This window comes from Leopardus geoffroyi, chromosome D3, assembly GCF_018350155.1.
Source record: "Leopardus geoffroyi isolate Oge1 chromosome D3, O.geoffroyi_Oge1_pat1.0, whole genome shotgun sequence".
Lineage (NCBI taxonomy): Eukaryota > Metazoa > Chordata > Mammalia > Carnivora > Felidae > Leopardus > Leopardus geoffroyi.
Genome location: NC_059339.1, coordinates 28067982 through 28210108, shown reverse-complemented (window position 1 = coordinate 28210108; position 142127 = coordinate 28067982). Strand labels below are relative to the sequence as shown.

At 47.2% G+C, this 142127-nt stretch overlaps 3 protein-coding genes and 1 non-coding gene across 8 annotated transcripts; 2 read left to right on the top strand and 2 right to left on the bottom strand.

Moving 5' to 3' along the window:
* Positions 1-81884: 81884 nt before the first annotated feature.
* Positions 81885-112392, bottom strand: LOC123588391 (GAS2-like protein 1). Its single transcript, XM_045459267.1, has 4 exons — positions 112352-112392; positions 110927-110992; positions 109226-109602; positions 81885-82521 (listed from the first exon to the last, which is right to left on the bottom strand). Exons 1-4 carry the CDS (start codon positions 112390-112392, stop codon positions 81932-81934), a joined length of 1074 nt encoding a protein of 357 aa, XP_045315223.1. The 3' UTR covers positions 81885-81931.
* TOP3B (DNA topoisomerase III beta) lies at positions 82227-106166 on the top strand. Of its 4 annotated transcripts, none has more exons than XM_045459390.1 (18): positions 82227-82322; positions 87355-87544; positions 88718-88849; positions 90358-90464; positions 91052-91126; positions 92520-92716; positions 93216-93372; positions 94147-94260; positions 95746-95836; positions 97322-97476; positions 97600-97705; positions 98435-98581; positions 98727-98900; positions 100111-100239; positions 101023-101172; positions 101762-101862; positions 102703-102904; positions 103944-106166. In XM_045459390.1, exons 2-18 carry the CDS (start codon positions 87475-87477, stop codon positions 104423-104425), a joined length of 2589 nt encoding a protein of 862 aa, XP_045315346.1. In that variant the 5' UTR covers positions 82227-82322; positions 87355-87474; the 3' UTR covers positions 104426-106166. The 4 variants fall into 4 exon arrangements, with proteins under 4 accessions (XP_045315346.1, XP_045315349.1, XP_045315347.1 ...); XM_045459391.1 differs by lacking the exon at positions 82227-82322 and adding an exon at positions 82570-82589; XM_045459392.1 differs by lacking the exon at positions 82227-82322 and adding an exon at positions 87621-87709 and having other exon boundaries at positions 103944-104507.
* On the bottom strand, positions 87039-87111 carry TRNAK-CUU. Its single transcript has one exon. It is a non-coding gene; the product is annotated as a tRNA-Lys (tRNA).
* Positions 109465-139620, top strand: PPM1F (protein phosphatase, Mg2+/Mn2+ dependent 1F). 2 transcript variants are annotated; one of them, XM_045459394.1, is made up of 8 exons: positions 109465-109586; positions 115794-116040; positions 120267-120418; positions 125797-125999; positions 126665-126853; positions 129849-129992; positions 134180-134273; positions 135444-139620. In XM_045459394.1, the coding sequence occupies exons 2-8, from the start codon at positions 115844-115846 to the stop codon at positions 135794-135796; spliced, it is 1332 nt and encodes a 443-aa protein (XP_045315350.1). In that variant the 5' UTR covers positions 109465-109586; positions 115794-115843; the 3' UTR covers positions 135797-139620. The 2 variants fall into 2 exon arrangements, with proteins under 2 accessions (XP_045315350.1, XP_045315351.1); XM_045459395.1 differs by lacking the exon at positions 109465-109586 and adding an exon at positions 114018-114190.
* The last annotated feature ends 2507 nt before the right edge of the window (positions 139621-142127 follow it).

The following is a 142127-nucleotide window of genomic DNA, read 5'->3' as shown; positions in this document are numbered from 1 at the left end:
GTGGTGATGGATATTAACCAGACTTATGGTGATCGCCTCACGTTATATGCAAGCATTGAACCAGTATGTTGCATACCTGAAACTAATATGATATGTCAATTATATCAAAAAAAGCATTTTGAGGGAGGGTGCCTGGGTGGCTCAGTCAGTTAAGTGTTTGACTTCAGCTCAGGTCATGATCTCACAGTTCGTGGGTTCGAGCCCCGCGTTGGGCTTTGTCCTGACAGCTCAGAGCCTGGAGCCTGCTTCAGATTCTGTGTCTCCCTCTCTCTCTGCCCCTCCCCATTCGCACTCTGTATCTCTCTGTCTCTAAATAAACATTAAAAAAATTTTTTTTTTATTTTTTTTAAGCTGGGTCTCTGAAGAACTGCTCTTGTTTAGAAGTAAGGATACACACAAAACTTAAGATACCAATAAAGCTTGCACTGAATTTAAGCTAAGAAATAGAAAAAGAAGAATCTGGAGAATTATCAAGGCATAGGTCTCTTACCAAAACTCCCCAAAACTGATTATAAAATAAAAGAGAACATTTAAATTAAAAAGGCAATATTACTGAAGTACAGAGTACATTAATAAGCATTTTTGTCAGAGTATTAATGTTCCCATAAAACCAGAGTGATAACTTTTTACTAATTTAGTTGCTCATCTAACTTTGTCTAATAGAGAGGTCTAAATATATTTAATAAATTCAAGCAATGTATCATTTAACCAAGGAATTGGAATTTTAAAATATTTGTGTGGCAATATACCACATGAACATGAGTAAGTTTACATATTGCCAGATTTGGATGTTGAATTTTCTAGTTATCTGGTTTACCAAATGTCAACGTTTTAGAAGTTTGAGATATATAAGGACATTAAAACCATGAGTATAATCTCACTTCTTGGATTCAGAAAGTACTTTGGTATCTTTCAGAGCTTCATTGTTGTTATTATGAGCAATTATCGCTTTTAAAAATATATATATGTTTCATTTTAGAGAGAGAGAGAGAGAGCACACATGTGAGTGGGGGAGAGGGGCAGAAAGGAAGAGAGGGAGAGAGAGTATCTTAAGCAGTCTCACGTTCAGTGCGAACCCCAGTGGGAAGTTAGATCCCGCAATCCTGGGATCATGACCTGAGCCTAAATCAAAAGTCAGACGCTCAACCAACAGCCACCCAGGTGCCCCAAGTAATTCTCATTTTTAAATGGAGTACTTTAGACATACTAGGGCCGTCTGTGGCATTCACTTGCTGTTGCTTTCTAGAAAATAAATTACTCATGTCAGGTTGGAAGGAAAAAAAAAAGCTGGGTCTTCCAGAAGATTTTTTTTTTCAAATAACTGGAACAATATATGTCTTTTGTGGAATGCACTGGTAAGATCTGGTGAGGAATGGATTGTTGAGTAAGAAAGAGGATTCAAGATCTCAGGTCCTCAGATGGGCAGCTGAAGTGCTAGATATAAAAGGAGAGGGGAGAACTGGAGAAGAATATTTAAGGAAATAGAGATAAATGTACCAAAATTAAAAAAAAAAAATGAGGGGCACCTGGATGGCTGAGTCAGTTAAGCGTCCGACTTCGGCTCAGGTCATGATCTCACAGTTTGTGAGTTCGAGCCCCGAGTCAGGCTCTGTGCTGACAGATCAGAGCCTGGAGCCTGCTTCGGATTCTGTCTCCCTCTCTCTCTGCCCCTCCCCTGCTCACACTCTGTCTCTTAACAATAAATAAACGTTTAAAAATTTTTTAAATAGGGGTGGTTTGCTTTTATTGTTATTGGAATTCTTTGTGTACTCTAGACATAGACTCTTACCAGATTTGCAAATATTTTCTCCCATTCTGTGAATTTTATTTTCACTTTCTTGATAGTATCCTGTGATGCACAGTCTTTAGTCTTCATGAACCTAATTTGTCTGTTTTGTTGCTCTTGACTTGTGGTTTGGGTGTCATGTTTAAGAAACATATTTAAGGCCACAAAGATTTGCTCCTATGTTTCCAAGAGTTTACAGCTTTAGCTCTTACATTTAGGCCTTGGTCCATCCGAGTTCCATTTTCTACATGTTGTGGATGACTCTTCCATGCCCAATACTGTGCCAAATTCTGTGTCAAACTCTGATTTTACTAAGGAGATAGTGACCATGTATCTAGAACCTCCCCCCTATCACCGACACTGGTTAGGTCATCACTGACTGCGTCCAGGACCCTGGAGGGAAGGAGACACAGAGAACAGTCACCCTGAGCTGACAGCCACACTGAATGCAGGGGAAGGCAGGAGAGAAGCCCAGGTGCTGTTTCCGAAGACCCCATCAGCAGGTCACCTGGGCAAAAAGTGAGAAATGTGAGGAAGATGGATGGATCAGGTCATGGTGGAGATACCACAGAATTCTGATCTTCAGCCCACAGCAGAGGCTGGTGTCCCAGGTCCTTCTAATGCCTGCTAACACCTCCATGGGAGCAGAGATGCAGAAAGAAGCTGCTTCCTGATTGGCCAGCCCAGGGCCTGGTCTATGTGGGGTGGGGGACTGCATGGGGTGGGGGAAGGACTGGCTTCCTGGAACCATCTCAGTGTGGGGTGGGGAGGGGGTAGGGAGAGAGTTGTGGAGGAAGGGACAGCTGGTCTCAATAGGATCCCGTTGATCCTGGCAGGGCACAGCTGCGGTCAGTCACACCAGTAAAGATCCTGTTGGTTCAATTCCCTTAGAGTCCCCTGGGGGGAGGTGTGCACAGGTGTTCTCTTCAAGACAGCTGCACAGCGCCCCCTGCTGGTCTCAGATACGTGAGCACCAGCACAGGGCTTTCACAGGGGCTTGGAGTGGAATTTTCTGGTTTGTGAACCTGGGTGGAATCAAATTTACACCTTTATTACAACTAACCCGTAACTAAAATTTAGCAGTTCCTTCAGTGGTGAATATAAGTATCAAACCACCGCAGTATTGGCGATACCTATTTGTCACCAATAGAAATCGCAGCTCTATTCAGATCACATCATAGTTATTGACCAACTTCTAAATATGGTTCATACCTATCACTACATTTATTTTTTTTTTAATTTTTTTTCAACGTTTATTTATTTTTGGGACAGAGAGAGACAGAGCATGAACGGGGGAGGGGCAGAGAGAGAGGGAGACACAGAATTGGAAACAGGCTCCAGGCTCTGAGCCATCAGCCCAGAGCCCGACGCGGGGCTCGAACCCACGGACCGCGAGATCGTGACCTGGCTGAAGTCGGACGCTTAACCGACTGCGCCACCCAGGCGCCCCAACTACATTTAAATCCTCATAGTTATTAGATTCAACCTGATGCTACAATCTCATAGATTTGTTAATTCTAATATCATGATAACCGTGCTTCAATACAATTAGATTTATTTGTAATCCTGTGCACCCGTCAACACTCTCCAAAGACCTCCAGGACACACCTGCAGGCAAACAGGGTTGGATTTATGGACTCGTTTCAATGTTAGATACTGAATATCCTGAGAGGTGGTTGAGTGGCTCACTAACAAGGTGTTAGGAAAGAATTGTAGAATTTGGGTTTGCACTAGGGAATTTTGGACAGCATTCAAGGGAGCAGGGCTTTTCTGAGTGGTTGGATGCTGTCAGGAAGCCAGGGTGATTTTATCAGTGAATAGTGTCCTAATTCTAACCTAGGAGTAGGAGCCTAGATCATGTCTAAAGCTGTAGCTGGTGGAGAAGAAGCAGGCCCTCCTATGAGCCAACCAAGGTGGGGGGCATTGGTCATTTTGTGGTTTGTCTGTGTGCAGATGGGACCGCGGAGTAGTCTTGTTTTGTCTTGATCCATCACTGGCCTTGTCTGAGGCTGGCGTTCTGTGAAATTGTTTATGTTTTCAGGAGCCGGGGGACCAAGCCAACTCCCAGCATCTCAAGACTTGCCTGATAGGACCAGGCAGGCTCCCAGCTGTCAGGAGCTACCTTTCTCTTGCTCACATATATATCTTAAGAAAATGATAGTGGTTTTATGAGTATTTAAATATGCATCCGTGTTCTTGTTCTGCAGTGCCCAGCCTATTTCTCATTCTTTTTTTTCCCTCTACAGTATGTGTGGAGATCTCTCTAGATGCTTATGGCTGCATAGTACTCTGTTAACGGGATGTCTGCATCTCACCCATAACTATTAAACCTGGGGGTTGGAGCCAGGCATTAATTCCAAGATGCCACAAAGCTTGGAAACCCCTGCCCTATGTGACACTTCTGGAAATCTTACCACCTGTTAGAATCACCTGGGGAAGGGTTCTTTTAAAAATCTGTAGCCTAAGAAATGGAGCAATGGTTATGTTCTATTTCTTTATCTGGTGTTAGTCACACAGGAGGGTTCACTTGGTGTGAGCTCATCAAGCTGTACACTTGTGGTTTGTGCGCTTGTCTGTATGTTAAACTTCAGGAAAGCATTTCAGCCTGTTGCCTGAACCTTTCCCAAACCAAATGAAAAAGAACCATTGAGGGCGGGCTCAGACTGTCATAGTGTCTAAAGCTCCTGATTCTGCTGTGATTCTTGCTGCCCTGGAGACTGACCAACTCTGTGGTCACATATACCGCACATGTCCCCCCACAGAACAGGGGGGAGGGGCAGAGAACATACCCAACAGAGCTCCACATGAGAGAGGAGCTGCCAGCTAGAAGGAATGGAGGGACATCTTGTTTCATTCACACTGACAGGTTGTGACCAGTACGTTGCACATTATTACATCCCTACCCACATATAAGGGCTTCCTAAAGCCTCACGCTTTCATAGATTTTTTTTCTCTTTCTAATTTGCAGCATTTTTATTACCATGAAAGAGTGGTCTTTACCTCTTACACTTCTGTGAATTGCCCAGTGTATATGTCTCTGTATGTTTCCATGAGACCTCCTTTCCTTCTCTTGATTAGTGTTTTTCTCATTTCCCAGACCTTAATCACCTGCCTTGTAAATATCTTTTCCCACTTTGTAATCCAGCATTTATAGTTGCCTCTTTTATCTCTTTGAATAGAAATTTGAAGTTTGATATTCACTGATTTGTTTCAACTCTATATAGTGCCATGCTTAAGCAGGACCTTCAGGTTACAAAAAAAGGGGGGCGGCGCCTGGGCAGCTCAGTTGGTTAAGCGTCCGACTTTGCCTCAGGTTCTGATCTCACTTCAGCTCAGGTCCTGATCTCCCTGTTTGTGAGTTTGAGCCCCGCATTGGAGTCTGTGCTGACAGCTCAGAGCCTAGAGCCTGCTTCGGATTCTGCGTCTCCCTCTCTCTCTGCCCCTCTGCTGCTCGCTCTCTCTCTCTCTCTGAAAAATAAATAAACATCTAAGAAAGAAGGTGCTTCTGCATTTTACTCATTATCTTTATGGTTTTATTTTAATTGCATTTCGGTTTCTTTTTAATGATGTGACGTACAGAGTCCACCTTAATTTTTCTCCCTACAGAGAACCAATTTTAACAATAGCATCAGTGATTGACTTTTCCCCCACTGGTTTTCAGACTACTGCCTTATGTACCAAGTGTCTACTTGAAGCCTCTTTTCTATCAGGAGCTCCCTGACCTTGATCCTGTGCCAACTTAATGCCACAATTAGTGCCCAAAACACTGAGGCACCTGGATTAGGAAAAGAGTACCTGAAATTTGGTGAGTCCAAGGGAAGTCAAGGACTTAGTTCCCCCCGTCCTCCACATCCTGCTGGGCAGAGACCCATAGACTTTGGGTTAAAAATCCCAGCGGGAGGAAAAGCTACATTGGAACTTAGGATAAAGTCCTGAGAGAATCAGTGTGACAGGTAAAATATGTGCTACTTACAATACCCCTCCCCCCCTCCCCCCGGTCCCTGAGGATCCTGAAGGTGCTGAACAGGAAGATACTTTGGGGTTTCTATTGAGAGAAGCTAGAGGTACGAACGGCTCCTGCTAATAAAGGAGCATGCCCAGGTAGAGAGGCTGAGGGAGGAAAGGGGAGATTGGCTCATAGCAAGTGGGAGGAGGTTTCACTGCCATTACCCTGGGAACCTCTCCTCTGTCCCCTGTGAAGACAATACAAATTACACCTGCAGACTTTTGAATTTGCACTTATTTTGGTAAAGGAAAGGGGGTTGGAGTTCTGGGCAAGAGCCATGGTCAAGGGAGGGTGCTGAGCCTCAACTGCTGGAAATTATTTTAGTTGAGGTTGTGTGGCTATAAGAGGTCACCATGAGGCTGCTCTCTGGAAGGTTACCATGAGGATGCCCATGGAAGGAACATCTGTTCTGCAGAGAGCAGGACAGGTACTGAAGAAGGATCATTCTGCAACTTCACCCAAGATGTTTCTTACTACCTAATGTTTAAACATTTTCTTATTCTATGGCCTGAAATGCCATGGTTGGGGCTCGGGTGAGTTCAGTGGGAAAGGGGATGTTCACTTTGAAACACAGTAATTCAGAACCTCTAAGGCCAGCAAGAAACCAAGATAAAACCCACAGGTGATGGTTCTAACATAGACACTCAGACCCACAAAAGAGAGGGGTCCCTGCCACAGCAGGGCAAGAAGGAGTGCCCTGGTCCCGATCCCTGATCCCATGAGCAGAGGAGCCTGTGCAGCCAAATTCTAGACCCTGAGAAGAAGGAAAAACATTTCTGAGACCGTGCTTCCACTGCCTTTTCTCTGCCAACTGGGGATGGGGGAGTGGCTTTCATGGTAATCTGCTCTCTGATCCCTGACTACAATCCTGCCTCATGCCCAAGTCCTTCCTTGTGCTGCCAATGCCACAGCTGAAGGGGAGGAGAAAAAGAAAGCATCTTCTCCTTCAGAAATGAATGAATGAATGAATGAATGAATGAGTGATTAGTATTTGTCTATCCTGTTGACCACACTATCAAGGATACCCAGAAGAGCATGTGATGCACTCATGATTCTCAATAAATCACCATAGGTGTACCCCTGTTATTTCCAAGTCCCTGTTCTATTTTGAAGCCACCTTTCTCCCCACCCTCACTCCACTGCAGTGACCTGTGCTACACGACAGAGGCCATCTTCAGCCATGCTGTCCCCTAGGTCCAGGATGTGCTTGTTGGAAGAGGGGAATGGGGCTGGCTCCCAGAACAATGGCTGGCCTGCGGTCCCACATACAGGAGATTCCAGTGTGGCTGCTACCTAGAGAGGGTCTAAGAGATCCCTCTATGAAGCCAGGAAAGGAGTAGAGGGTGTGAGAAGAGACATGGGGGGTGGGGGGAGTGGCTCTGAGAAATGTCAAGAGGAAGGAGCTCTTCAGGATTGAAGGAAATTCCAGGGTAGAGGAACACAAAATGAAGGAATTACCCCTGAGGCCCTAGAGGCCTTAAGCCTGATGTTGCGGAAGCTGCCAGGCAAGGGTAGGCCCAGCTGACCCAGAACCAGTGAGGCCATCAGAGGACTCTAAGGGACATCATTCAGGTTCCCAGGACTCCCTGGAAGCATCCCAGGCAGGCTTCCTACCCTCCAGGTCACACTTCAATAAGCGCTGAGTGCCCCCAGGCTGGTACTTCCAGGAGAACCTCAGCACCAAGTCCCATCAATTACCAGCATCTAGCACCCCAGGAAGCCCTGCAGCATGACCCCTTCCCATCCCTGCCCCAATGGGACTGGTCTAGTCACCTCAGTGGCCACCATCTGCACGCCACCAGGACACCTTGGAGTCCCCTATTTCCTCTCCTTGAAGTCATCTATTTAAAAGTGTCCCTGTGGGGCGCCTGGGTGGCGCAGTCGGTTAAGCGTCCGACTTCAGCCAGGTCACGATCTCGCGGTCCGGGAGTTCGAGCCCCGCGTCAGGCTCTGGGCTGATGGCTCGGAGCCTGGAGCCTGTTTCTGATTCTGTGTCTCCCTCTCTCTCTGCACCTCCCCCATTCATGCTCTGTCTCTCTCTGTCCCAAAAATAAATAAACATTGAAAAAAAAATTAAAAAAAATAAAAGTGTCCCTGTGATTTCCCACTTCTTCCTTCTGGCCTTTCTTCCACCAGAAACAAGAAAGGGCACTTCTTACTCCCCTCTTCGTTTGATCAAACTCATTTCCTCCAGAGGGTTGGAGGAGTATCACTTCTAGGGCACAGGGTGCTATGGGGAAGTAAACCCAAGCAGATTACCAGACAGGAAAGGGAGATTGAGGGGGGTCTCTTAGAAGAGGAGACAGCACACAGAGCAGCACACAGACCCCAGCACAGGTTTCTGGGCACAGGATTCAGGGAGCAGGAAACCAACTGGTGTCCTGCATGGGGGCCTGCAGGGCTTGCTGAGGACCAACAAGGGGCAGCTGGTGGCTGCAGTAGGATGAGGTCCTTCATTCACTCTGCAAATATTTAATCAAAGAACAAACAAGACAAAGGTCTCTGCCCTCAAGGAGTTTACATTCTAGCAGGGGAGACAAGCATAGATAATAAAGAGAATAAGTAAAATATATGAAATATTAGACGGTGATATGCACATAAAAAAATAGAATGGATCTAGAAACTCAGGACTAAGCGGGTCACAGTTGCAACACCAGGTGTCACCACAGTCATTAGGTCCTCTTTTCTCTGCCCTGTCCTTGTACAGTGGGTGGGAGAGCCACATCTGCTGCAGGCTGCACCCTGCACTTCAAGGGAGTCCAAGGTCTGTGTCAAGTTTTGTCAGAGGACTCTGTTCTTGGAATCGCAGCCTGGACCCTGGGGCCTCGCAACTGTGGCAGGCAGGTTCTGTCATCCAATGGTTGCTGGGTGTCAGGGACAGCTGTGTGGTCAGGGTACACCCATCAAGCACAGTCCCCTTTGTGGTGCCAGACCTTGGCCTCATCAGGAGCCCCCGCCCACCATGCCTCAGCTGATTGGTCAAGGAAGAACACATAATCACGCTGGACCAATCGGGTTTCTCTTCTGGCCACTTGGTAACCCAGAAGGAAGGACTCACCTGGCTTCATTCCAGGCCACTTGGCAGTGAGGAACATGCCACTTTGGGCTCCATCAGGTTACCTGCTAGTTAGTCCCCTCACCATCCACCTCTGGGCTAGAGAAGAGTTGAAGGACACCCCGCATGGGTTCCCTGCTTCTGCTATGCTGACCTCTCCTTTTCAGTTAACCCCACAAAACATTGTCACTCCATTATTCTTTATTTTATTTTATTTTATTTTATTTTATTTTATTTTATTTTAAGTAGGCTCCATGCCCAATGTGGGGCTTGAACTCATGACCCTGAGATCAAGAGTCAAGTGCTTTACCAACTGAAACAGCCAGGCACCCCCTATTATTCTTTAAACATAGTAAGCTGACTGTGCTGTTAATACACTCTGTGTTTCCTGACCCATGGTGGGTTTTTTTTCCCTAATTTTTAAAAGCAATTACAATTAGTCTAATAATAACAAAAAACTTAAAAAAAAAAACAAAAAAAAAAAGTCTAACTCATAAACTAATTAGTGAAGATTTGCTCTTAGCAGAATCTTCCCTAGCCATCCTAGAGCACAGCACAAATTTCCTTCTCTTTTATTCAGAGTTCCCCTACATTTAATCACTGAGCTTTATCATAATTATTTTATGGGGCCAGAGGCAGATGCATGGTTTCTAATGTTCATATACATTTTATTATATCCTACTGAATAAAAGGTTATTGCTGCTACATACCAGACTTGCACTTGCAGCACTAATTATTGTTATTACTAATTATTTTTCATTCAGTTTGTAGATTCCTAGATCCCTTATTTTCCATACCTAATAGTCCTTTGTCCCTTCTTGGCTAAGATGGACCTTCTTCTCTCATGTTTAATGCATTGACCAGAATCTTTAGAATAAGGTTTTAAATATTAGTGGTGTAAAAGACACTGTAACTGTGGCTGGACATGGATGTGGACATGATGTGGAATTGAAACAGCAGTTGAACCCAAAGGAATGATGAAGGCAACTAGTTGGAGCCCAAGTATGTGTAGACGGTTCTGTCTGCTTGGAGCCTGGTTCCCAAAAGAGGTTACAATGAAAGTTGAGGGCATGTACTCTTGCATGCGGGGGTTGATAGACCAATGGAATACTTACTCTCATCAAACGACCCTTGGAGTTTATTTCAACATGTAGATATGGTGGGATCCTCTGATGAGTTGGTTTTGTGCAAGCAGTGAGTGCCTCCACCACATTCTGGTTCCTCTACTTCACAAAGTAACTGCTTTCTCAGGAAAAGCAAATAAATTTGGGGGTCAATTTGAAGTGTCTCACTTATCACCCCCCCCCCCACTGATATTACCAGCTTAATGCTGCAGCCCCAACAATACAGCAACATACACTAGAGAAACATACAATAGAGCAACATACACAAGAAGCCAGAATGTAGAGACTGTGAAAAGCCCTCCTGCCTGGGACCTTAGAGGAAGGAAAGTTGGGTATGTAACTCTCCTTCCCAAAACCAAACTCTAAATGGCATACAGAGGCCTGTGAGAGGCCCATGGAGGTCTTGCCCTCCACTCCCTTTTCCTGGCCAGACCCTGTCTCTCCAACCCAATTGTAGTCCTCTGTTCCTGTCCACTCTGTGTGTTCTGTTGAGGGCACCTGACTTATCCAGGAAGCCCTTCTTGGGCTTTTTCTGTGTGTAGTGGGTGGGAAGAGGGTGTGCCACTGTGAGCCCAGAGCTGCCACAGCCTTGAAAAGGTAGAAAAACCCAGGCTCCAGCCCCTGCAGGCCTCATGGCACTCCAGAGCCTGGGCTTCTGCTTCATTTTGTGAGCTGCCTACAACCTGCCCAATAAATCCTCTCTCCCTAGCCTGAGCTCATTTGATTTCTGTTTCTGTCACTTACAACCAGAAGTACCTCAGCTAACCCAAGCCAATGGGCTTTCTTGGGAATGGCCTGGTATCAGACAGTGGATACAGAGCAAGGTACTGATGATGGAGACAGGATTCCTACAGGGTAACTTTGGGACACTAAAGGAAACTCCAGAGATTAATCATATTCACTGTCTCAGAGGGAAACAGATTGGGCCAATACACTTGTGAGTCATAATTGTCATGGTGGATGAGGTCAAGGATTTTACCTCCCTGGGGCCTGTAACTTTCCTGGCTTCCTAATTGCCTAGAATTGCTTAGGAGAAACCACCCATAATTAAAAAGAAAAACAAAAGAAAACCCTAATGTGCACTATACCGGTGACGTCTATTATTTGTCAGCAGTCCCCGCTTCAGATCCCTGGGGCTTAGCTCTTTGTTTCATGTACAGTCATTCATTATCTGCTGTGAGATAAATCTTGCTCCTTGCACCGTCTAATTTTGTGCAGAACCATCATAGAGTCCACCACAGAGGCACCACCGACAAATGATATTATTCTAGGAAATGTACACGAATAGTCTACATTCAGGGTCTTGAAATGAACAACAAATATAATGATAGCCTTTTTTTTTCAATATATGAAATTTATTGTCAAATTGCTTTCCATATAACACCCAGTGCTCATCCCAAAAGGTGCCCTCCTCAATAACCATCACCCACCCTCCCCTCCCTCCAACCGCCATCAACCCTCAGTTTGTTCTCAGTTTTTAACAGTCTCTTATGCTTTGGCTCTCTCCCACTCTAACCTCTTTTTTTTTTTTTTTTTTTTGCTTCCCCTCCCCCATGGGTTTCTGTTAAGTTTCTCAGGATCCACATAAGAGTGAAACCATATGGTATCTATCTTTCTCTGTATGGCTTATTTCACTTAGCATCACACTCTCCAGTTCCATCCACGTTGCTACAAAAGGCCATATTTCATTCTTTCTCATTGCCACGTAGTATTCCATTGTGTATATAAACCACAATTTCTTTATCCATTCATCAATTGATGGACATTTAGGCTCTTTCCATAATTTGGCTATTGTTGAGAGTGCTGCTATGAACATTGGGGTACAAGTGCCCCTATGCATCAGTACTCCTGTATCCCTTGGGTAAATTCCTAGCAGTGCTATTGCTGGGTCATAGGGTAGGTCTATTTTTAATTTTCTGAGGAACCTCCACACTGCTTTCCAGAGCGGCTGCACCAATTTGCATTCCCACCAACAGTGCAAGAGGGTTCCCGTTTCTCCACATCCTCTCCAGCATCTATAGTCTCCTGATTTGTTCATTTTGGCCACTCTGACTGGCGTGAGGTGATATCTGAGTGTGGTTTTGATTTGTATTTCCCTGATAAGGAGCGACGTTGAACATCTTTTCATGTGCCTGTTGGCCATCCGGATGTCTTCTTTAGAGAAATGTCTATTCATGTTTTCTGCCCATTTCTTCACTGGGTTATTTGTTTTTCGGGTGTGGAGTTTGGTGAGCTCTTGATAGATTTTGGATACTAGCCCTTTGTCCGATAAGTCATTTGCAAATATCTTTTCCCATTCCGTTGGTTGCCTTTTCGTTTTGTTGGTTGTTTCCTTTGTTGTGCAGAAGCTTTTTATCTTCATAAGGTCCCAGTAATTCATTTTTGCTTTTAATTCCCTTGCCTTTGGGGATGTGTCGAGTAAGAGATTGCTACGGCTGAGGTCAGAGAGGTCTTTTCCTGCTTTCTCCTCTAGGGTTTGGATGGTTTCCTGTCTCACATTCAGGTCCTTTATCCATTTTGAGTTCATTTTTGTGAATGGTGTGAGAAAGTGGTCTAGTTTCAACCTTCTGCATGTTGCTGTCCAGTTCTCCCAGCACCATTTGTTAAAGAGGCTGTCTTTTTTCCATTGGATGTTCTTTCCTGCTTTGTCAAAGATTAGTTAGCCATACGTTTGTGGGTCTAGTTCTGGGGTTTCTATTCTATTCCATTGGTCTATGTGTCTGTTTTTGTGCCAATACCAGCTGTCTTGATGATGACAGCTTTGTAGTAGAGGCTAAAGTCTGGGATTGTGATGCCTCCTGCTTTGGTCTTCTTCTTCAAAATTCCTTTGGCTATTCGGGGCCTTTTGTGGTTCCATATGAATTTTAGCATTGCTTGTTCTAGTTTCGAGAAGAATGCTGGTGCAATTTTGATTGGGATTGCATTGAATGTGTAGATTACTTTGGGTAGTATTGACATTTTGACAATATTTATTCTTCCAATCCATGAGCAGGGAATGTCTTTCCATTTCTTTATATCTTCTTCAATTACCTTCATAAGCTTTCTATAGTTTTCAGCATACAGATCTTTTACATCTTTGGTTAGATTTATTCCTAGGTATTTTATGCTTCTTGGTGCAATTGTGAATGGGATCAGTTTCTTTATTTGTCTTTCTGTTGCTTCATTGTTAGTGTATAAGAATGCAACTGATTTCTGTACATTGATTTTGTATCCTGCAACTTTGCTGAATTCATGTATCAGTTCTAGCAGACTTTTGGTGGAGTCTATCGGATTTTCCATGTATAATATCATGTTGTCTGCAAAAAGCAAAAGCTTGATTTCATCTTTGCCAATTTTGATGCCTTTGATTTCCTTTTGTTGTCTGATTGCTGATGCTAGAACTTCCAACACTATGTTAAACAACAGCGATGAGAGTGGGCATCCCTGTCGTGTTCCTGATCTCAGGGAAAAAGCTCTCAGTTTTTCCCCATTGAGGATGATGTTAGCTGTGGGCTTTTCATAAATGGCTTTTATGATCTTTAAGTATGTTCCTTCTATCCCGACTTTCTCAAGGGTTTTTATTAAGAAAGGGTGCTGGATTTTGTCAAAGGCCTTTTCTGCATCGATTGACAGGATCATATGGTTCTTCTCTTTTTTTTTGTTAATGTGATGTATCACGTTGATTGATTTGCGAATGTTGAACCAGCCCTGCATCCCAGGAATGAATCCCACTTGATCATGGTGAATAATTCTTTTTATATGCCGTTGAATTCGATTTGCTAGTATCTTATTGAGAATTTTTGCATCCATATTCATCAGGGATATTGGCCGGTAGTTCTCTTTTTTTACTGGGTCTCTGTCTGGTTTAGGAATCAAAGTAATACTGGCTTCATAGAATGAGTCTGGAAGTTTTCCTTCCCTTTCTATTTCTTGGAATAGCTTGAGAAGGATAGGTATTATCTCTGCTTTAAACGTCTGGTAGAACTCCCCTGGGAAGCCATCTGGTCCTGGACTCTTATTTGTTGGGAGATTTTTGATAACCGATTCAATTTCTTCGCTGGCGATGGGTCTGTTCAAGCTTTCTATTTCCTCCTGATTGAGTTTTGGAAGAGTGTGGGTGTTGAGGAATTTGTCCTTTTCTTCCAGGTTGTCCAATTTGTTGGCATATAATTTTTCATAGTATTCCCTGATAATTGTTTGTATCTCTGAGGGATTGGTTGTAATAATTCCATTTTCATTCATGATTTTATCTATTTGGGTCATCTCCCTTTTCTTTTTGAGAAGCCTGGCTAGAAGTTTGTCAATTTTGTTTATTTTTTCAAAAAACCAACTCTTGGTTTCGTTGATCTGCTCTACAGTTTTTTTAGATTCTATATTGTTTATTTCTGCTCTGATCTTTATTATTTCTCTTCTTCTGCTGGGTTTAGGCTGCCTTTGCTGTTCTGCTTCTAGTTCCTTTAGGTGTGCTGTTAGATTTTGTATTTGGGGTTTTTCTTGTTTTTTGAGATAGGCCTGGATTGCGATGTATTTTCCTCTCAGGACTGCCTTCACTGCATCCCAAAGCGTCTGGATTGTTGTATTTTCATTTTCATTTGTTTCCATATATTTTTAAATTTCTTCTCTAATTGCCTGGTTGACCCACTCATTCGTTAGTAGGGTGTTCTTTAACCTCCATGCTTTTGGAGGTTTTCCAGACTTTTTCCTGTGGTTGATTTCAAGCTTCATAGCATTGTGGTCTGAACGTATGCGTGGTATAATTTCAATTCTTGTAAACTTATGAAGGGCTGTTTTGTGACCCAGTATATGATCTATCTTGGAGAATGTTCCATGTGCACTCGAGAAGAAAGTATATTCTGTTGCTTTGGGATGCAGAGTTCTAAATATATCTGTCAAGTCCATCTGATCCAATGTCTCATTCAGGGCCCTTGTTTCTTTATTGACCGTGTGTCTAGATGATCTATCCATTTCTGTAAGTGGGGTGTTAAAGTCCCCTGCAATTACCACATTCTTATCAATAAGGTTGCTTATGTTTATGAGTAATTGTTTTATATATTTGGGGGCTCCGGTATTCGGCACATAGACATTTATAATTGTTAGCTCTTCCTGATGGATAGACCCTGTAATTATTATATAATGCCCTTCTTCATCTCTTGTTACAGCCTTTAATTTAAAGTCTAGTTTGTCTGATATAAGCATGGCTACTCCAGCTTTCTTTTGGCTTCCAGTAGCATGATAAATAGTTCTCCATCCCCTCACTCTCAATCTAAAGGTGTCCTCAGGTCTAAAATGAGTCTCTTGTAGACAGCAAATAGATGGGTCTTGTTTTTTTATCCATTCTGATACCCTATGTCTTTTGGTTGGCGCATTTAATCCATTTACATTCAGTGTTATTATAGAAAGATACGGGTTTAGAGTCATTGTGATGTCTGTATGTTTTATGCTTGTAGTGTTGTCTCTGGTACTTTGTCTCACAGGGTCCCCCTTAGGATCTCTTGTAGGGCTGGTTTAGTGGTGACAAATTCCTTCATTTTTTGTTTGTTTGGGAAGACCTTTATCTCTCCTTCTATTCTGAATGACAGACTTGCTGGATAAAGGATTCTCGGCTGCAAATTTTTTCTGTTTAGCACACTGAAGATCTCGTGCCAATCCTTTCTGGCCTGCCAAGTTTCAAAAGAGAGATCAGTCACGAGTCTTATAGGTCTCCCTTTATATGTTAGGGCTCAAGGAAAGAAAAAGTTCTTGATCTTTAAACTCAGCAATAAGTTCAGCTCGAAGGCTGGGAATAACAGGGGGTGGCCTGCCAAACATGATCTCATAGGGAGTAAAACCCAGGGTGTAAGGAGTGTTTCTAACCCGGTAAAGGGCGTACAGTTGGAGAGTCACCCAGTCCCCACCAGTCTCCATGGTTAATTTGGTAAGGGTCTCTGTTAGGGTTCTATTCATGCTTTCTACCTGTCCTGAGCTCTGGGGCCTATAAGCACAATGTAATTTCCAGTTTGCCCCCACCGCCTTGGCTACTGCCTGTGTTACCTGCGAGATAAAAGCTGGTCCATTGTCTGATCCTACCATGGCAGGAAAACCATACCTGGGTAAGATGTCTTCTAGTAGCTTCTTAGCCACCGTCTGAGCCATTTCATGCTTGGTTGGGTATGCCTCCACCCAGCCAGAGAAGGTGTCTGTAAATACTAAAAGATATTTAAAACCATACTTTCCTGGTTTGACTTCAGTGAAGTCGACTTCCCATTGGGCTCCCAGTCTGGTGCCTCTGAGCCTGGTTCCTTTTTTATTTGATATGGCTCTCGCGTTGGTGAGTTGGCAGGTCTTGCAGGCAGATACAAGTTGCTCTATTTTGGTGTCCTGTTGGTGAATCTTGATTCCGACATGTCGGATTAAGTCTTTTAATTTTCGGGCCCCCATGTGAGTAGACCGATGCATGTGCTCTAATATTGAGACTCCGAGCCGGTCTGGCAGCACGAGCTCCTTGTTAGGTGTATACCACCATCCCTTTATCTCCTGGGCCATGGGGAGTTTCTTGATCCACTGTAACTCCTCCTGGAAGCATTTGGGCTGGTCTGGTAAAACTGGGTCTCCCGGGTCCAGTAGTTGTATGGTCATGGTGGGGACTGAAGTAAGGGCTACTGCCTTGGCTGCCTGGTCAGCCTTTCGATTACCTCTAGCTACTGGGTTATCAGCTTTTTGGTGCCCTTGGCAGTGGATAATGGCTAGCTTGGCAGGAAGCCATAAGGCCGTAAGCAGGTTAAGTATCTCCTGCTTATTTTTTATAGTCCGTCCTTCTGCTGTCAGTAGCCCCCTCTCCTGATAAATTGCCCCATGAATATGTGGCAATGCATAACTGTGCTGTGGCAAATGCATAACGGCTGTCTGTGTAGATGTTAAGCCGTTTTCCAGCTCCCAGCATCAACGCCTTGGTGAGGGCTATGAGCTCTGCTCGCTAGGCTGACGTTCCAGAGGATAGAGCCTCCGCCCATACGGTGTCCATTTCAGTGACCACCGCTGCACTCACATACCTGTGTCCGTCTCGCACAAAGCTACTGCCATCAGTGAACCAAGTAACCTCGGCATCGGGGAGGGGCCGGTCGGTCAGGTCTGTCCGGAATCCATGTACTTGTTCCAGGATTCCCGCACAGTCATGTAGTGGAGCACCTAGGTCAGGGTCGGGCAGCAGGGTTGCAGGATTGAGGGCTGCACTGGGGTGGAACCGGACTCGTGGAGGGTTGAGTAGGAAGCTCTGGTAATGAGTCATATGTGTATTGCTCATCCATCTATCCGGAAGCTGTTTCAGGACCCCTTCAATGGTGTGTGGGGTCGTGATCCAGATCTCCTGTCCTAGGGTCAGTTTGCATCCTTGACTAGGAGTGCTGTCGCTGCAATAATTCTTAGGCATGGCAGCCAGCCGGCAGCCACTGGGTCTAGTTTCTTAGACAGGTAAGCCACTGGGCGGTTCCAGGGGCCTAAGGCTTGAGTTAGAACCCCTTTTGTTATTCCCTTATGTTCGTCTACAAAGAAGTGGAAGGGCTTCGTAATGTCTGGTAGGCCCAGGGCTGGGGCACTTAGGAGGGCCTTTTTTAACTGATTAAAGGCAGTTTCTTCTTTTTCAGCCCATTTAAATGTTTCCCCCTCTTTGGTAGCTTCATATAGGGGCCTGGCGATCTCAGCAAAACCTGGAACCCAGAGGCGGCAGTAGCCGGCTGATCCTAGGAATTCCCTCAAAATTTTACTAGCTCCATAAGAGGAGCTTTATATCTTTTTTATTTCTTGGAATAAGTTTTTGGTCTCTGAATTGCATTGAAGCCTGGTGGGATGTGAGTAGGAATGCACTCCATAAAGCAGGAAGGATGACAGATCTGAACATGTGCAAAGTTGCCATTACTGTTTCAGAAGCCCTGTTTGCTGGAGAAGGCAAACAAAACCATGGGATTAGTGTAAGAGATAGGTTGTTCAGTCCTGCTCCTTAAAATCACCTTGAAGATGGTGACAGTCTTGGGGAAAGCTCAAGAAATTAAGTTTGGGACAATTTATACTCTCTGAAGCCCAATAAGGAACAAAGGTAAAAACCTAATTATTCTCATTTCATCCAGCTGGTATCAGGGTGAAGGACACCAGGTGACATCAGCAGCAAAAGAGCTGAAGATTTAGAACTAGAAGTTGTAGGACAGAAGGAAGGGTGGGGGCCATCTGGGGGCTCACTTCCTGCTGAGAAGGGTGGTTGACGCTGGGTTGTCCTGGCCCAACAGAAGGAGGCTGAGCACCATGAAAATCCATTCAGGATTTTCCCTTCCCTTGTACCAGGTCAGTGGAGATAGGCAGACAAGACCCTCTCCGTCTCTTGGATCTTGCAGCACAGAGCCTGCTGAATGATGAGGACTCAACTGTATGTGCCATGAAAGAGCTCCCTGTGGGCCTTTTCCCAACACTGTCCACAGCAGCCTTTAATGGGGGAACACACGAAGCCTGTGACAGCAATGGTATGGGCCTAGCACTTCCCCTGCCTCCATCTGGGATCGTTAATAGATCAATGACTCAAGACCTGTTAGAAGCTGTACTAGATTGGCTACCAACCAACGCTCCTACCAGTGTTGCTTGCCCCAGTAACTGTAGAGACAGGGTGTGGTAGGGGCACATTGAACTGAGGAAGCAGGAGCTGGATTAAGAGATGTGGGGCCCATGGATATGCCAGACTCTCCTGGCGGTACATCAATCATGGGGAGGCCTTGAGGCCACTGTTCAGAGTCCCTCCGAGAAGTAAGCCCTCGTGTAGTTTAGACCTGATCGTGCTGAGGTGGTTAAGAGTGTGGTTAGGTTCCTAGGTGATACCCCTGGACCATATAAGAGGTTGGGATGAGGAGGATCTGAGGGTGGATGAGGCTGGAGAACACTTGGAAGGCATGGTAGATGGCAGTGGGCAGGGCTGGCGGGCACAGAGGCCCCTTCCCAGGGTCTGCTGCTGCTGGTCTCCTACCAGCTCTGCTATACTGTCCTGAAAGTCAAAATCTCTGCTCTCCTCTTTCCCTACAGGAGATCGAAGCTAAAGGTGCTGGATTTTATCCATGACTTTGAGCACTGCTCTGAGACCACTCCCGTACCCTTTGTCATCACGCACATGCTAGAAGAACCAGAGGCAGACCAGCTCACACCCAGCTCCAGAGAATAGCCTTGGCATGACCAAGAACCTGTGGAAATACACACAGACCTTTTCCTAGGTTGTTTGGCTTCTTCCATCTGTGTTCCCTTATACTTGTTGCAGAGAGTTGAGAAGAGCCATGGCTGGCTGTGCCTCCATTGTCAGACACTGGTCATTAACCAAGGGCTGTTCCACAGCCTCGTAGAGATCCTGGGAATGCTGGAGCTGGAGGCCATCCAACAGGTGAGGCTTCATCACAGAAGTATATTCTTCTCCCAGTCGGACCTAATCCTGTTCTTCACCCAGGTAGGGCAGATGTACAACCTCATCATGAACAACATCCCCTGGGATTTCCCTGCGGACTATTTCTCTTTGCTGAGTCTGCTGGGCCACCTCCAGAAGCTCCACCTCATCTTTGGCTGTCTCTTGGGCCAGTTAATAAGATGCTTAGGTGAATGTGTGGAAGGTCCCTCTGAAGGTACAGAGGCCGAGATCCCTGAACACGTCTATGAGCATTGCTCTGTCGGAGCAGAGACAAGCCTGGACTTCCCCCTTCTGTGAGTTTGTGGAGTCACTGATAGACACAGACTCCAAGGCTGGGGTCCTGGGCCAGCCAGTGGCTGTTGGCTGCTATAGAAGAGAAAGATTTATGTCTGAAATTGGCATCTCATCCACTCATTTATTTGCTCATTCATTCATGCACTTAGTCCGTGCCAAGCAAACAGCTAAGAATGGATATGAAACCCTGAACAAAATCAGGGTCTCATATTCATGGAGCTTAGAGAAGGGTAAATAAGGATGTTAAGTTTTGCGGGTGGTATTTGAGGGAGGGAATTGCCCCCACAACACCTAAGTTGGTAAACTCATTGCCCTCATTTATGTCTCACAGATCTGTCTGTGGCACACCCTAGAATAGGGAGCTGTTCTCCAGGGGCCTGGTCTTTGAGCAAATAGAAGCATGGGGAACCATCTTTGTGAATCTTCCAACCAGTAAAACTTAGGCCTTACCATGTGTAAGAGCTATATCTAAAAGTCATTAATTCTTACAGCAACTTATGGAGTCTGAGTGATAACTGTGTTTATGTGACTCATTAGGCAGCTGAGACTAAGAGGTGTGCCCAACACCATACTCTAAAAAATAGAGAGGTCCTGTTAGGAATGGGGAAATGTTGCATTCCAAGCTTTATGTTCTTAACCACCACAGAAGCCTGGCTCCCCCCATTTGCATCCAGACTGGGGTAGGCATAGTGCAACTTTTTCAAGCCAGATTTCTGGATCTTGCCCAAATTTATCTAGTGCTGCATTCCAGTTTCCAAGAAGTAACTGTCTGTCTCTCCACAGTGGCCTGCAAAAACCACTGGAGACTCTGGTGATCAACGGATGTAGGCTTACTGAGAATGACATCACCTACTTGTCCCAGAGCATTCATGCCACCCGCCTGAAGGAGTTGGTCCTCCGTGGCAATAATCTGTCCCAAATGGTCCCTGGGCCCCTCGAGGCTCTGTTGGGTGAAGTGTCAGGCACTCTGCAGCACCTGAACTTGAGAAGCTGCCGGCTGGAAGCCCAGCTCCGAGCCCTGCTGCCTGCCCTTTGCTGCTGCTCCCACCTCCACTCTCTTGTGTTCTATGATAGTATCATCTCCACATCAGGTATCATGAACGTGCTGCAGCACTTATCAGGGCTGAAGGAGTTGAAGTGTGTGTAATACCCTGTCCCTGACGAACATGTTGTATACTTGGAAAAATATGGGTGAGGGAGCTTCAACAGAGTGGAACTATCCCGGGTGCACACCAGGTTTCAGCACATGTTACAAGCACTGGGGTGGGCTGACCTGATGTTGACTAATTCTACCTCCGTGGCCTCCTTCCAACATTTGGTCTTTGACCCCATCCCTGATGCTGGGCTCTTGGAACCATTATATTTTTTTTTTTTTTCAACGTTTATTTATTTTTTGGACAGAGAGAGACAGAGCATGAACGGGGGAGGGGCAGAGAGAGAGGGAGACACAGAATCGGAAACAGGCTCCAGGCTCTGAGCCATCAGCCCAGAGCCTGACGCGGGGCTCGAACTCCCGGACCGCGAGATCGTGACCTGGCTGAAGTCGGACGCTTAACCGACTGCGCCACCCAGGCGCCCCACTTGGAACCATTATAAATTCCTAAGTGATAAGAACACTAAGAGCATCTTTTGTTCTACCTCCGTGGCCTGAGTTAAAACGCACATCTGAGATGGGAAAGAGAAGCAGCAATGAGTCCTGGAGCTGTGGAGGGGGATTTCCTCAATGGATGGTGTGGCTTGAAAGAAACCTACCAAAATGAGAAAAAACATGATGAACATTCTGGTGGGGACTGCTGTTTCTGGATCCAGCTGGGGCTCAATAATTTCATGAAACTAACAAGCACTGGTCAAAAATCTGCACCGTGCAAGTGTGGTTCTAATGCCGGATATAAAAAGACAGCTTCTCCAAGCACTTGTCCTTCTGGTCTGTTTCCTCAATTTCCCTTTCATTTTGCTTCAGTATTCCCACTTTGAACAACAAGCAGTTGGATGAGTTTCTTCTCAAAACATTTGTTTATAGAGTGGGATAAAGGAAATGTTCATCAAGGGAATAGATGAATACAGGGTGTTCACAGAGCTTTCGTTCAGCCATGTATTCAGATATTTGTTGATTTCCTGCTTTGTCCAGAACTGAACTGCTCTCACGGAGGGAAACAGAGGTAAACATTCAATGTTTCTACTTCCAAAGGACTTAACTTTGAATGGGGTTAGAGCACCAAACAAGTGCTCTAACACTTGCTCTAACAGCAAACCAATAAGAAAGCTGGTTTCAGAGGAGCGCCATGAGAACAACAGGCCACCAGCACGATGAGGGTTTACTGGAGTTGGAGGATTATGAGATCATTGAAAATATGTATTGGTCTAGTTCCTGGCAAAGAGCTCCTGAAACACTTGTCCTTTCCTAAGTGATAAGAACATTAGGCACATCTTTTGTTCCAACATTTGGCCTTTGACCCCATCCCTGATGCTGGGTTCTTGAAACTCTTATAAATTCCTAAGTGATAACACTAGGAGCATTTTTTGTTCTAATGAGGTGATTCTAGGTGGGCCCCTGGATGGCTTCCAGATGGGGCTCGTCCCCAGAAGGACCAAGCCGTAATTAAGAGCTTGGAATTTTCAGCCCCACCCCTCATCTTCTAGAGAGGGGAAGAGGGGTTGGCAATGGAATGAATTGGTCATGCCTACATGAGGAAACCTCCGTAAAACCCCAATAGAAGGAGGTTTGGAGAGCTTCCACTGGGAAGCTGGGAGGGTGATGCACCCCAACTGCAGGAGGACAGAAGCTCCTGCACTTGTCCCCCCCACCCCCGACACCAACTTCTGTGTCTCTCTTCATCTGCCTATTCCTCCATATTATCTATCACCCTTTCATAAAGTGATAAATGTGTTTCCCTGAGGTATGTGAGCAACTCTAGCAAAATAATTGAACCTCAGGTGGGGGGCATGGGAGCCTCTGATTTGTAGCCAAATCAGACAAGTTGTAGGTAACATGGGGACCTCCTCCTTGCTATTGCTCAAGTAGGGTGGGGGTAGTCTTGTGGGACTGAGCCCATAAACTGGGATCTGCCACTATCTCCAGGGGGATGGTGTCAGAATCTCTGGTGTCAGAGATGTGATATGACTTAATTTTTGCTGCAGGGAAAAAATCCCCACACATTTGGTGACCAAAAGTGTCAGAAGTATTTTGTGTGAGTAGTAAAGGAGACACAGGAGAAAGACTCCCAGTAGGGAAGAGCTGGGTTTTTCCTTATGAAGGAGGTAGACAGAACTGGGGTTTTCCTTTATAGCGACTACTCTTTTTGAGGGGCTTGGGGGAGATGAGGGAATCATGTCTTCTTTGTAAACATACCAATGACTGATAGGTGAGTGTTGAGAGACATCCAGAGAGTTGGGGAGAGCCCTCCCAGGCAGAGAAATGAGAGGTACGGTGAGAAGGAATCAAGAAGATGGAGGATGAAGGATGTGTCACATCCTTTGATGGTGAAATGGAGAATTGTTTTTCATGGAGTGGCCCTTTACATAGAGTCCTCTGGAGAAAAAGCAACTGATATGGAACAAAGGTGATTACGGTGGAGGGCAGGCTAATGGAACAGAGTAGTTTTAGTTATTTTTGCTTCATAAGAAATTCTGATACCTAAATGCATGTCTCTTCCCAACCTGCTCCCTATTCTGCACTACTTCCCAAGAACTACTCTTATTTTCTAGATCCATTACACTTCCCTCTGTTATCTCTAATAATTTATACTTTTGTATTTTGTCTATCATCTGCAATAGCAACAGTCTTATTTACTTATTTCCAATTTTATGTCTCCAATATAATTTTCATTCCTTGTCACCCAGGCTAGGATCTCTAATAAACAGTGGGTATTCTTGTCTCATTCCTGATTTTGTAAGATATACCTCCAACATATGTCAGTCTAGAATGATGCTTATTCAGGAACGATGTTTCAGTATGTCTCACTTTTGCTGTTTGTTTTCTTCCTAGACACAGGCGTCCCCTGCTTTTTTGAAAATTTGCGTTATGCTACTTCATTTTTTACGAAAGACCTACGTTAGTACCTTTTTTCCCTAAGCGAAAGAAATCCGAGGAGGATTTTCACTTTTATGAAGAAAGGCAAAAAGGGAAGATAGCATTCAGCATTTGTTTTGCAGCAAGCAATGCACACCCCAAGCAGTACCCCAAGCAGCAACAGTGGTCCTGCCAAGTTTCTTCCCTGGGAACTCCACTCAGCATCTCAGCGTCAAGCCATGGTAGCTTTGGACTGTGTCTGTGAGCATCTGTGCTTTATCTTGATTTATTTTGTGCATTTGTTAGCAGAGTGTGTGCTAAGGTATCAGACAAGCCTAGAAGAGGTTATTTTTTGTGTCTGGGAACACTAAAGTATTTTCCATATAAATTAATGGCAGTTGCTTTGCTTTATGCCGTTTCAGTTTATGAAAGCTTACATAAGAATGCTCTACTTCCAGGGGAAATCTATAGTCTCTAAAAGTCTAAAAGTTTAGTAAAATTCCAAGTGAAACTATCTAGGTGTGGTATTTCCTGCACAATAGATCCTGATAGCTTTCTCTGTTCCTTCTATGGAAATTAATCTAAGTGTATAATTTAGTGGCATGAGTTACATTCACAATGTTTTGCAACCATAACCACTATTTTCCAAAATTTCTTCACCCCAAAAAGTCTCTGTACATTTACGCAATAACTTCCCATCCTCCTCTCTCCACCACCATAACAAAGTACCACAGTGTGGGTGGCTTAAAACAAATCTATTCCATCACAGTTCTGGAGGCTAGAAGTGTGAAATCAAGGTGTTGGCAGGGCCATGCTCTCTCTGAAATATCTAGCATATAGTCCTTCCTTGCCTCTTAGACTTTCTGATCTAAGCCAGGAATTCCTTGTCTTGTAGCAGCATAATTACAGTCTTTTACCTTCATCTTCACCTGGCTGTCTTCCCTCTGTGTCTGTGTCCAAATTTTCCTTATAAGAACACCAGTCTTATTGGATTAGGGGCCAACCTAATCAAGTATGACCTCATATTAACGGATTGCATCTGCAAAGACTGTTTCAAAATAGTCATATTCACAATTACCAGGAATTGGGATGTCAAGTAATCTTTTTGAGGGGATACAATTCAACCCCTAATCTAGTATTGTCATAACAGTATGAAGTCCTCCAATCCATGAACATGGGATATCTATTTCTTTAGGTCTTCTTTATTTCCATTTTATAATTTTGTAGTCTCCAGTGTGCAGATCTGTCATCTCCATGGTTCAGTTTATTCCTAAATATTTTATTATTTTTGTTGCTATTGTAAATAGAGTTGTTTTATTCATTTTTTGGATGGTTCATTGCTAGTATATGTAAATACAACTGATTTTTATTTGTTGATTTTTGTATCCTACAACTTTGCAAACATATAATTTTATTTCTTCTTTTCCGATTTAAATGCCCTTTATTTCCTTTACTTGCTTAACTGCACTATCTAGAACTTCTAGTGCTATGTTGAATAGACGTGTTGAAAGCCGACATGCTTGTTTTCAGTCTTTCACCATTCAGTATAGCATTACCTGTGATATTTCATTATGGGCCTTTATTACATTGAGGTGGCTTGTTTCTATTTCTGGTATATTGACTGTTTCTTTTTATCATGAAAGGATGTTGGATTTTTGTCAAATAGGCATCAGTTGGGATGATCATGGGGGCTTTTCCCCTTCGTTATACTAATTTTATAATTAATATAATTGTATAATTGTACAATTGTATAATTGTGTTGACTGATTTTTTTTTTAATTTTTGTTTGTTTATTTTTGAGAGAGAGAGAGAGGCAAAGTTTGAGCAGGGGAGGGGCAGAGAGAGAGGGAGACACAGAATCTGAAGCAGGCTCCAGGCTCTGAGCTGTCAGCACAGAGCCCAACGAGGGGCTCGAGCTCACGGAGAGTGAGATCATGACCTGAGCTGAAGTCGGCCGCTCAACCGACTGAGCCACCCAGGCGCCCTGATTGATTTTTGAATGTTGCTTTCTGGGAATAAAATTCACTTGGTTATGATGTATAATAATTTTTAAATGTTGTTAAATTGCACTTGGTAATATTTTGTTGAGGATTTTAGAATTTGTATTTGTGAAAGACATGTAGTTCATTTCTTGTAGTGTCTGGGTAATGCTTAGGTGTCAGGTTAATGCTTACCTCATAGCTTGAGTTAGGAAGTTTTCCTTCCTCTTCAGATTTTTGGAAGCATTTGTGAAACAGTGGTGTTAAGTCTTTAAATGTTTGGTAGAATTTACCAATGAAACCATCTGGTCCTGGGTTTTTCTTTGCTGGAAGCTTTTTGATTGTTTCAATCTCCTTAAAAATTGTAGCTCTATACAGAAATTCAATTTCTTTGTGATTCAGTCTTAGTAGACTTTATGTTTCCAGGAATTTTTCCACTTTTTCTAGGTTATCTAATTTGTTGGCATATAGTTATTCATAGCACTTTCTCATAATAATTTTCCTAAAATAGCCTTACTAAGATATCATTGACATATAAAAATTGTATATATTTAAGTTATGCATTTGGTGTTTTGCTGTATGTATATATATTGTGGGTGATCACCAGAGTCAAGCTTATTAATATACATATTAGTTCTACATAGGTATGGGGCATGTGTGTGTGTGTGTGTAGTGAGAACATTTAAGATGTGTCCTCTCAGCAAATTACATGCATAAAATAACAGTATTGTGAATGTTTGGCACCATAAGGTACATATATTAGATCTCTAGAAATTATTCATCTTGCATACTTGAAACTGTATTCTGACCATCATCACCACATTTCCCCCTGTCCCCACCCCTGACCACCACCATTCTACTCTTTGCTTCTGTGAATTTGAATATTTTAGATTCCACATGTGAGATCATTCAGTATGTCTCTTTTCTGTGTCTTGTTTATTTTGCTTAGCATACTGTGCCCCAGCTCCATCCATGCTGTCACAAATGGCAGGATCATAAATATATATATAAATGTATAATGACAGAAGAATGAATAAAGAAAATATGATACTCTTTATCCATTCATTCATCCATTGACAGACATTTAGTTTATTTCCATATCTTAAAAATGCTGCAAAGAACATGGGAGTGCAGATATCTCTTGGCTATCCTGCTTTCAATTTCTTTGAAATATTTACCCAGAAGTAGGATTACTGGATCATTTGATAGCTCTGTTTTTAATTTTTTGAGGAATTTCCATACTTTTTTTTTCACGTTTGTACTGATTTGTATTCCCACCAGGAGTGTATGAGGGTTCCCTTTTTCTGCATCTTCACCAACACTAGTTATCTTTTGTCTTTTTGATAATACCCAAATTAGCAGGTATGAAGTGATACTTTATTGTGGTTTTGATTTACATATCTCTGATGAGAGATGTTGAGAACCTTTTCATGTCCCTATTAGCCATTTGAATTTCTTCTTTTAAGAAATGCTATTTAGGGAACATCTGGGTGGCTCAGTCAGTTAAGCATCTGACTTTGGCTCAGGTCATGATCTCGGGGTTCATGAGTTTGAGCCCCATGTCAGGCTCTGTGCTGTCAGCTCAGAGCCTGGAGCCTGCTTCGGATTCTGTGTCTCCTCTGTCTGCCCCTTTCCTGCTTACACTCTGTATCTCCCTCCCTCTCTCTCAAAAATAAATACATTAAAATTTTCTTTAAATAAAAAAATGTTATTTAGGTTTTTTGCCCATTTTAAATAAGGTTATTGATACTTTTAGTATTGAGTTGTAGGAGTTCTTTCTATATTTTGGATATTTAATGCCTTATTAGGATATATGCTTTGCAAACATTTTTTCCCATTCTGTGGGTTGCCTTTTCGCTTTCTTCTTTCCTTTGATAAGCCAAATATTTTTGATTTCATATAGTCCCACATTTGTCTATTTTTGCTCTTGTTGCCTGTGCTTTTGTGTTATATCCAAGAAGTTATTGCCAAGACCAATATCAAGACTTTTCCCTATGTTTTTTTCCTAGGAGTTTTGTAGTTTCAGACCTGAGGTTTAATTCTTTAATACATTTTGAGTTGATTGTTGTGTATGCTGTGAGATAAGGGGTATAATCTCATTCTTTTGAATGTGGATATCCAGGTTCCCAAAACCATATGTGGTGTTCTTGGTACCCTTGTGGAAAATCAGTTGGCCATAAATGTGTGTGTTTATTTCTGGATTATCTCTTCTGTTCCATTGGTTTATATGTCTGTTTTTATTTGGTTTGGTTGCTGTGTAATATAATTTCAAACCAGAAAGTGTGAGGACTCCAGCTTTGTTTTTCTCAAGATTGGCTATTTGTGGTATTTTTATGGTTCCATATGAATTCTATTTCAGTTTTTCTATTTGTGTAAAAGGTGTCACTGTAAAGATTTTGATAGGGGTATCATTGAATCTGTACATTACTTTGAGTAGTATGAACATATTAACAGTATTCTAATCCATGAACATGGGATGTTTTTCCATTTATTTGTGTCTTTGAAAGTTTCCTTCAGCACTGTTTTATAATTTTCAACATTTAAGTTTTGTACCTCTTTTGTTATTTCTAAGTATTTTATTCTTTTTGTTGCTATTGTAAATGGAATTGTTTTCTTGATTTCTTTTTTAGGTAGTTCATTGTTAGTCTTTTGAAACACCTTATATTTTTGTAGGTTGATTCTGTATCTTGCTAGCTTACTGAATTTGTTGTAGTGGTTGGTTGGTTGGTTTTTAAAATTTTTATTTTTAAGTAATATCTATGCCCAACGTGGGGCTTGAACTTACAACCCTGAGATCAAGAGTCATATGCTCCAGTGACTGAACCAGCCAGCTGCCCCTCTAGTAGTTTTTTATGGAGTCTTTATGGTTTTCCACATATATGATCATTCTGTCTGCAAAGAGATAATTTTACTTCTTTCTTCATGAATTCTATGTCTTGTATTTCTGTTTCTTGCCTGATTTCTCTGGCTAGTACTTCCAGGACAGTGTTGAATAGCAGTAGTGAGGGTGGGAATCCTTGCTTTGTTCTGGATCTTAGAGGAAAATCTTACAGTTTTAACTCATTGGTTACGATATTAGCTGTAGACTTTACATAGATGGTCTTTATTATGTTGAGGTTTGAGAGGTTTTATTTATCATGACTGGATGTTGAATTCTGTCAAATGATTTTCCTGCATCTACTGAGATGATGATGTAATATTTGACTTTCATTCTGTTTATTTTGTGTATCACATCATTTGATCTGCATATATTAGACCAACCTTGCATCCCAAGGATAAATCCTACTTGGTTATGGTATATGACACTTTGGCTATGATGCTGTTGAATTGTTTGCTAGTAAGTTGACCCTTGAATAGCATGGGGGTTAGGAACACCAACCCCCGACATGATAAAAAAAAAAAAAAACTATGTATAATTTTTTAAAGAAATTCTCTTTTATTTGTTTTCTAAGTTTATTTTGTTTTGAGAGGGAGAGAAAGTGCACGCATGCGCAAGAGTGGTGAAGAGGTAGAGAGAGAGAGTCCCAAGAGCAGGCTCTGCAGAGCCTGGTGTAGGGCTCAAACTCAAAGAACTGCAGATCATGACCTGAGCCAAAATCAAGAATTGGATGCTTACCTGACTGAACCACCCCCGTGTATATTTTTCACTCCCCCAAAACTTAACTTCTAATAGCCTATTGTTGATCAGAAATCTTACCAATAATAGCCAATTAACACATATTTTATGTTATATGTGTTATATATTGTATCCATACAATATAGTAAGCTGTAGAAAAGAAAGCATTAAGAAAATCATGAAGAAGAGAAATACATTTACAATACATTTACAGAACTGTATATCTAATTACTGAAAACAATTTGTATATAGGTGCACTGCGCCAGGACAGTGATGGTGGCAGTGGAAGGCCTGGCCCCACAATGGCAATGTTCCGCAGCCTGGAAGCCTTGGCTCAGCAGTGGCAATGCTGGGTGGGCCCACAGGCGGCAACAGTAACCCGGAGGTATAGTATAGCTGCCCCATCTGCCTGCAGGTGTACCACCAACCATGGTCAACAGCTGCTGTTGCCAAACTTGAGTGTGCTGGCATCTAGGAGGCCGTTGGCACCAGGGCATCTCTGTAGGAAGGAGTCCGTACCCAGCCCAGGAGGAGCCCAAGGCCTGCAGTCACCTCAGCACATCCCCGAAGCCCAGTGCATAGAGGCCTTGCGGGGTGTTGGAGGCACCAAGGGTGTGCTACCCCTGCCCTCTGGGCACATTCTCCTAGACTAGCCTCCTGCCTGCCATCCCCAGGAGCTCAACCCAACCACCCCATTGGCACATGGGATTGACCTGCACCCTTCCCAGTCCTGGGTCCCCTGGGGGTATGCTGACAGCCTCATTGAGCCTTTCCAGGTACTCGGCAACAGGCATGACATCTGTGCCAGTGACTTCAGTTTGGTCCTGTGCAATTGTAAATAAATGCTTTGTGGCTTTTTCTGTCAGCTCTTCAAAAAGCCACATATAAATGGACCTATACAATTCAAACCTGTGTTGTTCAAGGACCAGCTGTATATCCTGTGCTTTTTCTTATGCAAACATACCTATGGTAAAGTTTACTTTATAAATTAGGTACAATGAGAAATTAACAACAGTAGCTAATAAAACATTTTTAACAATATACCCTAATAGAAGTTATGTAAATGTGGTCTTTCTCTCTTATCGTATTGTGTCATCTTCTTGTGATGATGTGAGATGGTAAAGTATCTATGTGATGAGATACAGTAGGTGAATGACATAGGCATTGTGATTTGATGTTAAGCTGCTATTGACCTTCTGACGTTACCTCAGAAGGAGGAGGATCATCTGCTTCTGGATCACAGTTGACCATAGGTAATTGAAACTGTGGAAAGCAAAACTGTGGATAAAATTGACTACTGTATATTCACTGGGATGCTGGGTGCATATACATGTACAATTCTATCTTTTACTATCGAGTTAACCCTTTTATCATTACATAATGACATTCCTTGTTTCTACAGACAGTTTTTGACTTAAAGTCTGTTTTGCCTGACATAAGCATAGCCACTCCTTCTTTTAGTTACCATTTGCATGGAATATCTTTTTCCATTCCTTCACTTTCGGTCTTGTGTATTCTTAGATGTACCATGAGTGCCTTACAGCATGTCACTGGTTCTTGTTTTACTTATCCATTCAGTCACTCTATGCCTTTTGAATAGAGTGTAATCCTTACATTTCAAGTAATTACTGATGGATGAGGACTTACTATTGCCATATTTTTCACTGTTTTCTATTTTGCAGTTCTGTTCTCCTCTTCCTCTCTTGCTATCTTTGTTATTTGATCATTTTTTTGGTAGTAATTTGCTTTCTCTTTATCTTTTATGTATCTATTACAAATTTTTTTCTTCATGGCTACCATGAAAATGTTCTTAATGGCACCTAGAATGGTGAATCCTTTGCAGAGGTTTTCAGTTTAGTTGCCCCATATCCATCAGAGGAATAACTATGGCAGCTATAGCTTTACAAAATATATTTCTTAAGTAATAAGACTTGGAAATCAAAATTGCTCCTTGATCCATGGGCTGCAGAACAGATGTGTTGGCAGGCATGAAAACATTAATCTCATTGTATATCCCCATCAGAGCTGTTGGGTGACCAGGTGCATTGTCAGTGAGTAGTGATATTTTGAAAATAATCTTTTTTTTTCTGAGCAATAGGTCTCAACAGTGGGTGTAAAATATTCAGTAAACTGTGTTGTAAACAGACGTGCTATCACCCAGGCTTTGTTGTTTCATTTATAGAGTAGATTTTGCATAATTCTCAAGGGCACTAGGATTTTTGGAATGGAAAATGCGCATTGGTTTCAACTTCAGGTCACCAGCTGCACTTGCCCCTAACAAGGTAGTAAGCCTGACCTTTGAAAAATAAATTTTTTTAATGTTTTTAATGTTTATTTTTGAGAGAGAGAGAGCAAGCCAGGGAGGGGCAGAGAGGAGGACAAAGGATCCTAGCAGGCTCTGTGTTGATAGCAGCAAGCCCAATGTGGGGCCTGAACTTGCAAACCATGAGATCATGACCTGAGCTGGAGTCATGATCTCAGACTCTCAACCGACTGAACCACCCAGGCATCCCGTCCTTTGAAGCTTTGGAGCCAGGTATTGACTGACTTCTCTTTGTAGCCATGAAATCCGAGATGGCATTTTCTTCCAAAATAAGTCTATTTCCTTTACATTGAAAATTTGTTGTGGGGCACCTGGATGACTCAGTCCATTGAGCATCCGACTCTTGATTTCATCTCAGGTTATCATCCCAGGGGTGTGGGATGGAGCCCTGCGTAGGGTTCTACACTGAGTGTGGAGCCTGCTAAAGACTCTCTCTCTCTCTCCCTCTGCCCCACTCCACTCCTGCTCTCTCTCTCCCTCTCTAAAATTACAAAATAAATAATTTTTTCTCAGGGTACCTGGGAAATTTTTTCTCAGGGTACCTGGGTGGCTCAGTCAGTTAAGCATACAACTCTTGATTTCAGCTCAGCTCATGATCTCATGGGTTGTGAGTTTGAACCCCATGTTGGGCTCTGTGCAGACAGTGGGGAGCTTCCTTGGGATTCTCTCCCTACCAATCTCTATGCCCCTCCACTGCACACCCGCTCTCTCCCTTTCAATAAATTTAAAACAATTAAATTTAATTTAAAAAATAATTTTTTCTCAGGGTACCTGAGTGACTGAGTCAGTAGAACAACCAACTATTGGTTTTGGCTCAAGGTGATCCCAGGGTCATGAGAAGGAGCCTTGTGTAGGACTCCATGCTGAGTGTGGAGTCTGCTTAAACACTCTCTCTCCTTCTGTCCCACTCCCCCGCTTGCTTGCTAAAACTAAAACTAAAACTAAAAACATAAATTCTTCTCAGGGCGCCTGGGTGGCTCAGTCTGTTAAGCATCCAATTCTTGATTTCGGCTCAGGTCATGACCTCACATTTTGTGAGTTTGAGCCCCACATCAGGCTCTGCACTGACAGCGTGCTTGGGATTCTCTCCCTCTCTCTCTCTGCCCCTCCCCCATGCTTGCTTGCTCGCTCTTTCAAAATAAACTTAAAAATTAAATCTTAAAAAATATTTTTTTCTATGGGTGGTTGGGTGGCTCAGTCGGTTGAGCATCCAAGTCTTGATTTCAGCTCAGGTCATGATCTCAGAGTCATGGGATGAAGCCCTATATAGGCTCCTCGCTGAGTGTTTGGCCTGCTTAAGATTCTCTCTTTCCCTCGTCCCCCTCCTCCGCTCATGCTTTCACTGTAAATTAAAAAAAATAATTTTGTCTTGGGGCGGTTGGGTGGCTCCGCTGGTTGAGCATCTGACTCTTGATTTCAGCTCAGGTCACGATCCTAGGGTTGTGGAATCGAGCCTTGAATAGGGCTCTGCACTCAGTGTGGAGCCTGCTTTAGATTCTCCTCTCTCTCCCCGTGCCTCTCTTCCCTCCTTTTTTCTCTCTAAAGACAAAAAAATAATAATAAAACTTTCTTTAGTGCACCTGGGTGGCTCAGTTGGTTGAGCATCCAACTCTTGATTTTGGCTCAGGTCATGATCCCAGGGTCATGGGATCAAGCCCTGAATAGGGCTCCATGCTAAGTGTGGAGCCTGATTAAGATTTTCTCTCTCGGGGCGCCTAGGTGGCTCAGTCGGCTAAGCGTCAGACTTCAGCTCAGGTCAAGATCTCACGGTCCATGAGTTCGAGCCCCGCGTCAGGCTCTGGGCTGATGGCTCAGAGCCTGGAGTCTGCTTCCAATTCTGTGTCTCCCTCTCTCTCTGCCCCTCCCCTGTTCATGCTCTGTCTGTCTCTGTCTCAAAAATAAATAAACATTAAAAAAAATTTTAATGAAAGATTTTCTCTCTCTTAGTGGGGTTCCTGGGTGGCTTAGTCAGTTGAGCCTCCGACTTCAGCTTAGGTCATGATCTCATGGTTCATGAGTTCAGGCCCCACATGGGGCTCACTGCTGTCAGGCTGTCAGCACATAGCCTGCTTCCTATCTTCTGTCCCCCCCTCTCTGCCCTTCCCTCACTTGCACTCTCTCAAAAATAAATATTTCTTTTAAAAAAAGGTTTTCTCTCTCTTGGGGCACCTGGATGGCCCAGTTGGTTAAGCATCTGACTTCAGCTCACATCATGATCTCACAGTTCGTGAGCTCGAACCCTGCCTCAGGTGAGCATGAACCCTGTTTCAGACTCCACACTAAATTGCAAAGCCTGCTTGGGATTCTCTCTCCCTCGTTGTCTGCCCTTCCCCATTCATGGGGGTGCACGCTCTCTCTCTCTCAAATTAAAAAATAATAATAGGGTTTGTTTGTTTTTTTTTTTTTCTATTCTTGGTGTGTCTGGGTGGCTCAGTTTTGCTAAATATACAACTCTTGATTTTGGCTCAGGTCATGATCCCAGGGTCATGGGATGGAGCCCTGTATAGGACTCTGTGCTCAGCATGGAGCCTGTTTAAGATTCTTTTTCTCTCTCTTTCTGCCCCTCTCCTCTACTCCTGTGCCCTCTCTCTTTCTAAAATTAAAAAAAAAAAAAAATTTCCTCAGGGCCCCCAGGCGGCTCTGTTGGTAGAGCATCTGACTCTTGATTTTCGTTCAGGTCCTGATCTCACACTTTGTGAGCTGGAGCCCTGTGTTGGGTGCTGTGGTGACAGTGCAGAGCCTGCTTGGGATTCTCTATCTCTCTACCCCTCCCTGGTTCTCTGTCTCTCTCCCTTTCAAAATAAATAAATAAATTTTAAAAAATTATATTGAATTAAAAAATAATTTTGGGGGGCACCTGGGTGGCTCAGTAGTTAAGCATCTGACTCTTGATTTTGACTCAGGTCATGATCTCACAGTTCATGAGCTCAAGCCCTACATCTGTGCTATCAGCACAGAGCCTGCTTGGAATTCTCTGTCTCCCTCTCTGTCTGCCCCTCCCCCAATCCCACGTGCACACTCTTTCTCTCTCTCAAAATAAACAAACATTAAAAGAAAAAAAACAATTTTTTCTCAAGGCACCTGGGTGGCTCAGTTGGTAGAGCATCTGACGCTCGGCTCAGATTGACCCCAGGGTCATGGAATTAAGCCCTGTGTAAGGCTCCATGCTGATCGTGGAGCCTGCTTAAAATTCTCTCTGTGCTCCTCTCCCCTGCTCATGCACACTCTCTCTCTAAAATTAAAACAATATATAATTTTTTTCTGTTCTTGTGGCACCTGCATGGCTCAGTTTCACTGAGCATCTAACTCTTGATTTTGGTTCAGGTCAGGATCCCAGGGTGGTGGGATGAGGAGCCTGCATAGGGCTCTGTACAGACTCAGGGTGGAACCTGCTTAAGATGCTCTCTTTCTCTCCCTCTGCCACTCTCCTCCTCTCACACTTTCACTTTCTCTCTTTCAAATAAAAAAATTTGGGGGGGGGGGCGCCTGGGTGGTTCAGTCGGTTAAGCATCCGACTTTGACTCAGGTCATGTGAGTTCTCACGGTTTGTGAGTTCGAGCCCCGCATCAGGCTCTGTGCTGACAGCACAGAGCCTGGAGCCTGCTTTGGATTCTGTGTCTCCCTCTCTCTGCCCCTGCCCCACTCACACTCTCTCTCTCCTTCAAAAATAAGTAAACATTAAAAAAAATGTTTTTTAATTTTTTTCCTGGGGTGCTTGGGTGTCTCAGTTGGTTGAATGTCCGATTCATGATTTTGGCTCAGGTCACGATCCCAGGGTGGTGGGATCGAGCCCTGCATAGGGCTCCACACTTAGCATGAAGCCTGCTTAACATTCTCTATCTCTGATCCTCTGCCCCTCTCCCCCATTCTCACTCTCTCTTGAAAAAAAAAAGAAACAAACCTCTTTGGGTAGTTTCCACTATTCTTCCAGATTGCTGATCCATTCTTCTGTGTTATCTCATCTGCCATTGATTCCCTCTAGTGTATTTTTCTTTTCAGTTATTGTGTTCTTAAGCTCTGTTTGGTACTTGAGTGTTTTCTAACTCTTTCTTGAAGGCCTCACTGTGTTCCTCCATTCTTCTCCCAAGTACAGTGAGCATCCTTATGAGTGTTACTTTGAACCTGTTATCAGACAGATTACTTATCTCTGTTTCATTGAGCGTTTTCCCCCCTGAGGTCTTGTCTTGTTCTTTCATTTGGAATATATTTTTTTGAGTCCTCATTTTGCCTGACTCTGTTTTTACATGTTAGGCAAATTGACTACCTCTCCCAGTCTTGAAGGAGTGGGCTTTTGTAGGAGATATACTATGGGGCCCAGAAGCACAATCCCCCCTCATCACCAGAGCCAGGGCCTCAAGAATGCTCCCGTGTGGGCTGTATGTGCTCACCTGTTTTGGCAGGAGAGTGGCTGTGGCACTCTGGTGGGCAGGACTCTTTGCTTGCACAGATGGCTGGGGCTGCAATGGCTGGTGGTGCCATGGCTGCAGAGGTGGACAGGGCTCTCCCCCTGGCCTGGCTGACTGGGGCACTGTGGTTGCTGATATGGCTGTGGTCATGGGCAGTGCTTTCCTACTGGCCCAGTTGGCTGAGGTGCTGAAGTGGCTTTTGTGGCTACTGCCCTAGCTGCAGTGGTGAGCAGGATTCTAAAGCAGTGCATGCGTACCAGCATTAGCAGGTTGGAGTGAAAGTTCCAAGATGGCACCTGCCAGTATTGGCACTACCAAAGTAGAATTTGACAGCAAAAATGGAGCCCAACAGTGTCTCCATCCCTAGGGCTTATATTAGCAGATTTCTGCCTCTGTAGCAGATGCTTCAGGACTAGTAAATGGGTTTCCTTCACCTGTGTTCTAGGCACTTTTCCAACTGGTGTCTTATTGCTGGGCCCCAGCATCTTATCTCATGAACCCTTTAAGAGAATGGGTTCTCCAGGGGCGCCTGGGTGGCTCAGTCGGTTGGGCGTCCGACTTCAGCCACGTCACGATCTCGCGGTCCGTGAGTTCGAGCCCCGCGTCAGGCTCTGGGCTGATGGCTCAGAGCCTGGAGCCTGTTTCCGATTCTGTGTCTCCCTCTCTCTCTGCCCCTCCCCCGTTCATGCTCTGTCTCTCTCTGTCTCAAAAGTGGATAAACGTTGAAAAAAAAATTAAAAAAAAAAAAAGAGAATGGGTTCTCCATTCTCTATAGCTCTATGGTTTTCCTCTAATCTGTTAGTTTTCAAAGTCCAGCTTTCTGGGGGCTCATTTTTCCTATGAAGGATCTAACAGTTGTAGTTCATGATGTGGAACCCCCAACTCCTCCTCAGAGAGACTTTCTGTGTTTTTGATATCACTCCTAATTGTGGGTAGCCACACCTGGGGTGGGTTTTGTTTGTTTGTTTGTTTGTTTGGTGAAACCTTGTCTCTGCTAGTCCTACCCATCTCGTTGCTGTCCCTTGACTTTCATTTTGGAGGTTCTGTTCATCGAATTTTCAGGTCTTTTTGTATGGAAATTATTTCATATGTAGCTATACATTTGTTGTGTCCCTGGGAGGAGGTGAACTCAGGCTCCTTCTCTGCTGCCATCTTGAACCCCCCCCCCCCACTGTCTCCCTTTCATTTTTTTGTCTCCCTTTTATTGCTAAAGAACAGTTATGCCAAGTATAGTATTTTTGGTTGTCAGTTGTCAGGCTTTCTTTTAGTTCGTTAAATATCAACCTACTCTCTCCTGGCCTGCGAAGTTTCTGTTGAGAAATTCAGTTATAGTCTTATGGGGGGGGGGGGGGGTCAGTCCCTTATAGGTGATGAGATGCTTTCCTCTTGCTGCTTTTAAAATTCTGTCTGATTGCTTCTTTGAAAGTTTACAGTAATCCTCCTTTATCTGTAGGGTGTACGTTTCAAGAACCCCACTGGTGCATGAAACCATGGATAGTACCAAACCCTATATGTACTATGTTTTTCCCTATACATACATATCTATGATAGAGTTTAATTTACAAATAAGTCATACTAAGAGGTTAACAACAACTAATAATAAATAGAACAATTATAACAATATATTGGAATAAGAAAATGAATGTAGTCTCTCATCTCAAAATATCTTATTGTACTGTACTCATCCTTTTTCTTGTGATGATGTGAGATGATAAAATGACCATGTGATGAGATAAAATGAGGTGAATGATATAAGCATTGTGATGGTAGTGTTAGGCTACTGTTGACCTATTGACAATACATCAGGAGGAGGATCATCTGCTTCCAGACTGCAGTTGACCACAGGTAACTGAAACGGCAGAAAGCGAAACTGTGGATAAAGGGGGACTATTCTGTAATATGTCTCAGTGTAGACTTCTATATGTTTAACTATTTGAGATCCTTTGAGCTTCTAGGGTCTGGATGTCTATTTCCTTCCCTAGATTTGGAAAGTTTTCATTTCTTATTTAAGTTAATCTTTTCGCCTCTTTTTCTTTTCTCCTTTCAGTATTCCTGTAGTGTGCATATTGCTTTATTTGATAGAATCTCATAAATCTTGTGGGCTTTCATCATTCTTTCTCATCTTTTCCTTTTTTTCTCTTCTAAATTGATAATTTCAAATGATCTGTCTTCAAGTTCACAGATTCTTTCTTCTACTTGATGCAGCTTGCTGTTGAAACTCTTTATTGCAGTTTTCAATATATCATTATACTCTTTTGCCACAGAATTTGTTTGATTGTTTTTTTATGATTTTTATGTCTTAATCAAACATGTTATTTTGTTCACATATTTTCCTGTTTTTGTTGAGTTGTCTGGGTTCCCAAGAAGCCTGCTGAGCTTATTTAAACCTGGGTGGCTCAGTCAGTTCAGCGTTCAACTGTTGGTTTCTGCTTAGGTCATGATCCCAGGGTCATGGGATCAAGCCCTGCATCGGGCTCTACACTGAGCATGGAGCTTGCTTAAGATTCTCTCTCTCAAGGTGAGGAAAAGGCCAGTAGAAAAAAATTCTCTCTCTCTCTCTCTCTATCTCTCTCTCTCTCCACCCCCCCCCGACCTGTGCATGCACACTCTATATCATAAGTAAATAAATAAATAAAACAATTTTTTTTGAGAGACAGACAGAGGGCACAAGTGAGCAAGGGGCAGACAGAGGGAGAGGGAGAGAATCCCACGAGGGACAGAGATTGGGAGAGAGACGGAAACAGGGCTCACCAGAAGCAGGGCTCATGCTCATGAACTGTGACACCATAACCTGAGGCAAAGTCCAGTGCTCAACTGACTGAGCCACCCAAGTACACCAAAACCATTTAAATTCTTTGTCAGGCACTTCATAGATCCCTATTCTTTGGAAATGATTGCTAGAAATTTATGTTCTTTTTGTGGTGTCATGTTTCCTTGATTTTATCCTGTGATCTTTTATTGGTTTGTGCATTTTCAGAAGCAGTCACATCTTGGGGCGCCTGGGTGGCTCAGCCAGTTAAGTGTCTGACCCTTGATTTCAGCTCAGGTCATGGTCTTAGGGTTCATGGGATCAAACCCCATGCCAGGCTCCGTTCCAACACAGTGGAGGCTGCTTAGGATTCTCTCTCCCTCTCTGCCCCTCCCCTGTTTGTGCACGTGCATGTGCTCTCTCTCTCTCTCTCTCTCTCTCTCTCTCTCTCAGAGTAAATATTTTAAAAAATGATATTATCGGGGCGCCTGGGTGGCGCAGTCGGTTAAGCGTCCGACTTCAGCCAGGTCACGATCTCACGGTCTGTGAGTTCGAGCCCCGCGTCGGGCTCTGGGCTGATGGCTCAGAGCCTGGAGCCTGTTTCCGATTCTGTGTCTCCCTCTCTCTGCCCCTCCCCCGTTCATGCTCTGTCTCTCTCTGTCCCAAAAATAAATAAACGTTGAAAAAAAATTTTTTTTGAAAAAAAAAATGATATTATCAAAAAAGAAGAAGAAGAAGAAGCAGTCACCTCTTCTAGATTTTCCAGGCTGGATTTGTTAGGGAAAGACCATCTGTGAGTGAGTGTGAGGCCGCTGGCTGAGTGGGGTACACATTATCACTGGTATAGGGAATAATGTGGTGCAAGATTCATGGCAGGCTTAAGCTGGCACCAGCAGTGAGGGAAAGAGCTAGCACAGTGATGGTGGCTAGGGGTCAGGTCGCATGGCAGCATGCATTCTGGGTGATGCACAACTCTAGCTCCTAGCTACTCCAGCAGCTGGGAACCACATCTTTGAAGACTGAGGGGATTTACAGTAGTGATAAAGATTGCTGGGGTCCTCCTGCTCTCATCTTCCCCACAAGGGAACTGGCAGTCCTGGTAATTCCCGATACTGAGATGTTCCAGTCTGGAGGATGTGGTGACACAGATATAATTCTTCCGACCCTTTTTTATGTGATTATCCTCAGTTTTTGTGCTTTGCTGGGTTGTTGCAACTCATTAGCTGTATTCTGTATCTCTTCCAGAGCTATTTTCATGCTTGGATAGTTAAATCCTTAGTTTTGTGAGGTCACTGGGCTTGGGATCTCCTAATCCTCCATCTTACCGATTTCTAACTTCATCTCACTGTGGTCAGAAAAGATACCTTCTATAATATCTATCTTTTTAAGTTGTTGAGTCTTGCTTTGTGGTCAGTCCTGATGAATGTCCCATGTGTGTGTTAGATCAGGTTGGTTTATTGTGTGCTTCAAGTCCTCTGTTTCCTATCTTTTATCTGATTGTTATTGAATTCTCCAACTATTATTGTAAAACTATGTATTTCTCCCTTTAGTTCTGTCAGTTTTTCTTCATGTATCTTGAGGGTCCCTTATTAAATGTGTAAATGTTTATACTTGTTACATCTTATTGTATTGAATCTCTAATTAATATATAATGTTTTCTGTCTCTTTTAACTTTTTAAATTTAAATTCGGGGCGCCTGGGTGGCGCAGTCGGTTAAGCGTCCGACTTCAGCCAGGTCACGATCTCGCGGTCCGGGAGTTCGAGCCCCGCGTCAGGCTCTGCGCTGATGGCTCGGAGCATGGAGACTGTTTCCGATTCTGTGTCTCCCTCTCTCTCTGCCCCTCCCCCGTTCATGCTCTGTCTCTCTCTGTCCCAAAATTAAATAAAAAAAAAAAACGTTGAAAAAAAGAAAAAAAAATTAAATTTAAATTCTATTTCGTCTGATATTAATATAGCCACTGAAGCCTTCATACACAACAACGGTTAGATCGTGTTTTTTTTTTTATTATATGAAATTTATTGTCCAATTGGTTTCCATACAACACCCAGTGCTCATCCCAAAAGGTGCCCTCCTCAATACCCATCACCCACCCTCTCCTCCCTCCCCATCAACCCTCAATGTTCTCAGTTTTTAACAGTCTCTTATGCTTTGGCTCTCTCCCACTGTAACCTCTTTTTTTTTTTTCTTTTTTCCTCCCCCTCCCCCATGGGTTCCTGTTAAGTTTCTCAGGATCCACATAAGAGTGAAACCATATGGTATCTGTCTTTCTCTGTATGGCTTATTTCACTTATCATCACACTCTCCAGTTCCATCCACGTTGCTACAAAGGGCCATATTTCATTTTTTCTCATTGCCACGTAGTATTCCATTGTGTATATAAACCACAATTTCTTTATCCATTCATCAGTTGATGGACATTTAGGCTCTTTCCATAATTTGGCTATTGTTGAGAGTGCTGCTATGAACATTGGGGTACAAGTGCCCCTATGCATCAGTACTCCTGTATCCCTTGGATAAATTCCTAGCAGTGCTATTGCTGGGTCATAGGGTAGGTCTGTTTTTAATTTTCTGAGGAACCTCCACACTGCTTTCCAGAGCGGCTGCACCAATTTGCATTCCCACCAACAGTGCAAGAGGGTTCCCGTTTCTCCACATCCTCTCCAGCATCTATAGTCTCCTGATTTGTTCATTTTGGCCACTCTGGTGTGAGGTGATACCTGAGTGTGGTTTTGATTTGTATTTCCCTGATAAGGAGCGACGTTGAACATCGTTTCATGTGCCTGTTGGCCATCCGGATGTCTTCTTTAGAGAAGTGTCTATTCATTTTTTCTGCCCATTTCTTCACTGGGTTATTTGTTTTTTGGGTGTGGAGTTTGGTGAGCTCTTTATAGATTTTGGATACTAGCCCTTTGTCTGATATGACATTTGCGAATATCTTTTCCCATTCCATTGGTTGCCTTTTAGTTTTGTTGGTTGTTTCCTTTGCTGTGCAGAAGCTTTTTATCTTCATAAGGTCCCAGTAATTCACTTTTGCTTTTAATTCCCTTGCCTTTGGGGATGTGTCAAGTAAGAGATTGCTGCGGCTGAGGTCAGAGAGGTCTTTTCCTGCTTTCTCCTCTAAGGTTTTGATGGTTTCCTGTCTCACATTCAGGTCCTTTATCCATTTTGAGTTTATTTTTGTGAATGGTGTGAGAAAGTGGTCTAGTTTCAACCTTCTGCATGTTGCTGTCCAGTTCTCCCAGCACCATTTGTTAAAGAGGCTGTCTTTTTTCCATTGGATGTTCTTTCCTGCTTTGTCAAAGATGAGTTGGCCATACGTTTGTGGGTCTAGTTCTGGGGTTTCTATTCTATTCCATTGGTCTATGTGTCTGTTTTTGTGCCAATACCATGCTGTCTTGATGATGACAGCTTTGTAGTAGAGGCTAAAGTCTGGGATTGTGATGCCTCCTGCTTTGGTCTTCTTCTTCAAAATTCCTTTGGCTATTCGGGGCCTTTTGTGGTTCCATATGAATTTTAGGATTGCTTGTTCTAGTTTCGAGAAGAATGCTGGTGCAATTTTGATTGGGATTGCATTGAATGTGTAGATTACTTTGGGTAGTATTGACGTTTTGACAATATTTATTTTTCCAATCCATGAGCAGGGAATGTCTTTCCATTTCTTTAAATCTTCTTCAATTTCCTTCATAAGCTTTCTATAGTTTTCAGCATACAGATCCTTTACATCTTTGGTTAGATTTATTCCTAGGTATTTTATGCTTCTTGGTACAATTGTGAATGGGATCAGTTTCTTTATTTGTCTTTCTGTTGCTTCATTGTTAGTGTATAAGAATGCAACTGATTTCTGTACATTGATTTTGTATCCTGCAACTTTGCTGAATTCATGTATCAATTCTAGCAGACTTTTGGTGGAGTCTATCGGATTTTCCATGTATAATATCATGTCGTCTGCAAAAAGCGAAAGATTGATTTCATCTTTGCCAATTTTGATGCCTTTGATTTCCTTTTGTTGTCTGATTGCTGATGCTAGAACTTCCAGCACTATGTTAAACAACAGCGGTGAGAGTGGGCATCCCTGTCGTGTTCCTGATCTCAGGGAAAAAGCTCTCAGTTTTTCCCCATTGAGGATGATGTTAGCTGTGGGCTTTTCATAAATGGCTTTTATGATCTTTAAGTATGTTCCTTCTATCCCGACTTTCTCAAGGGTTTTTATTAAGAAAGGGTGCTGGATTTTGTCAAAGGCCTTTTCTGCATCGATTGACAGGATCATATGGTTCTTCTCTTTTTTTTTTGTTAATGTGATGTATCACGTTGATTGATTTGCGAATGTTGAACCAGCCCTGCATCCCAGGAATGAATCCCACTTGATCATGGTGAATAATTCTTTTTATATGCCGTTGAATTCGATTTGCTAGTATCTTATTGAGAATTTTTGCATCCATATTCATCAGGGATATTGGCCGGTAGTTCTCTTTTTTTACTGGGTCTCTGTCTGGTTTAGGAATCAAAGTAATACTGGCTTCATAGAATGAGTCTGGAAGTTTTCCTCCCCTTTCTATTTCTTGGAATAGCTTGAGAAGGATAGGTATTATCTCTGCTTTAAATGTCTGGTAGAACTCCCCTGGGAAGCCATCTGGTCCTGGACTCTTATTTGTTGGGAGATTTTTGATAACCGATTCAATTTCTTCGCTGGTTATGGGTCTGTTCAAGCTTTCTATTTCCTCCTGATTGAGTTTTGGAAGAGTGTGGGTGTTCAGGAATTTGTCCATTTCTTCCAGGTTGTCCAATTTGTTGGCATATAATTTTTCATAGTATTCCCTGATAATTGTTTGTATCTCTGAGGGATTGGTTGTAATAATTCCATTTTCATTCATGATTTTATCTATTTGGGTCATCTCCCTTTTCTTTTTGAGAAGCCTGGCTAGAGGTTTGTCAATTTTGTTTATTTTTTCAAAAAACCAACTCTTGGTTTCGTTGATCTGCTCTACAGTTTTTTTAGACTCTATATTGTTTATTTCTGCTCTGATCTTTATTATTTCTCTTCTTCTGCTGGGTTTAGGCTGCCTTTGCTGTTCTGCTTCTATTTCCTTTAGGTGTGCTGTTAGATTTTGTATTTGGGGTTTTTCTTGTTTCTTGAGATAGACCTGGATTGCAATGTATTTTCCTCTCAGGACTGCCTTCGCTGCGTCCCAAAGCGTTTGGATTGTTGTATTTTCATTTTCGTTTGTTTCCATATATTTTTTAATTTCTTCTCTAATTGCCTGGTTGACCCACTCATTCGTTAGTAGGGTGTTCTTTAACTTCCATGCTTTTGGAGGTTTTCCAGACTTTTTCCTGTGGTTGATTTCAAGCTTCATAGCATTGTGGTCTGAAAGTATGCATGGTATAATTTCAATTCTGGTAAACTTATGAAGGGCTGTTTTGTGACCCAGTATATGATCTATCTTGGAGAATGTTCCATGTGCACTCGAGAAGAAAGTATATTCTGTTGCTTTGGGATGCAGAGTTCTAAATATATCTGTCAAGTCCATCTGATCCAATGTATCATTCAGGGCCCTTGTTTCTTTACTGACCGTGTGTCTAGATGATCTATCCATTTCTGTAAGTGGGGTGTTAAAGTCCCCTGCAATTACCACATTCTTATCAATAAGGTTGCTTATGTTTATGAGTAGTTGTTTTATATATTTGGGGGCTCCAGTATTCGGCGCATAGACATTTATAATTGTTAGCTCTTCCTGATGGATAGACCCTGTAATTATTATATAATGCCCTTCTTCATCTCTTGTTACAGCCTTTAATTTAAAGTCTAGTTTGTCTGATATAAGTATGGCTACTCCAGCTTTCTTTTGGCTTCCAGTAGCATGATAAATAGTTCTCCATCCCCTCACTCTCAATCTAAAGGTGTCCTCAGGTCTAAAATGAGTCTCTTGTAGACAGCAAATAGATGGGTCTTGTTTTTTTATCCATTCTGATACCCTATGTCTTTTGGTTGGCGCATTTAATCCATTTACATTCAGTGTTATTATAGAAAGATACGGGTTTAGAGTCATTGTGATGTCTGTATGTTTTATGCTTGTAGTGATATCTCTGGTACTTTGTCTCACAGGGTCCCCCTTAGGATCTCTTGTAGGGCTGGTTTAGTGGTGACAAATTCCTTCATTTTTTGTTTGTTTGGGAAGACCTTTATCTCTCCTTCTATTCTAAATGACAGACTTGCTGGATAAAGGATTCTCGGCTGCATATTTTTTCTGTCTAGCACACTGAAAATCTCGTGCCAATTCTTTCTGGCCTGCCAAGTTTCAAAAGAGAGATCAGTCACGAGTCTTATAGGTCTCCCTTTATATGTGAGGGCACGTTTACCCCTTGCTGCTTTCAGAATTTTCTCTTTATCCTTGTATTTTGCCAGTTTCACTATGATATGTCGTGCAGAAGATCGATTCAAGTTACGTCTGAAGGGAGTTCTCTGTGCCTTTTGGATTTCAATGCCTTTTTCCTTCCCCAGTTCAGGGAAGTTCTCAGCTATTATTTCTTCAAGTACCCCTTCAGCACCTTTCCCTCTCTCTTCCTCCTCTGGGATACCAATTATGCGTATATTATTTCTTTTTAGTGTATCACTTAGTTCTCTAATTTTCCCCTCATACTCCTGGATTTTTTTATCTCTCTTTTTCTCATCTTCCTCTTTTTCCATAACTTTATCTTCTAGTTCACCTTTTCTCTCCTCTGCCTCTTCAATCCGAGCTGTGGTGGTTTCCATTTTGTTTTGTATTTCATTTAAAGCGTTTTTCAGCTCCTCGTGACTGTTCCTGAGTCCCTTGATCTCTGTAGCAAGAGATTCTCTGCTGTCCTCTATACTGTTTTCCATCCCAGCGATTAATTTTATGACTATTATTCTAAATTCACTTTCTGTTATATTATTTAAATCCTTTTTGATCAGCTCATTAGCTGTTGTTATTTCCTGGAGATTCTTCTGAGGGGAATTCTTCCACTTGGTCATTTTGGATAGTCCCTGGCGTGGTGAGGACCTGCAGGGCACTTCCCCTGTGCTGTGGTGTATAACTAGAGTTGGTGGGCGGAGTCGCAGTCAGACCTGATGTCTGCCCCCGGCCCACCGCTGGGGCCACAGTCAGACTGGTGTGTGCCTTCTCTTCCCCTCTCCTAGGGGCAGGATTCACTGTGGGGTGGCGTGGCCCGTCTGGGCTACTTGCACACTGTCAGGCTTGTGATGCTGGAGATCTGGTGTATTAGCTGGGGTGGGTAGGCAAGGTGCACAGGGGCAGGAGGGGCAGGTTAGCTCGCTTCTCCTTAGGTGATCCACTTCAGGAGGGGCCCTGTGGCAGTGGGAGGGAGTCAGATCCGCTGCCAGAGGTTTGGCTCCTCCGCAGTAGCACAGAGTTGGGTGTTTGCGCGGAGCGAGGAAGTTCCCTGGCAGGAACTGGTTCTCTTTGGGATTTTGGCTGGGGGATGGGCGGGGGAGATGGCGCTGGCGAGTGCCTTTGTTCCCCACCAAACTGAGCTCTGTCGTCCGGGGGCTCAGCAGCTCTCCCTCCCTTTGTCCTCCAGCCTTCCCGCTTTCCGAGCAGAGCTGTTAACTTAGGAACTCCCAGACGCTAAGTCGCGCTTGCTGTCGGAACACAGTCCGTCAGGCCCCTCCGCTTTTGCCCGCCAGACTTGGGAGCTCTGCTTGGCCGGCGAGCCGCCCCTCCGCCCCGGCTCCCTCCCGCCAGTCCGTGGAGCGCGCACCGCCTTGCCGCCCTTCCTACCCTCTTCCATGGGCCTCTCGTCTGCGCTTGGCTCCGGAGACTCCGTTCTGCTAATCCTGTGGTGGTTTTCTGGGTTATTTAGGCAGGTGTAGGTGGAATCTAAGTGATCAGCAGGATGCGTGGTGAGCCCAGCGTCCTCTTACGCTGCCATCTTCCCTCCTCCTCCTAGATCGTGTGTTTTTTGTCCTTTTTGCCAATATCAATCTTTTGACGAGACTGTAATCCATTCATATTTACAGTAATTAATAAGAAGTAAATGCCTGCCATTTTGCTATTTGGTTCCTATATGCCTTATAGTATTTTTTCTTCTTCATTTCTTGCCACACTTCTTTTGTGTTTAATTGACATTTTTGCAGTGCAACGGGACTCCTTTCTCATTTCCTTTTGTGTACATTCTATATTTTCTTTTTTAAATGTTTTTATTTATTTTTGAGAGAAAGTGAGTGAGCAGGGGGAGACAGAGATATGTCTTTTGATTTTTTTGATGTTTATTTTTGAGAGATAGAGTGTGAAAGGGTGAGGGACAGGGGATGGGGACAGAGGATTCAAAGTGAGCTCTACACTAACCAGCAGCAAGCCCAATGCGGAGCTTGAACTCAAGAAATGCGAGATCACGACCTGAGTCGAAGTCGGGCCCTTAACCGACTGAGCCACCCAGGTACCCTACTATGTCTTGGGATTTTGGGTTGTTTTTGAAAACTAGATATTTGAATCTCACAATGTGGTGACTCCATAAATCAGATTCTTCCCTTTCTCTAAGGTTTGCTGGGTTAGGTTTTTTGTAGTTGTAGGGAATCTCTTTGCTGGGGATCACCTGAGATGTAACTTTAAGGTCTTCTTGTTCTTCCCTGAGCCTGCATCTTTCCAGGATATGTGCAGTGATTTTCTAAAGTTTCTGAAGCTGTTGATATAGAATATCTAAATCCTTCAAAGTCTAGATCCCAAAAGGGAAAAGGGAGAAATGGAGAGAAAACCGCTGCTGTCTTTTCAAATTCCCTGGAATCTGCTTAGCCTGTGGGAGTTATAACAATGGCAGCCTGCTTCTGACTGCACCTATATTATCCACAAAAGCCATCAGAACACAGATCCCTGATTTTTTTAGGACAAAGTCTTTATTGCCCATTCTGGTCCTTATCACCCAACCAATGCAGATTGCTCTTTGGTGAATTATAGACAGAGACTACACCAGGTGGAGGTGCCTCACAACGTCATGTTTATTTGCAGTACATAAGGAAATCACAGGGACTCATTTCTAAAGCTGTAACTCCCCAAGCAGGGGTAAGCATGGTCCTTTTATTAGGGTTGGGATGAATATTCAGAGGGGGAGGACGCATCATTACAGGCATAAACGTGGACACACACACTCAGAAAACATCCTAAGGGAGCCTGGGTGGTGGTTCAGTTGGTTAAGCATCTTACTCTTTTTTCAGCTCAGGTCATATTTTCACAGTTGATGAGTTTGAGCCCCGCCTCAGGCTCTATGCTGACAGTGCACAGCCTGCTTGGGATTCTCTCACCCTGTCTCCCTGCCCCTTCCCTGCTTGCTCTCTCTCTCTCTCAAAATAAACTTAAAAAAAGAAAAGAAAAGAAAACATGCTCACACATACATTGTATGTCACACCAATGAGTTTATGTCCCTCCCAGGGATTTTTACATATAATGAAGCTCTTAGGCACTTTATGAATCATATGATTCAATGGAATCTTTTTCTTTTCATGCAACTTTAACAAGGAACCTATCCAATGACACTTGCTTTTGCCTCCTTTTGAGGATTTCCCGGAAATGGGACATTGCATGGTCATTAAACAGATTCATTGCTTGCACTGCTACAGCCTTATTCAGGTGGTGCTTTTCTACAGAATTTTGCAGTTTCACACATTTTACACATCTCCACAATCTCATTTGAAGTGAGGGATTCCTCTGCCTTGTTCTCCTCCTCCTCTGCAGATGATATCTCCTCCATAACCTCTTGCTGTTGCTCGTGATGCAGATCCATCAGTTCATCAGTGGTCAGCTCCTGGCCATGTTCCTCTACCAGCTCTTAAATGTCATCCTCATTCACCTCCAGACCCGTGGTCTTCCCCAAGGACACAATTTCATCGACAACTGGTGGCCCCTCTAGGTCATGTCCAAGAACGCAATCACGCCACAGTTTTCTCCAAGCAGAACTGAGGGTTCTCTTGGTGACCTTATCCCAGATCAGTGTACAAGGCCTTTGCCTTCTTGCAGATAAAGTTCTCAGTTACAGTACTACCTGCAGTTGCTTCTTGTTTATCCAAACCAGAAGCAGCTTTTCTACATCGTCCAGAACACATGGCTATTGCTTTGATATTCTCGTGACTCCTTTTGCTGCATCTAGCCTCCTTATTTTCCTTCTTCTTTTTATTGTACAAATGGCCAGAGCACCTGAGTGGCTCAGTCAGTTAAACGTGCAACTTCAGCTCAGGTCATGATCTCACGATTCATGGGTGCAAAGCCCTGCATCAGGATCTGTGCTGTCAGCCCAGAGCCTGGTGTCTGCTCTTGATTCTGTGTCTCCCCTTCTTTCTGCCCCTCCCCTGCTCACGCTCTGTCTCTCAAAAATAAATAAACATTTAAAATTTTTAATATATATATAGTACAAATGGTCAACATAGACTTCTTGTAAAATCTTGCAATTTCAGCCACTCACATACCTCATTCATACTTCTCAATGATTTCCTTCTTAACTTCCACCATAATCATCTCTTCCTTCTTACTGCCTTTCTTTTCAACCTTTTTGTGCATGGGAGGCCATTGTGTACACTCTCACGGATGTTGACTACAATATTAACAAAATCTTGTCATATACTGCATTTAATGTATCTGGCAATAAGGCAGCAGAGGAAAAGGTCTATACCTGCAGGCAGCCTGACCTAGAATGAAGCAAAGCATTCCTAAGCTTGCTCTTGTATGGAAAAGCAAAGGACTGTCCATAGGTGCTTTGAAGTGACAAAAAATACACTAGTGCCAGTTGTGGGCACCTTCTAACTTTCTGAAAAATCACTGATTTCTGCAAAATACTGAAGCCTGAGACTGAGCATCAATGCATAGGAGATGATCACCCACAATCCCACAGCAAGAATGAGAGAGTGAGAGCAAGAGCGAGAGAGAGAAGAACTGTTGGCTCTGTTGTGATCATGTGATGTTTGGTGTCTCATACTTATATTGCAAGACATCACTCACTTATCAAGTTAAAATTTATTAGAAATGTTTGCTCATCTCCCAGAACACTCACAGAACAAGTTACATGCAATCCAAGGTTTTACTATAATTATTGATAAGGAGTTACTTCAGTCATTTTGCTATTTCTTTTCTATATGCTTCCTAACTTTTTCTCCTTATTTTCTGTGTTACTGTTTTCTTTCATGTTCAGTTTGTTTTTGTAGTGAAATGTTTTAATTATCTTAGCATTTCCTTTTGGGTATGTTCTATAGCTATTTGTTGTGATGTTATGATACGGATTATGTTTAACATTTTAAGGTTACAAATTCATTTATCTGGGATTGTCTTAATTTCTCTCTCTTTTGAAGGACAGTTTTGCTGGATATAGGATTTGGGGTTGGCATTTATTTTCATTCAGCTTTTAAATACATTAACCCACTGCCTTCTGGCCCAGTAAGTAGTCAGCATTTGCCACCCTTATAATGTATAATGCAGGACGAAGGAAGTCAGTTTTTTGCATTAGAAGCCCTTTGTGGCAGCGCTTGGGTGGCTCAGTCGGTTGAGTGTCCGACTTCGGCTCAGGTCATGATTTCCTGATTCACAAGTTTGAGCCCCGCATTGAGCTCTGTGCTGACAGCTCAGAGCCTGGAGTCTGCTTCAGATTCTGTGTCTCCACTCGCTGTCTGTCTCTCTCTCAAAAATGAATGGACATTAAAAACAATTTCAAAGACCTTTGTGGGGTGCTTGGGTGGGTCAGTCGGTTGAGTGTCCGACTTCAGCTCAGGTCATGATCTCACAGTTCATGGGTTTGAGCCCTGCATCAGGCTCTCTGCTGTAAACGAAGCCCACTTCAGATCCTGTCTCCCTCTCTCTGCCCCTTCCCCACTCATTTGCACCCTCTTTCAAAAATAAACATTAAAAATTAAAAACAAAAAAAAGAATCCCTTTGTAAGCTTATGGGCATCATAGGTGGTCTAGAAACTCCAGGAGATATAAGAGGAGATTGCTAAAGCCTCTACAGTAAAGGAATCCTTGAAGGCCCTAACAGGATTGCCTGATGATTCTAATTTGGACAGATTCTACAGCCTTTTGTTAGAGGAATTGCCATTCCATGTGGGTCGATTTGCAATAAGCATCAATAAGATTAAGTAAAATTTGTAAATAGGGAATGTGTTGACTTCTGAAGGCCCAAAAGAATTAAAAGATTTTGGAGCTCTATTAATACCATGGATGCTGAGAACATTAACAACTGTTTCCTGACAGTGTCAGGGATGGTTTGCCAAATAATTTTCAAGATTTTTTTAAAATTTTTTTAACATTTATTTTTTGAGAGACAGAGAGAGAGTGTGAGTGGGGGAGAAGCAGGGAGAGAGAGAGGGAGACACAGAATCCGAAGCAGGCTCCAGGCTCTGAGCTGTCAACACAGAGCCCGATGCGGGGCTCAAACTCACGAACTGTGAGATCATGACCTGAGCCAAAGTCAGATGCTTAACTGATTGAGCCACCAAGGCACCCCAATTTTCAGGATTTTTAAATGAGGTGGTGTGACATTGCATTATGTGTGGGACATTGGCAACCCATCCTCCTTTTGTGAACTCTAGTATTTGTATCTCCTTAGTGTGTCAAGTGAATCTCTTTGGAGGGAGGATATCATCAATACAATGTTATTTGTGTGCTTCTTGAGAAAATTGGGTGTGGTTAAGGGCTTGCCCTCAAAGATTTTATGTGATGGATGGCAAAGCTGTTGAAGGTAGCCCATGGATAGATAGCCTGGTAAAGGTATATCGTATCCCTTGGAAGATGAAGACAAACTGTGGCTGAGAGGCATTGAAATAGGCGATGAATAGAAGTATTAGCCAAATCTGTAATAGCAGAATATTTATTGATTACTGATCGGATGGAGTCAGTAATTTCAATAATATTGGATATTGGGGCCTTAAGTGATGTGATCACGGAATTAAGGTTGCAGTAATCTGCCATGAGGTACCTGCCTTCTTTCCAAGTTTAAGAACAGGCAAAATTGGGCTTTTCAATGGAGAAGTAGTGGGGATAATCACTTCTTCACTCATTAGGTCCTAAGTTTCAACCTTTGAAAGAAGGCCTATTTTAATTTACATTGGGCTATAGTAACTATTTTAGTGGAGAAGGGGTGTCCATGGGGGTTCAGTTTTGTCAAGCCAATTTGTAATTGCCAAAGTCTTTTTTTTTAAGTAGGCTCCACGCCCAACATCGGGCTCAAACTTACTACCCTGAGGGGTGCCTAGGTGGCCCAGTCAGTTAAGCATCCAGCTTCAGCTCAGGTCATGATCTTGTGGTTCAGAACCTGCTTGGGATCTTCTGTTCCCCTCTCTCTGCCCCTCCCCAGCTTTCACTCTCTCTGTCTCTCAAAAATAAATTAAAAAAAAATTAAAAAACACCAAAACTCACGACCCTGAGATCAAGAGTCACATGATCTACTGACTGAACCAGCCAGGAACCCCTGTAATTGCCAGAGTCTTAATTTTTTTAAATATAATTTATTGTCAAATTGGTTTCCATACAACACCCAGTGCTCATCCCAACAAGTGCCCTCTTTCCTCCCCATCACCCACTTTCCCCTCCCCCCATCTACTCTCAGTTTATTCTCAGTCCTTAAGAGTCTCTTATGGTTTGCTTCCATCCCTCTCTGTAACTTTTTTTTTCCCCTTCTCCTCCCCCATGGTCTTCTGTTAAGTTTCTCAAGATCCGCATATGAGTGAAATCATATGGTATCTGTCTTTCTCTGCCTGGCTTATTTCACTTATCATAATACCCTCCAGTTCCATCAACATTGCTGCAAATGGCCAGATTTCATTCTTTCTCATTGCCAAGTAGTATTCCATTGTATATATAAACCACATCTTCTTTATCCATTTGTCAGTTGATGGACATTTAGGCTCTTTCCATAATTTGGCTATTATTGAAAGTGCTGCTATAAACATTGGGGTACATGTGCCCCTATGCATCAACACTCCTGTATCGTTTGGGTAGATTCCTAGCAGTGCTATTGCTGGGTCATAGGGTAGTTCTATTTTTAATTTTTTGAGGAACCTCCACACTGTTTTCCAGAGTGGCTGCACCAGTTTGCATTCCCACCAGCAGTGCAAGAGGGTTCCCATTTCTCCACATCCTCGCCAGCACCTGTAGTCTCCTGATTTGTTCATTTTAGCCACTGCCAGAGTCTTAATTTTAATTTATTACTTATTTGGACAGAACTTTCCTACTCACCATGGGATATGTTTGGGCAATGGGTGCTATGGCCATGAAGATTTAGGCAAGAGTTCTGATGGCTAAGGTAAAGCCTACCTATTTGTTCTCTACTTTATATTCAGTAACTCCCTTAAAGGATTATAAGGATGACCTTGTTTAAATTTATAAGGATACAACTATAATTTGGACCTCAGTATTAAAGCCATGAAGTTTTACCACCTGGTACATTTCAGCAGATATTAAAGTTAATTCAGAACCTCTGTTGTAGAGGCATGAAGCCAATCAATCTGTGCTTTTTTTGTTGTATAAAAATTTTTAGGAGATTTTGAATTTCCAGTTGGATCAAATTGTGGACCCTTATTTCAGCCTTTGTTACAGTTGTTCCCTCACTATGTCCAGGTTTCTTTCTTTCCTCTTCCAGTCACTGGGTATGCTTCAGTGGATTCCCCTACATTCTTCCTCATCTGTATAAATTTCTTCCTCCAGAGATCCTCCAATCAGCACCATTAGGGTTAGAGGCCTCCCTCATGGCATGGTTGCTTTATAGGATTTAAGGACCCTGGGTTTAAGTTTAGTTTGAATTAACCTCTTCACTGTGCTACAGGGATGTCACAAATGTTTGCCCCTATAGCCCTAAAAATAGGGATTTTTGTTACAGTAGAGTCACAGGCAGCAAAAGGGTGCTGGACTCATAATCCAAAAGGTCAATGGATCAAAACCATCCTGTGCTGTAATCCTACCTTTTCTGCCATGCTTTTTCTTCTCTTTTCTTTGTACAAAGAATATGTTGGGTTTCTAGCCACAATAAGGTCATAACTTTCAGTTTCTATCTCCGTCCAATCATTCCTACTGCAGGCCTTTTGGGTAGTTATGGGAAAAGTTCAGGAACCTAATGGCCTGGCTCATAAGTGACTATCTCCTCCTCAAGGGAGCACCAGTCAGTCTCCCCCAGATTGGGGTACACATCCAGTAAGATCATTTTGTCTGTGGCATATTTACATAAGTGTTTAATGCTATTAATTTCTTTCTAAGCACTGCTGTAGCTGCAGCCCATGAATGGTGATACATAGCACAGTAGACTCTTGAACATTTAAACTGCAAGGGTCCACTTGTACATGGATTTTTTTTTGACAAATATAATACTATAAATGTTTTTCCTTATGATTATATTTTCTCTAGCTTTATTGTAAGAATACAGTGTATAATACATATAACATATAAAATGTGTGTTCATTGACTGTTTATGTTATTGGTAAGGCTTCTGGTCAACAGTAGGCTATTAGTAGTTAATTTTGGAGGGAGTCAAAAGTTATACACAGATTTTTGCCTCTGTGACGGTTTGGTGCCCCTAATCCCTGCATTGTCCAAGGGTCATCTATATGTTTATTTTCCTTCTACTCATAATATTTTAAAATTTCCCTCCTGACTTTTTGTTGACTTTCCTTAATCTTAAGATAGTTGAAGATTTTAAAGATATCCTTCTTTAATTGATTTCCAGTTTTATTTTGTTCAAAAACCTTTGTATGATTTCAGTTTTCTTCAATTTGTTGTATAACCTAGGATACAGTCTCTCTTGGTGCTTAGAAAGAATGTGTATTCTGCTATTGTTGGGTGGAGAGTTCTATAAATGTCAGGTCAAGTGTGTTACATATCACTATAAAGTAGGTCTCTTATAGGTGGCATATAGCTGGGTCTTTTTTTTTTTTTTTTTTTTTTTTTAATAAAATCTGAGAGGCGTGCCTGGGTGGCTCAGTCCATTTAGCATCTGACTTTGGCTTAGGTCAGGATCTCGCCGTTCTGAGTTCTGTGCTGACAGCTCAGATCCTGGAACCTGTTTCAGATTCTGTGTCTCCCTCTCTCGCTCTACCCCACCTCACTCATGCTCTATCTCTGAAAGATAAATAAACATTAAAAATTTTTCAAATAAAATCTGAGAGTCTCTGCCTTTTGATGTGTTTAAGCCATATGTATTTAATGTAATTATCAATATGGTGGGATTGATGTCTGTGATATAATAAGAAATAAACATTCAGTATTTATCTGGTTCCTTGCTGCAGAATTCCTAAAAGTCTTGGAATTTACTGTGTTTTATATGCTAGTGAGATAACTCCTTAGGGGAAGAGGGGCCTAGATAGCTTTAGGATGTGGGCTGATGTCCAGAAAAACCAACCACACAATTAGAGAGTTTTAAAACTTTTAGCCTCACCCCCAACCTTCTGGGAGGGAAGAGGGATCAGAGACTGAGCTCAATCACCATGGCCAATGATTCAATCAATCATGCCTATGTAATGAAAACCTCCATAAAAAAAAAAAACTTAAAATGGGGCACCTGGGTGGCTCAGTCAGTTAAGTGTCTGACTTCAGGTCATGATCTCAAGGCTCCTGGGTTTGAGTCCTGCATAGGGCTCTGTGCTAATAGCTCAGAGCCTGAAGCCTGTTTTAGATTCTGTGTTTCCTTCTTTCTCTGTCCCTCCTCCACTCACGCTCTGTCTCTCTCACTCTCTTTCTCAAAAATAAAAATAAACATTAAAAAAAAAATTGAAACCTGAAAATGAGTTCTGGAGAGCTTCTGGGTTGGTGAACACATGGACGTGTTGGCAGGGTGGCATACTGGAGAGGGCATGGAAGTTCTGTGTCACCCAACCTCTATACCATGTCCTACATATCACTTCCATTTGGCTGTTACTGAGGTTTATCCTTTATAACCAGTAATAGTAAGTAAAGTGCATTCCTGAGTTCTGAGTCATAAACCTGAGAGGGTGATGGGAACCCCCAAATTTGTAATCAGCCAGGCAGAAGTATGAGTAGCCTGGGTACCCCATTTGTGGCTGGCATCTGAAGTGGACATAGTCTTGTAAGACTGAGCCATTTAACTTGTGGAATCTAATGCTAACTCTAGGCAGTGTCATTATTGAATTGAATTTTCAGACACACAGTGTCAGAATTTGTTGATATGGAAAACAACACATATTTGGTATGAGAAAAACACACATTCCTTTCATCTTATTTTTCTTCTGTTTGTTCCCTCCATTTTTCTATTCCTGTTTTCCCTTTCCTGCCTTATTTTCCTTTCCTGGGTTCACTGTTACAGGCACTACCTGCCCAGGATGGGGAAGGAACCAGAGGAGTGATGTTGGCTGAGGTCTCAGGCCGCAGAAAAGCTGATTTCCCTGTTCAGGCCCTTAGATCCTGCCCCACTTCCCCACCATCTCAGACCCCTTCTCCCTGTGGTGCTGCACATTGTAACCTCTTCTGTTGAGTTCCTCAGACCTTCTGATTCCATGAACCTCCTCATTCTGAACAATCCCTAGAGGCATTTCTTCCCCCAACAGGTATATTTAAATTCAATTTCTAGAAAGCACTACCCCTGACTGGATTAACTTAACATTTTTTGAGGACTTGACCTGTAAGTAACCATTTACCTGTGATACACTGGGGGTGTTAAGTCTACAGAGACCTGCTCCCAGCACCACTGAGGACAGATGACCCCACTGTGAGCCCCATTGGTTTTTTATAGTGCCGCCGATTCATCCACCTACTGCTCATTTATGCATAAGATCTGTCTTAACAGGGTCAAAAGAAAATCATGCTGAGGGCAGGCCATCCTATTTGGATTAATGGAGTTATTTTTAAGGTTTATGTTCATCCCAATCTCCTGGTAATGACCAGTCCCCTGCATTTTATGGAATATGGGCTATTTATGGGGGTTGTGAAGTAGGTCACTGTGTAGACAGGCCTTAGCTCCTATGACATCATGGGATAGCATGGAAGTTTGAACCAGGTTTTAGATGCCATTACCTACCACCCTGATGCCAGGAGCATCTTGAGGTCAGCACATTCTCCTAAAAGGATCACACAGAATCAGAGCCGCTGGGAACAGCACTGAACAGGATGCAGAAGAAACAGGAAGTAGAACCATGAAGGGAGGGGGTGATCCTTTGAAAACAAGGAACCTTATTAACCACGCCAAATTTGGGTGATGTCCAGAGTGAAAGAGCACATGGCTAGGGGTGAATGATGGACTTGGTGGATAAGAGGTTACATGTGCATTGAGGATAATTGTTTCCTGAACTAAGATGGTCTCTGATCTGGCTTGTGAATTCAGTCCATTGAAAGGACTTTGGGGGTGCCTGGGTGGCTCCATAGGTTAAGCATCCGACTTTGGTTCAGGTCATGATCTCGCAGTTCATGAGTTCGAGCCCTGCGTCAGACTCTGTGCTGGCAGCTCAGAGCCTGGAGCCTGTTTTGGATTCTGTGTCTCCCTCTCTTCCCCTTCCCTGCTCATGCTCTGTCTCTCTCTTTCTCTCTCAAAAATAAACATTTAAAAATTAAAAAGAAAAAAAGTACTTCAGTTGATCTTATAAAACCAACTCAAAGAATCACTTCCCCTCACTTTTTTTTTAATGTTTATTTCTGAGAGAGAGAGCCAGAGAGACAGAGTGCAAGTCGGGGAGGGGGAGAGAGAGAGGGAGACATAGAATCCAAAGCAGGCTCCAGGCTCTAAGCTGTCATCACAGAGCTGGATGCAGAGCTTGAACTCATGGACCATGAGATCGTGACCTGAGCCAAAGTCAGATGCTTAACCAATTGAGCCACTCATGCACCCTTCACTTCCCCTCACTTTTATGACAGTAATGGATGACTCCCAGAAAACAACTGGACACATAGTGCCACCATACCTTGACAAAGCTGAATAAAGTGCCCCAGTCCTGCATGAGACCTTCCCCACGCCACCCCCAGGACACAAATACATTCTGTGGTGGGATCAGAGTCATCAAGGTCCACATCATCCCTGTTTCTCTCTCACCCTAAGCTCCTTCTGACCCTCAACAGCAGCAGGACTTCCCAAGCTTCTGGTTTCCCTTTAAAGTCACATAGGAGCGTTTCCCCAACCCCATACAAAGCACTACTCCTGGAATGCAGTGTCTGCAGCTTCTCTGAGGCTGTTTCAGGCTAGGAAGGAAGCTCTCCATCTGCCTCCTGCAAAGACAGGAATCACCCAGTGGTGGGACTACCTGTGAGTCTCCCAGGCCTCTAAGATGCCAGGTGTGATGGAGACAGGAGGGCTCTGTTGCCTGCCTGTCACTCTCAAAGACTGGCCTCTGAAGGGTCAGCTCTGTGTCACCAGTGTTGGTGAGCTTCATCTCAATACCACAGAGTTGAAATAAGACTGAAGGACTTATTTAGTACCATAACTCCTTTTTTAGTACCATAACTCCTTTTTTTTTTTTTAAGCTTATTTTTATTTATTTTAGCGCACATGTGAGCAGGGGAGGGGCAGAGAGAGAGAATCCCAAGCAGGCTCCATGCAGTCAGTGCAGAGTGCAGTGCTGGTCTCGAACTCAGAAACCGTAAGATCATGACCTGAGCCTAAATCAAGAGTCAAATGCTTAACTGACTGAGCCACCCAGGTGCCCCAATACCATAACAACTTAAAAGATTTTTAACAACCACGAAGGATCACATTACTCAGAGTCTGTGAATCCCAGTCCTTCTTTGTTTCAGTGAGGAGATTATAGAGCTAGACCTGGTTAGAGTCAGATATAAGCAGATGCTTGGCACCATCTTTAGGTGCCAGAACAACAATTGGGGACCCAGAGCTGAAGGCTTCCTTGAGTCTGAAGAAAGGGACAGGAGAAACTGGGAGGGCTACCTGGTTTCTGCTTATACTAGAACACCCTGTAGCCTCCAACCCAGAAGCAGTCGCTCTGGTGAGTGTGGCCAGTTGACCCCTGGGACATGGAGAAGGAAAGCAGCTGACTTAGCATGGGCTGAGAGAACAGATACATGGATCACTCAGCAGGGGGCCAAGTTGTACCTGCTCTGGGGTCTGACCCATGCTGGGGAGCAGCCCCCAGATCTCTGAGAACTATCGCCACTCACACAAGGAGAGGAGCACAGAAGACCAAGCAGGCTGTGGGAGATGCAGCGGGGCTGGGCTACCCTAGGTCTTTCTTCCCCTTTACTGACCTACAGATGGGGGAGTTGCTCACATAAACTAGTCCCCACTCAATGCCTTCTCCAGTCCGTCCCTGAGCCCTGCTTTAGGCCTGAGCTGAGAATCTGTAGGGAGATGGGGCTGAGAGGGCTGTGTATGCCAATAGTTATTTCAGAAATTTTATTTTTTAAATTTATTTTTGGGAGGGGGGAGGGGCAGAGAAAGAGGGAGACAGAGAATCCCCAGTGGACTCCACACTGTCAGTGCAGAGCCAGATGCAGGGCTCAGACTCATGAACCATGAGATTATGACCTGAGCCGAAACCAAGAGTTGGGCACTTAACAGACTGAGCCACCCTGGTGCACATATTTCAGAAATTTTAAAAGTGAATAAATCAGTGACCATTTATGATACCACTGCCCAAAGAAAGGGTCAGTGCTTTGGTGGATTCTCTCCCATTCATTTGCTTGAGACCATTATACAACTGATAGTAAATTATTTCCTGAACATAAATATAACATGCTCACTATAGGGCAAAAGAACAGATGAAGACCAGATTGGGATCCTGTCAGCTCCAAATAGCTAAGGGGGTAGAAAGTGGATGAACCCTAGGGCCAGAAAGCACCAGAAAACCCTAATAAACAATTACTCGGGTCTGACCTTCACCTTTTGCCTCTTAGGAGAAGTATTGGGGGGGGGGGGAAGACTCTCAGACTGTAACTACCCAGATCTGTGGGTTTGGAGGTGGAAGGATAGGAAGGCAACTTCTCTGAGATCAGACCATCTCCACTTGTTCTCAGCTCAGCACAAGCTAGGCCCTGGGCAACCCCCCTGGTTCTAGACCTGAATACCCATGGTGCAGAGTGTGGGTTTGTGGGTAGCTTCTCTTAAGGCAATGAAACTCCAGCAGTTCCATATCTATCTTGTCTTCTAACAGGCAAACTAGTGACAATATTGAAATTTACCTGAGCCCTGTGTGCCCATGGTTAAAACAGCCATGGTTAAGAAATCTATCCCCAGCCTTTTGTTTTCTGAAAAATTGTGTTCTAGGAAACAGCTTACCTCAAAGAATTACCTTTCCCCATTAGGTAAGATTCACTCCCCACACTTTCTCATGACTCTTGTTTACCTGTGGCAAGGCCAGACACAGACCCTGAACCTGTTGAGATTGAAAATGTTTGTCTCCCTGAAACTAACCACAAACAAAAATTTTTGCTGTTCAGATAACTGACTTGAGACTTCACCCACTTGCAAACAATCCCATCCGCAACTGGTTTACCCCTCGCTATAAAAGTGTGAAGCAGAACCATTCTGCCCAGACACTCAGATTTTTGGATCCAGAGTGCTCTCCTCATTGCAATTACCCAAATAAAATCTCCTTAATTGTCCAGTGCATTTTGTCGGACACTAGGTTACCTCCTGCTCCAAGCCAAAGCCACCATTCCTCCCATTCCTATCCAAACAACCCCCTCTATCCCATTGCCATCTTTTTCTCCATTTTCCTTCTCTTTCCCTACCAGGTTGATCTTGGAGGTTAGCATCTTTATTAGTACCATCTCAAACAAACATCTAGTCACCGGACCAACTCTTGCTGAGCTGATCACCCTGAATAAATCAGTTTACGTTTTTTTTTAATGTTTGTTTATTTTTGAAAGAGAGAGAGAGATAGGGCATGAGCAGGGGAGGGGCAGAGAGAGACACACACGCACAGAATCCAAAACAGGCTCCAGACTCTGACCTATCAGCACAGAGCCCAGTGTGGGGCTTGAACTCACGAACTGCAAGATCATGACCTGAGCCGAAGTTGGACACTTAACCAACTGAGCCACCTAGGTGCCCCCTGAATAGATCAGTTTAGAAGAGAATGATCATTAAAAATAAATGCAATACCTGTCTCTCAGCCTCCCTGTCTTAAGGAGAAAATTTCCGAAAATCACTGTTAGAAGGGGCCATGGGTGAACACATTCGAATTTTTGCTCCCAGAAAAGTTTCCCATGCCCTCATGAAGCTTTTATTCTAATTATGGGCAGGTGGAGAGACAGTACACCAGATACACAAATATGTAACATGACAGGTATTAAATATAATGAAGGAAAATGGGAAAGGGGAAGCGACCGTGTCGGTAGTCAGGCTGACACTAAACCTACACATTACCTTTTTTAAAGACTCAATCTATGGATTAAAAAAAGGTTGGGGTGCCTGGGTGGCTCAGTCGGTTGAGCGTCTGACTTCAGCTCAGGTCATGATCTCACGGTCCATGATTTCGAGCCCCATGTCGGGCTCTGTGTTGACAGATCAGAGCCTGGGACCTGCTTCAGATTCTGTGTCTCCCTCTCTCTCTGCCCCACCCCTGCTCATGCTCTGTCTCTCTCTGTCTCAAAAATAAATTTAAAAACATTAAAAAAATTTATAAAAAAAAAAAAGGTTGAAAAGATCTGTCACCAATCAGCATGTGGACTTTATTTGGATCCTGATTGACATAAACAGCTGATGGGATGACTGAAAATTTGAACACAATTGAGCACAGACTAGATATTTGATATATACAAAATTAAGTTATTTGCATGTGATGAAATGACGTGGTTATTTTTTATACTTTGGAGATAAATGCTAAACATTCGCAGATGGAGTGATGTGATGTTGGGGATTTGCTTCCAAGAAATACAGAAGGAAAGAAGAGGCTGTGCATGTAATGTAAAAGGACTGGTATTGATGATTATTTCAGTGGAGTGAGGGGTACATGGGATTTATCGTACTATTTCTTTTTCTACTTTTGCATTTCCATTGAAAAAGGCTTTTTTAATTTTTTTAATGTTTATTTATTTTTGAGAGAAACAGAGACAGAGCTCAAGCAGGGAAGGGGCAGAGAGAGACAGAGATACAGAATCTGAAGCAGTCTCCAGGCTCTGAGCTGTCAGCACAGAGCCCAACGCAGGGCTCAAATTCATGAACCATGAGATCATGACCTAAGTTGAAGTCAGACGCTTAACTGACTGAGCCACCCAGGTGCCCCAAAAAAGACTTTTTTAAAAAACTGCTATAATGGCCTGAATTGTGCCTCTCACCCTGCTTCCAAAGTTCATTTATTGAAGTCCTAATCGCCAGTTCCTCAGTATGTGACTGTATCTGAAGATGGGGCCTTGAAAGACGTAACATGAGGTCATATGGGTCCAATGTGACTGGTGTCTTTATAAGAAGAGGAGATTGTGACGCAGACATGCACACACACAGGGAACCAATGTGAGGTGAGGAGATGGCCATCTGCAGGCCAAGGAGAGAGGCCCCAGAAGAAACCAACTCTGTCAACACCTTGATCTTAGACTTCTAGCCTCCAGAACTGTCAGATAATAAATCTGTTGTGTAAGCCACCCAATGTGGGTTATTGTGTAAGCCACCCAATGTGAACTAACACAAATGACTTCAAGAAAGAAACTAGAGAATTTAAAGCAATGCCTGGCAAGTTGGCCAAGTACAGCTTTCTGATTCTACAACACTCACTTTAACAAAGTTGTGAAATTCAAATGATCACATGCTTGCAAAAATATGAAAGATGAAAAATACTAATAATCATAATGAATAGATTTTTTAAATATTTATTTTTGAGAGAGAGTGTGAGCAGGGAAGGATCAGAGAGAGAGACAGAGGATCCAAAGCGGCTCTGCACCAACAGCAGTGAGCCTAATGTGGGGCTTAAACCCATGAACTGGGAGATCATGACCTGAGCCAGAGTTGGATGCTCAACTGACTGAACCACCCAGGATCCCATGAATAGAATTTTTTAAATGTTTATTTATTGTGTGTGTGTGTGTGTGTGTGTGTGTGAGAGAGAGAGAGAGAGAGAGAGCAGGGGAGAGGCAGAGAAAGAAGGAAAGAGAGAATCCCAAGTAGGCTCTGTGCTGATGTGGGGCTCAAACTCACAAACCATGAGATCATAACCTAAGCCAAAATCAAGAGTCAGCCATTTAGGGGTGCCTGGGTGGTCAGCTGGTTGAGTGCCCAACTTTGGCTCAGGTCATGATCTCGCTGTTACGAGTTTGAGCCCAGCATTGGGCTCTGTGCTGACAGCTCAGAGTCTGGAGCCTGCTTCAGATTCTGTGTCTCCCTCTCCCTCTGCCCCTCCCCCACTCATGCTCTGTCTCTCTCTCTCTCTCTCTCTCTCTCTCTCTCTCTCTCTCTGTCTCTCAAAAATGAATAAACATTAAAAAAATTATGGCACAAAAACAGACATTCAGATTAATGGAACAGAATAGAGAACCCAGAAATGGACCCACAAACATATGGCCAACTAATCTTTGACAAAGCAAGAAAAAATATCCAGTGGAATAAAGACAGTCTCTTCAGCAAGTGGTGCTAGGAAAACTGGACAGCGACATGCAGACAAATGAACCTGGACCACTTTCTTACATCATACACAAAAATAAACTCAAAATGGATGAAATACCTAAATGTAAGACAGGACGCCATCAAAATCCTTGAGGAGAAAGCAGGCAAAAACCTCTTCGATCTTGGCCACAGCAACTTCTTACTCAACACATCTCCAGAGACAAGGGAAACAAAAGCAAAAATGAACTATTGGGACCTCATCAAAATAAAAAGCTTCTGCACAACAAAGGAAACACTCAAAAAAACTAAAAGGCAACTGATGGAATGGGAGAAGATATTTGCAAACAACATATCAGATAAAGGGTTAGTATCCAAAATCTATAAAGAACTTAACAAACTCAACACCCACAAAACAAATAATCCAGTGAAGAAATGGGCAAAAGACATGAATAGACACTTCTCCAAGGAAGACATCCAGATGGCCAACCAACACATGAAAAAATGCTCAACATCACTCATCATCAGGGAAATACAAATCAAAACTGCAATGAGATACCACCTCACACCTGTCAGAATGGCTAGCATTAACAACTCAGGCAACAACAGATGTTGGTGAGGATGCAGAGAAAGAGGATCTCTTTTGCATTGCTGGTTGGAATGCAAACTGGTGCAGCCACTCTGGAAAACAGGATGGAGTTTCCTCAAAAAATTAAAAGTAGAACTACCTTATGACTCAGCAATTGCACTACTACTAGGTATTTATCCAAGGGATACAAGTATGCTGTTTCCAAGGGGCACATGCACCCCAATGTCCATAGCAGCACTATCAACAATAGCCAAAGTATCGAAAGAGTCCAAATGTCCATCAATGGATGAATGGATAAAGAAGAGGTGGTATCTAGATACACAATGGAGTACTACTCGGCAATCAGAAAGAATGAACTCTTGCCATTTGCAACTAGGTGATGGAACTAGAGGGTATTATGCTAAGCGAAATTAGAGAAAGACAAATATCATATGACTTCATTCATATGAGGACTTTAAGACACAGAACAGATGAACAAAAGGGAAAGGAAACAAAAATAACATAAAAACAGGGAGGGGGATAAAACATAACAGACTCTTAAATATGGAGAACAGAGGGTTACTGGAGTGGTTGTGGGAGGGGGGATGGGCTAAATGGGTAAGGGACATTAAGGAATCTACTCCTGAAATCATTGTTGCACTATATGCTAACTAATTTGGATGTAAATTTTTAAAAAATGAAGTTAAAAAAATAAAAGCAAAGAAAAAAAATTTTTTAATTTTTTTAAGAGTCACTTAACCGACTAAGCCACGCATGTGCCTCGCATAGTGACTAGGATTTATTGAGGCCTTAGTACATGCCAGCCATTAGGGTAGAGCTCTGCATGAAATATTTGTCTTGCTCCTGCCAATAATTTCATGACCAAGGTTCAAAAAGATTACGTAGTCAAATAACTCAGTCAGAGAGTGAAGTTTCACCCTGGACCATTTGAGTCCATGCAGAAGCCCCACTCAAGCACTGTTTCTCTGGTAGATTTGGTAGAGTTTCCTTCTCATCCTTGGGAAATTTCAGTTGTTTAGATCTTGCTGCCAATATCTGAAGACAATGGAAAGATTCTCTCACAAAGCAAGGCCATATATCTCTTTTAGTCTCCTCTTCCTTCAGTGCCCCATTTAGGAATCTTCATCTTCAAAACCATGGCTGGATGGGGCTGAATTGGCGGTGACAGCTTTAGGCTGGCCTTTTATTCAGATAACTCCAGGATCCTCTCTAAGAGGACTCCCTGAAAATCAACCACTTGAAGTAGAGCATTCATGGAAGAAAGTTAGCTTCTGTTACCATATGGGATAGCCGTAGTTTGCCAATTCCACACTGTCCACATCCTAAGATTATTAATTTAATGCATATATTACAAATACATGATCAAGAAGGATACTTTGAATGACCACTGTTTAACAAGACTTATAAGGCCATACAAGATGTGGCCCTGCTTTTCTCTTTACCTATGCTTTGCTTTAATATCTCAGTTAGAGGGGCGCCTGGGTGGCGCAGTCGGTTAAGCGTCCGACTTCGGCCAGGTCACGATCTCGCGGTCCGTGAGTTCGAGCCCCGCCTCAGGCTCTGGGCTGATGGCTCGGAGCCTGGAGCCTGTTTCCGATTCTGTGTCTCCCTCTCTCTCTGCCCCTCCCCCATTCATGCTCTGTCTCTCTCTGTCCCAAAAATAAATAAAAAACATTGAAAAAAAATTAAAAAAAAAAAATCTCAGTTAGAGACTAACTTCAGTTCTCCACACGTACCATGCTCCAGCTCATTTCAGGGCCTTCTCACATGCTATTCCAATTGTCCAGACTGTTTATTCATTCTTTTCTCCCTTCTATTGTCTCTTCCTCTGAGAATCCTTTCATGAACCTAAAGATTGTAAACTATGGTGACAACCTACCTTTCAATGTTCTTTTTCCCTTTTTAAAGCAATGTGAACCCACTTCATTCTTTGCTAAAGTTTTCAACACGTAATGACTCTTTGTTTTGGCCTCACTAGTTTGCCAAGAGTGTGCCATAAGGCCCCTGGGACAAGATGAAGCAAAATAGGCAAGCGTTTTCATCAATTCACATAAGGTTAAAAGCACAATTGTAAATTGAGTATCCATTATCTATAAGGCTCAGTGTTGTGTGATGTATATATTTTCTCACAGTAACTCTAAAACAAGTATAATTATAATCCCCCTTTTAAAGATAAAAATATGAGCTTTAGAGAACTTCAGTAACTTCCCAAAATCACACAGGAAGCGAGACAAAGCCAGGATTTAAGCCAAGATCGCATGACTTTACATCACAGCCTATGTTGCTATAACTCTCCTAAGCAGTAAGAAAACCTCATGAGGAAAGGCTGGGAACAATGCCATGATGGAGAGGCGTGGCCCCACCGCCCTTTTGAGCTTTCTTTAATCTTTTTCTTTTGCTTTAATCAAGACTCTAGTTAGTAAGGGGCTTTATGCAAATTATTTACCTCCAGTCCTAGGAGGAAGAAGAGACTTTTCTCGCCCTGCCTTAGCACATTGTGTCATTCTCTGGCTCACCAGCCTTCCGGACCTTTCAGAACCAACACATCCCTGCCTGCAGAGATCCTTCATGGAGATCCAATACAGGGCACAATCTGGGCCTTAAGGGCCTCAGCCTTGGTCAATCCCTAGGAACTAAAAAACAACACACCACTAGTAGCCCACAGAGTGGGAGCAGGGATGAACTTTCCGCTCCACACCTGTGCCCCGAGGCCATAAGAGCAATCGCCACCCGCCATTTTAGGCTCATCACGCAGAGTTCCCAGAGGGGTCTTCTGTGACCCTGCATGCTCAGATGTGAGTGGATGTGGATCCAGCTGGTCCCTAAGTGAGGCTTTTCATGGAGGTTCCTAGAAGCCCTTTGCCAATGTAATATTACTTAGGTTGTTTCAGAGTCTCATCCTTTTCTGGAACCCTCAGTCTGTTGAGATAGGTCCCTCTAGCAGCTCTTCCTTCCCACATACTCTTAGAAAATGGTTTCTCCCTTTGCATGGTGCTTTACATTTTTTTTTAATGCTTTTTTTTTTTTTTTTTTTTTTTTTTTTGAGACAGAGAGAGACAGAGCATGAGCAGGGGAGGGGCAGAGGGAGAGGGAGACACAGAATCCGAAGCAGGCTCCAGGCTCCGAGCTGTCAGCACAGAGCCTGACGCGGGGCTCGAACTCATGGACCGTGAGATCATGACCTGAGCTGAAGTCGGTCGCCCAACCGACTGAGCCACCCAGGTGCCCCGGTGCTTTACATTCTTAATGCTGGCTCATTGCCTTCCTAAAATATCCCTAGGGTAAGCACTGTGTTTCTGATAGTCCTCTCTGAATTAGAGATCTAGGAGTTCTCATCCTGAGATACTAATAATAATGATGGACAAGACATTCTCCTCAACACTGTCTCCCCCATTCTATTTATATACTCATTTTATGTATGCAGAAACTGAAGCTTAGCATAAGTAAAATGTACAGTGTCACTCAGCGGGTAACTGGTAGAGGTAAAGTTCCATTGCCAAACTATTCCAAAAGCCCCATCCATTTAACCAGATCTGTACTGCAGAACATAAAACGTCAGGGCCCATCTGAGTCACTTCTTAAAGTCATGAGTGTCTAACTTTTGTCTTACACTTTAAAAATATGAATATAGTTCCTGGGGTCCCTGGGTGGCTCATTCTTGATTTTGGCTTAGGTCATGATCTCATAGTTCATGAGATTGAGCCCCACATCAGGCTCTGCACTGACAACAGGGAGCCTGCTTGGGATTCTCTCTCTCTCTCTCTCTGACCCTCCCCTACTCATCACGTTCTCTGTCTCTCTATTGAAATCAATTAACATTTTAAAAATATGAATATAACAAGCTTTATTTGCTTCCAATTAAAAATAAGGACTATTTAAAATAGAGTAAGTAAAAAATAATAAGGTTGTGTGTTACGAAGAAATAAGGATAGAGACAGGAACAGTATTGGGGCAAGGAAAAATGCAAGAAAGAATAAATGATAAGACAGAACTGGAAATACTGACAGATCCTACAGAAAAATTAACAGCATAGAGTCAGGCATATCTGGACATTTTCCAGCCATACTTTGAAATGGGACTTAAAGCAAGAAATAGATTAAGTTCCTTATAAAAATCTAAGCTCCCAGCAGGTAGAACTTCTTTTGATTCTTCAAGCAGACCCAACTCTGCCTTGCTTCTGTGCCTTTATCTTTGCTCTTCTGTTAGTTTCACAAACTTGTTCTCCCCCTTCTCCAGGCTTATTCCCACACATCCTGGTCTCATCTTTTGTGCTTCTTGCTCTGCAAAGCATTTCTGGACTTCCCACATCTGGCTTAGATGTTTCTGGGCAGAATTCCCACTACCTTATATGAGTAACTGCTTTGTACTTAGGGTAAATCCAATACTTTATAGAGATTATTTCTTTATTTTGACACACACTCAACGGCATTTCCTTTTGGCTGGAAAAACTATTCAAATTTTGCTTTTTTGTTTTTTAATTACTGAGTAATGAGGCAAAAGAATCCCCCTTATCCAACATCTAACATGATAGGAGCTTAAGAAATTTATGTGTTAAAAGGATAAGGAATTAATGGATTTCACACCCTATTGCATAGCCAACCCTCCCCTATCTCTCATGCCTTCTTCTTTTTTTTAATTAATTAATTAATTTTTAAATTTATATCCAACTTGGTTAGCATATAGTGCATCACTGATTTCAGGAGTAGATTCCTTAATGACCCTTACCCATTTAGCCCATTCCCTCTCCCACAAGCCCTCCAGCAACCCTCTGTTTGTTCTCTATATTTAAGAGTCTCTTGGGGCGCCTGGGTGGCGCAGTCGGTTAAACGTCCGACTTCAGCCAGGTCACGATCTCGCAGTCCAGGAGTTCGAGCCCCGCGTCTGGGCTGATGGCTCAGAGCCTGGAGCCTGTTTCTGATTCTGTGTCTCCCTCTCTCTCTGCCCCTCCCCCGTTCATGCTCTGTCTCTCTCTGTCCCAAAAATAAATAAACGTTGAAAAAAAAAATTAAAAAAAAAAAAGAGTCTCTTATGTTTTGTCCCCCTCCCTGTTTTTATATTATTTTTGCTTCCCTTCCCTTATGTTCATCTGTTTTGTATCTTAAATTCCTCATGAGTGAAGTCATATGATACTTGTCTTTCTCTGACTAATTTTGCTCATCATAGTACCCTCTAGTTCCATCCACACATACGTACATGTGTATATATATACACATGTACATATTTATGTATATATATGTGTGTATATATATATATCATATATATATATATATGATATATATATCACCTCTTCTTTATCCATTCATCCATTGATAGACATTTGAGCTCTTTCCATACTTTGGCTATGGTTGATAGCACTGCTATAAACATTGGGGTGTGTGTGCCCCCTTTGAAACAGCATACCTGTATCCCTTGGATAAATACCTAGTAGTGCAATTGCTGGGTCATAGAGTAGTTCTATTTTTAATTTTTTGAGGACCCCCCCAACCTGTTTTCCAGAGTGGCTGCACCAGTTTGCGTTCCCACCAGCAGTGCAAAAGAGCTCCTCTTTGTCCATATCCTCACCAACACCTGTTGTAGCCTGAGTTCTTAATGTTAGCCATTCTGACAGGTGTGAGGTGGTATCTCATCGTGGTTTTGATTTTCTCATGTCTTCTTTCTAATGAATGGAAATGAGAACCAAAAAAACACATTATTCTGTAACTCAGCTTAAACCTAATAAATTGTATTTTAAGGGAGGATTCCTGAGAGCACAAACTGACTCAGAAACAGACTTCAGTTACCAAGAAACTCTTCTCTGTTGAGGGAAAGACGTTTCAATTGACATACATCTAATTCGGATTTACAACCTCCAGATTACATTTACTCATTCAAACATATATTTGAGTTCCTGCTATGCATCAAGCTCTGTTCTAGAAGTTAGGGATATGGCAATGAACAAACATCCAAGAACCTGCCATTCTAGTGGAAGAAAGCAGACAATCTAGGAGGAAATAAGATCATTTTAGATAGTGGTAAATGCTACAGAAAAGTAAAGCACATTATCGGCTTTGGTGGGATTTGGGAAAGAAGAAATCTCGTTGGAGTGATTTCCAATGGGCACCTGGGAGCAAGAATGAGTTCTCATTGCCAGGGCAATAAGAGGACAGAATATCCCCTCTCCTCTAGGAGAGACATGTCTCTAATTATACATACATAATTGACAACATGATGTAAAGATTAGTTATTTGGTTAGTCTGGCTCATTTTAGTAATTTCTAAGAGCCTAAATAATTCTCTGTATCTAATTTCTGGATGCAAGTGCTGAGAGCCAGACTCCAGAATGTGGTGCTCATCCCAAAGTACTGCCACTCATGGACTCCTGACTAGAACATTGTCCAGCAACTAGGACAGCCCCATTAGCTCATCACTCTCTTACAACATCATCCTGATCCACAGTTTCACTAACTGGTGAGTTAAAAATTTTCAACTGTCAGTGCCTCTATTTTCCTGGTCTTAACTCTTTATTAATTTATATAATCACAGAGTGGGGGGATATTCTCACGTGTGTGCCATATTGAAGTACATGGATTGAACAAAATGGTTGGAAAGCCTCTCACATGGGACCCCAGCTATGCACAAGTCAACACTAATATTAATAATTTAATAATAATACTAGTAATAGCTATCATTTAATGACTACTTACAACATGGCAGGCACTGGGTTGAGGAAACAAACATGACTTAGCACACCTCATCTTCACAGCTGTCCTCTGAGCTGAGTACCTTCCACGGGGGGAGAAGAGTATGCAATGTTAAGATCGTGTGGCTCCAATTACTAGCCGCATGACCTCAAGCAAAGAATTCCTCAGCTCAAAAATGGGAATAAGGTACTACATACCTTGTAAATTGTTTGTGTGTGTGTGTGTGTAAAGATTAAATGAGTTATTGGTTATAAACTGGTATTGAAATCGAATGTGTTTAATGTGAGCTTTTAGAGTTACTGTTGTTTAAGTCTAAAATGTGCTATACCAGGTAGAGATTTGGTAGCCATTCATTCCATTTTCTTTTTGCTCTCCATGTTTTTATATCATTCTTCAACCAGTCTGGTAGTCTTCTGACTTGATGTGTGTCTGCTTACAATTGATCACAAAAAGAGCCTCATGTACACTTCCAACCATCCCCTCCAATCTCTGAAGCCAAAGGGAAGTATACACAAGTCAGTTGAAAGAAATGTGTGAGCAGATAAGAATGTTTACAAAGCTGTGTAAAGAGGAGAGTGAAAACCAGCCACAGTAACATCTTGCTGTTTTTCCTTTAAGAATTACCTGGAGCATATATATCTTAATACAGTCAAACACACTACACAGTAAAATCTTTTATGCTTAAAAAATTAATAGACTCCAATTTTACAATAAATTTCATATTAAAAAATAATAAATAAATAAAAATTAATAGCCTGCCTAAATTATTTAATTTTACTTAAAATAGATTCATTATCGTCTTAAATACTTATCCCATCATAATTCTTATTGACAGTTATTTTTTATTTTCAAACTATAAATAACCCAGAAATGAATTTTGTTAAGACACCTGTATCCAAATTTCAGATTATTGAGTGTATGACTCCTTTACATTTTTTCTCCTTTATGGAGATGATTATATGGGATTTTCCCCCTCTTTTGTGTCATTAATATGGTGAATTTTAAAGATTTCCTCATAATGTACTATCCTTGCATTTCTAGTATTTCTCACTTAGTTACTCATGTGCTGTTCTTATTTTCATGTGCTGCTCAGTGCCATTGCATTGGTATTTATAAGTGAGGTTGGTCTGTAGTTATTTATTTATTTATTTATTTATTTATTGGTAGGGGAGAGCACAAGTTGGGTAGGGGCAGAGAGAGGGGAACAGCGGATCTAAAGAGGCTCTGTGCTGACAGGTGGACAGCAGAGAGCCAATGTGGGTCTCAAACTCACAAACTGAACTGCAAGATCATGACCTGACCAGAAGTCAGACACACAACCGACTGAGCCACTCAGGTGGCCCCCAGTACCACGTGGCTGGAATGCAATCAAGGCTTATGCAGGTGGAGGCACAAGGAGGAGGCAGGGGGACTTATGAGTGACTGATGCAAATGCAGGAGGTGCACTAGAAGACCAGGATCAAACTGATACAGAGCCAGAGAGGAGCCAGAGAATCAGCCAGGTGGGAAAGGCTTACAGAGCACCCAGTGAGCCACACAGCCCACTCCCCAGTAAGCCGGCAGAGACCGGACCTTCAGGCCACACCACTGGCCTGCTTGTTACCTTCTGTTCTCCTTGCCTCACTGAAGTTCCATTGGAGCATTCTGGCACAGCCCATGCAACTCCCAGAGCCAAAGTTGTATGGGAAAGAGGCCAAGTGTAGTGGAAAAGGCCTCAGTGCCTCACTTGCTCCACGCTTCTTCTGCCCAGGCCCGGGAGCTCCGTCCCGCTCCCTGGTCCCCAGCTTCCCTGAACCCAGGAGATTCCTCACACAATTCCTGCACAGGGCAGGAGAGGGCCTCTGCCCCAGACCCAGCAGCTACACTTGTTCCACCTTCTCTTCACAAGTAGAGGCCCTGCTTGGATACCATGCATCACCTCCCAAAGCCTACCAGCAGTGGTGATTTTTGCATTATCCACTTATATGATAAATACAGTGCTTGCTAAGTACTTGCCAGGGACAGATATTTCGCAAGAACTGAGAATAGAGCAAAAATAACACTATGTCCCTGCCCTGGTGTAAACAGGCTCACAAATGAATGGCATTGATTTCATGTGAAAGCTGTTGGGGGTACTGATGAGGTGGGCACCAAAGGACTATTTGATTTTTTTGTTAATGCTTATTTTTTTTTTTTTTTTTTTTTTTTTTTTTGATGGGGAAAGGGCAGAGAGAGAGGGAGACACAGAATCTGAGCTGTCAGCACAGAGCCAGATGCGGGACCCGAACTCTCGAACCTCAAGATCATGACCTGAGCTGAAGTTGGACACTTAACCAACTGAGCCACCCAGGCGCCCCTAAAGGGACTATTTGAAATAAAAGTACCAAGCAAGTTCTCCCTGGGCAGAGAGTGAGAACAGGACAATCTGCCCAGCCTGCGCATTTGAGCAGACACCTGAGTGGGGGCAAACCCTCCAGGTGGGAGAGCAGAAAAGTACTGGTTAGAGGATCATTTCTGATATAGAAAAAGAGACTAGGGGCTAATGCACAGCTGTGCTGAGAGTCCAAATGCTTCCCCAAATAGCCTCTGGTTCCACATGACTTACTCCCGTCTGGATGTGGCCATGCAGACATACTCAGCTGATCCACGCATTATTCCCAGGGTGCAGTGAAATCCCATCATTTTCTGTAGGTCCCTTCAATAAAAATACAAAAAAAAATTATAAAGAATTATAAATCTACATTATTCATCATTCCATACGATAATATGGTTTGCTTTTCTTTTTATTTCACTAGGTTAAAAGAATTACTATTTATATTGCCCCCCCTTTTATCACTAAGATATCCTTAAATATTCTAACTTTTTTTTAAAAAAATTTTTTTAACGTTTATTTATTTTTGAGACAGAGAGAGACAGAGCATGAACAGGGGAGGGTCAGAGAGAGGGAAACACAGAATCTGAAACAGGCTCCAGGCTCTGAGCTGTCAGCACAGAGCCCGACGCCGGGCTCGAACTCACGGACCGCGAGATCATGGCCTGAGCCGAAGTCAGACGCTTAACCGACCAAGCCACCCAGGCGCCCCATATTTTAACTTTTTTTTAAGTAAACATGGGCACTTGGGTGGCTCAGTCTGCTGAGTGTCCGACTCTTGATATCGGCTCAGGTCATAATTTCATGATTCATGGGATCGAGCCCTGTGTTGGACTCTGTGTGGACAGTGCATAGCCTGCTTGGGATTTTCTCTCTCCCTTTCTCTCCCTCTCCCTCTCTCTCTCAACATAAATAAATAAACTGTAAAAAAAATTTTTAAGTAAACTCTATGCCACACGTGGTGCTCAAACTCATGACCCCAAGATCAAGTTGACCCCATCAACTCTGTCAGCCAGGTGTCCCTCCTTAGATATTTTAGGGGAGACAGGGAAGTAGCTTCTCTTGTGCAGAAAATTCATATTTGAACCATTTTTTTACATTAGGGTTTTTCTGGTTTTCACAGAATATACCTGCACATTGTAATGGTTTTTCAATTATTTGTTGTTGGTTTTTTTAATGTTTATTAATTTTTGAGAGAGAGAGAGAGAGAGAGAGAAGGGAAGGGTCAGAGAGAGGAGGACAGAGGATCCGAAGTGGGCTCTTCGCTGACAGCACAGAGCCCAATCCAGGGCTTGAACTTAGGAGCTGTGAGATCATGACCTGAGCCAAAATCAGATGCTTAACCAACTGAGCCACCCAAGTACCCCTTCAATTATTTGTTTTGTGTAGAAGGGAATGTGAGGACTTGCTCAGTCCAGGTCACAGGGGAGGGTCCCAAGAGCTCTTTCTCCAGAAACCCTGAGAACCATATGGGCTTCCGTGGCTCTTTAAGCTCCACCCACTTAATTGTAATATAATCAAATATATCAATCCTTTTATAGTTATCACTTTTTGTGTCTTAAGAAATCATATCCTACCTTGTCAGAAAGATATTCACCTATATTTTCAAGTAAAAGGCTTAAAGTTTTACTTTTAACCTACAAGTTTTGAATTCATCTGAAGTTTGTTTTTCTGTGCTTATTTGTCTGAAGTAAGAATCCGGAGTCTTTTTTTGTGTGTGTATGCATAAATAGCCATTTATTATAATATCAATTTCCACTGATGTGACATGCTACCTGTGTCATAATTCAGAGTCACACATATGGGTCTATTTCTGTGTTGTCTGTTCACATTGGTCAGTATCTGGTAGACCAAGTCTCCCTCCCTAAAGATCACCCCCAATCCAATCATCTTCTTTGGAAGTCTCTAGGCAATTATTGTCCCTTTACTCTTTACTGTAAATTTTAGAATCACTTTGTTAGGATCCACAGGAGACTTTACTGGGGTTTTTATTTTAATTGCATTGCATCTAAAGGTCAATATAGAGAGAACTGACATCCTTCTGATATTGTTTTCTTATCCATAAACATAGGCTATTTATTTATGCCTTTTTAAATTTATTTTTTTAAGTTTATTTATTTATTTTGAGAGAGAGAGAGAAGGGGAGAGAGAGAATTCCAAGCAGGCTCCACACTCTCAGCGCAGACCCCAACGCAGGGCTGGAACTCATGAACTGTGAGATCATGATCTGAGCCAAAATCAAGAGTCAGACACTCAACCGACTGAACCACCCAGGCACCCCTGACTAGAGCCTGAATCCACACTAAATACACATATTCACTCACGCACACACAAAGCACACTCTTTCTCTCTGAGAAAGAGTGATAGAATACAATCTCAGTAATTTTCTTGCCCACCTCAGGAGTCTGGACGATTTTAAAGCCAAGATGTTTCTTCAGGCGAGCAGGGAACAAGTGAGAAGCATCCTTTTAGACACAGAAGCCATGAACCCCCTGAATATTCTCAATTTAAGGCCCAAGCCAGGAAGGGATTGTTCACAGACTTGTGGTCATAACTGGGAAGTTACTATCCTGGATTAGTTGGGGGTAGTAACCTATGGGGAGGAGAAAGTTATATCAAAAAGCAATGCTTCATTCATTATTCTTTCAGTGAACATCTTCTGCCAAAGCCCATGCTAGGTATGAAGGTTTCAGAGGTGCTGGTGGCAGCCAAGGCCCTGCCCTTCTGGAGGGTACAGTCTCTTCAAGGGAAGGTGAAAGAACAAATAGCCAAACGGCAGAAGTCCTGCCTTATCAGTAATTACTTTATTTTTTTTATTTTTTGTCGTTTATTCATTATTGAAGGATAGAGAGAGACAGAGCATGAATAGTGGAGGGGCAGAAAGAGAGGGAGACACAGAATCCTAAGCAGGCTCCAGGCTCCAAGCTGTCAGCACAGAGCCCCACGCAGGGCTCGAACTCACAGACCGCGAGATCATAACCTGAGCCAAAGTCAGACACCCAACTGACTGAGCCACCCAGGCACCCCATCAGTAATTACTTTAAATATAAATAGATTAAATTTTCTAATCAAAAGGCAGAGATAAGCAGAATGCATTTTTAAATGATTCATGTAACTACTTGGCAATGAGAAAGAATGAAATCTGGTCATTTGCAACAATGTGGATGGAACTGGAAGGTATTATGCTAAGTGAAATAAATCAATCAGAGAAAGACATATATTTTCACTCCTATGTGGAACTTGAGAAACTTAACAGAAGACCATGAGGGAAGAGAAGAGGTAAAAGTAGTTTCAAATAGAAAGGGAGGCAAACTGTAAGAGACTTAAATACAGAGAACAAACTGAGGGTTGATGGGGGCGGGGAAAGGGGAAAATGGGTGATGGGCATTGAGGAAGGCACTTGTTGAGATGAGCACTGGGTGTTGTTATGTAAGCGATGAATCACAGGAATCTACCCCCAAAACCAAAAGCACATTGTTTGTTAGCTAACTTGACAATAAATTATATTTTAAAAATAAAAATGATTCATATGATTCATAAATGATTATATATGAATCATACATATACATAAAGGAATGGAAAAATTCACTCCATGCAAATAGTAACCAAAGAGTGAATTAGCTGACGTAGCTATACTAATATCTGACAAAGTGAATTTTAAGTCAAAAACAGTCACAAGAGACAAAGAAAGACATTGTCTCTTGACAACAGAACCCCAAATATATGAAGCAAACACTGACAAGGGAGAAACAGACAGTTCTGCAATAATGGAGACTTAGATATGCCCTTTTCGATAATGGATAAAATATCTGGACAGAAGATCAATAAAGAAATAGAGGCTGTGCACAATGCTGTAAACCAATTAGACCTAACAGACATATACAGCACATGCCGCCCAACAACAGAACACATGTTCTTCCTCAGTACACATGCACATTCTCTGAATTGACCATATGTTAGGTCACAAAACAAATCTTCATAAATTTGCAAGGACCATGATCACTCAAAATATCTTTTCTAGCTCATAATGGAATGAGCTAGAAATCAGTAACAAGAAAAAGTAAAATTTACAAATACGTGGAAATCAAACAACACACTCTTAGTCAATACATCAAAGAAAAAAGTTACAAGGGAAATGAGAAAATAGTGGAAGAGGAATGAAAATGAAAGCACATCATACCAAAACGTATGGGATGCAACAAAGACAGCGCTTAGAGGGAAAAGTAGAGCTATTGATGCCTGTATTAAGAAGAAAGAGGGGTGCCTGGGTGGCTCAGCAGGTTAAGCGACCAACTCTTGATTTTCGGCTCAGGTCATGATCTCATGGTCTGTGAGTTCGAGTCCCCCATCAGGCTCTGTGCTGAGGGCGCCAGGCAGCTTGGGATTCTCTGTCTCCCTCTCTCTCTGTCTCCCTCTCTCTCTGCCCCTTCCCTGCTCATGCTTTCTCTCTCTCTCAAAATAAATAAACATTTAAAAAAAGAAGAAAGATCTCAAATCAATAACCTAACTTTACACTTGAGTAATGAGGAAAAGAAGAACAATCTAAAGCTAGCAGAAGAAGTACCTCTCCATCCCCTGTCTTGGGTCCCACAGGCTCCCACCCCCTACAGGGAAACTCTGTTCCTTCCTCCCTGCTCTTTCCTCCCCAGCATCCTGGCAGGAGGGCATCCTTTCTGCACATTAGGGATCCCTCTGGTGCCCCTCATCCCCAGGGAGCCTGAGCAGAAGTTGGCAGACAGGAAACCAGAGGGCTAGTTGCCCAGCCAAAAGCTGACCCAAGGGACAGTCCCACAAGCCCCTGCTGCCTCAGGGCCTGGGCCCTGACTCCACCACTGCCCTGTGCCCCATCCCACCCCCAAAGAATAACACCCAATGGTATCCTCAGATGGAAATGGAGTTAGGCTGGGAATAGGAAAAGATAGAGAACTACCCATTCCTGGGGAGGAAGGGACTTAAATAAATAAGTAGCCAGAAATTGGTCCTCTTGCAACAACCTGGCCAACAATCAGAGATGTGCCCACAGCGCCCCCTGCTGCTTGTGGAAAGAGATTACAGGAGCTGCTTCCTTTTTTTTTTTTTTTTTTTTTTTTAATGTTTTTTAATGTTTATTTAATTTTGAGAAAGAGAGAGACAGCGTGCACAAGGGATAGAGGGGAGGGGGAGGCACAGAACCTGACGCAGGCTCCAGGCTCCGAGCTTCAGCTCAGTATGAGATCATGACCTGAGCTGAAGTCAGACGCTTAACTGACTGAGCCACCCAGACGCCCCTACAGGCACTGCTTCCTGACTAGAGCCTGAATCCACACTAAATACACATATTCACTCACGCACACACAAAGCACAGGGCAAATTCAAACCTTAATAGCAGAATGTAAGAGGGAGTACTGACTGGGCAGGCAATAAGAGTGCCTTCTGGGGTGTTGGGAGTTTTCCTTATCTTCATCTGGATGGTGGTAACACAGGTGTTTGCATATGAATGGAATCATCAAGTGTACATTTACGATGACTGCCCTTTATTGTCTTTTACAGTAACTTTTTTTTACATTAACTGTTAAGTTTTACATTAACTTTTTTTAGCCCATGGGAGTTGAGGTTTATTTACTTCAAGCACCACTTATTGAAAAGACTTTCCTTTCTCCTATAGAATTGCTCTGGTGCCCTTGTCAAAAAAATCAGTTGATGTTTGTCCTTGACTGGAAGCTCTATTACATTTCATTGATCTGTCTTTCTCCTTACACCAGTACCGTGATATTTGATGACTGCCTTATGGAAAGGGTTGAGATCAGTTCACGTAAGTTTCCCACCTGTGTTCTTCTCTTTCAAGTATATAAAATAGACTGACAAAACAAATTCAAGAAAAATTTACAAGTTTAAAAGACAGGTACACACAAAAAGAATCCAACACCTGTATATTAGGAGATCCTGAAAAGGAAAGCCAAAACAAGAGAACAGTACAAAGTCAAGTACAAATAGTACAGAACGAAGAAACTTTCCTTAAATTTGAAAAAAAACATTTTTGAAACCATATATTCCAAGAGAAACTGTACACCTGAGAAAACTGATCCCAATGACCAACACAGGCTATATTCTAGTAAAATCAATAAACTTAGAATAAAAAGAAATATACTTTGGGCATCGAGGCAAAGTAATAATAATAATAACTTACAAGAGAAAGAAAAATCAGGGGTGCCTGGGTGGCTCAGTCAGCTAAGCATCCGACTTCAGCTCAGATCATGATCTCACATTTGTGAGTTTGTGCCCCAAGTCAGGCTCTGTGCTGACAGCTCGGAGCCTGGAGATTGCTTCAGATTCTGTCTCCCTCTCTTTCTACCCTTACTTATTGAAGGCAATGTTTTATACCAGAAGAAACTGGAGTCACATATTTAAGATATTCGAGGAAGGAAAACATGAGCAAAGAATTTTAGGTCTAGCCAAACTGACTTCCAAGTACAAAGGTCAGTGTTATCAATATGCCACAGTCAGCCATGAAAGCAGAGATGCGTGTAGAACTGGCATACGTAAGATGTGAGTACTAAAAACACAAAAATGCCAGAATGGACTTAAACCATCTTGGTAACAAGAAACGGTAAAATTTACCCAGCAGGTGTCATGAATGTGCTGGAGGAGACGAAAGGTTTGTGTCTCACTTGGGGTCTGGAGCTCTGAGCCATGCAGGCTTAACTGAGATGTCATAGGAGTGACAGGAATAACTAGCTTTGTCTCAGCCTGGAGCCCAGCAATAGTCAGGAGGACCATGTGCCCAACTTGGAGCCAGAGTATGAGTCAGGAATCCCAAGGGCTGATTGTTTTTCTTGTAAAGGAGGACTTTGAGGAACTGGCAGCTGCTGGCAGTTTGAGGTATATCCCACAACGTTGCTGCCACTTCCGCTACAGGATATGGTGACCTTGTCTCTCAGGGATCCCAACACTGAGGCCAGCTGAGTCAGCACAGACTGAAGCCTGAAAAGATAAAGAGAATGAGAAGGCAGTGAGAAGCCCCACAGCCAGTGGTTGAGAACTTGGCTTCTGGAACGGAGCTGCTTACTCTTGAAAGCTGGCTCTGCCATTTACATCTGTGTGACCTATTTCTTCATGTGTAAAATAAGGATAAGAGTGATATCAATAATTGTTATTAATAATTGTCTTATTAATAGCAATGAGAATGAAATGCACTAATAATAGAAAACTGTCTGGAACAGAATAAGCACTGAGTGGGTGTTAACTATTAACAACATTATTGAAACCGTGGCTCAGCCTGATGTGACCAACAAAGGCAAATGAAAATTTCTTACTGTTTACAGCTCATTGACACATCCTTGAGACAGGCAGAGTGACCTTCTTCTGGGAGCTCAGCTGCCTCGATGGTGACGCTTTGCTAAGGGCAAAAGGCAATCTTAGGTTAACATTATCCCGAACCCCAGGATCTTGTAAGTCTACTTTAACATATAAACATTTCTTTAGAGGGGGGCCTGGGTGGCTCAGTCGGTTGAGCGTCCAACTTCAACTCGGGTCATGGTCTCACAGTTTGTGAGTTTGAGCCCCATGGTGGGCTCTGTGCTGACAGCTCAGAGCCTGGAGCCTGCTTGGGATTCTGTGTCTCCCTCTCTCTCTCTGTCCCTCCACTGTTTGTGCTCGGTCTCTCTCTCTCTCAAAAATAAAATAAAACATTTAATAATAATAATAATAATAATAATAAATAAACCTGAACCAAAAATTCCTTTGGAAACTTCCTTATCTCACCCCCACCCCCAAGATATATGTTGACAATCAAACTCCAAGTTTATGACCCACTGATATACATCTAAAGGGTCTCATGCCTGAGTTTTTACTAAACAGTAATAAATGACCTTTTTCTAACAGCAGCTAACCCCTCAAGGTCCTGGAAAACTTGCTTCCAAAATTCCTTAGAGACTAAACACTATCCCTAACCCCCTCCCAACCTGAAGGTATACAATCAGTCACCAGCCACAACCCCAGGGCAGCACGTTCTGCCCATGGGTCCTGTCCCTGTGCTTTAATAAAATCCCCTTCTTTTGCACGAAAGACGTCTTAAGAATTCTTTCTTGGCGTCAGCTTGGGACTCCCATCACTCCAAAACCCCATCAAGCCTATAACCAAGGAGAGAGAAGAGAGATCTGGGAATTCTCAGGTATCCCATCCACCACTACCAGGCACCTGTGCAGTAAGGAAGGAAGATCAAAGGGTTCCTCTCTGAAAATGGGTCATTTGTCAACCTGAGGGTCCACAGGAAGGCCTGACCTGCAGTTTCCTGGGAGATCTGTGGGAAGGCTGCAAGGCTCTCCAGGCCGAGGGGCGAGGGGGCGGGGGTGGGGGGAGGCAGCTGACTACTCAGCGCCCCCTGCTGGCCTCAAGTCTTACCTCCTGGTGGGCGAATGAACCCAAATTGGATTAAAACAGCAGAGGGGCTCAGGTGTTGCCTCTCTGCCAACTGGCCACATTCCTTAGATCCAATTTTAGTACTGACTGCTATAACAGTATGGAGAACAGACCTTAGGGTGCAGGGTGGAGTCCAGGGAGATGGAGCTTGGATCAGGATGGTGGCAGTGGAAGCTGGGAGGATTGATTGGATCTCAAACATATTTTGAAGACGGGGATGGCAGGATTTTTTGGAAGGGCAACAAGTGAGAAAAAGAGAGAAATCCAGGATGCTTTCAAGGCACTGGGCTTGAGCAAGCAGGAAGATGCCATTTTGGAGATGGAGACCCCGCCAAAGAGTGGGTTTGGAATCAGGAGTTCTCTTTTGAAAATGAATCTCACTGTGCCTTTTAAATTTTGGCACTTCCCAAACTTAATTTGACCATAAAACTTTTCTTTTTCCAGAGCATCTATCAGGACTAGTATTCCAATAAAGGCAGGTTGGGGAAAGTGTCTGCGGGGTGCAAGGGAAATGTGTATATGCTATTATTTAAAAGATATTTTAAAATAAGATCATGAACATTATTTTAAGTCTTCCATAATCCTAATGCTTTAACACACAAAAAAACTGCTTTTATTGCCCAATTCATCTTGCAGATATATTTTACACAGTGCATTCGTTCGTTCCACAAAGGTGCATAGCATCGAAAGAAGCCTGCTATACACACATCTGCAGTTTTAATTATTTTAATTATCAACAGCATATATATTTTCATGCTTATCCGGTTTTCATAATCATTATAACAACTGTCATTTTTGCATCGCAATAGCGGAGAAGAATAAGGTGGAGGATTTGGGGAGGCCTCCGGGAGGGGTCAGGATGGAGGCTTGGGGATACCCCCCCCAAGGACCGCTGCGAGGAGGGATCTGGGTCGGAGGGTTTGGGGACCCCAACCGACCGCGGCGAGCAAGGGCTGGCTGGAGACCATGCTCCCGGAACGTGGGAGCCACGGAACTCTCGGACGCCGACGTGCGCGCACCGGGATTCAGACGAAGGTACGCCAGCAGCGGCCGGACCCGGAAGTAAAAGTTGCCGAGCCGAGTTCCCCGCCCCCCCCCTCCCCCCCGAGCGAAAGCTGAAGCGGGAGCTGAGGCGGAAGCCGCGGCGGGTGAGCGGTGGGCGGCGCGGGGAAGCGGGAAGCGCCGGCCTTTTGGGGGCACGTTTCCCGAATGCTGGCCGGGCGCCCAGGGGTCCCAAGCCCGGGGCTTGGGAGAGGACCTCCTTGCATTCTCGCCGCCTCTTTCCCGCCCCGGAGCTTGCATTGGCGGTTCGGGGAGGTGATGATCGGCCAGCGCTTAGTCCGGTGCCTGGAAGGAATAGGCGCTGAAGTTAATACTCTCGTTCGTCAACCTGGTCCGCGGTTCTTTTAAGTGGAGTCTGTTGTCTGAATCTGTTGTCACGAGTAGGGAAACTGAGGTTCGGGGAGGCCGTGCAGAGGTCGGGGCCAAGTCAGGGCACGCTCCACTCGCCGCTACCTGGGCCCTGGCTCAGTCGTGAGGGCAACCGGGTGTTTCTCTGAGTTGTTGATGGAGATGAGGGAAGGTCCTTTTGTGAACAAAACAGCTAGAATCCGGAGGCACTAATTTCTTACAGGTAAAAAAGAAGACTGTGACCTAATCTTGCCTCTAAAGATTTGTATTAAAGCACAAAGCCTTAGGGAACAGGACGTGGAGAAGTCAGCCCGACGTGGGCTTGATGGCCACTTAGCCCTGGGTTCCCCAGAGCCTTGGCAAAGGTCACCTGGCACTAGTCTGGATTGTTCTGAACCTCCGTTTAATCATGGTTTAAAAATTACAAACCCAGCTTTGTCAAGCTGTTGCAGGATTAAACAAAGTAGCAGTTTGTAGCAATTGTTTGCCTCCAAAGGAGGAGTCGTCTTTCCCTCTTTTCCTGACTCCATGGGTATTGGGTTAAGTTGCTAAGGTGGGAAATCCTAGGGCTCTGCATGCTGTTTGGACCCCTGCGAGGCCTCCACTCCCAAGCCAAGTTCACTTGTTTATAATACTGACAGAAAGGATCTTATAATGTACAGCTTCTCCCAAAGGACACATACCATTGGTGGTATTGCTGTTGATAGTTGACAGGGTAGTAACAGGCTAACCTGCGTATTTGCTGTCAACACTGCCTTAGCACTTGCTGACCTCCCCTTTTGAAATAAGAGAACGAACTTTAGGCTCAGCTTTACCAGAAAACAAGACCAAACCCGATACGCGACATAGGTTAGGGAAAGAACCTGGTTCTGGCCATTGATCACAGGCTTTCAGTTCCTACAAGGCTATACAATTTCCCTTTTTAAAAATGTATATTTAGGGGCGCCTGGGTGGCGCAGTCGGTTAAACGTCCGACTTCAGCCAGGTCACGATCTCGCGGTCCGTGAGTTCGAGCCCCGTGTCAGTCTCTGGGCTGATGGCTCAGAGCCTGGAGCCTGTTTCCGATTCTGTGTCTCCCTCTCTCTCTGCCCCTCCCCCTTTCATGCTCTGTCTCTCTCTGTCCCAAAAATAAATAAACGTTGAAAAAAAAAATTTTTTTAAATAAAATAAAAATGTACATTTAAGGTTTTTTAAAAAAGCAAAAACTTAAGTGAATAGTAATGTTGGTAAAGCAAAAAGGTTAAGACGGTATATGACACAACAATGGTATAATGAAGGTTGCAAACCATTGCTTTCAGCTATTACTGACTTCCCTTTTGAAATCTGAGTGTGCCTTAATGGAAAAATAGGTCCCAAATAATCACAGAAAATTAATCACAGTTAAAACTGGAGAGGGGCGCCTGGGTGGCGCAGGCGGTTGAGCGTCAGACTTCAGCCAGGTCACGATCTCGCACTCCGTGAGTTCGAGCCCCGCGTCAGGCTCTGGGCTGATGGCTCAGAGCCTGGAGCCTGTTTCCGATTCTGTGTCTCCCTCTCTCTCTGCCCCTCCCCCGTTCATGCTCTGTCTCTCTCTGTCCCAAAAATAAATAAACGTTGAAAAAAAAAATTAAAAAAACAAAAACAAAAAACAAAAAACTGGAGAATGCTTTTAAGAGGTGAACCCTGGTGCCATTTAAAAAAAAAAAAAAAGGTACCCGGCTGGAAGTAAGGAAGCATGAGTTTCAGCCCCAACTCAAATTTCCCAGGTAACCTTTGGAAAATCCCTTTCTCTGAGTCTTAGTTTGTTCTTCCTTGAGACGGTTGTACCAGATCATCACCAAGCTCCCTTTCCCAGGATTCTATGATTCTGAATCCTTAAAGGAAGTCATATTTTTTCCACAAAGTACTTATGCAGAACTGAAATATAAACTGTTGAACTAGAACGTGTGTTTCTTTAGAGCCACTACTACCAAAGACCAACACGTATTAGTGGGGAGTAACAACTAGTCTGTCCTGTGGACGGGTGACCAGAAATCAGAACAGATGCTGATGGCCCTTTGTGGGCACCATCCAGTTGTCTAGCTGTGGATGAATGAGGTAATCCCTTTGAAGATGCTAGGGTAAAACATTTTTCTCTAAAGTGATCTTTTTTTTTTTTTTAAGTTTTTATTTATTTATTTATTTTGAGAGAGAGAGCATGAGCAGGGGAGAGGCAAAGACAGAGGGAGAGAGAGAATCCCAAGCAGGCTCTGTGCTGACAGTGAGATCTCACGAACCGTGAGATCATGTGAGCAGAGATCAAGACTCAGATGCTTACCCAACTGAGCCACCCAGGTGCCCTCTCTCTAAAGGGATCTTTAGAGAAGAATCTGTTATTTACTGAAAAGGTATTTAGGATCCTTAGGTGTGAAGAAAAATAGTAGAAATATGAAACTTCTAGAAACTGACACCGTAGGAAAAAAGAACAGTGAGAAGTGCTTGTAATACTCACACAGATTTAAAGTCCGTTTTTAAAACTTAGACATCTAAGGGGCGCCTGGGTGGCTCAGGTGGTTAAGCCTCCGACTTCAGCTCTGGTTATGATCTTGCAATTCGTGAGTTCAGGCCCCGGGTCAGGCTCTGTGCTGACAGCTCAGAGCCTGGAGCCTGCTTTGGATTCTGTGTCCCCCTCTCTCTCTGCCCCTCCCCTGCTTGCATTCTGTCTCTCTCTCTCTCAAAAATAAACATTGAAAATTTTTCAAGAAAACAATAAAACTAAAATTAAAAAATAAATTTCTAAAATTTAGACATCTAAAAGTATTTTTATTATTCACTTTGCAGGTAAAATTATTGTTTCATACATGCCGCCATTTATTCAATCAGTATTTGCTTAGTGTCTACTACTTACTGTTAGAGTAAACAGTAACCATTTTACCTCTAATTTGCCGTGATGGGTATTGCTGGCCCTCCTACTACAAAGAGCTAATTTCCTCATTATATTAACAGTTCCTAAAAATAAGAAAACAGCAATCCAGCTAGGGTGAAAAAGGATAAAAAATATGAATAGACCATTCACAGGAAAGGAAATCAAATGATTTTAATCGTGAAGAGGTGTGCTTCTGAGCTTCTGAAATCCTTAGGTATCTTTCATACCAAAGTTGTTTTCTTCTAGTATTTTTCTAGTTTCATCTTTTTGCTTCAATTTCTGCTAGATCTAGACTATGTTTTGGTGGAAATTATAAAGTAGAAGTCTAGCTTTAATTTTCCTCCCAGAAGGTGGCTCAGTTGTCTCAGTAGAAGACACGTTTTGGTGTTTTGTTTTTTTTAATACAGTGCCATACTTGTCAATGTCAAGGCCATATCTATAACGATCAAAAAGACAGGGGCACCTGGGTGGCTCAGTCAGTTAAGCATTCGACTCTTGATTTTGGTTCGGGTCATGATCTCACAGTTGGTAAGTTCGAGCCCCACGTTGGGCTCTGAGCTGACAGGATGGAGCCTGCTTGTGATTTTCTCCCTCCCTGCCCCTCCCCTGTGCGTGCATGTGCGCGCTCGCTCTCTCTCTCTCTCTGTCTCTCTCTCTCTCTCAAAATAAGTAAATAATCTTAAAAAAAAAGACAGAAAGGGCCCATGTTTCTTTTATTTAGCCAGCAGGTATTAGATGTCCTGTATCAGTCATGGAACTAGCTATTACAGTTGTCAGCAGTGATCTAGACCTCAGGCTGCTCCTGTGCTGGCAGGGAGATGAGGCAGTAACTAACTGTGGCACAGTGCACAGTCCATTGTAATGGACTGGGGACAGCAGGAAATGACTCATACTGTCATGGGTGTTAGAAGAGCTCTTTAGAGTTAGCACTAGAGCCCAGCCGTTACGCGGCCAGGCTGCATTCTCCAGCCTTGGCAGTACATTCCAAGCAAGGGAACAGAGGCTTAAGAATATGTTTTTCTTTAGACAGTGGTGTCCAATTTAATTGGCCAAAAGCACGGTCTGCAATGCTAGAGGTTGTGTGGGGCAGGCAGGAAGGTAGATTGGAGCCCATTGCAAGGGGCTATTAAGTTCTGGGGACTGGATTCCCTGGCCAGTGGATCTCAGGCCCAGCGCCCAGCTGTGGATCAGAAAGACCTGAAGAATGTGGCCTGGGCATCTGCATTTTATAAAATGTCCCAGGGCATCCTGATGCTCAGCTGAGGTGGAGGTGCTGCCCTCAGCCCTGAGGAGTAAACAGAACCATGGCCTGGGAGGAGGGCCATCTGCCCTATTCCAGCCCATCAGCCCAGGTCCAAAGGCCCTGAAGCCTTCGTAGCATGGATCTGGGGACAAGACAGACCTGAGGTCATGGAGCCATGTCACTGTCTCCCAAAGGAACCTAAATCCCCAAGGTCATCTCCGAGCCAATTCCATTGCCCTGATTTGTTCAGTGTCTTCAAGTTTCCCTAACTTCTTTTTCTTACCTCAGGTTTCTTTTTGCTTATTTATTTGTTTTTTAAGTAAACTATGCCCAACACGGGGCTCGAACTCATGACCTCGAGATCAAGAGTCACATGCTCTACCAACTGAGCCAGCCAGGCACCCCTGTGTTTTGGTTGTTGTTGTTGTTGTTTTTAAGTAGGTTTTGTGCCCAGTGCAGAGCCCAACGACCTTGACTTATGACCCTGAGATCAAGACCTGAGCTGAGACCAAGAGTCAGGCACTTGACCGACTGAGCCACCCAGGCATCCCTGTTTTTTGTTTTTTAAAGTGAATTTCCTTCTTAGGGGTATAGATTCCATTAGAAGCATTACTATTTTCTACGTGTCTTTTCTTCTCTTCAGGAGTCAGCGCTGACAGCAGTGTTGAGCCAAAAAGAAGAGCAGAGCAATTTCTGAACTTCATTGCCATCTCTCTGAAACTGGAGTGGGAAGGGCCAAAGCCCTTGGCAGCTTTAAGACAAGATGAGGACCGTGCTCATGGTTGCAGAAAAGCCATCCTTGGCCCAGTCTATTGCTAAAATCCTCTCTCGAGGTAGGGAAGACCAACGCGGTGGGGGGGGGGGGGGGGGTTGGAATCTATGAGCGTGGTCATTTCTTTCTTTTTCCAGCTCTCTGGAGTTGACTTGGTTCAAGATAGCAAGTGCTAACGAGGCACCTTGGTATCAGTCACTGGGGGATGCATTTACTGCCGCACCCGGTATGAGCCAGGGCTGGGACTCCAAAAAGGTACAGGCACACTTCACAGCATAACACCAGGCAGGCTGCTGTCAAAGTACTGTGCCTCTCATGTTGTTGGTCATAAACAGCAACCAGCCCTGGTAACTTACCCAGAAAGAGAATTCATCGGAAGGAAGAAGACAGAGCCAAGACCCCACCCTAGTCTAAATTTGACCCCAGTCTGAGACCCCAGTCTAAGTCTGAGGCCATGCCGTGGACATCGTCACCACAGGACCCTTGCCACTGCCCTCAACCCATGACTGCTACAGTTGCAGCCTGTGTGCTTATGTCACTCAAGAGTAGCCACTAGACTGACCCTTGGCTGCGGTCCTCCTGAGACACCAGGACACTAAGAAAGGGAACATGTGTTCCTTACCCTAACTCTGGCCACTGGGATAGTTGGTGGGTTGCTACTTCCCCTCCCATCTCTGAATTCCCTCCAGAAAGGAAGGGTGTTTGCATGCTGGGTACCCAGAAATGGCAGATGTCCACCATGACCTCCCCTTTGCTAGGACAGTGGGCTAGCATCCCTCCAGAAGGGAGGGGAGAGCTGAGACATGCCCACTTCCCAGAGGCTAAGAAAGGTCAGCCAAGGGGCTGTCCGGGGGGAGCATGAGAATATCGTGGAATTTGATAATGAGGTCCCTGGATACCTTTGAGTAAAGTTTGAAAGAAATGAGGCTGAAATGCAGAGAAAGGTACCAAGAGTGTCTGCTCTTAAGAGTGTTCAGAGAGGGTGCTCCTGGCCTTCAGAGACACAGGGTTCTGCATTGAGAGCACACCATACTGGTTGGTCAGCAGCAGTGTTTTCCGTGAGATCCATGACCTCTCAGCACTCCATTACCCGCAGTGGCCCAGAAAACATCATCACTGACCAGTGGGATGGGGAAGGGGTACTCTGGCCCTCCGAGAGGCAACACCAGGGCCTGGGGCCTCCACAGCAGTTGTGGCTTGCTGGAGCAGCTATCACTGCACTTCTGCCCTGTAGGAAACATGTCCTCACGCAAAGGGCTGAACGGAACATGCTCAGTGCACGAATACACAGGGACTTTCGCTGGCCAGCCTGTCCGCTTCAAGATGACATCTGTCTGTGGTCATGTGATGACCTTGGATTTCCTGGGTAAGCCCCCCATGCCCCTGCTCACCCTCCACCCTGCTAAGGGAAGCCCTGCGAAGTGCTCCCCTGGGTCTTTTTGGAGCCGGGGAGGGCTCCAGGCAAGGAGTTTGTGCAGAACCTGTGAGTCCTAAGGCCAGCAGATTGTGGAGGGTTGACACAGGGTCTCTGGGTGACATGCCCAGAACCCTGGCTTTGGAGCTCAGTGCCCCTGGGTCCCCATCCCAGAGGCACCCCTTAGTCACTGCACGCCCTATGCTCCTTCCTGTGCTTCCTGGAGGCAGAGAATGCCCACCTTAGGGGGCCTGGCCTCTGCAGGCATTTGGGAGGTGGTTCCTGCTGAGTGTGACTATTGTCCAGTGGTCATTCAGTGGCTGTCATTGTCATCCTTGTATCATTGTTGTGTCACCTTGGAAGAGCCAGCATTAGTACCCAACAGAGCTAGGTGCAGGGCCCTGTGGTTGACAGAGTCGGCTGGGACTGGGGCTTCTACAAGTTTCTGTTCCACAGATGTGAAGTGGGTCTTACAACAGTGCCATCCACTTCCCAGGATTGTTTGAGGACTAAGTGTGACAGTGAAGGTAAAGAGCTTAGCACACAGCAAGGTCTCCTTCCTATTGCTCAGTGACAACAATGACATCAATTCAGTTGTGTCGCCAAGCATTTGGATTGAGTTTTATCACCAGCTGGCAGTTGGGGAGCTAGGATTTAAACTTGACTTGAGGCACCTGGGTGGCTCAGTCAGTTAAGCATCTGACCGGCTCAGGTCTTGATCTGTGGTTCATGAGTTTGAGCCACACATCAGGCTCTGTGCTGACACCTCAGAGCCTGGAGCCTGCTTGAGATTCTCCCTCTCACTCGCTCTCTCTCTCTCTCTCTCTCTGACCCTCCCCTATTCATACTCGGTCTCTTTCTCAAAAGTAAATAAAAACATATAAAAAAAATTTTAACTTGACTCTATCTGACCCTATTCTCCCAGGCTACACAAAATGGAGACTAAAAGAAAGCTGGAGGGCTAAGCATCCAAGCACTGAGCCCTGAATAGAGAAGTAGGTGGATGTACCAGATAAGAGACCCAAAAGATTGATTCCCCACAGGGATCACCTGAGCACCTGTCAGTGCCAGGTAGGGGGAGAGTTACAAAAATTCAGGCTGGAAGAGAAGACAGAGGTATGAGTGGTATAGTTCAGTGCTCTGGCAAAGTGAGCCAGCCCAGGAATGGCACTTCCAGCCACAGGCCTGTGCTGAAGTGAGGTTGGAGCAACAGCAGCCCGGCCCAGTGGTGGCTCCTGTGGGTGGCCAAGGTGTGGTGTCACCTCAGCAGCCTAGGGGAACGAAGGCCCAGCGCTGCCTCCAATTGTGGGATTGCCCTGGGTAAAGTGTTCTCCAAGCCTCCTTTTCCCCGTTTTTGAGGCGAGACTACCACCATCCTCCTGAGGTTATGACGATTGGAGAGGTCAAGCCCTGTGAGCCAGGAAGTGTGATTCAGATGTCACTGTGGCTGTGGTTTGTAGGAAAGTACAACAAGTGGGACAAGGTGGACCCTGCAGAGCTGTTCAGCCAAGCCCCAACAGAGAAGAAGGAAGCTAACCCCAAGCTGAACATGGTGAAGTTCCTGCAGGTGTGTGGGGCGTGCAAGAGCACAGGCACCTGGGGGGGGGGGGGGGTCCACCCCTGCACTGCAGGAGGCCTCCTGAATCCTTCCCCCTTTTTTGAACCTGGCGGCCTTTGCTGGATGCCTGGGCTGGCCTTGCAACCCTTTCTGAGAGCGCCCCCTGCTGGCCCTCCTGGACAGCCCTGTCACTCAGCCCTGGGGAGCAGAAATTCTGTTTTTTAGATTGTTTGGCACTGGTGGTGGTTTTTCTAATTTTAAAACAAATGCATACACATGGAAAATATTAAAAAGTAGAAGGAAGAACAAATCATTTATGATCCCACTAAGACAACCACTATTAACATTGAGTCTTATTGCAGCCCTTTTTCTGTGCAGCATTGCATTAATGACTTTTTGTGCCCAAAAAACTAAGTTCTAAGCTAAGTTCTATAAGTGGCTAAGGCAGCCTAAGTGCAGCCAGCTCCTCTGCTCAGCCTGGGTCCCACTCGGCACTGGCGCTCCTACTTGGGGCTCAGGGGCCAGGCGGGAGCACCATGGGTGGGCATTGCAGGGCTGGGCTGTGGAGGTGCCAGTCGCTGTGTGCTATGTGGCAGGTGGAAGGCAAAGGCTGCGACTACATCGTGCTGTGGCTGGACTGTGACAAGGAAGGGGAGAACATCTGCTTTGAGGTAAGAGGGGTGCCCACTGAGGTCCTCACTGCCAACCTTCCCACCGACCTCACTCGCGGTCATCCCGTTCTGGGGCTGCAGTGGGGAATCAGCCATGTTGCCTTAGAAATAGCCTTTTTTCCTCCTCTATTTTGAAAATTCCATAGACACTTTCAAATGCATGGACTCTACCAAGGGTGAAGGAGTGTTACTTCCCCTGCTGGGGCTCACTGTGAGAGCAAACAGAAAGGGCAGAATTTTCTGGGTGGATGGGAGTTTCCCAATCAAGCTGCCTCAAGGAGAGGGTTGGTTTCCAGCATGCTGGCCACTGGGCACCTTTCAGGGACCTTTGGCCAAGGCTGGTTGACACTCAGCAACATTCCTCACTCCTTTTCTCACCTCCAGCCTTCACTCTCCTCTCCCCACCCAAGATACCCTCCCACCTCCTGTCTCCACCCTCCCTGCAGGGAAGCAGGTGCCTGCCTCATCTATGGCTGTGGTGCCCCCATGCTGGTCCTGGCTGGAGGTGTCCCCTAGTGAGGCTCACCCTCCTGCCTCTGTGTCCCCAGCTCTCACCTGGGGCCTGGCACACCCTGGGGCTCAGGAAATGCTTCCCGCGTGGCAGAGGGTGCTCAGGGCACCCCAAGTTCCAGTGCAGCACCCTCAGGAAACACGCTATGTCCCTTCCCAGACACTCCTCTCCTGGCCCCTCCCCTGCAGGGCTGCTCCTCCCCTGGGGGGCCTTTGCATCGAGGAGTGGAAGCTCACCAGGCTCTCTCCCCTCAGAAACAAAGGCACTTCTTCCCTGTAAAGAAGCTGCATGGCCAGGCTCCAGTGTGACTCCCCTCCCACAGCACAGCCTTCTTAGTGAGTCTGGCTCCAAGCCCCCGCTGTGCTTTAGCCCTAAGAGGGCCACCGCCCCCACCCCGCCACTCTTAAGCCCCATACCATGGGGGTCCCCTGCGCCCTTACCCCTCCTGTCGTTTGCCTTTTCCACCTCATCTCTGTTTTCCTTCCCTGGCTTTTCTCCAGTCTCTCAAAAGTTCCACCTACCCCTCCTGGCACTCTGCCCTCTAGAAAGAAGGGAAGTGGGTCAAGTGGGATGGACTTGGTGACTGAGCTCCCTTGCACCCATGGCAATAGCATTTGCTGGTTGGGCGGGGATGAGAGCAGAGGATGAGAGAAAGGGTGGTAGTAAAAAGGGGGATGTTTGAACAGATTTGTCAGTGGGTGGAAGAGCAGCCATGTAGCAGGAGTTCTGTGGAGAAACTGAGACTTCTGGACAGGAAAGGAGACAGAGGAGGGTCTGGCAGGAGTCACACACATTGAGGGTCAGCCCCGGGCCTCACAGGCAAAACGTGGAGCAGGAGGTAAAGACCTCAGTGGTGGGTTACAGCTGGGCTGCCTCCCCCAGGTACTGGATGCCGTGCTGCCCATCATGAATCCAACCCACGGTGGCGAAAAGACGGTGTTCCGGGCCAGATTCAGCTCCATCACGGACACGGACATCTGCGCCGCCATGGCCCGCCTGGGCGAGCCCGACCATAACGAGGCGCTGTCGGTGGATGCCCGGCAGGAGCTGGACCTGCGCATCGGCTGCGCGTTCACCAGGTGCTGGCTGCCCTCCCTTTAGTCAGAGCCCCTGTCTTTCTGGTCCCTGTTTGCCACCCCAGGACCTGGTTAGCACTAGGCCAACATCCACATTCTAAAACCCCTGAAGAACTGTCTGTCTAGCTGATGAGACCACACAGGCCACTACTTGATAAGCAGAGTGTTTGTCTACACTGTGTGGGTCTTCAGGAGAGGGTGGAGGGGATAGAATATAGTAGAAGGGCTTCCCAGACCTGGGATGGGTGGAACCTCTGCTCTTCTCTCTTGGGTTTTGTGTCACGTGTGCACACACGATTCCTCTCTGCCTGCACACACCCTTCCCAGCTCCCATGCTGAGCATGACCTCACCCTGTCCCCTGTCTTCTGAGCAGGGAAGCCACCTTGGTCCCCTCCCTGCACTCACTAGTAGCCCCATGCTGGATTCACATGGGTGGTTAACAATGGTGTCTGGAGTGAATACATAACCGGAATATCTTTCTCTGCCCCCTCCTCCTTATAGGTTTCAGACTAAATACTTCCAGGGAAAATATGGCAATCTAGACAGCTCCCTTATCTCCTTTGGACCATGTCAAACCCCTACCCTGGGCTTCTGTGTGGAGAGACACGATAAAATCCAGTCCTTCAAACCAGAGACCTACTGGGTGCTACAGGCCAAGGTTTGATTTCCTTTCCCTATGCACACTGGGTCTTTCCAGGTTTGGGCTGTGGACTCTGAGAGTTTTCCATCATCATCATAGCCATGCAAGGGCCTGAGGCCAAGGGCACAGAGGAGAGAGGCCAGAGAGTGGTCTGCGGGGTGTCCAGGGAAGAGACCCCAGCCTTCATAGAGAGGCAGGATAAGGTTAGGCCTGGATGCATTGAATTTGGGTAAGCAGGAATGAACTCCACTTTGGCAATGTGGGGCAGGGTCACCCCTAGGGCCATCAGCTGTGATGGTCAGGTCCAAGGACTGGACTGAGGGCTATAGGCCACTGACTTTCAAATTTTTAAAGTCTTAGAACCCTTTCTCCAAATAAAATTCTCCATGTGAGCTTCTTACAAGGTTTAAAACATAATACAGAGCTGGTCTGGTTGACGTAGGACTAGGGGCCCATGGACCAACTGCACCTAGTGGGCAGGGATGGCATTCAAGGCAGAGTTTCTAACACTCCTTAAGGACACAGCCTTGACTTTCGGCTCCCCTCCCACCTGCCTGGTCTCGGGGCAGAAGCCTGGAGTCAGAGCAGTCTTCCCTTGGGATGGGGCTGGGTCTCAGCCTACATTATCTGTACACCTGCACACCTGTACAGGTATGACTGTGAGACCTTAGGGCTGGGATCATTTTGCTCCCAGACAAGGACCAGCTTCATCTCTCTTGATTCTCACTCCTGGCAGTGGGCTTACCTGGATTTTTTCTCTCTTGTTTTGTCCTTTTATACTTTTTCCTCCAGGTTAATGCCGATAAAGACAGATCTCTTCTTTTGGACTGGGACCGAGTGCGAGTGTTTGACCGGGAAATCGCACAGATGTTTTTAAACATGACAAAGCTGGAGAAGGAAGCCCAGGTGGGCCTGCCCCACCCACATCTGTCACGTTCGCTCTGGCTGGAGTAGACCTTGGAAGCCTCTGGCCAGAAGAGTAGCTTGTGGCCTAGGGTCCCATCTTTCTGTCCCTCTTTGAAACACAGACATCTTTTGGAAAGAAGAAAGGTTACAGAACTGCTTGCAGTAACCAGTGTGCCGCATACCTACCCTGTTCCGGGCACCGCCCCATGCCCATGACCTGCCAGGCCCCACAGGCATTATCCCCTTTTGTCAGGATTCCATTTCACACAGATGTCCCCTTTCTGTGATCTCTCAATGCTAACAACTCTGGAGGGACCTGTGTGCACATCAGTGAACCTGCCCAAGGTCACACAGCTAACATGGGATCCCAACCTCAGTCAGCTTTCATGGCCTTTATGGTGCTGTGTTTCCTACTCAGGGTTTTTATGAATTTGAGGGACATGTGCTTGACCTTTAGGAAAAGGGTGACACCACCTGGCAAGGGGCTGCCTACCTGGGATGGAGGTAGTTCTGCCACCATTACAGAGGTCCACAGCAGTAACAGCTACCAGAGTCATGGAGGCACAGCCTGGCCTCCTTCAATCACCTTCTCTTGTCCTTTTCCAGCCTTCCTTGGGTGCTCTCTGCTCACCCATGCAGTTGACTCAGGCTTCTAGAACTTCCTCCAAAGCTGCCTCATGCTTTTATCCTTGACCATGTTCCTCAAGAGACTCACTGCCATCATCTCCAGATCTCGACCCTAGTGATCCCAAGCCTCCACTGAAGCATGTACCCATTTTGTCCCAAATTAACCCCCCACATTGGTCTGTCTGGAATTCAGAAGGCACTGCCTTGGCCATGTCTTCATGGGATTGGGAGAGACGAGGCATTGGAGTTGAGTTTGGATTGTTTTTGTCCCAGGCAAGACAGAGTCCTCTTTTCTAACAACTGTTCTGCCCAGAGTTGGAAGCTGCCTAGTATTTTATCTAAACTGCCTCACGTTTATAAACGTTTCAAATGGTCACCAACATTTGAAAGTCACGAGATTTCGCATGAAAGTCCTGATTTGCAGCTTTTGCTGATGAACTGGAAGATGTAGCAATACTGGTAGGCCCTGGTGGAAGCACTCAGGGGCAGTGAGGGCAGCTGACTGCCCCTGAGACGGGCCTGCACTCCGTGGTCTGCTCCAGCCCTCACCTGCCATCCCCATGGCCTGGCTGCCACTGGCTCCCATAGGAGTTTGAATTTGCAGTCCTTTCTCTTGGCTCTTCCCCGTTTCTCTAAGTTTTCTCTTTCCCTAGAAAGTTCTCTTGGAAAGAATTTTCTTTCTCTTTCCCTTCCTTGGCCTAAATAAATATTCAAGTCTTGAGACCACTGTGATAAGTGAAATTGAGAAGCAGGGAGACCAAATGAACGAAACCAGACCCTTTGCCCATACCTCCTGATTCTCTATTATGGCCTCTTTTCCCCACTACCCCAAATCCCGGAATCTGTTCTGTCTTCTAGGTGGAGGCCACAAGCCGGAAAGAGAAGGCCAAGCAGAGGCCCCTTGCCCTGAACACTGTGGAGATGCTGCGAGTAGCTAGCTCTTCTCTGGGTATGTAGGTGCATTCCTCTAAAGCCCCCGAAGGGCTTGGAGCAGGCATGCGGTGAGCCATTCAGCCCTGGTGCAGTGCCTGGGCTTCCAGGGTGATGCTGACTCTCACGCTCCCTTCATGCGCACTTGTGCTGAGTGCCCCCTCCCCCTCCTCCCCCCCCCCACACCCCCGCTGTGTGCACCTGTGGTGAGTGCCTCATGCTCACCTATGTCAAGCCACAGCTCACCTGCAGTGTCATTCGAGGCTTAGTGGGAATCTATGCCTCATGCGGATTTCATTTCCAGAGTGAAAATAAGTAATAACAAACTGACAAACACAAGAGAGGATTCCATTTTGGAAGATTATCGATTAATATGCAACAGCCCCTTTGGACTTATGTGGGGAAAATAGACCATATTATTGAACATCCATGCAGCTGCTGCCAGGGCCAAACACATGGCAGGCCATGGTCAGAGACCACCTATAGGGCAGGCCTGTGTGTCACTGGCACAGTGGAGTCCCCTCAGAGGCATTAGATGATGGAATTCCAGCCCTGGACCCAAACTCTGGTCCAGTGTCAGCTTGGCTACTTTCTTTCTTGTCCTGGAGCCTTGGTTTTCTCACAAGAAAACAGCAGCCATTGTGACCATCTCTCAGGGCTGATTGTTCTAAAAGGATTAAATTATTGTAATGGTGTATCGTAACAGCAGCAGTGGTAATGACTGCCACTACCCAAGAGAGATGTCCTGACTTTAGCACCCCAGAGTAGCTTCCCTGGTGTAGGGAGAGAGGCCAGGGGTGGGAGGTTAATGCCCCAGGCTAATGTCCTGCAGGGGCCAGTGTGACCAGTGTTGATGTAATGTCTCTGAGCCTTGTTGCCCCAGGAGGAAGAAGGGGTTTTGACTGGAAAGTTGGCTGTCTCTGACAGCTGTTGGCCTCAAGGCACTGGTGCCTCTGCAGCCTGGGGAAACCTTGGCCAGTGTCCTCAGAACAGCACCTTCAGGGATCCTCGGAGGGCAGTGATGACATTGAGCGGCTAATAGCTGAGTGGCAGCCTCTGCTGCCCTCCCTCAGTAGTCCTGGAGTGCCACGAGGACAGAAACACCCACGGAGCTCAGAACAGGGGGTGTGTGCTAATTCTGCAGTCATAGTGGGACATTAGCAGATGCTGAGGCACAGTTGCACTCCATGGCCAGAATGTGAGAGAGCAGCACTTTGCAGGCCACATTTAATCAGCATAGCCACTAGTGTTATGAGGGTGACACTGTGGAGCATCCCTGTCCTGGGCCCACCTTTACAGGTTCAGGACCTCGGCCTCAGGTAAGGCTGTATGGGCACAGTGGCCTGGCCAGCAGCTCTGTGCTCTAGCTGTACCCACTCAGAACCACCTCCACCTGCCAGGAGGCCCTGGCCACCTTTGATGAGGAGGCTGAGTGCCCAGGCCCATTAGCAGGGACCCAGCCATCCCCAACATTCTGGCCCACTGAGCCTCCCATCCCTCACAGGCATGGGGCCACAACATGCCATGCAGACCGCCGAGCGGCTCTACACACAAGGCTACATCAGCTACCCGCGGACTGAGACCACCCACTACCCTGAGAACTTTGACCTGAAGGGCCCTCTGCGGCAGCAGGCCAACCACCCCTACTGGGCCGACACGGTGAGCAGAGCCACCGCACACCCTTGTTTCCAGGCACTTTGGCCAAACCCAGAACTAGTACTGGCTCCTCCCTGTGGGAAGTCAGCTATGCCCAGACTCACTGCTTTGTTTTTTCTCCCTCAGGTGAAGCGGTTGTTAACAGAAGGTATCAACCGCCCACGGAAAGGCCATGATGCTGGTGACCATCCCCCCATTACCCCCATGAGGTCTGCCACAGAGGCTGAATTAGGTATCGGGCACTCCCCCCAACACTCGCACACTCACTCAAACACACACACCAAGTTTCTGGGTGGGAAGCTATAGTCATGTGGCACCTTAGGACAGTGTCGGGCCCCGGTGGCAGTGTGGGGGCTCCCTCCCCCACCTGCCCCCAGCTGTGGCACAGAGGGTCACCTGAAGGTTGTGTTCTGTTACCATGGGGCAAGACAGAAGAGAAGTGGTGGCAGCAGGTGTGGGGTGGTATGCCTGAGTGCAGGTGCAGGTGGCTGCTCGTAGGAGGCAGGAGGGTGAGGCAGATGGGCAAGGAGGGGACAGGACGGGACCAAGACAGGGAGTGCTGGGGCCCAACCACTGGGTGTGCCTCCTGCTTCCCACCCGACCAAGGCAGTGTGGGGGCCTGTGTACTGGGAGGAGGCAGGGAAAGGGAGAACCGTGCAGGTAGAGACAGGAGCCACTGTGCACCACCCAAGCTTGCAGTCACCAACTAAGAACATACCAGGCCCTGAAGAGCAGTCCCACCTGGAAGCAGAGGTCGGAGCTGTAACTGTGTAGGAACCACCACAGCACAGGATACTCACTTTCCCTTCCTGCGCACTTCCTACTCCTCTCTCCAGCTTCAGTGCAGGCCAGCCCTGGCATTCTGTGCTGATGGCCAGGGCCCTGCCGCCTGAATGAGAGTGCTGGGGGGTCTTTAGAGCCAGAGCTTCTGGACAGTAACCAACTTCCTTGCCTGCTGCAGGCAGTGAGGCGTGGCGGCTCTATGAGTACATCACCAGACATTTCATCGCCACAGTTAGCTACGACTGCAAGTACCTCCAGAGCACCATTTCCTTCCGTATTGGGCCTGAGCACTTCACCTGCACAGGGAAGACCGTCATCTCTCCAGGTAAAACTGCAGGGCCAGACTGGCTCCTCCCTCACCTCCACAGACAGACGGAACATTCTCCATTGAACCTGGGGAGGGAGGCCCAGGGTCTTGGGCCTGGGCTGCCTGGGACGGGACCCTAAGTGGCAGCACCCTCTCCCTCCAGGCTTCACGGAGATCATGCCCTGGCAGAGTGTGCCTCTGGAGGAGAGCCTGCCCACCTGCCAGAGGGGCGACACTTTTGCTGTGAGTGAAATAAAGATGCTGGAGAAGCAGACGAACCCACCCGACTACCTGACAGAGGCCGAGCTCATCACACTCATGGAGAAGCACGGCATTGGTGGGTGCACCCACCCTCCTGCCCACCCAGGCCCCGGGCCTGAGGGTTTCCATCCCAGGAGCAGGTCCAGACCTGCTCAGTGACTCTTCCGTGCCCAGCACCTAGTAACTGCAGCCCAGGGTGTGGCCAGCTCCCCAGGCAATGTTCACTCTAATGGGAACTGCCTGTTGTTTGATGTGCTGCACAAGCTGACCCAGCTCTGGAGGGCCAGAACAATCCAGGGTGCTGTGCCTGAGTCTTGTTCTGTCACTAACAGTTGTGACAGGTGACTGTCAGGGAACATCTCACCTGGGTTTGGTGCAGTGGTGTGTGGGTGCTGCTCCCCCAGCATCCTCTGTCCTTCCCCATTGACAAGACATCCATGGCTCCCTGCAGCCACATACTGAACAGCAGCCCAGATCCCATAACCAAAATGAGCCCGTGAAAAGGGCTCCTGTGACCTTCTGAACAAGACAGCGGCCCTGGGCAACCCTGTTAACCGGGAGCCCCCAGGGCTGTGTGAAAAGGAACTGGCAAGGGCTGCCGCTCTGGCAGTGGCAAGAATGCAGTGGGCACAGCGGGGAGCGTGCTGGGGCTCAGATCCTAATCCCAGCATTGTCCTTCCAGTGCGGTACCTCAATGGCCTCCATAGCCTCTAAGCACCATCTGAGGAGGCTCCTCAGCACGGGGGAGCAGTAAAGGCAGCATCTGGCAGTGCCAGGTGACCCTGAAGTCTCTAGAGGAGGCGCCATCCTGGAAACTAATCACAAGGGACCTGGGAGCTGGAAAGTGGGCAGTTCTGAGCAGGTTTCAGAGGGGACGATTTGGCAGCGAGCATGGGAGTTCCTCCGTGTTCAGGGGTCTTGAGCCCTGTTTCTAGAAGGGGTAGATGTCTCAGAATTGAGGCAGGGAGAGGTCAAGGAGGTCGCATTTACCCAATGTGAGGGGCAGACAGACTGAGCTCCCATGACCTTGGCAGAGTTCCTTAACCTCCATGAGCCTCTGTTGTTTGTAGAGGGGAATTAAGCGCCCGGTGCTGGGAGGGCCATTTTTGGATTCACAAGACCATTCTCAAAACGCATGGTGTGGTGTCCAGCACAGTGCTAGCCAAAAACAGAGGTGAGGGGGCTGAGAACCAGGGTCCCCATGGTGAGTGGGAGCAAAGGTGGAGCCTACGGTCTGATGGGGAGCCTGCTATGGAACACTTGCTATGTGTTGCTATGTGTTTCAGGGACAGACGCCAGCATCCCTGTGCACATCAACAACATCTGCCAACGCAACTACGTCACTGTGGAGAGCGGGCGCCGACTCAAACCCACCAACCTTGGCATCGTCCTGGTGCATGGCTACTACAAGATTGGTGAGTCTGTGGGGCACCTGGGTGGTTCAGTCGGTTGAGTGTCAGACTTCAGCTCAGGTCATGATCTCACGGTTCCCATGTCGGGCTCTATGCTGACAGCTTAGAGCCTGGAGCCTGCTTCTTCTCTCTGCCCCTACCCTGCTTATACTCTGTCTGTCTCTCTCTGTCTCTGTCTCTGTCTCTGTCTCTCTCTCTCTCTCTCTCAAAAATGAATAAACATTCAAAAAAATTTTAAAAAAGAAAAGAGATTGATGAGTCTGGCTGGCTGTTGCTCCCTGACTTTGGCCTGGGCTGCAGCTCTGCATTCATCAGCCCCCAGCCTCTGACAGGCCATGGCCCTGTGGCAGGTCAACTCCCACTGGAACAGTGCTACATTGTCACCCCCCCCCCCCCCCCCGCCCGGCCCCGGACATGCCCCAGCAGGGTCTCTGTGTGGTGGATGGATGAATGGACAAGTGCAAAGGATCCAAGAGAGGAGGCTTGAGGGGCTTTTCCCCACAGACCAGCTCCGGATGGGGTCTGGGTCCTCCTTGCAGAGTTCTTTACTCTGTCCCAGAGAGGTTCCAAGGGTCTTAGGGGAGATGGCAGGGCACAGACCTGGCCTGAGGACTTCCAGGAACTGTGACACAGTCTTGGAGACAGGATGCCCCTGGCCACTCGACACTGGATTTTCCGGGTAGGAGATCAGGAAAGGCGTGGGACCACAGGACTGCAGCCTGAGCTGGTGGGGGCAGCCACAGCTCCCCAGTGCGAGTGCTCACAGCAGCACTCCCCTACTTGCAGATGCAGAGCTGGTGCTCCCCACCATCCGCAGTGCAGTAGAGAAGCAGCTGAACCTGATCGCCCAGGGCAAAGCTGACTACCGCCAAGTCCTGGGCCACACCCTGGATGTCTTCAAGAGGAAGTTCCACTACTTCGTGGACTCCATCGCCGGTGAGCCCACCTCTTCCCTACCCCTGTGCCAGAGGCCCCTGGGCCAGGGCTGCCCCAGCCGTGTGGGACCAGTGTCCAGATTTGGGCTCCGGGCTCCGGGGCTCCTTTGGGAGGACAGGGCAATAACATCTCATTGCTGGACCATCGTTGGGGTTAAAGAGCGGGCTTTTTTTTTAATAGTATTTTTTAATAAGTTATTTGTGAGAGAGAAAGCATGAGCAGGGGAGGGGCAGAGAGACAGGGAGAAAGAATCCTAAGCTGGTTCCACATTGTCAGCGCAGAGCCCGACGCAGGGCTCAAAACCACAAACTATTGAGATCATGACCTGAGCCGAAACCAAGAGCTGGACACTTAACCGAGTGAGTCACTCAGTTGACCCAAGAGCACGCATCTTAACACCACACATGAGGCACCCAGCTCATGTGACACATGAGGCCACAGCCCTGCTGTTCCTGTTACCCTAGCACCCTCAGGGATAGAGACGCATTTACTCAGATGCTTGCTGTGGCCTCCCCCTCCATGCACGTGTCTGAGGTGGGCTGCCGGAGGCTAGGAGGATGTGACTTTTCCCTGCGCTGCTTGCTTTCAGGCATGGACGAACTGATGGAGGTGTCTTTTTCACCCCTGGCGGCCACGGGCAAGCCCCTCTCCCGCTGTGGGAAGTGCCACCGGTTCATGAAGTACATTCAGGTAAATGAGGGTGAAGGGCTGTGACCACCCCATCTGGCCTACAGCACCCTTGTGTACAGAACTGGGCAAGTCCTGTCACCTCTGTAGACCTCTGCCTTATCCTTAGTCATAAAGAAATCATTGTTCTGGCTGCCACACAAGAATGAGAGGCCTACTGCAGCCTTGCCAACAGACACCCAGTTTCCCCTTGACCCCAGGAACATGTGAGCTGTGGGGGCTCTTAAACACATTGTCCATTTTTTCCTAACAACACATTATTTGCTATCCTGGGCATTAATACACATGCAGGGGTTCTAGAACTACCTTTCTCCATGCCTGGAGCAAGTGTCCTGAGACTCATGGCTATGGGTCCTTGCCTGAGAGGTCCTTGCCTGGCAACATGCTACACATTATGCATTATGTATTGTGTTACATGTTATAAGTTACACATTATATGCATATTCCGTGCGTTACACATTATGCATTGTGTGTTATGGGTTACATATTATGTATTACGTATTGCACATATATTACTACGTATGTCTCTGTTGTGTACATAAGTATACATATGTATTATGTGTTATGCATACATAATACATAAGTAATATGTAAACATAATGTATTCTACGTGTGTGACATACGTAACACATTATGTATTTTGTATACACGTTAGATTTTCTGTGTGTATCATATATTATGTACTACATACACATTACAGTGCTGCATATTCTGTCTTATGTATCATGTTATATACATTATATACTACATGTCACCTGTTACTTCTGTATTAGGAGAGTGAGGGCAGGCCAGAGAGCAGGGTGGCCTTAGTGACCCTGAGCCTCTTCCCTGGTGTTTCTGCAGGCCAAGCCCAGCCGCCTGCACTGCTCCCACTGCGACGAGACCTACACCCTCCCCCAGAATGGCACCATCAAGCTCTACAAGGAGCTCCGGTGCCCACTGGATGACTTCGAGCTGGTCCTGTGGTCCTCAGGCTCTAGGGGCAAGAGCTACCCACTGTGCCCCTATTGCGCCAATCACCCGCCCTTCCGAGACATGAAGAAAGGTGAGTGCCCCGTCTCTTGGCCTCAATCGCTCCCTCCCAAGACAGGCTGCCCCGTCCCCCCTGGGTGTCTGTGGTGCCTGTCCAGCCCCTGCCCTGCCCCCACACTATGGCTGGACTCACCGGCTCAGGGACAGGAGACCTGAGGTGTACTTGGGCACTGCTGAGGAGGAGCCAGCCAGTCTGCCACTCTGTGTCCCGGTCATAATTGAGAGGGCAACTGTAATCCACTCACTCGGGATCGGGGCAGTAGGCATGCCGTGCCCTCTCCTGGGCTAGGTTGAGTTGAGTGATGCAGCAGGTTGGGGGGCCCCACCTGGCAAGGGGTGCACCCTCAGTCAGCGTCTACCTCCGTTCTCTATCCTCACAGTCATTACTGGGGAAAGGAGACACATGTGCATGGGTAGGGGTGGGTAGTGGGAGGCACCAACAGCACTGAGCCAAGAGTCTAGAGGAGGTACAGGGCCCGGCATGTTCACCCCATGCTACAGACAGGAATGAGGTATAGCAAGAGGCATCTACCCACATTCATCAAGGGGTCTAGGGAACCCTCAGGGGTCTCAATTCACCCTTCCTGACTCAAGCCTCACCTGTGAGGCAGGGACAGCCTGCATTTGGGCTACTAGGGTTACTGAGGCCCTTCCCTGCCCTCCAGCATCTTTCAGGGCAGCCGATGGCTCCATGTGACCCAGCAGCACAGGAGCCACATGGAGCTGATGGGAATTGGCTGTGGAAGCAAAGTGAAGAGGGGGAATGGACCTGGCCGGAGGCCACCAGGAAGGCCTTCTGGAAATGATGGGGGGAGGGGGAGTGACACTCACAGGTTGAGGAGGTTTTAGATAAGCAGAGAAGCAGGGGCAAGGGCAGTGGGGGAATCCAGACCCAGGGTGATCAAGGAACACTTTTTGCTGGGACGACAGATCTGGACCATGAGGCCCTAGGGGAAGACCCCCCGGGAGGTGGCAGCAGGGGGGGTTGGGCGGGGGGGACACAGCACAGGGTGGGGGTTGGTGTGCATCATGGGCTGCCCCCTCCCCACCAGGCATGGGCTGCAACGAGTGCACACACCCCACCTGCCAGCACTCGCTTAGCATGCTGGGCATCGGCCAGTGCGTGGAATGCGAGAGCGGCGTGCTGGTGCTGGACCCCACCTCAGGCCCCAAGTGGAAGGTGGCCTGCAACAAGTGCAATGTGGTGGCGCACTGCTTCGAGAACGCCTACCGCGTGCGGGTGTCCGCCGACACCTGCAGCACCTGTGAGGCTGCCCTGCTGGCTGTGGACTTCAACAAGGCCAAGTCCCCGCTCCCAGGCGACGAGACACAGCACACGGGCTGCGTCTTCTGCGACCCCATCTTCCAAGAGCTAGTGGAGCTGAAGCACGCGGCCTCCTGCCACCCCATGCACCGTGGCGGGCCAGGAAGGAGGCAGGGCCGGGGGCGGGCCCGGGGCCGTCGGCCCACAGTGAAGCCCAGTGCCAGGCGGCCAAAGGACAAGATGTCAGCCCTGGCTGCCTACTTTGTATGACAGCCCCGCCATCCCTTGCCAGGCTCACACAGTTGCCCTTGGGGCCACAGGAATCATTAAAACGTATTTTGCCTTCTTCAGAGCAAGCAGCTCAGGACCTTTCCCTGGTATCAGAGGGTTATGGCGTCCTCACTGCGCTTCCTGGTCTCCCCGCCCCTCCTCTCCCTTCTGCACACACCACGGTGGTGCCTGTAGGGAGGCCACCAAGTGTGGAAAGGGGGATCAAGCTCAGTCTGAGGCTCACGTCATAATTCAGTATGTGTAACAGACAGCAAGGTAGCACAAGTAGGTAGCGTCCCTGATGTCTGCAAGGAAGAAAGGAAGGCACCAACTGCCTGTTATCCCAGGCAGGTGTCATAGGAGGGAGGCCTGGTGGAGGAGACAGGGCTGAAAGAAGTCCTCACTGGACCTTGGCCCTCCCTGCAGCCCATTTTTTGGGGTCACACGGTGGCTCTGAGCAGGTCTGTGTGTGGTGTATGCGACCCTGGCAGCCTCCCAGGGCCTCTTCCAATTCCTGTTCTCAAGCCTTTACTGTCTCAAACAGAGGCAGGCCAGTCACTTCCCAGGGTGAACTGCAGGGAGCCCCACTGAAGCCATCTGCGTGATTTAATGTTTATTTATTTTTTACAGAAAGACAGAGCATGAGCGGGGGAGGGGCAGGGAGAGAGGGAGACACAGAATCCAAAGCAGGCTCCAGGCTCTGAGCTGTCAGCACAGAGCCCAATGCGGGGGCTCAAACTCACAGACAACAAGATCATGACCTGAGCCGAAGTCGGACACTCAACCGACAGCCACCTAGGCGCCCCCATCTGCGTGATTTAGAAAATAATCCATAAACCAAACAGCCCTGTGGGCTGCCCTCCGCCTGATGTCCTTCCTGTGCCCCATCACCACCACCCCAGTCCCCACAGAGGAGCACTCACATTAGGCAACCACGTGTTGAATATGCCACTCCTGCCCATGCTCCACCACATGGGAGCTCGGAAAAATAGCTTTCCAAGCTGTGTGGTGGAACACCTTCGTGAAGGGCGGGTCAGAACTATTTTGCACGTTGTCTATCTGGGTACTAGATTCACAGTTCACACTAGAATATAACAAGGCTCTGAGCAGAGCTTCCGTGAATACACCTGTGACTTCACCCAGCATTCCAAGCAAATGCTGCACCCTCCAGCCTCCCTCTTTGGGGAGATCCCAAAGAGCCACTCCTCGTGTCCCTGGAACACTGGGAAACCACTCAAGAAGTTCAAAGAGAATAGGCAGTGACATGGTGACACATCATCATCCGGAAGGCTGCCCCTGGAGGCAGGCTCCCAGGAAGGTGTAGTACGGCTGCTGGGATAGTGTCACAGGGAAAGAGGTGCTTCCAGAATGCTGGTGTTCCTCCTCCCTCCCCTCTTGCTGTGGTCAGATTCTGGGGCACTCACAAGGCCACATCTGCTAGTGGATAGTGTCCCTGGCACAGGGCTCTGACTGCTCTGCCACCTTGTCAATAGTGAATGGATCCAGGGCCTTCTCCATGGGAAGGTGACCCAACTCCCTTCTGCTCTAGGAGCCCCCCCCCCACACACACACACACACACACAAGCAGCCCAGGTAGATGGCCAGAGGAACTTAGGGGGACAGAAACTGTACCTTCAGCTTTAAGCCCAAACCACCTGTTCCTTCCTTACTAGAATTCTGCACTAAGGTTTCAGCCCCAAACAGGGCTAATCATAAAAGGTTCATTCATTTTTCTCTGCAATTGTCCCTTGTGTATGAATCTCCTTGGCATTCGAAACTGGAGTCTGCCTTCTGGGTCTCTTCATCTCATACCAACCAACAGCATCCAACCCTCCTACTACTTCCAAGGTGGCTGCAGGAGCGAGGAGGACAGGAAGAGATGAGGCCCACTCCGTCCAGAACAACCTAATGTGCTCCTTGAGACTGCACCTCCTGCCCTTGAGGTCAGGGAGGTGGCTGACCTGCTTCAGTGGCTTCAGGCTGACCTGCTCTGGGGCTGCAGGGGGCAGAACTCCTGTAGACCAGGCCTTTGTGCATGGCTCACAGAAGCAGGGCCTGGTTGTCTGGCTGAATTGGTTAGACACAGACCATTGCCCTTGACAACACCCATTCCTGTCACTTTGAGACCAGTACCTATTGTCATGAGGTGCACCATGAGCATTTGCTCAGTTGAGTGTGGCATCCCTTCCAGGGCTGCTAGACAGGAGAAGGCACCACAGACTTGCAGATGTGAACCCACTCCCCCTCTACCCTCCATCGTCAGTCAGGCCCTCAAAGACCTGAAGATACCAGCAACCAAGGGAGCTCTGAGAGCCCCCTTTGAGAAAGCAGCACTGCTGGAAATAGGAAGCCAAGTGGGGGTCCCTAGGCAGTCAGGGGTAAGGGTTTGTAACTTCTTTCCAAGGTCACAGCATCACTAATGGTTTGAAAACCCAAGAGCAATGTCACCCCATCTCTACGATGAGCCTGGCAATGTGTGAAGGGACAGGGCAGGAAGATAGGAGGAGGGGGTAGGTATAACCACCTGTAGACACATGAGGTCCTATAGCAGGGGAGTAGAGGGTTCAGGGTGAGTTTCCAGAATAATGGTCATTTGGGGACCAAGAGAGGGTTCAGTCACAGGGGGCAGAGGTGGGAGGAACACCCAGGCTGAACACTTCGGGAGATCCGTGTGGTCTGCTCACCTAAGCCAGGGGTGCAGCCTTGTAAGAGAAGCAGAGCTCAAACTCAGTAGCTAGGTGGGGTGGGTGACATTGAAAGATTGCTTTCAAGAGATTGAAAGCCAAGAGCCAGAAGCTGAGGCATGATGGAATGCAGACAGGGAGAGGTTGACAGAAGCCACAGGGCACAGGTAATCTCACAGGCAATGCCTTGGTCTCGTGCCCCTATGGGGCCAGCTCCATAGTGCAAGGGGCACTACTTCACTTTGCTGTCATCTCTAAGCCGCTGACCTTGAATAGAATTAGTGCTCCAAAGAGTCTAATATGGGCCCCAGCTGAAGAGGATTGCAGGTAAACCAGCTTTCACAGGCACCCCACTTCACAGTGCAGGAGGTCCTGTCCCATACACCACTTCACCTGTGCCATGGTTCTCAAACTTCCCCCCCATGGTCATTCTGATGTCAGTGGTCTGGACACACTATGAGAAACACCGATTCAGGGTTTCACAACTCACAATGACCCCATCAGATCGTGTGGTTGCTATATTGCTGTAGTCCCCACTTTTCTGGTAAGGAAACAGGCTCAGCTGAGCTAAGGAACATGTCTAAGGTCTTAAGTTATAAAAGTAACCTCAAGCTTTCTTGGGGTCACCACACTAACAGGAGGTTATAGGATCTAGGAGGGTCTAAGCAGGAGAATGGGATGAGCCAGCGCCCCTCTCCCACCCTGCTTTCTCCACCTAAACACACCCTGCCTTTCAGACTCACCCCCACCCAAAATGGCTTCCTTTCATGTCAGCCAACTGCTAGTTCTCCAAGGTTCCTTGCTTCACTGAACCCCTCCTGTTAGTGAAGCATCCCAGAGACCCTAATTCCTGGGAAGGATACAGGCCCGTATGTGGACCAGGAAGTCAAGGAGGTGGGGCTGCAGAATGACTTTTGAGAGTCCTTGCTCCATTAATTTTTTTTTTAATTTTTGTTTTAATGTTTATTTATTTTTGAGACAGAGAGACACAGAGCATGAACGGGGGAGGGGCAGAGAGAGGGGGAGACACAGAATTGGAAGCAGGCTCCAGGCTCTGAGCCATCAGCCCAGAGCCCGACGCGGGGCTCAAACTCACGGACCAGGAGATTGTGACCTGAGCTGAAGTCGGACCCTTAACCGACTGAGCAACCCAGGCGCCCCCATTAAATTTTTTAAATTATACTTTACAAATGCATTGATATAAAGATGAATATATTAATATCATATATTAAAACATTTTCTTTGATCTAAAAGTTCATTTATTCTAGCTTTAAAAGAAAACATTTTCATGGGCCTCTCTTGGTAGCAGAAAAATGCCCCACCCCCAAAGATGTCCATGTTTTCTTTTCATACCTGGAATCTGTGTTGATGTTAGAGTACATGGCAAAGGAGAATCAGGGTTGCAGACAGAATGAAGGTTTCACGTCATCTAACCTTAAAATAGGGAGGGGCGCCTGGGTGGCTAAGCATCAGACTTCGGTTCAGGTATCTCGCAGTTCTCAAGTTCAAGCCCTGTGTCGGGCTCTGTGCTGACAGCTCAGAACCCGGAGCCTGCTTCGGATTCGGTGTCTCCCTCTCTCTCTGCCCCTCCCCCATTCGTGCTCTGTCTGTATCTCTCAAGAAATGAATATACATTAAAAAAAATTTTTTTTTAATTAAAAAAAAAAATAGGGAGATTACCCATGTATCATCTGGGCAGCCCAAAGTCATCACAGGGTCTTTAAAAATGGAACGGAATCAGAGGAGGCAGTCGGAGAGGTGGCAGCGTGAGGACTTGTCCTAATGTTCCTGGCTTTGAAGACGGAAGAGGCTGCCAGCCAAGGAATGGGCAGTCTTTAGAATCGGTAAGGCTAAGGAACGGATTCCACCCAGAGCACCCAGAAATTCAGGCACGCATGCTGCCGACACTAGGAACTTAAGGCCCATTGAGAGCTCTGCGGACTTCTGATCTCCAGAATCATAAATAAATACATTTGTGTAAGTTTGTGGTAATTGTCACAGCAGCAATAAGAAACTAACACAACCGCTAAAAGTATGCTGGGCCCCAGGCACTGTGCCCCCTGGCCTGGTGGTCCGCGGACCCCGGGGCAGTCTCGGACCCTGCTCTGCCACTCACCAGCCGCCGACAACACGTGCTGCTTAATGTCTGGGCGCTGTGACGTAGGTGTTGCTTTCCCCCGTCTACCCAGCAACCCAAGGCTCGAGAAGTGAAACAATTCGCTAGTGAGCGTTTTTGCTCCAGAATCCAGGATGGGGGGGGGGGGGGGGGCGCTGCGTGGCCGCACAACCCTTTGGGTGCGACGCTGCTCTTCACCACTTGTAATGAAAGGGCCGCGAGGCCACCAGGGGGCAGCAGAGGCCTGACCCCGCCCGCCCGCCGTCCGACTGCGCCTGCGCGAGGCCGCGGCGGCGGGGGACGGGAAGTGGGCGGGGCCGGCCAGGAGCGGCTCGCAGGGTCCGGAGTGGCGGAGTAGCAGGTGAGGCCCTTGGGGTCTGGGGAATGAGGAGCCCGGGGCGGGGGGCGTGGGACCGGAGGGCTGACCGCGCTGGTGTGAGGCTCAGGTGGGGACCTGAGGCATATAGGGGTGAAACGAGGCGCTGAGGAACCAGAGGGTGCGGAATAGGGGGCTGGGGAGGCAAGGAGGCGGAGATGGGAAGACCCAAGGGGTTCAGGGGCCGAGTAGGGAAGCTGAAGAGCGGAGGGAACACTTGGGGGCCTGAGGAACTCGAGGCAGGGAATTGGACGGCAGGGAAGACAAGTATGTAGAATTGGGGGGCCATTGGGCCGACGGGGGTGTGGCCGAACCGAAGGCCAGGTGGGAACTGGGGGCGGTGAAGCGGAATGGATGCTGAGGGGTGACGTGCCCCCCATTTGCCCGGACCGAGCTCCCATTCCTAGGAGCATCTGGCCTGGACCCACTGCCCTGACCCCTACCCCACCAGTCCCTGCACCTTTGCCAGAGCACACCTCTGCCCACGTGCCCCTACCCCAAGGCCTGCCTCCACCCATGGCCCTCTTCCAAGTGTATTTAAAGTGAGTGTTTTAATAAAAGGGAATCCTTGGACTGCTGCAACTTTAGCCCCAGATGTGTGAAATCTAAATCTCAGGCAGGGAGGTGATGGACTCCACCACCACTGGTAGCTGTGTGACCTCACCCAAGCTTCCCAACCTCTGTGCAATAGGGAGAAATGACACCTGATTGTAGATATTTTAATGCAGGACCTAACACATGGTGAGGACCGGTTGATGGTGATGGACTCCTCCCCCACAGCCTTCCATCCAGCAGAACACAGGTCCTTATGGTATTTCCTGGGACAAGTTCTGTGGGCCGAGCTGTACTCCCACCATGGGAGATAGAATGTAGGGCCAACACTCTGAGGTCATCTCTAGCTTACTTCTGCCCTTTATGCCCATATCTGGCCTGTTGTCAAATCTCACTCTTTTCTTCCTACAACTGAGCTGAAAGTGACAAAAGGCATCAGAAGACCTCATGTGAGTCCGGCTTTGCCATTTCCTCATGTGTGACCTTAGGCGGGTTGTTACCCTCCCCAAGCCTATTTCTTCATTCACAGTGTGGCCTGACAGCATGTACTTCTCAGCCTAGTTGTGCAAGAGGCATCAAAACAAATACCAATGTGAAGACCACTTTGAAAGTTGTAAACCTCTATACAAGTTCATTTGTAGAATTCCTTTTGAGATATTGCCTGAGGCCAACCCTGTCTTTAAAAACCTTTCTTTGCTGATCCCTGTTCTCCAAAGAATGTTTTAACTTCCTCTTTGAAGGTGCCAGTCCTCAGGCTGCTTATCTCAGCCTACACCACCCACTGGCAGTGGCAGAAGGCAGCCAGCATCTTGCTTCTGCCGTCACACTTGCCAGGTTCCCTGCACAAAGGGCCATGATAACACCCAAGAAGACAGGGGTGGGCTTCCTGACTTCAGTACAGAGAAAGTAACACCTGTAAAAAGTGGTTGCACAACAGTGTGAATGTACTTGATGTCATAGAACCGTAGACCTAAGAATTGGGGTAGAATGATAAATTGTAGGTCATGTATATTTCACCACATTTTTTTTACATTTATTTATTTATTGAGAGTCATAGAGCACAAGTTGGGGAGGGGCAGAGAGAGAAGGAGACACAGAATCCAAAGCAGGCTCCAGGCTCTGAGCTGTCAGCACAGAGCACAACGCGGGTCTCAAACTCACAAACCATGAGATCATGACCTGAGCCAAAGTCGGACGCCTAACCAACTGAGCCACCCAGGCGCCCCTTACCACGTTTTTTAAAGAGAAAAATGTCACGTATGTAGAAAAGGATCTGGAAAATTGACACCATATTCTTCCCCGCGGTTGCTTAGGAATAAAGAAAGAAAATTCTCCATTTACGGACAAGTTTTTAAAGATGAAGGCGATACTTTGTAACGATGCAGTTTCCGTTCTTAAGGATTGCTATTTTTTGCATTACTCCTACCTCCTGAAGTCAAGCAGGACTCTCAAGTATTTTGTCCACACGATCTAGAAAAATGCAGTTGTACACATATGCATTAGTTGAGCTTATGAGTCAAAACTGATAAACTAGAGGAAAATAAGTATTTTTTATTTGGGGTCTAGCACATGGAAGAACGTGTGCTAGACCCAAAGGTGTGACAGTTTCAGCAGAGCTTGGATCAAAGAGGTCTGAGGGGCAAAAGGGTATGCCACGAGGCAAGGCACAGGAACTCGGAGGTGAGGGGCTGGACCAGGGTGATGAGCACAGAAATGAAAGAAGGGAAGCCAAGAGGGACTGAATCCCCAGGCTGGTGACCAATGATGGGTGGGCAGGGTTTCTGTTGCAGTTAGGGGCCAGGATCCACAGACTCCCGAGTGTGAACCCCACTGAGGGACTTCCAACAACTCACTTGGTTCTTTTGCTGCAACCCCCACCTGTAAAGGGGGATTAATGACAACAGGTTGCCGGGAGGTAAAAAGACGGAGATGCAGGAAGACTGCCGTTGTTGCTGGCAGCCTCGGGCCCCTGGCAGATGTAGGCTGGCGGCACCGTTATGCTGGCCTCCGCAGCTGCCAGCCGACGAGCAGCATCATTCCCGGAGTCCCGAGGACCCGGCCATGGGCCAAGTGTGCCCAGTCTGGTTGAGGCAGGTGACAAGGGGGCTGGTAGCCCAGTGTACCTCCCATGCCCACCCCTGGGCCTTAATGATTTGCACAGACGTTACGCATGAGCTCCCCTCCTCAGAACCCCTCACCAATGCACGCAGTCAGGGCGCCCAACAGAGCTCTGGCTCATGTTGCACCACCTGCCAGCTGGCTGCTGAGACTGCCCCCTCCAGGTGGTCCTGCAAGAGCTCAGGGCCACAGCTCCGTCCCCTGCCCCTCCTAGCACTGGGGCTGTCTCTGGGGCCCCCTTTACTTTCGGAATCTCTCCCTCCTGCCGTCTTCATGCCTTTATCTTTTGGCCCTAGGCTCCTGGGGGCAGGGATTATTTTGCTTATAACTGTATGCCAGACATCACAGATTTGGAGTTTGTTGAAAAAAAGGACAAGGAAGGAAATTACTCTTGACTTTTACCCCAGCTGGGCCCCAGGGAAGGAAAGCCGTGTCCTGGTTCCTCTCCTGGCCCCTTGCCTCAGCCAGGTGATACAGAGACAAGCCTGGTTGGTCCTCAGCAGGGAGGATGGCTCTGGGCCACCCACTTGTCTAACAAAGGAGGGCAGCTGGCGCAGGCCCTGGGAATAAGCCAGTCACACCCTGGCAAATACAGGCCAAGCATGCACACAAGCACTATCACACCCGTGCTGCCGTCCCCACTCACCCCTGACCCCTACCCAACTCAGCAGGCATGTCACAGGCTGCCATCCAGGCCTGTGCCTGACCCTGGGCTTGGGGCAGTGGGCATGGGGCAGAAACAGAGAGGAGGGGCCACCAACCCCCAGGGAAAGGGGCAGGCTCTGGGGAAGCGGACTTCAGGCACAGAAAACAGCATCCCAAGGAGGTTCCTGCATTCCAGAACATTGAGCAAATGCCCCCTGGCAAGTGAGGTGGCAGGTGAAGGGTCTTGAGTTCTGTGCTTTATTTACACGGGGGGGGGGGGGGGGGGGGGGGGGCGGGCGGGGGAGGAGGGCCCCAAACTAGGGCCCTCCTGTGCATTTTGGGGAGGTTAGCGAGCAAGCCCTCCTCTCATTTTGGTCTTAATCATACACTTAAGAGGCTCTCTCTTTGTGCCGCCTAAGATTCCAGTGCCTGTAAGAGTATTGTTTCTGGGCTCGGAATTGCTGGGAGGCAGAAGGCATTTCATGAAGGAGGAGTGGGGGTGCAGGCTGTTGCTTGAGGGCAGCTCTGCGGTACTCACATTTGTCTCCCCCCTAAGCAACAGGCCAGAGGTGGAAGAAGTGGCTTGGCCTGCCTCTCTGGCTGAGGGTGTCAGAGGCTGCTGGGAAATTCAGTCTTCTTATTTTTCTCCAGCTTGGTTCTCTGTGCTCTGCTGTGCTGTGCGGCTCTGCCAGCCTGCCTTCTCCCCGATTGACCCTCACCGCCCCCCACAAGGCTCCCAGCCCTTTCTGATCTTCCCAGTTCACAAAGTCTCACCTTTATGGTTAGAATACAGTTTTCCGACCTGCTCTTGTCCTGATTTCTGCTTCTCTTTGACCATCTTTTTTTTTTTTTTTTTTTTTTATCTGTTTGCCTTTTGTAACCTGGGGTCACATTGTACTTACGTCTATTTGTAAGTAAACGTGAAGAATGGCAGTGATTTTAAATCTGTCCCCGTTACCTTCCATCATAAGTGCCCTTATTTCTATATTATTTCTGTGGCCACTTTAAAAAGTCAACTTTTGACAAGTCTCTGAAAGAGAGAGGTTTTCTGTTTTTTGTTTGTTTTTTTTTAATTTTTTTTAATGTTTATTTCTTTTTGAGACAGAGACAGAGCATGATCTGAGGAGAGGAGAGAGAGAGAGGGAGACACAGAAACCGAAGCAGGCTCCAGGCTCCGAGCTATCAGCACAGACCCCAACGCGGGGCTCGAACTCACAAACTGGGAGATGATGACCTAAGCAGAAGTCAGACACCGAACTGACTGAGCCACCCAGGTGCCCCTGTTTGTTTGTTTTTTGTTTACCTCCCATGTCCCTCCAAATTTCTCCCAGATTAGACGTTGAACTTTCCCTCTCCTTTTCACCCTGTGCTTTTCTGCTTTTTGGGTTTTTTTCTTAAGTTTATTTATTTTGAGAGAGCAGAGGAGGGGCAGAGAGAGAGAGAGGGAGACCAAGAATCCCAAGTAGGCTCTGCATTGTCAGCGCAGGACCTGACGTGGGGCTCAAACTCACAAACCTGGAGATCAGGCGCCTATGCTCAGGTGGGCTCAGGCGCCTGTGCTTGGTGGCCAGGGTGTGGCACACCTGGATGTAGGGTAGGAAGTGGGGCTTTGAGAGTGAACAGGGAAGGGTGTATGCCAGAAGACAGGCTCCAGACCCATTTGAGTCTAGAGGGCTGAACATGAGAAGCAGGAGTCCAGGCGGGCCACGCAGGAGTCTGACAGACAGGCCTTTGCTGGCCCAAGGGGGCAGGGTAAGGGAAGAAGATGGGCTGTCAGTGCATGGAGGTCCTGAGCTGGGAGAGAGGAGCTGGGGGCCCACTTTGGGGAGGATAATAGGGCAGGATCCATGAGTGAGTGAGGCCCTCGTGGGAGAAGAGCTGGGCAGGGTGGTGATGACTGTAGGCTCCAGAATCCCTCCTGGACCCTACTGTCCATTGTCAAAGGGCTGCCCCTCTCCAAGCCTCACTGTTCCCTTCTGTGAAATGGGGGCTCGTCCTGGCTCCCAAGGTTGTTATGGCTTGGCAGCTAGTAAGCCCTTGGCCTTCCTGAGGATGAGGGAGGAAGAGCCTGACGGGTGGGAGCCAGTGCCCAGTACCCAGCAGCCTGGGCTCTCCCTGGTGCTTCTCCTTCAGCCAGGGCTTAGGAGGCCCAGGACTGCTCCTGTTGGAGAAAACACATCACAGATGTCCCCAAGCCAGATGTTTCCTGGCTTCTGTCCTGCCCACGCCCCTGGGGTGCCCTGCAGCCTCTGGGGCCCCTTCCTACTCCCCCTCTTGTCCATGTCCAAAACAGCCCAGGGTCGGCCCTGGCACTGTCCAGACTCTTTTTTTTTTCTTCCCCTGACCGATGTCCCTTCTCTCTTCTATGCTCACAGACCTGATGGTATCACTTCCTCACCTTCTGGCTCCCGAGGTCCCAGGGTCAGGTTGAATTACCTGTTGTGTTTTTTTGCCTCAATGGCCTGGCCCCGGAGTCCCTCTGCTGCCCGCCTTTGGCCATGCCAGCCATCCTCCACCAGGAACACACCTTCCTTCTCTGTCACTTCTCCTTCAGGGCACCCATGTGGCCTCTGATCTCAGCTCTGTCTCCTTCTCTTGGGCTACTTCTCTTGGGCTCCCAAGTATCCCCTCTTGGACCCATGTGAGGACACTGATCAGCGTCGTTGCTCCCACTTACTTGGGTGTTCTGAACTATATGTGAAGCCAGTAGCCCTGCCCTTCTGCCTTGAGGCCCTGGGCTTGGTGTAGTACCTGCCATATGATGTTTCAAGGTAAAGGAGAGAAAGCAAGGCACCACACACTCAACACTGTGGGGTGAGGGCACAGTTACCCCAAGAGCAGGGCACTGTGTTTGCTGACCCTCACATCTCTCCTCAGAGTGAAGATCACCCGGAACCCCGGCAGAGCCCCCCCGGGATGCTGTGGACATGGCCTCTGGAGACCCACAGCAGAGCAGCCAAATGGCAGAGGAGATCCCGGGCTTCCTGGATGCCTTCCTCCGTGACTTCCCAGCCCCACTGAGCCCAGAGAGCCCTTTGCCATGGAAGGTCCCAGGAACAGTGCTGAGTCAGGAGGAGGTGGAGGGTGAGCTGGCCGAGCTGGCGATGGGCTTCCTGAGCAGCAGGTAAGCGGTGTACCAGCCAGGAGGGGACCACACGGGATGGGAGCAACGGGCTTGGCATGTGCCATGTGTTGAACTTGACCTCAGCTGCCACTCACCCCACACATCCTGCCTCCTCTTCCATCCCCATAACCGTGCTGCATTGCTTTCCCAGGGCTGTCATCATAAACTCATAGGCTGGGTGGCTTAGAACAACAGAAATGTATTGTCTCATGGTTCTGGAAGCCAAAAGTCAGAGATCAAGGTGTCGGCGGGGTCGTGCTCTCTCAAACAAAGACTGTGGAGAATTAGTTCCAGGCCTTTCTCTTAGCTTCTTGCCAGCAGGACTTAGTATTCTTTCACCTGTAGATGCATCACAGCAGTCTGGCCTTCATCGTGACATGGCATTCCCCCCGTGTGTCTGTCTTCATGTGGCATTCTCTCTGTGTCTGGGTTTCTTCTCATAAGGACACCGGTCTTATTAGATTTAGGGCCCACCTTGCTCCAGTATGGCCTCCTCTTACACCTGCAGAGACCCTAAATCCAAATAAGGTGACATTCTGAGCCACTGCAGGTTAGGTCTTCAACATATCTTTTGGGGTGGGGGGGGACACAGTTGAACCCATGACAGGTGCAGCAGATCCTGTTTCTGTCCCATTTCACAGATGGGGAGGCAAAGGCCAGGTGAGTTAAGAGGCTGTCCAAGGCCTCAGGATGGGCAAGGGCCAGGCCGTGTGCCTACCACTCTGCCCGTGGCCACAATGACCAGGTTGTACCGTCTGCTGTTCACAGGTGGCAGCTGAGGCGCAGATATGAGACACAGCAAGCTTAGCAGATTTGAAGGGAGAAAGAAACAGATAGTAAGGGCTAGTAGGCCATGCAGCATCTGTGTGAACCTCCTCCCTCCCCAGGGGCTGGGCCCACAGTCCCTAGTCACTGTGTCACCCCTAAAGTGGGACACACACCTGGCCTCAGCATACTGGCATTTTATTTTAGTGTCCCCAAGCATGCTTCCTTTGTGGCAGGTCAGCTCTATCCCTGCACACACACCCTGCCCTGAGGGCCTGCTTGGTGGGATCCAGCAGAGTTCAGGACTCTTGCTCACCGCATACGGGGTAGGAGCCTGAGTCAATGAGCGTGAAGGTCAGTGTGAGCTGGCCCGTGTCTACCCTGACAGTCCCACAGCCCACAGAGCTCAGGAAGACATGCCCGGTGACCATGTCCCTTTAGGGTGTGGCATGTGCAAAGGGTGTTACTGGCTTGTTCTCTTCTGCTTTGAGGAAATATTTTAGAGGCAGGTGGCATAAAGCAAGTTGGTGAAACGTAGTAGGCCGAAGTTGCTAGATTCTGGAGAGGGGAGAGGAGGGCTCCCAGGGCTCTGCCTCCCTCAGGGCCCAGGGCCACAAGGTCTGTCCCCACAGCAGCCGTTGGGACTTCTGTGAGGGCTTAGGGGCTGCGGGGGGGAAATGCAAGCCAGGGAGGATTGGTACCCCGACTGCCCCTGCATGAGAGCCAAGAGCCTGGGGAGAGTGAGAGCACCAGCATAGTGCCTGCTATGCCAGGGATGAAGACATGTCCACAGGGATAAAGAGAAAGTGACTTGGGGATGGAGGTGGGAGAGAGCCCCAGGCTGGTAGCTCAGAGTCAGAAGAAGGACAAGCTACCAGTGTGAACAGTCAGTCAGCTGCCGGTGTGTGGAGGGAAGAACAGAGAGGAGGGACATGCCCAGAGGGGCGGGAATCCCGGAAGGTATGGCTGGTTTTGCTCTGTGGTGATGGAGATGCAAGGGGGTGAGGAAGAGGAGGGCAGCCAGGCAGTGGCAGGAGCAAGTGACCAGCCCTCCTGCCTAGGGATGGGCCTGAGCTGGAGAAGTCAGGGGTCAGTTGGAGGGGTCTGCAGGGTGCAGGGCCATGGGGGTGAGGGAGTTTTAGTTATGTCAGAGGCCATGTGTCTCAGGCTACATGGATGAGAAAAGCAGGACTTGCTTGAGGTGACATGGGACCTCATGAGGCCCTAGTGGCAGTGCCTGGGCTCAGGTGTTGAACAGGCACCCTCTTAATTAGCAGGATGGTGGAGTAGGCCTGAGATCATTAGCCATGAGGGAGAGGCCAAGGGTCATGGCCCCTGTAAGCCCCCTAATAAATCCATCTTAAAACACTTTTAAAACATAATATTGTGGGGATGCCTGGGTGGCTCAGTCGGTTAAGCATCCGACTCTTGATGTCAAGTCAGGCCTTGCTCTCAGGGTTATGAGTTCAAGCCCCAGCGTTGGGCTCCGCGAAACCTACTTAAAACAAAAACGTAATATTGTAAAGGCATGTATTTTCCAGTCATCTTAAGGGATTTATCTTCAGTTATTTTCATCCTTTTCTAGTATTTCTTCCCTGTGTAGACCCGATAGTCACACATGTGGTCACGTGTTGTCTACACTGTGTCTGTCAGGAACACCCCACAGCACGTTCCTGGCAGCTTCCTGGTCGGCTCCTGTCCGTCTGTTTCCTGTTCCTGTCACTGGTGTGCAGGCCCCTGGGTGTAAGGGGCTGTAAGCATAGTGGCACATGGCGTTTTTCCAGATTGCAAATGGTGTCATTCATAAGACTGTTAGGAAGTCAGATCACCAAGTTCAAGGGTGCAATGATTTATATCCTGTCTTCCCCCTTGTTAGCGGTTCTGTGTCCTGTCTCAGGTCCCCAAGCAGTTTGTACCTTACACTATAATTATTCATCTGCATTTCTGTCTTTGCTACTAGACTGCAAATTTGAAAATCCTGAGGCAGGCAAGTGGGACTAGAGCATTTCTTGGGTACCTAGGTCTTGCACACACCTTCTGTTCATTGTAGCATCTTCTGGAATCTTTAGGAGCTCTGACTGCTGCAGGGCCCACGGGCCTGGAGGGTGCACGGGCAGATGACCCCTGAATGGGGGTGGACAGTGCATCCAGGCAGTGAGGCCTGTGGCCTGAGGCCAAGCATTGTCTGAGTCACCACTGCTGGAAGCTGCTTCCCTGACCCTGGTGGCCTCTACAGGCCTGCAGGAAGTCACAGCACCACCTCCCCGGGAGCAACGCCCCTTCTCCCTGCTTGAACAAGGAAAACCAGTAGTTAGCAGGAAATCCCCAAACAGCAGAGGAACTCATTTCTCATGTCTTGGCTGGTTGTTTTCTAAAGGCAGTTCCAGAGGCTTCTCCCCTGAGTCACCTTCTCCTTTTAAATCACAAATTCATCCCAGTAGATTCCTAAGACCATCTATAGACACACCACGGACACCCAGCCCCCAAAGAGAAGTGATCCATTTGTCTGGCTGTTGGGAAGTGGTTGCCCTTAGGGGAAAGCCAGTTACATCTGCCCAGCAGAGAATTGCTGGCTACCCTGGGCATTGCCCCCCAGCCCTCAAGAACAGACACACAAGGATGAGCACACATCCTCTGGCCTGTGAAGGGCTCCCACTGGTGGGGAGGCAGATTCTGGGGTCAGGATGCATCTAGAGGTATAGGGACACCAAGGGGATTGACCCCTACACATGGGGGAGCCATGGAAGGCTTTCCATGGACATGGTGTGAGAAGCACCACAGGCCAAGCAATTTAAACACAAAAAAATGTGTTGTCTCAGAGTTCTGGAAGCTGTAGTCCAAGATTAGGGTATCAGCAGGGCTGGTTCCTTCTGGTGATTTCTGGCTCATTACCCCAGCCTCTGCCTTCATGTCCGCATAGAGTTCTTCCTGTGTGCATCTGTGTCTGAATTTCCTGTATGTTACTGGATTAGGGACCCACCCTATTCCAGTGTGACCTAATTGCATCTGTTTCTAAATAAGCTCACATTCTGAGGCATTGGTAGTTAGAACTTCAACATATGAATTTGGGGGGACACAATTCAACCCATAAGACTCGAAACCCTAGAGGTCCCCAGGTGGTATTGGTGACCATGAGCTGTCAACAGTCTGGATATTGGGCAGTTGTCCGGCCCCGTCACGGGGGCCAGCAGACACATCTCTTCCCCACCAGCCCTACCCATGTTTGGTGTAGCTTGGGACCTGATGAATGGCATTGAGTGGATGTCCCATCCAGCTCCTTGAGGCCCGGAGGCTGACCTGCTCCTTGCGGCTGCACATTGTGGTGCGAGCAGTTATCACTACCTCCGGCAGGGCCCCCTGAGTGGAAAGGAGGTCTCTCATCTGGAACATTCGGGTAGGCACTGGGGTATTAGCTTCTGCTGAAGTGCCAGCCCCACTTCACTTCTTGTTCCTGTCCCCAGGAATGCTCCCCCACCACTTGCTTCATGTTTGGCCCACGAGGCGGTTTCCCAGCTGCTGCAGATGGACCTTTCTGAATTCAGGAAATTGCCCAGACAGGAGGAGGAGGAGGAGGAGGAAGATGACAACGAGGAAGAGAAGGCCCCTGTGACCCGTGAGTTCTCTTCCCTCCCTGGCCTGGAGGCTTAGCCCATGACAGACTCACCAGCCAGACAAGGAACAGGCCTCAGAGGAGTGCCAGTTTGGGAGATGTCAGGGCTCACCTGGGCTCCACAGCCTTTCCTATTTTGCTGCTAGAGGGGTGGTCTCAGGCAGCATGTGGCTGAGGGCCACAAAAGGGCAGCGCTGGCCACATGTGTTCATAACAGTGTGGCAGAATGGAGGTGCAGAGAAAACACACCAGCACAAGGTCAGCAGAGGGAGGGCAGCTGAGCTTCAGAACAGCTCAGGAGATGAATAACGCTTTTCCCATTTTACATGGGAGGAGACTGAGGTGGTAACTCAGCCACCCACTTGCTCTTCTGCCTCAGCTGACATTGCCCCAGGGTGGCGTGGGAGTCAGGAGGGTGATGTGAGCCATTGCTGGGGGCGGCCTCAGGGTCCAGCTGGTAGAAAATGCCAGAGCTTGGGCCCGTTGCCTGGGCCAATCCAACTCAGGACCCAGTCAGGTGGAGACTCTGCAGTGTCTGAAAGCTGGCTTGGGGATGGGCCGATGGGGCTTGTCTGTCTGCCTCCTCCTGGGAGACTGGCTAGCGGGGTGGGCCCCAAGCCACACCGCCCAGCCTGAGGAACCCAGAAATAGTCAGGGCTCTTATTTTGCATGTCTTTCTTTCACTTTCCTAATACAGTAGGATCCCCCCTCTCACCCAAGGGGGATATATTCCAAGACCGCCAGGGGAGGCCCGAAACCGCAAATGGTACCAAACCCTATACATTCTGCATTTTTCCTATACACACATACCTATGAGCAACTTGAATTTATAAACTAAGCACAGTAAGAGATTAACAACAATAGCTGATACTCAAATAGAACAGTTATAACGATATGCTGTCATAAAAGTGGTATGAGTGTGGTCTCTCTCTGAATATCTTACTGTACTATACTCGCCTTCTTGGTGTTGGTGTGAGATAATTAAATGCCTACATGATGAGATGAAGTAGGTGAATGACCTGGCATTACAGGGTAGCGTTAGGTCACTGTCGACCTTCTGACGATACATCAGGAGGAGGATCATCTTCCAGACCGCAGTTGACTGCCTGTACTGAGACCGCGGAAGGCAAGCAGATGGGAGGGGGAGACTACTGTACAATTTGCTGATTCTGTCTCTTTATATATTGCATATAATTACTTCCATCAGGTCACGTATTTATTACCTATGTTACTTTAAGCTTAGCATTAGCACGAGCATTGAGGACAAACCAAGAACAGGCTGGGGAGAAAGAGGAAAACCATGCGGCCTCTCGCTTCAGCAGGTGCCAAGCCCTCCTCAGCCGTGTGCCCTGCCTTTTCCCTGGCTCCCTGCCCATGTTCCATCCCAGCATTGCCTCGCATTCCTGTCTGGAAGCTGCGGGAGACCGAGGCCCACAGTGACAGGCAGCCATTGTCCTCTGCAAAGCCTGCAGGCACACAGCCCCACAAAGGGAGTGCCCCACCCAAGAGTCCCGGCGGGAAACCAGCGCCACCTGCTGGCAGTAAGGCCCCAGGCGGTGGCTGGCACCCGCAGCACCCTACACCTGGGGGTTCCCGCAGGCCAGTGAAGGAGGGAGGGGCCCATGTAGGAGGAAATCACAGACTGCCCCCACCCTCCACGCAGGCCTGGGCCTGTGGTCTTGATCAGCTATCCCTGTCACTGGAGCAGAACGTAGTTAAGTCTACCATTTCGAAGCCATTCATGCAAAATTGGCATCATGGCAGGTGTTATAAGCATCACTGCTCAAGGACAGAGATATGATTAAGACCTCTGTAGCTGTGTCAGGTGGGAACGCCAGCCAGCCCCTCCCCAGTGAGCAGGTCCTATGGGCGCCCGGATGAGGCCCTCAGCCAGACAAGCAGGCATCTCCTGCCAGTGGCATCAGGAGTCTGTGAGCCGGCCGAACTCCCATTGCTTATCCATTGCTTATCGTTGTCAGTGGTAATTGCCTTTGCTTAAGCCGAGATTCAAGTTCAAACACACTGACGGAAATGGTAGAACAACCTAAGGCAAGAGGGTACATGGTGCCCTGTGCCTCCCTGGGTGTCTCAGGCCTAATAAAAGCAGAGCCCAGAGGGGCAAGAAAGGAGCCCAACAGCTCAGGTAGTCCTACGAGCATAGCCATCTGCAGAGGAGAGAAGGAGGAGACTGGGGGAGGCGGCGCTGTGCAGTCCAGCTGAATGACAGTCCTGACTTGTTGGCAGGGGGTTCACTGGGCCAAGTGCATGTGGACCTGTCTTCCCTGAGCTGAGCCTTCCTGTACCCACAGCCCCTCAGTCCAGTCCTGATGGTCTCCCGTTTTCTTGCCAGACACCTGAATGGCCCTTGTGTCCTGGGTATGGCGGCAGTGGCCAGTTCTAGACACCCCCACCTTGGTGCATGGATTCCCTCAGATGTGTCTTCCCGTAGCCTCTTGTGCTCTCAGACCCTCTCTGTCCCCCCACCTTGTCTCTGCCTCTCTTTTTCTTCTATAGCCACTGCCTTTGGGCAGGAGCTCTTCTCCAACACCCCAAGTCCTATACGTGTGACCTGCGACACTCCTCAGTCTGCCCTCAAACCCCCCCCCCCCAGGTGACTGGCTCTGACTCACCTGTACCTGCTGCATGTACCTGGGCCAGCAGGAGTCCCAGGAGGGCTTTACATGTGGAAATGAACAGAGTCTCTGAGGCATGTCACCTGAGGTTTCCTTGGGACCTGTTCCTTGTTAATCTTTTCTTTATTTTTTTTTTTTAATTTTTTTTTTTTAACATTTATTTATTTTTGAGACAGAGAGAGACAGAGCATGAACAGGGGAGGGTCAGAGAGAGGGAGACACAGAATCTGAAACGGGCTCCAGGCTCTGAGCTGTCAGCACAGAGCCCGATGCGGGGCTCGAACTCACAGCCCTCACGGACCGCGAGATCATGACCTGAGCCGAAGTCGGCCGCTTAACCGGCTGAGCCACCCAGGCGCCCCGTTAATCTTTTCTTTAGAAAACAGGTTTAGATAGGATTTTTTTAATGTTTATTTATTTACCTTGAGAGAGAGAGCAGGAGGGGCAGAGATAGAATCCCTGCGTTGTGAGGGAAGAGCCCAACAAGGGGCTCAGTACCATGAACCATGAGATCATGACCTGAACCAAGTCGAGCACCCAACCAAGTCAGCCACTGAGCCTCCGCCCCCACTTTTTTTTTAAGCCATGTTGTAGAAGCTGTTACCTGTTGCTGCATAACAAATTCTCCCAAAATTTAGTGGCTTAAACATTTATTGTCCCATAGTTTCTGTGGGTCTGGAATTTGGGAGCAGCTGAGCTGGTGGTTCTGGCCCAGGGTCTCTCAGGAGATCGTGGTCACGAGCTTACAACCAGTGGGGGCAGAAGTTCCATTTCCAAGGTGGTTCAGTCACTTGGCTATTGGCAGGAGACCTCAGTTCCTTACCATGTGGACCCTCCACAGGGCTTCTTGAGGATCCTCACAGTATGGCAGCCGGCTTCCCTCGGGGCCAGTGATTCACCAGGACACAGAGAGAGACACAGACAGACAGGGAGAGGGAGAGCATGCAAGGTGGGAGCCACAGTGTCTCTTAGGAAGCTGTCATGGTCACTTCCATTTTATTCTGTTTACTAGGAGCAGGTCACTAAGGCCCATGCTTGAGGGAAAGGAAACCGGGCTCCCAATCAAAGCATCAATGAATTTATGGGCATATTTTGAAACGATTACTAGGGCTAACACTTGTCATGGAAAATTGAAAAGGCACTAAGAAAGCATTCTTAAAGAAAAAAACCTCACAGGCAGAGCTACCACCTGCAGACAACCACTGCTGACATTTTGATTGTATGCCTTTCCTGCATTTTATTTTCCGAGTCCAAGCAGCTAAAGGCTTTTTCATGTCCTCACAATCAAACTGTATGTGGGATTTTCTGTTCTCTTTTTCTCATTTCCTTAATATCATGACATAAGCAGTTTACGTGCTCACACACTCTAAAAGGCCATTTTTGTTTTACACTGTAATTTTTTTCCATTAAACTTTATTTTGAGATAACAGTAGCCTCACATGCAGTTGTAAGAAATAATACAGAGGGAATCGCCTGGGTGGCTCAGTCAGTTAAGCATCCAACTCTAGATTTTCGCTCAGGTCATGATCTCACCATTCGTAGGTTCGAGCCCTGCGTTAGGCTCTGCGCTGTCAACACAGAGCCTGCCTAGGATCCTCTCTTTCCTTCTCTCTCTGTCCCTCCCCGGCTTGTGCTCACTCACACTCTCTCTCTCTCTCTCTCTCAAAATAGATAAAAGAATAACCATCAAGCCATCATTATTAAAAGAAAAAAAAAAAAAGAACACAGAGGGATTCCATGCATCCTTTACCCAGTCCCTCCACAATGGTAACATCTTGAAAAACTATATTTAAGTATCACGACCAAGATCTTGACATAGCCAAGATACAGAACAGTTTCATCCTATGAGGATCCCACATTACCCTTTATGGCCACCCTAATACCCCATGCCCTGTCCCTAGTCCTGACAATCATTAATCTCTATTTCTATAATTTTGTCATTTCAAGAATGCCTATGAATGGAATCATAGAATACGTAAGTTTGGGGATAGGCTTTTTTCACTCCACATACTTCTCTGGAGATCCATCTGGGTTTCTGTGACCTGCCAATAGCTCCTTCCTTTCTTTCCTGCTGCGAGCAGTATCCCATGGCATGATGTCCTGAAATTTACCCACTCACATGGTGAAAAACATCTGGGCCATTTCCAGTTTTCGCCTATTACAGGTGCAGCTGCTGGGAACACTGACTGGGGCTCACAGGTTTTTGTGTGAGCGTAGCTTTAATTTCTCTGGGATAAAAGCCCAGGGCTGCAGTGGCTGGGCCATGTGGCAATTGCATGTTTAGTTGTGAAAATCATGATTAATAGCAGCTTAATTCTTCATCAAGAGAATAGAATGTAATTTATTCTGTCACTGGATACATAGTGTTTCTAATTAACACGCAATTGTAAATGATTCTTTACTTCATCCTTAAATTGTCCTTGCGTCTCCGGCTATTTCCTTGGGGTGGGCTCCCACGAGTGGAGTTGCTCACTGTGGGACAGGAGGTTCCTTTCTGTGCATATTGCCAAACCAGACACTGCTCACTGCTGATGACACAGGCTGTCACACATAGTTTACTAGGCTGGTGTGCCTGTTACTAGGCCGGAATGCTCTGGGGGTTTATGGGCTTATGGGGCCTGTGCAAGCCTGTGGTGGGGGCTGTCTGCTGAGCCAAAGGGGCCACAGGGAAGGGGTGGCAGGGAGAGCGAGTGGAGCCCAGCTGGTCTGGTTGGTGCCTCCCTAACAGTCTTCTGTTATACCCATCAGTGCTGGATGCCAAGGGCCTGGCGCGAAGTTTCTTTAACCAGCTCTGGGATGTATGCAGCCAGTGGCAGAAGCAGGTGCCCTCGAGTGCCCGGGTTCCTCAGCGGCAGTGGCTGGTCTCCATCCATGCCATCCGGAATACTCGCCGCAAAATGGAGGACCGGCACGTGTGCCTTCCTGCCTTCAACCAGCTCTTTGGCCTGTCTGTGAGTGCTCCACCTCTAGTCTTCCACCTCCTGGCCCCCAAGCAGAACAGCCTAGGAGGCCTTGTGCAGGGGGTGGGGGCCGCCTGGGGTTCCCATCAGAGCTGCTAGCCAGAGCCGAAGCAGGAGTAACGGCTGTAGCTGTCATCTGAAGGCCAAGGTGCTAGGTGAGGCAGAGCACTTTCCCAGGAGGTCTGAGAGACCCGATTCATCGTCCCATCCGTCCTATTCATTGTCCCATCGTCTGGCTTCTGGGCCAGACCAACCGTGGCCACCTTGCTTTCCCAGCTAAGGGACTGAGGAAGGGGAATGGTCTGCCCAAATCTGTCATAAGGGGAGGCCCCAGGATTCTCTCATTTGCCCCAGACTCACAGTTACTGGGCTCTGCTCTATCTCCAGCACTGGGAGCCGCTGGTACATCGCACCTCATTTTATGCTCCAGCAACTCAGTATAGAAGGTGAAACCAACTCCAGAGAGTTGTCCTTTTCCAAATCTTCCAGTTCCTAATGCTTGAGTCAGGTTGATCTATCTGATGGCAGAGTCCATGCTGATTCTTCCAGACCCACCCCAGTCAGCACCTGGACTCTACCCGCAGACAAAGCCTCTGGCCAGGTCACAGCCTTGGTCGGGGCAAAGTCAGTGTGATTCCCACTGCATTCCCTACCAGGACCCCGTGGACCGAGCCTACTTTGCTGTGTTTGATGGCCATGGAGGGGTGGACGCTGCAAGGTATGCTGCTGTACATGTGCACGCCAACGTGGCCCACCGGCCGGAGCTGCCCACAGACCCCGCGGGAGCCCTCAGAGAAGCCTTCCGGCACACAGATGAGATGTTCCTCTGGAAAGCCAAGCGAGAGGTGAGAACCAGTGAATGGGCCTCATGTGCAGTTTGGGGCCAATAGCCATTAGCATCAGAGAGGCCCAGCCCTTGCCGAAGGAAGGAAATCAAAGCGATTGGTGGTGTCAGAAGGTCCTCACTAGGGGCGCCTGGGTTGGGCATCCAGCTTCTGCTCAGGTCAGGATCTCATGGTTCGTGAGTTCGAGCTCCACATTGGGCTCTGCTGACAGCTGGGAGCCAGGAGCTTGCTTCAGATTCTGTGTCTCCCTCTCTCTGCCCCTCCCCTGCTCACACTCTGTCTCTCTCTCTCTCAAATATAAATAAAACATTTTTAAAAATTATAAAAAAAAAAAGAAGGTCCCACTAAACTCTGTTGGCAATCAAATCACTTCATTCTTATGGTAAAAGGGGGCTTGTTTTCCATTTGAATAAAAGCCGCATAAAGCATGCATCTGGTCTTGCATGCCTGGCCCCACTGGTGGGTGTGCAGGCGTCACAGGGAAGGTCAGTCTGTTTTAAAATGTGCCAAGGATTCTCTTTTAATCAGGGATGGCAAGGTGACAGGCACAAACACCTGCCTTGGAAGAAGAGTTTTATTATTTACAGTGCCCAAGAGGAGACATCACACCATGCAAGGCCATGGTGGGGGGGGGGGGGGCACCAGGGTTGGTCGGGAGGCAGAGGGAGAGAGCACAGCATGACTGGAGCCTTTGCTCTGGCCTCACAGGAGAGCCTGGATGAGGCAGAGCAGGCAAGTCACAAGTTTGGATGGTTTGAATAACCTGATGGGCTCTGGACTACAGACAGGGGCAGTCCCTAGCCATCCAGGCCAGGGGAAGCAGCCTGATGGGAGAAACAGAGGAGATGGTTGAGGAAGTGGGTTCAGACCAGCTGGCTCGTACATGAAGGTTGCATCCCTGGGGGAAGACATTTCCTGTCCTGGGACAGGCACTCTTTAGAATTAGCAAGTACCCCAGTTTGTCAAAGCATGAGAAAATACAATATGGGGTGCCTGGGTGGCTCAGTCTGTTGAGCATCTAACTTTGGCTCAGGTCATGATCTCATGGTTAGCAAAGAGCCAGCAAAGAGCCTGAAGAGCTGCCAGCAAAGAGCCTGAAGAGCCTGCTTCAGATCCTTGGTCTCCCTCTGTCTCTGCCCTTCCCCCGCTTACGTGCGTGCGTGTGTGTGTGTGTGCGCGCGCGCGCATGTGCGCTCTCTCTCACAAAAATAAACATTTTTTAAAAATTAAAAAGAAAGGAAAATACAAAAAATAAAGCCCATGATTAATACCTTCCCTTGCTCACCCAGGCAGAGTCTTGGCAAGCTGCTGGTGTCCACTGGGTATATTCTTTCTTTGGGAATTAGAACCGTGTAGGGGTGAGGCACTTGTTTCTGAAAGAAGCCATCCAGCCCCTCCTCTGTGAACTTAACCACCCACTGAACCTTACGTGCAGAATGCAGAACTTCTGTGGGGCCCTCCTAGCAGCCCCATGAGGTAGCTACTAAAATTTTGTCCATTTTAGACTTGGAGAAACTGAGGCTGAGAGAGCTTAAAGGATGTGCCCCAGTTGACATGGCTCATAGGGAGACTTAGAAGGGGGTATACTGTCCTCAGACACTCTAAGCACGGGCCTCAATGGAAATCAGCAAAGCCATACTTTACATCTTTTTTTTTTTTTAATTAATTAATTTTTTTTATTTAAAAAAAAATTTTTTATGTTTATTCATTTTTGAAAGGCAGACAGAGCACAAGCAGGGTTGGGGCAGAGAGAGGTGGGGGGGGGGGGGTACACAGAATCTGAAGCAGGCTCCAAGCTCTAAGCTGTCAGCACAGAGCCTGACATGGGGCTCGAACTCACAAACCGTGAGATCATGACCTGAGCCGAAATCTGATGTTCAACCGACTGAGCCACCCAGGCGCCCCCTTTTTTTAGTTTTTTAATGCTTATTTATTTTTGAGAGAGAGAGACACAGAGCATGAGTGGGGGAGGGGCAGAGTGAGAGGGAGACACAGAATCCGAAGCAGGCTCTAGGCTCTGAGCTGTCAGCACAGAGCCCGACGTGGGTCTCAAACTCACAGCCTGTGAATTCATGACCTGAGCAGAAGTTGGACACTTAACCGACTGAGCCACGCAGGAGCCCCCAGACTTTGCATCTTTTTTTTTTTTTTAATTTTTTTTTTTTAACGTTTATTTATTTTTGAGAGAGAGACAGAGCACGAATGGAGGAGGGGCAGAGAGAGAGGGACACACAGAACTGGAAGCAGGCTCCAGGCTCTGAGCCATCAGCCCAGAGCCCGACGCGGGGCTCGAACTCACAGACTGTGAGATCGTGACCTGAGCTGAAGTCGGACGCTTAACCGACTGAGCCACCCAAGCGCCCCCAGACTTTGCATCTTAACAGAAAACCATACAGCATCTAAAACTACAAAGTGGGAGCCTGGTGCAAAGCTGACATGCCTCAGACCTCCTGGTCACTGTCACCCTTGGGAGGTGAGGAAGGCCCTGGAGCTCTGGGCCACCTCCCAAAATAATGATTCACTGAAGCAAGTATTTAAATTAAGTGTATTATTAATTTAAGATAGCTGAATTGGGATGAAATTGACACATAATAAATTGCACATATTACAAATATACAGTGTACAGTTGGTTCAATAAAAATAAAGTGTACAATTGGATAGGTTTTAGCATTTGTCTACAATAACGGATGTACCCATCACCCCCAAAGAATTTCTTCCCGGCCTTTGTCACCCCACCCTCCCCAGACAACCACTCTGCTTTCAGACGTAATAGATGATAGAGCTTGTGTTTTCCAGAGTTGTAGATAAGCAGGACCACACAGGATGTGCTCTCCTGTCATGCAGCATAACCCTTAGGAGACTGACTGTGCCCTGTGTACTTCTGGAGTCTGTTCCTTTTATCTGACTGAGCGCTATTGCAGGAGTCGTTCAGTCTGGACAGGATTGGGCCCACAGTGCCAGCACATGGCTCACCCTCAGCCCTCTCTCCCTTCAGCGGCTGCAGAGTGGCACCACGGGTGTGTGCGCTTTCATTGCGGGAAAGACCCTGCACGTTGCCTGGCTCGGGGACTCCCAGGTCATCCTGGTGCAACAGGGACAGGTGGTGAAGCTGATGGAGCCACACAGACCTGAGCGACAGGTAAGGGGCTCCCTCCCTCCATGCCTGGGTCATCCCCGGCCCCGATCGTGCTGGACTGCTCAGATTAGTGGATGGTCAGGTAGGCAAGGAAGCAAGAGGGGCCCTGCACCGTCTTCGTAGGGAGATCCTGGTGTTCCTCCAGAGGGAGGGTCCTTCTGCCTGATTCAAGTGGCCAGGGGTTTGTCTGTTGGCAAACAGGATTTGTCTGTTGGCAGAGGGGTCCCCTCCCTAAAGTTGGGGCATTAATAGCCAAGAGTCCCATGTAAGCCCTTCTCACCACAGTGACATGGAGCCCAGAGCTGCAGAGGAGAGGCAGCCCAGGAAGTGGTGTCAAAGTGCAGGGTCCTGCACTTTGTGCATGTGGGCAAGGGGCGGCTGGCCACCTGGGCTGTGGGGGTGGAGGGCTCCAGGGAGGAGGTGATGCTAAGCCAAGGTCAGAAGGAAGCAGGCTTGGGGCTTCACTGGGTAGAGGCTACACTGGGATCCTGAAGTCACTCAACTGTGTGAGCCTCAGGGTCCTCATCTGGATCTAAGGCTGACATTCCTCCTTGGACCACATCTCACAAACATGTCCAGTCTGTCTGTCTCTGTAGGATGGTGGGAGTTTGCATACTGGGAAATGCCCAGGAGCCCTGTCCCTGCTGTGCTTTCCCCACATGTACAGGCCTCCACATCAGCACAGAAAACGCCCCCACCTTCCACAGGGCTGTGCAGAGCCCCATCTGTCCGCCATCCTGTGCATGGACATTGAGATTTCTTCAGTCTTTTTCTTTTTTCTTTTTTTTTTTTTAACACTTATTTATCTTTGAGAGAGAGCAGGGGAGGGGCAGAGAGAGGGAGATACAGAATCTGAAGCAGGCTCCAGGCTCCTAGCTGTCAGCACAGAGTGCAATGTGGGGCTCAAACTCATGAGCCATGAGATCATGACCCGTGCCAAAGTCGGACGCTTAACTGACTGAGCCACCCAGGCGCCCCGAGATTTCCTCAGTCTTTTTCATGCTAAAGTCCACACGGCACTAGATGACTTTGCATAGCGTTGCATTGTTCTGGATCAAGTATGTTAATAGAACGGTTCCTAGGAATGGAGGGATGAGTCAGGACACTCCCATTTACAGTCTTGGCACTTTTGCCACTCTGCCCTCCTCAGGCTGCATGTCCTCTGGCCATAGCTCCACCGACCAGTCTGAGAGGAAGGAAAGTGGTTATTCAGTTTGCATTTCTCTTACAGTATGAGGCCGAGCATCTTCTCAAACACTTAAGATCATTTACGTTGCCTTCTGTGAGAACCCTTCATTCTTGTCCTTTGCCCATTTGTCTCCTGACCTGTTGCTATTTTTCTTATCAATTTGTAGGCATCTGTTATACACCAGGGAGGTCAGCTCCTTGTCTGCAGGGTGATTTGCAAGTTGCCCCCTGCTTTGTCTTTGTTTATGGGCTTCTGCCTTGTAGACATGTTGGTTTTTATGTAACTGAACGGAGCTGTCCTTTTGTGGCTTCTAGATTTGGAAAGCACTGCAAGGGAGTGTCAGGCCGTGATCACCAAAACAGCCAGGAATGACAGCATTCCTTGGCCTCACTGCAGCTCGGTCTGTGCTAAACCTCCTACATACGCCCTCCCTGTCATATAGAGGAGAGAACTGAGGCTCAGAGAGGTTAAGTAACTTGCCCAGAGCATACCACCGGGAAGTGGCAGGTGTCCTGTGTCACTCCACTGCCACTGCAGCACTGGGGCATTCGGCACCTGCTCCCTGGTGGACCCTTCTTCCCTGAGATGGGCAGTCAGGTGAAATGCTGCCTAAGTGAGGACTAGCTGCAAGCCTCTGCTCAGGGTGCCTCACCTGCTCCTGCCCACCCTCATCCCTACAAGCTTGGCGTCCTGTGCCTCCTCTGCAGCCCGGTGAGGACTTTTCTGGCAGTGTCTCCCCAGCACTGCCTGAGCCCTACAAAATGACACCACAGCAAAGATCACAGACTGACAGCCATGCTCAGTCCTGGCTCCACCCTTTCCAAGCCTTGAGTGCCTTGTCTGTGAAATGGGCTTCCCAGGAGATAAGAATGGGGTGTCCTGGTGCACATGGGGTGCTGGGACCACAGCCGGCATGGGAGAAGCCTGCCAAAGTGTCTGTTCTTTCATTGATCTGCACCCTACATGGCTACAGAGACTAGATTCCAGGGCCCTCTTGGCCCCTGCCAGCCCCTCCCGGCTAATGAGCCCTGTGATCCCAAGCTTAGCCTGTCACCCACACCCTTTGAGAAGTCATCAAAGACCGGCTCAAAGGTCTCCCACGAAAAATAACCACCATCACACTGGTCACAAGAGTGGGAAACTAGTAACAACCTAGTGAGCCACAGTGAAGGGCAATAAGGGTCTGGCAGCTGCTGAAACCGGCTCTGAGGCACATGTGGGGACCGCGTGGCACTCTGCCTTGTTCTCCTGCTGTCTGGACAGAGCCTTGCTGCCACTGGATTCAGTTCAGGCCAACGAACAGTTAGCACCTACTGTGCACAGGACACTTTGCTGAGGCAGTGAGCCTTCCAGCACCTCTCAGACTAATGGGCAGCTGCAAGCCACAGTACTTGGGCAAAGTGTTGGGAGATGTGGAAGAGGGAAATGAGCAGGAAGGAGGCATACAGCCCAATCCTGATGGCAGGTGGGACCCCAGCAGGCCAGGGGTGGAGTCCAGGAGGAAAGGGCAGGTTTAGCCAGGACCAGCCACTGAGAGACCGAGGGCTTCTGCTCCTGTGTCAGGAGGAACTTCACAAGGAATTACTAGAAGCTTCTAGAATGGTCAGACCACCAGAGGGCAAGGTGAGAGCTAGGTCACAAAAGAGGCTGCTGCAGTCACCTGTCCAGCTATGGGGAGGAGGACCTGCCTGGCAAGGCAGCATCAGGAGGGATGGAGAAGAATCCAGGCTTTTGAGGATGGGGAAAGGGCCTTACACTTCTAAGAGGTTGGTGATGCCATTAGCCAGGGGCGCTGGGGGCCAGGGAGGACAGGGTGGGGTGTTCCCTGTGAGTGCAGAGTCTGGAGGGGCGGGTAGGATATCCTGTGATGACAGGCAGGACTGGGGACATGGGCCTGGGGGCTGCATGCTCACAGAGCTGAGACGTGTGTGAGAGCGAGCATGTGGCAGGAGAGTGGGCCTATCCTGTCAGAAGTAGGGAGGTGGGGAGCACAGCAGAGGGGAGACCCAGCAGGAGAGCCTAGGGGTGGCCAAAGCGCAGTGCACAGCACGATACCTCTGCAGCTGACCTCGGTGCCAGCCAAGCCCAGGAGGAACTGACCACTGCCTGGGCAATGTGCAAGTGAGCGAGGCCACTCAGTCAGGGGGCAGAAGGGAGGCCGGAGGGCCATGAGGGGAAATGGCTGGACAGGGCAGCCTCACGGAAGTGGGGGCCCAGGGGCCCAGCTGTGCAGAGCCTTGTATTCCAGGTCGAGTGGGAAATGGCCGTTGATGGGAACCCACTTGGCCACCGGCTCTGGGCTCAACCTTGGAGAAGCTGTTCAGGCTGGTGGAGAGGATAAGGTAGGAGGACAGCTGAGGGGCCTGGTTCAGGTTTCATCCAATCCTGCCAGGTGGCCACGTGTAGCACAGGCTTGGGCTCGTCCCAGCAGCTTGCAAGGAAGAAAGTATTCCCAAGTGAAAGGTGAGACAGCTGAGGGGGGAGGGTCGGGGGGTCGGTGACTATGGATGGTCTGGCTGTGTCCACCCTATAACTGAGGTAGCCCTTGCTGCAACTGAAGGACGTCTAGGTTATTCATGGTTTCCTGCGGTTCCACTAACGCCTCATCTGGGCGTTGTTTGAGAATCGCAGCCCCCAGCACTTAGAAACCAGCTCAGGGCACTTGGGTGGCTCAGTCAGTTTAGCATCTGACTTTGGCTTGGGTTATCATTTCACGGTTCTTGGCTTCGAGCCCCGCATTGGGTTCTGTGCTGACAGCTGGGAGCCTGGAGCCTGCTTCAGATTCTGTGTCTCCCTCTCTCTCTGCCTCTCTCCTCTGCTTGCGCTCTGTCTCTCTCTCTCTCTCTCTCTCTCTCCCTCCCTCTCTCTCTCTCTCTCTCTCTCTCTCAAAAGTAAATAAACATTAAAAAAGAAGAAACCAGTTCAGCTCCACTCAGGCAGCAGCACCTGGCACCCTTCCCCACGGGTGCACCCCAGCCCCCACTCTGGCTGTCCCCCACAGGATGAGAAGGAGCGTATTGAAGCGCTGGGCGGCTTTGTGTCTCACATGGACTGCTGGAGAGTCAACGGGACCCTGGCCGTGTCTAGAGCCATCGGTAAGGAGACGGGAGACAGGGGGCAGGAGACAAAGGCCTCATGCGTGAGGCCCAGGGGCTCACATAGCTGTTGGGGACAGCAGCATCCTGTGCTGATAAAGCACCTATGGTCTGTGGGGCCGTGGAATCAGACTGAGGAGCCTCTGGTAAATTGAGAGAGTGCAGGTGCAGACACCTTAGAAACTTCTATCTCACACAAATAATCACAGAAGTTAACCCTTACGTGATTATCTCCTCATTAAAACAGTTCCCCAGAAAAACCTACCAGGAGGTCCTTGGTTAGCTACTGTATGTGCTGAAAGGTTATAAATGAGGATTGTCCTCCCCTCCCCCATTCATGCTGATGATTCCTTTTTCTATCTTAAAAAAAAAAAAAAGAAAAGCAGCCCCCTCTCCCCACAATCCTGTTTTCTCAGCATCCTACAGCTACTGGGCCTCACTCTGGGCTCCGCAGCCACACTGCTGCCCCCAGGTACCTAGGCAACACTCCATTCCTGCTAACCCCCTCGAGGTGACATGTCTCCTCCCAGCCTCCGGACACACGCCATCCTATCCTTAAGGCCGCCTGCGGTGCCTGCCTTATAGCCCTTCCCCCTGCTGCTACTGCCTATTGGGTCACTGGCACATCCGGGTGCGGAGGCAGCAGGATGGGCTTCTCCAAAAGTGGAAGCTCCTTAAAAGGAGGGGGACACCCTAGGCAGTTCTGTGTCAGCGGTGTGGTCTGGTGCACACCCCTGGGCAGGAGCAGAAGGAGGGGGATCAGTGGTTCTGGGCAGTTTGTGAGGAGGGGGAGGTGGTTTCGAGTCGCACTTTAAAGGTAAAGCCACCAGGACTTGCTAACGAATTGGATGTGGGCCCTCAGGGAGAGGGACCTGGGGGAAAGGGAACCTGCAGACCTGAGTATAAGGGAGGAAAAGTGAGGTCCTTTACCTCAGTCATCCCCTCTCTCGGGCCCGGCTCCACTGGAAGTGAAAAGGCTGTTTTGTAGAGCTGACCTCTGGTCTGGCTGGGTTCTAACTCTGCACCCAATAGGTCTGCCACATTGCCCTTAGCACCACATGAAACTATCCAATTTCACTGGTGAACACGGGCGTCGGAAGAGGGTGGCCACAGTGAGGCCCCGGGCCTGGCTGGACTTGGCAACAGGAGGCCTTTCTCTCCTGTGCCCAGGGGACGTCTTTCAGAAGCCCTACGTGTCAGGAGAGGCCGACTCAGCCTCCCGGGAGCTGACAGGCTCTGAGGACTACCTGCTGCTGGCCTGTGATGGCTTCTTCGATGTCGTCCCCCACCAGGAGGTCGCGGGCCTCGTCCAGAGCCACTTGGTCAGGGAGCAGGGCAGCGGGCTGCAGGTTGCTGAGGAGCTGGTGGCTGCAGCCCGGGAGCGGGGCTCCCACGATAACATCACAGTCATGGTGGTCTTCCTCAGGGACCCCCAAGACCTGCTGAAGGGCAGGGCCCAGGGGGTAGGAGACGTGCCCACTGGCCTCGCAGAGCCAGGGACCGATGCTCCACAGAGACACTAGGAGGTGCAGGCTCCCTGCCCCTACCCCATAACCCTCCCCCTCAGATGCCTTAGGACCCGACAGGTGATGGTGGACAGTGGGTGCCACCCTCACAGTGCTTTCCCAGGGCCCCAAGTCTCCCGTGCTGCTTGCATTGGCCCATCCTGGTGGCTGTGGAACTGGACTGGGTGGTGGGGGATGTGCCCTGCTCGGACAGGCAGTGGGATGGCCTTGTTCTCTGAAGGAGGCCTAGGGAAGAGACCTCACCAAAGAAAAGACGACCCAAGAAGTGGAGCAGCTCTTGCTCCCAGCCCCATCAGGTAGGGGGCTCAGGTGGGGACCACAGCCAGACCAAAGATGCTGGGCATGTGCATGGGGCAGCAGGATGCTGCATGAGTCCCCAGGCAGACCCAGGAGCCACGGACATTTCCAAGTGTGACCTGGGTGTCCAGCACAGGTTTCTCACTTGCTCCTCACTGGCCGTCACTGGGAGGCTTGTCTCCGCTGATGCACTTGGCCTCCCGAGCCAGCTTCCCAAATTGGGGAGAACGGAGCACCAGGGACCTGGTCTGCAGTGAATGCTCACAGCCCCCAGCCTCCCTGGTTCCCTCCCGTCCCGCACACACCCAGTGAGAGGAAGGTCAGAATGACGACGAGGTGTGTGTCTTCAGTTTGTGGTCTTTTTTTTTTTTTTCCAGGACAGTCAAACTCAGAAGCAGTATTTCAGGTTTTTGTCTTTGTTTTGTCAGTGCCAAGGTGACCTGTTGTGTCATGTAACTTAAGCAGAGCTTAGCATTTATTTTATTCTTGGAAACCTTAAGTATTGATTTTTTTTTTTTTTTTTGGAAGAAACTTCTTTTGCAGTATTACTGAATTTTTTTTCCTAAATCAGGATTGAAGCAAACACTTTTCCAGGTGGTGTTAATAAGCCATTCAAGTGCCTTAAACAGCTTTAGGTGAGGCTAGAACCGCCGGGCCTGGGATGGATTCTACTAGGCATGTTTAAGTTTTTACAAGAGCAGGATTTATTTTGTTATAGTGGCATGATTTCAGCTAGAATTCTTCCCACTCCACCTCCTTTCTGCCCCTTTGTGATGCGATTTGCTGCTGACAGTCAGCAAAGCAGCTGAAAGAGCATGAGCTATGCTGCACAGCCTGGGCCAGACCTAGGGGCTCTGGGAGTTCAGGGTGACCATGGCACCTCCCCCAGCCTCCCTACGCACCTCAGTCCTGCTGCCCATGTCTCTGGCTGGTCCCCAGGCTGAGGAACTGAGCTCCATGAGCAGGCTTCTCATTTGACTGGAATGTCCTAGAACGTCTCGTGTTGGTAATCGAATTGATTTCCTCGGGAAACACACTTACGAGGCCTTGGCAAGTCTGGAGGCAGCCTGGGGGGTTCTGGCTCTGTTTGGAGTCTGTCCATCCACCTGCCCCACAGCTCCCCAAACCCCTCCTCCTGTTTCTTGCCCACCATGGCGGCGCCCTCTGTTACCTTGCTTTGCCCACAGCCTGACCACCTGGGGGAGAGCTCTACGTTCCCTAGCATGCCCTGGGCAGGTGAGGCTCAGAAGCCACGAAGCTTGAGTGACTCAGGCTACTCACATCCAGTGAGGCAGATATAGCATGTGTGTTGAGCTAGAAGTGGCAGGGCTGGGTGAAGAGTCCGGCAGAGAGGGGTCTCTGTGGGAGGACCCAGGCCTACAGGTCTGGGAAGAGCAGTGGGTGGCTTTGGAGGCTCGTGGAGAATGTCACTGGGAGGTGGGCAGCAGGAGGAAGCTTGGCACTGTGTCCCCCAGGCCAGAATCCACCTGCAGTAGCAAAGCTCCAGGAAGGTGGGAGCTGGGAGAGCCTTGGCGGCACTCATCAGCCTGGGGAAGGGCAGACTTGGTAAGAGCCACCCCCCTGAGGCCCGAGGGCTGTGCAGCAGGGAGGGTGGGAGCCAGCTCTGGGCAGGCAGGGGGGCAATGGGGGATGCCGCCCACAGGCTCAGCACTTACCCCTACTCTCACCGCAGGGATGAAGAAGCCAAGATGATGTGGTCAGTGCCATGCTCAAGGGCTCGTGACAGAAAAAGTATCTTAAATGTGGTCACCGCAGTTCAGAGAATGTTTGGTGGGAGCCAACAATGACCTGGTATTGCCGCACTTAATCTGAAGGCCCTGCTGCCTTCTGGGGGCCAGAAGCCCCCTCTTTGGCCCTTCCCAGCGCAGGGCTGGCAAGAGGTGGCATGTGGCCCCTACCAGCCTGGCTGCCCCTGAGCATGACCTTAACAGAGGAAAGAGGTGTGGGCTTGTTTTTCTCATTTCTTTGCTAATCTTATTCTGGGATTGCCATCAAGAGTGGGGTTTCACCTGTGGAGTCTGGACTCCCCATGTGGTGGTCTGATTCCTGCCCAGACTCAAGGCTCCACCGGGAGATCTCTCCAGGGTCGTCCCAGTGCCCACCCCTCTCGTCTGTGAGAGGCCCTTGCCATCTGGTGCTGCTCAGCCTTGCCTTGAGGCGGAGGGAGCCCTTGTTCCCACTGCGCAGATGCTGGCTTTGTGCAAGCACCTGGGCATAGAGGTCTCTTCCCTCTTGACCAGGGAGGACTGGGAGCCACTGGGCATCTTCAGCCTCTGAAAGTCCTGGCCCACCTCCTTGTCGGGCCACAGTCCCAAGAAGGCCTCTAGCCAGGACCCCAAGTCTAGAAGCCTCAGTCCCCTTCTCAAATCCCCACTTTGCCACTAGCTCATTATATGAGCTGAGCAAGTCGTTGATCCTCCTTGGGCCCCCTTTTCTCCTTTATAGGACACAGGGTTGCACGGAATCTGTGCAGCAGATCTTGGAATTTTGGAGGTTCGGGGCCCATCGAGGGCAAGCCTGGCACATCCTGGAGAGCTGCTGCCAGTGCTAAGGGAACCCTTCCCCTCTGCTAGCGGGAAAGGTGGTTAAGTATCATTAGTGTCTATTCTTACAATTAAGTGGGTTGGAAAGGAATGGAGCTACAGTTGCTAGCCGTATATGGAACACAGAAGCTGGAGAGAGGGAGCCCTGCTTTTACAGGTAGAGCTGATCCCAAGCCAGCAGGAGGAGGAGAGGCAGACAGGCTCAGCTGCCTCCCTCTGCAGGTGTGAGGCTGAAGGGCAGGGCACAGCCAGGGTCTCCCTTGCCTTTTAGTCAAGCTCCCAACCTGCTGAAATCCAGAGGCAGATGCATGGCCTCCCTGACCCAGCTTGTCCTCAGCATCCAGGACTAGGAAAGGGGTGTGCTTTACTGGGGACAGTGATGGGGGCAGGCCTCACTGGGGAAGCACAGGCCCTCTGAGGTCCTGAGCCAGCCTTTGGCCACAGTCCTATCTCCCCCTACCCTTTGAAACCAGCATGTGGCCCTCGTCCCTACCCCTATAATGCCAGTTCTGAGTTCCGGCTTGGGTGTCTGGCCACCTCAGCAGTAGTCCCAGGGCTTGGGTCACAGCTCTGGCAGTTCCCAGGCCTGGCCCCGACAAGAGCCAAATGGGCACCTTAAGGGCCTGTGCAAAATAAGCTGTTTTTGGTTTAATTCTGCCTGTAGCCCAAAGGAGGCAGCCCCAGGAGGCCCACGCTTTTCGCCGAGGCTCCACAGCTTTGCCAAATGCGCCGAGCTTTGCCATTCACATGCCATGCCAGCCTTGCCAAGGGTTTATTTGTGCGCGTCTCAGCAGGGCTCCTGGGAAAGGTGTTCTCTGCAAGGCGCATCTTGTTCCAAGATGGGACTACTATTTCCCCTGTGTGCAGGGGCAAGTCCCAGGAGAAGAGGGCCAGAAACACAGTCTCTTCCCAGGGGTCACTGTGCTCAAGTGTCAATAAACCACGAGTTTTGAAACCCTGTCACCTGAGTCCTGCCTTCTTTTCTCACCTCTCAGCAGCTGGTGCCTGAGTGTCCAGAGTATGTTTAGGAGCTGCTGGGGTGCTGAGAGACCATCTACCAGTCTCCCCACAAAGCCAGCAGACTAATTCAGGAGAAAGCCCTGCTAGCCCACTCCCCCCCTCACAGGGGACCTCACACGATTGGGGAGCCCCCAGATGCCTGAAGTGGCCCAGGGACACTGAGGATGAGGACTCCCCTGTGAAAACACTCAGAAGGGAGAAAGCAGGTCAGCATCTGCCAGGTCTCTTGTGCTCCTGGCTGAACTCAGACCCCCAAGGAATAGGAAAACATTCCAAAATGCCTCCATGCAGCCACTGCTGAGCCATGGCCTCAAAATGCTGCCTGAACTCCCCAAAATGTGAGGGGGCACTTGTGCTTCGGGGTTAGTTGGGGCCAACTAGCTGGATTGCTGTATCCCTTCCTCCCCTCCAGCCCGGCCTTGGATGCCGAGCCTTTGTCCCCATTTAGGCCTTGCCAGACTAGCTTCTAGTCGCTTCCCAAATCACCCTGAGAGCTTTCCGTGCCCCTCCGGCTCCCAGCCTCATTGCAAGGGAGGCAGCTTTATCTGTCTCAATCATGTCACTGAGAGGGGGCTGGGGCTCCCAACCAGGCCCTGAGCCCCACCCCCCAGCCCCACCTACTCATCCATCTGTCTTCCCCCTGCCCGGTCCCCTCCGCCTCCTTGGAAGCTCCCTGCAGAATCTGCCCAGCAGAACCTCGTTCTTAAGTATATGCTGTCTTGATTGTTCACAAACAAATTGCTTCACGATTCTATATCTCATTGCTATAGCCAGATGGTGGCTCCACACCACCCCCCACCCCACTGTCACTGAGCTTGGGGCCTGGGATAGCACCCTCTCTGGAGCCACAGGGTAGTGGTGGGGGAGACCTGAAGGACTGGGCACCAGGCAGGCAGGGATTGAACGGCCTCTGGGGCAGCTGGGTGTCATTCACCTGCCAGACCAGGCCATCATGGTGGCAGGTAGGGGCTGGGGATATCAGCCAGGCTCTCTGCCAGCAGGGAGACAGACCTATACCCAGAAGCCAAGTCTGGCACAGACAACTGTCTGCCTCCAGGAACGATGAGAGCAAGGTGGTCAAGACTGGGTCTTGTGCCCAGCGGGTAGAGGCCTCAACCTGGAGAAGCAAGTCCAACAGCCAGCAGAGCCAGGGAGACAGAAACTGGAAGCCATCTAGGAGGGCTGATGACTACCTTGCCCCCAGAGTTCCCCTTAGAGGGTCCCAGAACTCCTAGCTACTTCCTTCTGGTCCCACATGGCCCTCCCATTCTCACCAGGCTGGACTGGGGCAGAGAAAGCTAAACCAATCGAGGTCAGGGTGTCAGGCTCACACTCAAAGCCACACTTCATCTTGGGTCTGCTTCTGGGGACTTGGGCCAAAGAAGTCCCAGACATCTGCATGTCCAGGGCTAAGCGGTGGGTATAACCTCAGAGCAGCCCTGGGATTGCTCCAACCTGGGCAGACAGTCCTGGACAAATGCCAGCTCTGGCCACAGCGCAGGGGGCTGTGGTGGCCCCACTGCCCATCTCAGGCAGGCCCCTTAGTCATTATGGCTGTGGCATCAGAGACCACCTCCCCCCCCTTCCCCTCCTCTTCCTGCTCTTCCTCCCCCTCCCCTGTTCCTTCCTGAAATTATAAAAGTAATATGACAACATGACAAAACTTGGGGAAAAAAAAAGAGATATAACAAGATAACCAAGGTAAGAAACGTTTAGAACTGCAGCTTAGAAAAGAAAACCTCCTGAAAGGAAAGGCACCTTTTTGCCCAGAGAGACGAAAACAATATAGAGTCACTGGAGATGAAACAGATAAAATCCAAGAGCTATAAATCTTAGAGTCCAAGCTGTACGTACACATGATGCAACATGGGACATTTAATGTCTGTTTACAGCATTTTGTTCTCTGTGAGCCGAGGCCTCACTTCGTGAAGCTGTTTTTCGGCAGCTTCTGCTAACGTTTGGGAGGCCTGGGCCCCAGCCAGCGACATTCCCTTTAATGGCAGCCTCTCCTCAGCCTCGGGGCTCAGCCAGGGTGCCACACACAGGCCACCGCGTGCTGTCCATCTCTCCATGCCTGATCCTGACAGTGCAGCATGCCCAGGTGGGTCATTCCCTGTTCAAAATAAGGAGTATTCAACATAAACACCTTGAGAATCGGTGTCAAAGATTTACCACATATGCATATCTCCCCACACACCATTACACTGTTCATCTGGGCTTTTTATGAAAATGGGACATTGCTGTACACGTTCTTCACATTTTTGTCACTCAGCATTGTTTCTCCAATTTCATCCATGCTGTGTGGGTCTCTGGCCTTTTGCAGAAACAGCTGCTATGAACATTCTCAGTGGGCCTCCTAGTACCCATATGCCAGAGTTGCTCTAGGGCATATACCCAGGAGTGAAACCATTGGGTAGGACTGGCCACAGAATTTGCAGGACCCAGTG

Excerpts from the sequence above, each read along its gene's own strand:
- TOP3B (XM_045459390.1), top strand. The coding sequence starts at position 87,475 with ATGAGGACCGTGCTCATGGTTGCAGAAAAGCCATCCTTGGCCCAGTCT. Across the intron at positions 91,127-92,519 it reads GGGAGAACATCTGCTTTGAG|GTACTGGATGCCGTGCTGCC; the intron begins GTAAGAGGGGTG and ends TGCCTCCCCCAG. Across the intron at positions 93,373-94,146 it reads ACTGGGTGCTACAGGCCAAG|GTTAATGCCGATAAAGACAG; the intron begins GTTTGATTTCCT and ends TTTTTCCTCCAG.
- LOC123588391 (XM_045459267.1), bottom strand. The coding sequence starts at position 112,392 with ATGAGCCAGAGCTCTGTTGGGCGCCCTGACTGCGTGCATTG. Across the intron at positions 110,993-112,351 it reads CGCCCTGACTGCGTGCATTG|GGAACCTGGCAAGTGTGACG; the intron begins GTGAGGGGTTCT and ends CCCTTTGTGCAG. Across the intron at positions 82,522-109,225 it reads GCACGTGTTGTCGGCGGCTG|GCACCGGACTAAGCGCTGGC; the intron begins GTGAGTGGCAGA and ends TATTCCTTCCAG.
- PPM1F (XM_045459394.1), top strand. The coding sequence starts at position 115,844 with ATGGCCTCTGGAGACCCACAGCAGAGCAGCCAAATGGCAGAGGAGATC. Across the intron at positions 129,993-134,179 it reads CACACAGACCTGAGCGACAG|GATGAGAAGGAGCGTATTGA; the intron begins GTAAGGGGCTCC and ends TGTCCCCCACAG. Across the intron at positions 134,274-135,443 it reads GGCCGTGTCTAGAGCCATCG|GGGACGTCTTTCAGAAGCCC; the intron begins GTAAGGAGACGG and ends TCCTGTGCCCAG.